The sequence below is a fragment of the Phragmites australis genome, chromosome 2 (assembly GCF_958298935.1).
Source record: "Phragmites australis chromosome 2, lpPhrAust1.1, whole genome shotgun sequence".
NCBI classification, from domain to species: Eukaryota; Viridiplantae; Streptophyta; class Magnoliopsida; order Poales; family Poaceae; genus Phragmites; species Phragmites australis.
In genome coordinates, this window is record NC_084922.1 from 13,923,283 (window position 1) to 14,067,461 (window position 144,179).

Consider the following 144,179-nt stretch of genomic DNA (forward strand, 5'->3'; position numbering starts at 1 on the left):
CCGCAGTTAGACCGCCAATAGGGGCAGTTAGACCACCAGGAGTGGTGGTCAGACCATGAGAAAATGCGGTCAGACCACTGGCGTGTAGAGAGATTTGGGGTTTGGCGGTCAAACCGGCCCGAGGGGCGATCGGACTCATGGAACGGCGGTTAGACCACTGTGCACGGCTAGGGGAACTTGGTGAGCTCACCGGTGATGATTCCAGTGGCTTTTGGGTGGGGAGTTTGGACCTAAAGCATCATCTTGACTTCCTCTACTGCATAAGATAACAAGCACACGCCAAAAATAACCAAAACTCAGCTATTACCTCTAATGGTGGTGGAGGCAATTGTTGAACTCGATGAGCTCAAATCTAGTCGACCTAGCCATGGGGAAGGAATGAGAGAGGGTCTAGGGTGCTCATCACATCCTAGCAAGCCTGTGGTCCGGTCGTGGAGGTTGGGGAATGGTCAGAGCTCGAAATCACCGTCAGGGAGGTGGTGGACGGCTTGAGGAGGAAGAAGACGTTGTCGAGGAGCTCAAGCTCGACAAGGTAAACCACCTCCGGTGGGGGAGCTAACCAGAGACCTCCTCCTTGGCCTCCCCTCCTTGCTCCTCCTCTCTTTTTTCTTGTTCGGTTGGGAGAGCAAGAGAGAACGAGAGAGCACGTGAGGGAGAGGGAGTGGGTGGGGTTGAGAGAGAGCAAATGAGATAGTGAGAGAGTGAGAGAGGCAATTGACCACCTTAAGTTGAGTCTCTGTGTGCTGGCGATCAAACCACGACTGGATAGTCAGACCAAGGGAAATCCATGTGGCAGCCCACGTGGCAGCGTACCTGGTGGTCAGACCGCGGGTGACCCCGGTCAGACCGCAAGGGGGTTCTTTTGGTGAAATTTTCTAAGTCCCCCCTCATCAACCTCCTTTATTCTTTTCCTTCTCCAAGTTATTTAGAGATTCTCCAAAGCGCTCTAAACCATCTCTAAGGTATTTGAAACACGTGTAAGCACATGCGATAACAATTACGTATGCTTAATTACGTAATTAGCATTTTTGGGACATGACAGGATTGTTGTCCTTCAATATGCCGATGACACAATCTTGTGCCTCAAACAAGATTTGAAAAAGCAAATAATCTTAAGTTGCTCCTATACATGTATGAAATGATGTTTGGTCTTAAAATAAATTTCCAGAAAAGTTAGGTTATCATTTTAGGGGGTGGTCATGACCTTGCTAAAAAATATGTTGACATATTCCATGGCCAGATCGGGTCGTCCCTATTAAATATCTTGGAGTTCTAGTGAGGCCTAGTAGGCCACATCTCGTGGATTGGGTCAAAGTGGAGGAGAAAGTTTTAAAGAAGCTTGACATTTGGAAAGGAAATTTGCTTTCTATTGGTGTTAGGCTTATCCTCATTAGTGCAAGCCTCTCTAATGTTCCAATATATCAAATGTCAATGTTCTTACTGCCAAAAACTATCCTTGGAAGAATAGATCTTGCTAGGAGGAAATTCTTCTGGCAAGGTGGTGGCAACAAAAAGAAATACCATCTAATTCGATGAGAACGAATTTGCTTGCCAAAGAAAAAATGGGGATTAGTCATTAAAGACTTAAGTAAATTGAACATTGCACTTATGTGTAAATGGCGGTGGAAAATTGAAAATGGTGAAGGCATGTGGCAATCTACTGTGCAAAAAAATATCTACAGCAAGCTTCAGTTGCCACTGTCAAGCATAAATTTAGTGACTATCCATGCTGGGCTGACCTGCTTAAGATCTGGAGTTTTTACCTTCAATGAAGAAAGATTTTGATTGGAAATGGCAAGATAGCAAGATTTCGGGAGGATGTGCAGATATCTTCTAGACCCCCTTTCCTTGATGTTCCAAACATTATATTCTATTTGTAATCAAAATGGTATCTCTGTGCATGAATGTCACAATCTGCATTAGAGTCTTACCTTTAGGAGATTGTTAAATAATGATCTACAGCTTCAATGGTGCCTAGTGCAGATATGGCTGGTGGATGTTCATTTAGGAAATGTTAATGATGTGATCACTTGGTCGTTTGATAAAAAAGGTACTTTCAATATATAATTGGCTAGTGAGAGATGCTCCCCACAAGCCATATAAACACATCTAGAAAGCAAAAATTCCATTGAAAATTAAAATGTTCTTACGGTTAATGGAACACAACTCTATTCTCACTAAGGGCAATTTGATCAGAAGGAAATGTAGTGGAGATCCCTCTTGCTATTTTTGTACACAAAATGAGACATGTCAACACCTCTTCTTCATATGCCCTGTTGCTAAGGTTGTTTGGGGTGTTATTCTATTTTCATTGGTGTCAGTACCATCCCTAACTCCTTGCAGCAATATTATAGGTGGATTGATGAAAAATTTGTGAATGGGAAGCCCTTCGCCACTCTTGGATTAGCAGCTATCTATTGGTCCATATGGAAAGCTAGTAACAAGGTTTACATTGATAAAAAAAAAAAAACTCCCCAACTGATATTATTTTTTATGCTTGCTTGTTTCTAAGTACATAGGCAGACCTGCTTAATGACATGAGTAAGAAGGAACTCCTGCATGGAGCCCAGGGGCTTCTGGTAAGGGTGAACCAGCTCTTGGTTGCAAGACGTCAGGCTCATCCTCGCAATGAAGGTCAACTGTGGATGCTCCCCAACCCACCCCAGGAGGATGATGTCCAGCAGCAGACGGAAGAACGTGGAGATTGATTGATCGAGTTGTTTTGAATGAACCTGAAGTCTTCATCTGCTATGCATACTTTTGGCTGGATGACCTTGTGTCGAACCTTGTTTTTCTTTCCATGATACTTCTGATAAGTCTGGCTGTTGAAGTCTTAATATGTGCTAGGCTTCTAGGTGTGCCTCTCTTTCTATAGCCGGTAGTAACGAACTTGTTCCCTCAAATTTCTAGACCTTCAGTCTTTATATTCTGGATGTACGGCATAATTAATCCGTTATCAAAAGTAGTGGAAATGGGGTTCCCCGTGGTCAAAAAAATCATTGGAAAGGCCTAAATTATTAGTTTCTTTTATTCTAGATCAACAAATAATACTTCTCGGAAAAATACTCAAATTGATGCCGTTTCAAAGCAACACTTTTGTCAAATTCATTGAGTGCTAAGTCATTGGCATATGATGCCTCATTCATATTTTATTTGATAATTTTTTCAAACGATATTTCATTTGATACTAATTAACAAAAGATGCCGAAACGAAGAGAAGAGCAAGTATGTAACAATGCACTTGAGTGAAAAAATAAGATGGCATCTGACTATGTCAGCAGATGATGTATCTCTCTACTACTAGAAATTCAAATATGACAACGCAATTTCTTCGAAAGGAATTAAAACTGCAGCAGTACTATATCATATTTTCCATATATATGCAAGCGGATCAGGTCCAAAAGTTTACTGTAATAGTTGCTTAATGTATACGGTTGCTTTATATATATATATATATATATTCATCGACCACGTACTAGTACAAACTAGGTACTCATATAATATATTTTTTTGTGAAAACTCATATATATAATAACAAACAAAGCGTCATCCAATTGCATTAAATATAGTTTGCAATTTAATGATGGAAGCAATTTGAGTTGCTTTTTCCCCAGCTTTAATTTTCTGTTCCAAGCTAAGCATGCTATATTCAGTAGTGACACTGGCCCGTGCCTACATGAAAAAAGCTATGGGTGACGGGTGGTAACCGTCATTAGTGATAGGTCTCACGCTTGTTATCCTAAATATGTCACTAATGAGTCACCATAGCCCGTCACCAATGAGGTTATAGGTGATGGGTCATAATTTAACCCATCACTAATGAATGTCATAGATAACGGGTCGTAACAGTGACCCGTCACCTATAACTAAATATAAGTGACAGGTTATAATAATGACCTGTCACTTATGACTGATGAATATTTTTTGTGTTTTTTAAGACTCAAAAGTCAAAAAAAAAATTTTACCTGAGCCACCCTATTACAGGGCCCCATCGTATATGCCCCACAAGCCACATCAATTTTCAAACTGTTTTCAGTCTTTGCGTTCCATGGGAATCGAACCCGTGCCCTCCCTCACGCGTGGACCCCCTTACCACGTCAGCTATCATGTCGTTGTGGTACAAACTGGATATTTTATTTTTTTACCTTGTTACCGAAGGTCATAGGTGACGGGTCATAATTACGACTCGTCACTTATGCAAGTCATAGTTATGACCTATCACTGATGAATTATTTGATATTGAATTCGACGAATTGTTGATTTACATCTATTTTTTCATCCAAATATTTTATTATTTTTTGAATATCTCATGCCACGATCGCAATTTGATAGGCGACTCGAAGAACCTTCGGTAAAATGGGTATAACTTTTGCATACGGACTCTAAATTTGACGTTTTCTTACTTTATGTACGGATATCTACAGAAAAAATTGCATCTATTTCTCTCCAAACTTGTTGGGTTTGTGAAATTTTTCGAGCCCAAAACTGGCCTAGAAGATTGAGTTCTTGCCCCTATAGTTTCTGCACTATTTTCGGAACACGTATTTGTGTCTATAGCAACCATACCTTACATGAAACTTAAGCAAAAATATACAATGACTTTTATTCTAGTGCTCCTGAGGTGAGAAAAAATAAGAGAAAAATAAAATAAAAATAAAAATATTCATGCACATGTATGCATGTAATAGGCCCATGAAGGGTGCCCTATGAAATAGATGGCCGAACCATGCATGCAAGTCCATCGATGTTTCAATACATTGTATCTCATCTAACAAAAATCATTGTATATGTTATATATATTTCCAACATGACACCAAATTAGATACGATATATCTTTTTAGTGGATAGTAGAAGTATTATTTTTTAAATGGTTCATGCATCTACAATCATGCATATGTATAAGGTTGTGGTGGCTAGAGATACATATCTACAACACTTGTTCAAATGAAATATGCATTGGACCACCAACTTCTTGACCATTGCCCAAAATGAATCCTCTTAATAGTGACCCATCATCAATAAAGTCATTGGTGCTCCACAAGAAAAATAGAAAAAAAAATACCATCATTAGTGACGGGTCACAACTTAACCCGTCACTAATAACTGGCCTAGGATGACCCGTCACTGATGAGTTCATCATTAATGATGGTTCACAACTTGACCCATCATTAATGATTAGCTAGGATGACCCGTCACTATTATCATCAGTGATGGGTCATGTTACTATCCGTCACTAATTTTGTATTTTCTTTGTCTGTATTTCATGTAGTGGCAAGAACAAATAATTCCTTGTGAAGTCTGCCTTGTTCTCTGTCGCCATGAACCAATTCTTAACGGGTGATATGAGCCTAAATCACTCGTACGGCATGGCTGTAGTGAACATGGTCCTTTTATGATATGTATGTGATTTTGTTGATTAATAACAACATAGTCAATGGGTCTAATGTGTTTATCAAATATATGCTTTAGTAGGTCTCATGGATGCAACATATGAAGAAGCTATCGAAGCAGGACAAAGATTAGATTGAATTGAATAAGTCCTAGGAAAATTGTACACGCCGAATAGTCCAGCGATGAAGGGCTTGTACATGCTGGAGTGTTTTGTCAAAAGTGGGAATTTGAAGTTGTACGCACCGGATGTTCTGGTGATGAAGTGTTGAACATGCCAGAGTGTTTCTCAGAGAAAGATTTGGAGTTGTACACACCGGATAGTTCTACGTATACACCTAAAGCTTCACTGGAGTAATGTCAAAAGACATTTTCTTCAGTTCAGTGGAAGAATGGGATATACACACCGGATGGTCTCGCACTTACATCGAAGGAATCACCAGAGTATTCATGGAGCTGACGGTTAGTGAAAACTAGCAACGGAAGACTATAAGTGGAGGACACACCGGATGGTCCGGTGTGTAGGAGTGGTGCACACTGAAACATCTGGCATTCACGAAAAATGTGACCGTTGGGGCAATAACTAATTCACGGGTTTGATGCTATAAATACCCCTCCCTCCACTCGGTTATTTGAGTGTGTTGGAGTTCAAAAAAGCTCACATGTACTTGAGAAGATGACGGAAATTATCTTCCACTTTGGTACCTTTAAAATCAACAACGGCTCACTAATCAGGTTCTAGGAGGATAACTGTTTGAAAAACTCACCTCTGAGAGAGTAATACCCTAGTTTGTATAATATAGCACGAAACAAGCAAAGTAAAGTGGTGGAAGTACTGCAATCCAATCCTCCAAACATTTCAATGATCGGCCCCAAGCTAACAGCGAGGAATGATCTGGTTTCACGCCTATCCAATGTTACTTTGTCACAAGAATCTGATGACTTCCGCTGGAATCTGTGTCAGTATGGGAAATTCTCAGATAGTTCTCTCTACTGGGCACTGCTCCACAGTGATGCACCAAATCTAAATAAGAAGTTGTGGAGACTAAAAGTACCGCTGAAAATTAAAATCTTCCTATGGTACATTTGTAAAGGAGTCTTATTAACAAAAGATAATTTGATCAAAAGATAATAGTAAGAAAGTCAGAAGTGTTATTTTTATCAAAAAATAAGGCAATGAATTAGACATCTCTTTCTTATTGCCGCTTTGCTAGATCTGCATAGTTTATCGTCCAACTGGATTCTAATATTTACACAACACGCAGTGTATCAAGTATGTTTCGAAACTGGCTCTGTGGTCTTAAACATTGGGGAAAAAAAATATATTATGCCTACGGCTGTAGTATTTTGTTGGTCGATATGGCGGTGCAAAAATGATATTGTGTTTAAAAAATGTTTCTTCTAATTTGCAAGTTATTTATACTTATACTTATTAGCTATGTTCATGATTTTTGCTGCAGCGGCAAGAACATCAACACTTTGATGGCAGCAGCATGTACGCTTGTAGAGCGGTGGTCAGGGAGGTCTTTACACAGTTTGGAGGAGAATCTAGGCTCTGGATCGAAACCACCACCTTAGCAAGAGCTTGGTCATCACCTTTTGTGTGTTTTTTGCTTTATTTTTTATGCCGTATGCATCCAAGCTATAAAAAAACAGAGAGTATGCTCTTTTTATTTTTATCTTCTTGATGAAACTTTGAGGGCTAATAAAGCTTTTTTTATCGAAAAAATATCAAAGTGCTGGTGCATTTCTTGCAATTGTTCACCACTCGTATTACATCACTATATCCTGAATTTGTGCCGTTGGATATTTTGTTTAATTCTCGCTTTGTGAAAGAAAATTAATATAGGAAATCCTCGAAAGCGGACGTGAACGGCTTGGGAGTCGACCAAGAAGAAATCGATCTTACGTAATCCTAAGATCAATCCATCTGTTCATAGAATTTGGACAAACCACTTTCTTTCGAGGGGTTGCGACAGGGGCTGCTTCTGGACCGAGCTAAGCTCGGTTCTTAGTTTAGCAGATTATGAAATCTTATTACACATTTCTTCCCTTTTTTTATAAGAAAATACGAATAATATCTGCTTAGCATGGAGTTTTTAAGTATAGGCTCACGCACTAACTAGCCAGTGAACGACAGGTGGTTGATGCCGGCAGAGGAAAATCCTGTGGAGATCGACAACGACGTCTCGAAAAGAAAATCGCGTGCGACATGGGGTGAACCGGAACCACAAGCCTTCTTTCTCTCTCACTGCTCTCAACATTTGTGTCGTCTTCCCTGGATTGATTCGACATGTGGTCAGTGCATCCACGACGCTTAGCATGTATAGTAGCAGCGGGCGGTGGGAAAGGCAAATTTCAATGAAAGAAGATTCTACTTGATTTTTTAGTGAAAGACTTATACAAGATCTTAATTTATATAGTTTTTTTTAATGCAAAGTTAACAAATGTAACTGAGAGGTAGAAAGAGGGCACATGATATACACAATAATAAGTTTTTTTTAAAATCAGATCTTATAGGATTTCCTTCTAGTTGTAATAGATACCACCGGACGCAAGAAGGTGGTCCGAGGAGCCGATCTTGCGTGGCAGGCAGAAGAGCAACATTGTTGGCGCCGCGAGGAGTGCAAGGTGAGCATAGTCAGGGCAAAACAATTGACAATCCTTTCACAAAATACTTTGTACGCTGTTCTTAGCAGTGACAACCGAGGCTTTCGAGAAGGACCATGCTTCACAAAGTAAATATATTTTCAAACCATTCATGGCAGACGAGTTTTAATACACATGGCAGACGGTTTACCTTCTGTCTGCTCAAGAGTATCTGCGCTGATCCCCAATGACAGACGGCTCGAGCACCGTCAGGTGTAAAATTTTACTCTAATTTGGGTAATCAGGGAAATGTTAAAATTGCACTGGGTGGAGAATGATCTAAAGATAAAATAAATAAAAATAATTTACTGTCCGCCTCATTTACCGAACATGCAGAAGCACTACTTAGCCCCCACAAACTGCGCGCTAAGATAACTTGTGGTCCTTCTTAAACCGAACAGGGAGAGATTATAATTAATTTGATTTAATCTTCAGATGTTGGAGCAATGGTGGCCGCATGTGCTGACACGCAAGCTTTTCTAATTTAAATTAAATCCATGACGCTAACTTTACATATCATTTTTTCTTCCGAGAAACTTTACATGTCACTAGCTTTATGCGTTTCAACTGTTATCATAAGATTGCGATATTTTAGAAGTCTAAACTAGAGATGACAACAGATCAGATCTGAATCGGTAGAGAAAAATCATATCCAATCCGAAACCCATCGGCCGTAGCCTGACCAAAAACCTGAAATGGCTAACGGGCAAAAACTGGCACCTAAACCCACACTCGTCAATTGTTTGTCGGGTTTCGAGTACCCGACAGATTTAGGATTCCATCTCTTGTCGGCCAATGTCTCCTCCCTACCTCCACTTCCCATCCCCAGGCTCCCACAACCCAAGCCAAGATTGTTGGTTCCATCGAGCACACCATTAGTAGGTAGAATTGGGTGAGTGCGGGTGGAGCAAGGGAACGAGGTTGTGTTGTGTGTGCAGGGATGAAGTGTAACACCCTAAAATTTAATTTTTGCAATAATTTAAAATTTTGTTAGAAATTTAATAGTGTTGCAAATTTGTTCTTTAGAAGAAATTAATTTTTAAATTTAAATTGAGATAGTTTATATAAGATTGTTGCATTCATACCATCTTAGTTGCAATAGGTTTTTATGCGTGAAATTTTTTTGCAAAAATTCGCTAGAAGTCACTCGTTTAAAACTCCTTGTGAAATTTGTTGAAAATCTACAAAAAAGGTTTTTAATCTTGGAAAAGAGCTTTTGGGCCGAAATTCCTTTTCTCCGTGGCCCATTCATCCTTCCTCTCCCTCCCTTCTTTCCTCTCCCGAGCGGGCTGCCCTTTTTCTCTCCCGTGTCGGCCCAAGCCACCAAGCCAGCCTCACCGCCTCCTCTCTCCGCCTGGAGGGCCCCCTCCCCGCCTTGTCTCGCTGTCATGTGGGCCCGGCTTGAGCTGAGCCAAGCCGCCAGCGCATGAGCTGCGGCTCGCCTTCCTCTTCCTCCAACCGCCGAACCCGAGCGCCCCCAAATCCGCTGACCGTTTCAAAATCCGAGCCTCCCCGCACCTTAATTCTTCAATCAAGTCACATGGCCGTGATCCCCTCCCTCCCCTCTCTTAATTTTGTCCGTTTCCCCCTTCATTCTCCTCTCTTAAGTATAGAAACCAATGCTTTATTGCCAATTACGGCGCCGGCCATCTCTCCCAAAATCAGACCTCTCCTCTCCCTCTCTCGCACATATAATCTCCCTATCGTCTCCATTGTGAGGTTCCCCACCCGTTCCACCCTTTTTCCCTTTCTTTCACGAACAGAATCGAGCCTGCCGTTGTCTCCGCCATTGTCGCTGGTAAGGAGCTCGCCACCGCCCAAAATCGCCATGGCCGAACCATTTTTGACCTCGGTCTTGGCCTCTTCGGTGTCGCAAGACCTCAAGCATCGCATCCCGGCGCTTCTCGGAGCTCAACCTGTTGCCGGACGTCACCGCACCGAGCTCCAAGTGCCGCCACCCCTTCTTCTCTGCTGCCGGCCGCTTCCGGAGCTCCTCCACTGCCGTCGAGCCCTCAGTGATGATCCCCTTCCCCTCCTCTCTCTTTTGTGCCAAGCGCCATCGCAATCCGTGCCCATTTGCACCGATCCGGCGAAGCTCCGGCCGCCTCGCCGCCGTTTGTCCGTGCCAGCGTCGCTGGTCGAGCTGTCCGTCGCCCCCTTTCAAATCTCGGCCGCCGATCTCTAATCCGACAGCTCGGATTAGAGGGGCGCATACCCCTTCGCCTCGGTCCACCATGAACCCATGGACTAGCAATTAGGCCGTAGTCCACGGGCTCGTAAACCTTTTTCATCGAATTTTCTATTGAAGAATAAATCCAGAATTGTTTATTGGCATCATATTTCATTTTATAGTATAAACAAATTCATTTTATTCTCGGAAATTAACTAAAATTTATAGTTTAGCCCCTGGAACTTCAAAAGCTCAATACTTTTTGCTCGTAACTCCATTTTAGACGTGTAGAATCTTTTTATAGGGTTTTTACCTAGTTTTAGTAATGTTTGGTGTACTCTTCTTAGAGTTTGCTTTTGTGTGTTTTTCTCGGTATTTTGTTTAGGAGCTGAGCAGTCAAGTAATCTCCAAGACCAAGCTTTTGAGGATTTTGAGCAACCCTGCATCGAAGGCAAGTGTCCTTGAACATTTTGCCCCTATTTTAGGATTCTTACGTAGATGTTTATCCTTCAAATGCATGCTTGTCTAATTTGAAATCCTATGTTAGGGTTTACTAGTTTTTGAATGAAAATTCCTTGTCGCCGTTGATGGATCATGGGGTAAAATGGGTAGAATATGCTAGTGTTGTCATGGTTGGGAAAATGTTAGTATTGACTAATGATTATGCAACAAGAATAGGAAAGGGTAATTTTGTAGCAACATGGTATAGGGATCCCAACAGAATGGTTGTTTGATGATGGTGCAGGAATGCACGTGTGCTGGTGGTGCACAGTTGGTTGTGGTTGTTTCTATGTGGGCTCTAAAGGACCGGTTCTTGAACATGTAACCAAGTTATTTCCGCACAACCATGAGGCCTATATGGGCATGGTCTGACCAACTAATTAGCCACCCATCTAATTCTGTGAGCACCATTGGACGGTTAAGTGGCACAAGAGTGGGCTTCTACAGTGATGGAATCGTCTGTTAGCGGTGAAACCTCAATGGGTGCTTGAAGGTTAGTGGGAGCTTTGTAAAGGCCTTATAGTGAGACCCCAACTTCACACCCTGGAAGTGTGAAGCAACACAGGAATCACAACTCATGGGAAAAGTTGTGCGAACTCTGTAGAGTATCAAATTGATCGATCAGTCGTGCTCACGGTTAAGAGCAAACTTGGACTTCTTCAGGATTAGTTGGGATCAGGGTTGGTATGGTTGGTCGGGTAGCCGGGTGATGGAATTACCTGGTGAGTCTTGGTAGTCAGATGGAATCCGATGTGTCATTGCTTTTTGTTATAGTTGACTCTTCACCTAGTAAATAGGATGCTTGATGTTGATGTCATAGGTCATAGTTGCTTAGTGTAGTTAACCTGTATCTATCCTTTCCTTGACTTGAGCCCCATAGCATATTTTCAATACACTTGCGGAGTACATTTTGTACTCACTCCCGTTGTCCCTCTTCTTGCATTCTACCGCTGTTCAGAAGCCATCTTTGATGCTGCAAACTTCGATGAGGATGACTTCAACGCGAAGTTGCTGTTCTAGGCTAGTGTGCCCCTGGTTCACGCCTCTGAAAGATGGTAGCACCACTGGCGCTGAAGACCTCTTTTTTAGTTCTGCTGTATTTTCTTTTAAACCCTCGGGTCCTTTTGTAATAAGTTAAGTATCGTTGTAATAATGGCACTGTGATGATACACTGATGATGTAGCACATGTATGAAAACTTGATCCTAGCATACATGTGTTGTGCCTGGTTTTGTTTCTTTAAAACTGGGTGTTACAGAAGTGGTATCAGAGCCGTGTTGATCGTAGGACGCAACCTAGATAGAAAGGGCATGCTAAGGACCTATGTTTGTACAAACTAATTTTGTAAAATTATTTCCTTTCAGTTTTTCCTCTGCTTGTCTATTACTCTTTACAAAACTGTTACTAATTTTTTGTCTTCTTCAAAATTTTAGATGGCTCTCTCAAAGATCACTCCACGCAAGCGCGTGTTGGTTCCTGAGGTGGTGGTCCCTGCTGGTGCAGTCTGGAGGCACCAACCCCCAGCTGAGTTCTACTCCAACGGACATTTGCTGGCTACTTTGCCCGCACGCTATGGTATCTGCTCCAGGGACTTGGCTACCATGATGCTCCACTCTTCTGGGGAATCGGAGTCCCACTTGGAGGCCGTGGTTACTCCTGGTCACGGAGGTGACCATGTTTGAGAAGCCCTCCGACGATGGTCTTTGCCGAGTTTGTCGAGTTCACACTGCCACCGCCCTTAGAGCTACGTTCGAGGCAGGGATTGAGGATGTTGCTCGCCAGGCTCTGGCTGTTCTTTGCAGGGAGAACAGACAGAACCTCTGCCACACCCAGTTCGAGAAGTTCCTCCAGTGCCCGTCTGATAGCTTGGAGGTTATCTTCGTGCCCATCAACAATGAGCCAGATCTCCATCTGAGAGAGCAGGTCCGCCTCACCGCCGCCCTGTACATCGAGCTAGACAGAGCACTCGATGATCTGGAGTTTATGCACCAGCACCACGCCGAGCACGAGCAGATGATCCATGAGCTGGAGATGCTACTGGAGGACCTCGACCAGCTCCCTCTCCTCGAGGAGGCTTCCCCAGTACCTGTGGCTGCACCGCCCCGCTCCCCTCTGCGTAAGAAGCTCTGTCAGGCAGATGCAGCATGCCCTTCAGGCACAGCAGGTGAGGAGTAGAGTTGAGCTAGGAGGATATCCTTAGCTGAATAAATCATTTAGTCTCGTGTGTCGTTTGTGCTAGTGTGTGCTTGTGTTTGAGTCTGTTGTGTGAACCTTGCTATGAGTTAGATCTTTGCTTGAGTGTTGGTGTAGTGTGGGGGTTTCCCTTCTACATGGCATCAGTTATTATTATAATAATAGTTGGGAGTCCTTTCATCCTGTTTCTTTCCATTCCAATCTGTTCTTTTCTATTCTTATCTTGTTTTCCACCCTTGCTTTTCTCTTATGCTTCCCCGCTCGTACCCTGGCGACCAGCCGATGGTGAACACTAGGCGCAACAGTAACGTCAACGACAACACAAACAACAACGTCAACAATAACGACAACGACAATGTCAATGACAACACCAATGGCAACGCCGCCAACCTGCGTGATCTTCCACCCGTGCCACCTTTGATGGATGCCAATCAAGTGATGGCCATCCTCCAAGGTTTGGTTTCGGCTATCAATCAGCAACCTCAAGCTTAGCAAGCACCACCACAGCAACCGCAATCCAGGCTCAGGACTTTCTTGAGCACTTAGCCACCCACTTTCTCTCAGGAAGTGGAGCCCATGGAGGCAGATGGCTGGCTAAAGACTATAGTAGGCAAGCTACAGATAGCTCAATGTAATAGAAGGGAGAAAGTTTTCTTTGCATCCCATCAACTGGTTGGACCAGCTCAAGAGTGGTGGACAGATTACACTACCGCTCACGGGAATCCCCAGGAAATCACTTCGGCAGAGTTCTAGGATAACTTCCATGCACACCATGTCCCCAATGGTGAAGTAAAGTTGAAGAGGAGGGAGTTCCTTAGTCTGAAGCAAAGACCCTTTGGCAGTAAGGGAATACCTCACCAAGTTCACCCATCACGCTTACTATGCCCCCAATGACATGGATACGGATGAAAAGAAACAATATTGCTTCCTGGAGGGTCTCAACGCTACTTTACAGTATGCCCTCTCAGCCAATTAGTACCCCAGTTTCTAGAAGCTGGTGGACAGAGCGTTCATCATGGAGAACAAACGTCAGAACCTAGGAGAAGAGCGCAAGCACAGTCTGCAGGGTCAGTTTTCTATCAGTAACACCCAGCCCCGCTTCAACCCTCCTGCCACCGGCCCTATGTTCCACCATAGAGGGCAGAATCAATAATAGAGACCACCACAGAAGATGCCAAATAAGGTTGCAGGATCATACAAGCCACCCATACAGCAGCAACAATAGCAGCAGTCTCGCCCCAACTTCCAGCAACAACAGCGACCCAACACCAACAACCAGCCCCAGCAGCAAAACCGTGCAGGTCAGGGGTCAGGTAACATTGGCCCGTGTTTTAGTTGTGTCAACTTTGGGCACCTTGCCAACAAATGCCCCAAGAAGCACCAGGGCCAAGCACAGTCCCAGGGTAACAATCAGCAGTATCAACCTCGACAGAATGCGATGCATGGTCGCGTCAACCATATTGCAGTGGAGGAAGCTCAGGATACTCCTGACGTAGTACTGGGTATGTTTTCTGCCAACTCTCACCCTGCTACAGTATTATTTGATTCTGGTGCTACGCATTCTTTCATATCATCTTAGTTTGTGAATACATGTAAATTACCAAGAGCATTAATGAAAAATCAGGTGCTAGTTAGTTCTCCTAGAGGAGAAATGGAATCAAGGTATGTATGTCCTAAAATAGGTATATGCATAAGGGGGTTAGACTTTCTTGCCAACCTCATCATTCTGGAGTCCAAGGGAATTGATATCATTCTGGGAATGGACTGGTTGACCAAGTACAAGGGAGTCATCGGATGTGCTACAAAGTTAGTACAGTTGACACACACAGATGGTACTAAGGTGAAATTTTAAGCCACAACGGAGTCAACTATCAATGCCAGTCTTAACAAAGCCAATGCAGTAGAAGATAGCAGAGTGGTCAGTGAATTCCCTGACGTCTTCCCGAAGGATTTGCCAGGTATGCCACCTGATCGTGAAATTGAATTCATCATTGAATTAGTACCTAGAACAGCTCCTATATACAAGAGACCATATAGAATGGATGCCAATCAGTTGGTTGAGCTCAAGGACCAAATCCAAGAGCTACTAGACAGAGGGTTTATCCGCCTTAGTTCTTCACCCTGGGGAGCCCCAGTAATCTTCGTTCCGAAGAAGGATGGTACACAAAGGATCCTCTACCCCGCATTGAAGATCTGTTTGACTAGCTGAAAGAAGTGTGTGTGTTCTCCAAGATCGATCTTCAGTCCGGGTATCATCAACTGAAGATTTGTACCTCGGATATTCCAAAGACTGCATTTGTTACTCAGTACGATCTATACGGGTACACAGTGATATCTTTCGGGTTGACCAATGCCCCATCTTACTTCATGTATCTGATGAACAAGGTCTTCATTAAGTATTTGGACAAGTTTGTTATGGTATTTATTGACGATATCCTGGTTTACTCTAAGAATGAGGAAGAGCATGAGGAACATCTAAGTATGGTATTGCAGAAGCTTAGAGAAAACCAACTGTATGCAAAACTGAGCAAATGTGAGTTTTGATTCAAGGAAGTTCCCTTTCTTGATCACGTTATTTCAGCAGGAGGTGTGTCTGTGGATCCATCCAGAGTACAAGGATGTTTTGAATTGGAAACCACCGTAGAATGTTTCGGAGATCCAAAGTTTTCTGGCTTTAGCAGGTTACTATTGCTGGTTTATAGAAGGTTTCTCCAAGATAGCGAAGCCAATGACAGAACTATTAGAAAAAGGAGCAGAGTTCAAGTGAACAGCTGTTCAAGAATCCAGTTTCAATGAGTTGAAGTAAAGGTTAACCTCAGCTCCAGTTTTGATCATGCCAGATACTCAGAAGCCATTTTCTGTATATTGCGATGCATCTCGTCAAGGTTTGGGTTGTGTGCTCATGCAAGAGGGTTATGTAGTAGCATATGCATCCAGGCAGTTAAAGAAGCATGAAGAGAATTACCTGACACATGACTTGGAGCTAGCCACAATGGTTCACGCACTCAAGATTTGGAGGCATTATCTGATAGGTCAAAGATGTGAGATCTATTCAGATCATAAGAGCTTGAAGTATACCTTCACTCAGCCGGATCTTAACCTCAGACAACGCAGATGGCTAGAGCTTATCGAAGACTATAATTTGGGACAACTATCACCTAGGAAAGGCAAACGTAGTGGTTGATGCCTTGAGCAAAAATTCTCAGATGAATGCAATAACTCTTCAAGAGATGAGTCCCGATCTATGCAAGGAGTTCGAGAGGATGAATTTGGGTATGGTGTGCAACATCGAGATAGTTGCGATGGAAATTGACTCAACGCTTCAAAAAGATATAAGAAAGGGTCGGCTTAAGGATGAAAATATTTTGGTAATCAAGCAGCTTATTAAAGTTGGCAAAACCCTAGATTTCTCTAAAGATGAGCAAGGCACAGTGTGGTACAAGCAAAGGATTTGTGTTCCGGACATAAAAGCTATTTGGGATACAATTTTAAAGGAAACTCATGATTCAGCATATTCTATTCACCCAGGGAGTACCAAAATGTATCAGGATCTTAAAGATCAGTATCGGTGGTACGGAATAAAATGAGTAGTAACAGATATGTGGCTTTGTGTGATATCTGTCAGCAAATGAAAGCTGAGCATCAAAGACCAGCAGGACTGCTACAGCCATTAAAAATACCTGAATAGAAGTGGGAAGAAATCAGCATGGACTTCATAGTGAGTCTATCGTGAACGCAATCAGGATATGATTCCATATGGGTCATGGTTGACCGGTTGACAAAAGTGGCTCACTTCATTCCAGTCAAAGAATCCTATCGAGGTCCAAAGCTAGCTGAGTTATATATGTCTAGAATTGTGTATCTGCATGGAGTACCCAAGATAATTGTATTTGATCGTGGCAGTCAGTTTACCTCATGATTCTGATAGCATCTACATGAATCCATGGATCCGAGGTTGAATTTCAGCTCAACATATCACCCGCAAACTGACAGACAAACAGAAAGAGTAAACCAAATCCTCGAAGACATGTTATGAGCATGTGCACTGAAGAATGGTAATAGTTGGGACAAGAATCTGCCGTATGCGGAATTCTCGTACAATAACAGTTATCAAGCTAGTCTCAAATGTCTCCTTTTGAAGATTTATATGGAAGAAAGTGTAGAACCCCGTTATTCTGGAACCAAACTGGAGAAAGCCAAGTTTTTGGTCCAGAAGTTCTGAGAGAAGAAGAAAGACAAGTGCAAGAGATCAGAGATAATCTAAAGACTACTCAATCAAGACAAAAGAGTTATGCAGATAATCGACGTAGAGAACTGACTTTTGAAGTAGGAGACTTTGTGTATCTCAAAGTATCACCAATCAAAGGTCTATGCAGATTCAAGGTCAAAGGCAAGCTTTCACCTCGGTATATTGGTCCGTACAAGATTTGGGAAGACGAGGAGAAGTAGCTTATCAGCTGGACCTACCACCTCAACTCTTGGAAGTACATGATGTTTTCCATGTGTCACAGTTGAAAAAGTGCTTGAGAGTTCTCGAAGAGCAGTTACCAGTAGAGGAACTGGATGTGAGAGAAGATCTCTCCTACTCAGAATATCCGGACAAGATTCTTGATATGTCAGAATGGGTAACCAGAAACAGACGAGTCCGTATGTACAAGGTATAGTGGAAGCATCATTCAGAAAAGGAAGCGACTTGGGGAAGAGAAGATGATCTGAAGACTGAGTTTCCCCAACTCTTCTCCGATCCTTCTGAATCTCGAGGGCGAGATTCAGCCTAAGGGGGATAGGTTTGTAATACCCTAAAATTCAATTTTTGCAATAATTTAATATTTTGTTAGAAATTTAATAGGTGTTGCAAATTTGTTCTTTAGAAGAAAATAATTTCTAAATTTAAATTGACATAGGTTATATAAGATTGTTGCATTCATGCCATCTTAGTTGCAATAGGTTTTTATGCGTGGAAAAAATTTGCAAAAATTCGCTAGAAATCGCTCGTTTAAAACTCCTTTTGAAATTTGTTCAAAATCTAAAAAATAGGTTTTTAATCTTGGAAAAGAGCTTGGGCCAAAGTTCCTTTTCTCCCTTGCCCATTCATCCTTCCTCTCACTCCCTTCCTTCCTCTCCCGAGCGGGCCACCCTTTTTCTCTCCCGCAATGGCCCAAGCCGCCGAGCCGGCCTCACCACCTCATCTCACCGCCTGAAGGACCCCCTCCCAGCCGAGTCGGCCCCCGCCCGAGTCAATCCACCTCCCCGCCTTGTCTCGCCCTCATGTGGGTCTGACCCGAGCTGAGCTTAGCCGCCCGCACCCGAGTCACGGCTCGCCTTCCTCTTCCTCCGGGCGCCGAACCCAAGCGCCCACAAATCCGCTGGCCGTTTCAAAATCCAAGCCTCCCTGCGCCTCAATTCTTCAATCAAATCACATGGTCATGATCCCCTCCCTTCCATCTCTTGATTTTGACCGTTTCCCCCTTCATTCTCCTCTCTTAAGTATGGAAACCGACGCTTTATTGCCAATTAAGGTGCTGGCCATCTCTCCCCAAATCCGACCCCTCCTCTCCCTCTCTCGTGCATATAAGCTCCCCATCATCTCCATTGTGAGGTTCCCCACCTGTTCCACCCTTTTTCCCTTTCTTTCACTCACGGAATCAAGCCTATCGCCGTCTCTGCCATTGTCGCCACTAAGGAACTTGCCGCCGGCCAAATTCTCCATGGCCAAACGATTTTTGACCTCAGTCTTGGCCTTTTCGATGTTGCAGGACCTCAAGCATCACATCCCGGTGCTTCTCGGAGCTCCTCCCACCACCAAACATCGATGCACTGAGCTCCAAGTGCTGTAGCCCATTCTTCTCTGTTGCCGACCGCTTCCAGAGCTCCTCCTCCACCGCCGAGCCCTCAGTAATGATCCCCTTCCCCTCCTCTCTGTTTTGCGCCAAGCGCTGTTGCAATTCGTGCCTGTTTGTGCCCATCCGGTGAAGCTCCGGCCGCCCCGCCACCGTTGGCTACCGTTCGTTCGTGCTAGCGCTGTCGACCGAGCCATCTGCCACTCCCTTTTAAATCTTGGCCGTCTATCTCTAATCCAACGGCTCGTATTAGAGGAGCGTATACCCATCGCCTCGATCCACCATGGACCCGTGGACTAGCCATTAGGCCGTGGTCCACAGGCTCGTAAACCTTTTTCACCGAATTTTCTATTGAAGAATAAATCCAGAATTATTTATTGGCACCATAATTGCATTTTCCAGTATAAAAACAATTCGTTTTATTCTCGAAAATTAACTAAAATTTGCAGTTTAGCCCCTAGAACTTCAAAAGCTCAATACTTTTTTGCTTGTAGTTCCATTTTAGGAGATTTTCACACCCAAATATTCATAGCGACGTGTAGAATATTTTTATAGGGTTTTTACCTAGTTTTAGTACTGTTTGGTGTACTGTTCTTAGAGTTTTCTTAGGACCCCACACAGGAACAAGCACAACCAATCACTTGCCGCCGTTTTCACATTAGAACTTGAGCCACTAAGGAAATGATCTCCATATCCCTGTACAAGCTTGCGGGTCAATAAGCTTGAGCCACCAATGGCTCAAGGTGCTGGCGAGTCACCAAGACTCCAACGTGCTGGCGTACCACTTGATACAATGTAGGAATACTACTTTATCCACTCTCTAGGCAGCAACACCTAGCAATAACACTCTTTAATCTTGTAAACACTAATCACTCTCTAATAATGGGCTTAATTATCTTAAATGATCACTTTAATTACTTTGATGGCTTAGATGTCTTTTCAAGTGTATGTGAGTTTTCATAGACTCCAGCACCATCAAATGATTGAGTGAAGGGATATTTATAGCCTCAAGCACATAGACTAGCTGTTACCCCAATGGCTCAACTTTACTATATACATCAAATGATCCGGTTTAAACATCATTGTACTCACCAGATCCAGCGTGTACATCCTTCAAAAATTAGCCATTGGAACTCAACTCAGAACCATTTATGAACACTAGACATTCCGGTGTTTTCTTCACTTGATCACCGGACCATCTGGCGTGTTGCCTTGAGCCTAAATGAGCCACTGAAATCTTCTCTGCAAGAATTGCTCTGGCGTGTTGAACTTCTGAGTTTTGGACCATCCGGTGCGTTGACCTTCAATCTTCAACACTTGGACCCTTCTCTGCAACAAATACTCCAGCGCATACCATCCGGTGAGTGCAACACAATGTACAGGAGCTTCCAGTGAGTTCAACTCCTTTTGCCCTAATGCAAAATGCTCCAGTTTTTCTAAGTGCCGAGCACCGGACCATCCGGTGAGGTATTTCTCACCCTCTGTTAGAAATACTCTGGTGTGTACACCCTGGACATCACCAGACCTTCCATTGAGTATAATCTTCTCTAATGCGTTCTAACAAAAATACTCTAGGGTGTACAAATGACCCAGCGCTGTACCTACTGGTGTAGTCAATTTTCCTAGGACTCCTCCAATTAACCTAATCTTTGTCCCGGCTGTGGTAGCTTCTTCATGTATTTCATTCATGAGACATACTAAATTATATACTTGAGAAGCATATTAATCACATCGACTATATTGTCATTAATCACCAAGATCATATTACATGCCCTCAGAAGGCCATGTTCACGACACCAGCACCACTGGCGTTGTGTCCTTGCTGGCCCGGACAGGGAAGGGAGGCTACTGCTACGGCTACTCTGCCTCCTTGCTCGTATGGTCCTTAGGATTGGCCACCTGGCTATTCCTCTCCTGCCCTTCAGCCTCCGCTGCCCCTATCCTCCCAGGCCGTTGTGCCGCACAAGGCTCCATAATAGCAGATGTTCTGTGAGATCACCGAACATGCCTCCATCCTCGGCACCAGCCACGCCTGATTCCGCCAAAAGCCCATCGAGTCACCGCCTGCTCCTCTAGATCTATGGGCGGCGAGGCTGGATCTGTGGCCGACATGTGGAGGTGTGGATAGGACGGCTGACTGGATGGAGGGCGGTGCCGATGGCCGCCGGTGAGCATGGGGCGATGCGGATAGGTAGCTCACACGTGTCCAAAAGGACTTATCGGGCCTGTGTGGCATGGGCCCGGCTACGAATGGCCTGGTTATGGCATGGCCCGACAAGCCCGCTAAGTTAGACAGGCCATGCTGGGCTGGCCTGCGTGCGCGCCCTCGACCCACGGCACGGTCGTTAGCCATCGTGTCATGTCGGGTTGGCCTAGGCACGGTTACGGCCCGACGGCACGGCGGGCCCGGCAGGCACAGTGGAGGGACGACAGCACAACAGGCGCGGTGGGCATGGTGGAGGCACCACGCACGGCCGGCCCAGTGGGAACAATTGAGGCACGGGGCACGATGGAGGCACAGCCAGCCGGCCAACACTTTAAAAAAAGAAAAAAATTAAATAATAGGCAAAAAAGTCAAAAAAAAAATATATAGAAAAATAGATAAAAATGAGCTTTATTGATTGGTTGCCTCATTAAAAAACCTTTTTACTAGAAGGAAAAAAGAGTACAACATTTGCTCCAAAAATTACATGGTTTCTTTGGAAACCCCAGAATTTTGCTTACAATATTTAATATGCTTCCTCAAGTGTGCCGTTCCATTTGTATACCTGCACCTAATTCATTTCTACATTTATTACACTTAGCAAATCTTACCAGATCACTGTTAATTTCTCTAAAGACCTTTCTAAATGTTGCCATACCCATGACCATACACACGAATTCTTGACGTATTGATCCATGAATGAAAATATAGAATTATTTTGTTGAAGTGGGCAAGTGGCTTTGGCTAGCAAGTACCTTTGTTGTTCACTAGGAGGGAGTTTGGGATGGTGGCTCCATGAGTGGCTTGTGCCTATTTATAGGCCAAGATGAGAGATTGCGAGGTGGGTGGTAGATCCCGGTCGTTTTTGAAAAAATAAAAAAAAATCATGAAAAATTGAAAAAAATCAGAAATAATAAGGACACATAATTAATTCTAAAAATGAGGTTTATTGATAGGTTGCCTAATTTAAAACTTTTCTAGCAAAGGAAAAAAGAGTACAACCTAGCTCGGAAAATTAAAAATTACACATTCTCATCAACATCTAGATACAAATTTTTGAATGAAGCTTCAAGCTCATTGTTCTCTGCAATGTGTTGCATTAATAATTTAGCTTGTTCCCAGTCTTTTACTATAGTGAGCATTTCTACCAACTCACTTGGCAGAGTTGTTCTTCTCTCCTCAATTATCCTTCCAGTAAGACTGAAGGCATCCTCAGAAGAAACTATAGATACATAAATTGTTAACAAATCTCATACTAACAATGAAAGCATTGGATAATTCACCTTGTGCTCATGGCACCATTGCAGTATGTTAAAGTTTTCTTATTCATAGCTGACAATGTCACTGTCGATGAAGGTAGTTAGCTCCCCTCCTGATCTTGGATTCCAGCACTCGTAGATGATTGTGATGAAGAGTCTAAATTTCTTGATGAAGAACCTCCACCAAATTTTTTTTCCCTATGTTTACGTCTTCTTACTTGTTGTTGGTGCTAATTGAGGTCGTTGCAGGCAAACTCTGCCATACTTTTTTTCATATTTACCATAAACTTTGAATAAATTAGAATGAACATTAGTATAATAATTAGAATAATCGTGGCCAAGAGCATCACCTAGAATTGAGATAACACTATAGAAAGCTGCAATTTTAGCTCTAACATCTAAAATAAAGGCAAATGTGTACAACAAAGGAATTTCTTTCTAATACTATAAGAATTTAGATTTCATAGGAACTACACAATCTCTTAGAAGATTGTCATTTTCATAGCTGTTTAAATGATTAGCAATTTCAACAATATTATGCACTACTAAGTAAGATGATGGATAATAAACTCCTGATAAACTCATAATTGAATCATAAAAATTTCAGAAAGCTCTAGTATCCTTCCAGCAACATACCAATGCACTTCTGTGAGTAAAGTGTGACCCCCATGCTGATGATAGTATGTATGAATAAACACATCAAATATGTTCTTATATGGTACAATATTTTTTAGCATTAAGAAAGTAGAGTTTCATCTTACAGACATGTCCACAGCAAACTTACTTAGATACACCCATTGGAACACAGTATTATATACTGCAATTATTGGTTAGAGGAGTTCACAGAAGATATTGCAATACAAAATTCTTCTAGGTATTGCGACAACCTCTTCAAACCGAATTTTATTATAAGATCGATAATATAACAAGCACAATGTTGATGTAACAAGAAAGATTTAGCATATGTACTAAACAACAGAGTACGAATATCCATTGTCCAGAGTTTGCACCGCCATTATCTAAAGTGATAGAAAATATTTTATTTGTGACACCAAAGTCTTAAACTATTTGAGATATTTTTTCAGCAATTTTCACTAGTATTGCGTTGTCAATCAATCGGTGTCACACCCTGATTTTCAGATTCCTCAAATTTCTAAATTTGAATTAAGTTTATTAATTGTTTGAATGCATTCATGCTAATAAATAAGCATTTAGGTTTATTTTGGCTCTTGGTTTTTATTTGGATTTACTGGATTTTATTTGAGCTCATTTGGAGTTATTAGAATTTATATGAGTTAAATCTATTTTTCAAGATTTCAAAATGTGTTCATGAGTATAAAATATTTTTGGCTTCTAAATTATTTCAAAACCTTGCAGGAATTAGTTTTTTGGAATTTTGGGCTTTATCTGTTATTTAATTGAACTCTATTGTTTTCCTTCATTTTCTAAAATTCGCAAACCAAAAATGAAAATCCTAAACCCTAAGCCCGGACCTCCTTCCCTCTTTTTGGCCCATCCGCCAGCCTAAGCTGGCATGTTGCCACCAAGGTTTAGGCGGTAACCGAAAAAGCGCGGTAACCGCGGTAACCGTCCAAAAATTCAAAAAAAATTCAAAGAAAATTCATTCGGCAAATTTTGAATTTTTGCGAAAAAATCGGATTTTTTGGGTCTCGGTAACCAGTCGGTTTGGTTTGGACCGGTTACTGAGCGGTTTGCTCTAGAATTCGAGCGGTTTTCTCGGTTATCGACAGGTCGAAAACCGAGCGCATTTGTGCGATTACCGAGCGATTTTTAGCGGTTACCGACATGTGTGGATGCATTTTCAATAATTAAGGTGTAAATCATAATAAAAAAATAATTGGCCACTAAATCATGAGGAAAAATAGTATATAACCATCATATGTTTTCTAATATCATATAAAAATTTGGCATGACCTTTGCTAATTTTTTTATGTTTCGAAGGCAACAAACAGATAGTAATAGCAATTGAAGCACGAACATATAATTATTGTTTCGAATATATGCGTATATTACATATGCAGCGCCTGAAATTAATAAATATTTATGGAATTATCATGACCTTCGAAAGGAAATCTGCATCACCTTTAGAACCACCAGCTTGGGGGCCGATTGCATTCGGCCATATTGTACTCATCGGTGGACATTAGCATTAGCCGTCGTGTCGATAGTAACTCTGCTTTGAACTCAGCCCAAGTTTGTCCTGTCCATGCAGAAGTGGTTGACCATTGTCCTTGCAAAGTGGCATAAAACTCAGGGTCTTGCCACTCATAGACCCACTGAATAGGAGGCTCTGAATGAGCATTGGGGGCAGGATAGTGGTACGGATACGATCCAAAACTACTCTCCATGCCATAGCTGCTGGAATAGCTCGCACTATCTTGTGGTCCATTGTGGCCACCATGTGTTATATGCCTTGGTGAGGATGGAGCACCGTGATCCTGATCTTGCATGGCATGTGAAAACTGACTCTCACCAGTGACTTGCACAGGAGGAACGACAGATGTTTGGCCTGGATGAGCATCACCGCCCTGACCATCATCATCACCGCTGTCAGTCATTGAGCTGCTGTCATTTGATTCTTGGTAAGTTGGGCTCTTTGGGTCACTATTCGTGCTCTCATCGCTTTGCACTTGTCTTTTGCCCTTGCCCTTAGTCCTCTTGCTCTTCTTTCTTTGCGTCATTTGCTTCTTCCTCTTTCCCGTGTGTGTGTCACCAACCGTTGTAGCAGCCCATTGTTGCAAGTCAGGTGTGTTCACTGTGTCTGTCACCAGGTGAGTAGGCAAGGGTACGTCGCTATCTGTGTCCTCCTCGTCAAGCTCAGGGGCTGCATTTGATCTCCCGGTCTCCATCCAGTCCCAGAGCGGATTGTTATCCTCATTCAATGTGAGCTCCATAAGCCGCTGAAATGGATCATCATCAAGAGTTGACCTGATACCTGCATCCAAGTTGTTCTGTATTCTCAGGTTGTAGTTGACATACACCAACTTATGGAGCTTCTTGTAGCTTAATCGGTTGTGAACTTTGGTGTGGATGAAAGCAAATGTACTCCAGTTCCTCTCACAACCACTAGATGAGGCGCACTGTGACACTAGGCGTCTAGCAAGCATTGATAGTGTAGGTGTAGATGAACCAAACATGGACCACCAATGCGCTGCAAGTAGGTATAGTGATATGAGGCTCAGAAAAGTAAGTATAGTGATATGAGGCTCAGATAGATATGTAAAAATCTTCGTACCCGGATGAGTCCTGCCGTCACAAGCCATCCGTGCAGCTAGAGGACCTGAGAATGAGAGAGACTTTGTCCGATACGTTTCAGCCTCAATAAGTGCTTCCGCGGCAGTAGTAACATCAGTCAGCCGCTCAAATGCCTCACGGAGATCTTCGAACAAGGTTGGACCTGTGCCATACGCGTAGTGCGTGCGGGGGTTCAAAGCGGCCGCTGCAAGTTGACGATCAAAACATTAGTACTAAAAGCATTAGAAACACAAGCATTTGAAAAGTGGTAGGAGTGTATTACCGGCATTCATGTATGTCCCATTGGCTAGATCATTCATTCTACGATCGACAATTGCCATGTACTTATCCAAAGAATCCCTATCATTCTTATACAATGATTCATACTCATGCTTCACAATGGTGTATCTCAGGAGCACCTCACTCAATGTTGGCACTTTGTCCTGATCCGCAAAACGGAGGAATGCATACAATGGCTGGACGAAATCAACAACCATTTTTAGATTGTCCCACCATGGTAAGCTGGATAGGCAACTATGTGCATATCTTCCAATATCAGAACTAATGTATCGAGACTGCTGGAGCTCACTAGATGCCATCCATTGCATGAACCTGTCCTTTCGTCGTAGAAAGCTATCAAGAAATAGGTAGTTAGTTCCAAATCTTGTGGCATTCCACCTCACCAACTCTCCACCAATTGCTGCCTTCATCATTTCATGTAGTTTCGAATGATTGTACAGCCATCGTGATATAGCCCTTGCACTTTGGATGACAGTGTCGTGTTCTCTAAAATCGCCAACCGACTTCAACATTAAATTTATCGTGTGTGCCACACAAGGCTGCCACGCGATAGCAGGATATTCCCTTCTCAAAACCTGGCATGCCTTCTTATAGTTGGACCCGTTATCAGTCACAATCTGTACAATATTTTCTGGACCTAAATCAGTTACCACTGCTCTTATCTCCTGCAATAAAAGAATGAACCATATAAATATGCAACAATTTAAATACTATGTTACCAACTAAGAAAAATAATATACCTTATTCAAATATTTAGCATCTTGACTGTAGCCGGTCGCATCAACAGACTTGTAAAAAAACATACGACCATTGCAATATATGAGGAAATTAATAATGCTCATGTGCGTCGGTCCCGTCCACGAATCGCACATTACAGTAACACCATATTCTGGCCATTCTAGCTTCCACTTGTCAAATATTTTCTTTAAAGCATTTTCGTTCTCGTCCAGATACTTACCATCTATATCCCGCCCTGTTGGAGATGGTACACCCTCGCCTGTTACAGAACAAATGATCATACCTCAAAAAGAAATAAGTATGACAATAATAAATTCATTACACACTAAATCACTCACCCCATTTTTGTGTTTCTTTAACTGCAGCGATAAAGAATGCATCGTCCGCCCTTCTGCCAGGAATGCCTGAAGTGTGAAAAAATTTGGACCATGCCACACCAATAGCTTCCTTCGCTTTCTTTCCCTTGGCACTCCATGACCCGGTGTCAATCCTCGGTTGCACAGGGGCTTTTGCTAAAGCAACATTGTAATCCCGGACACTTGGTGGTGGCTCCCTTGTTGACGATGCTCTTCTAAGCATCCTCTTTAATACAGATCCCCCTCTGTCAGTACCACTACCACCTCCATGCTCGTAGGACTCGCCTGACCTCCTCCTAAACTCTTCCTCATCCCTCGATTGACCTACGGCACGCTGCACCTGTTCCTCTTCCGTGTCCTCATTGTCGCTTGTCAAATCTACTTGAACTCTAGCTGATTCTTGCCTCCGAAGCCTCTCGTCTGCCTTTCCCTTCCTCTTATCTTTTGCCCTATCTAGCTCACGTCTGAAATAATCTCGTACATCTGGAGGCACCCTATCACAGTGTACAACATTTGATCCGCGCCCTGCCAAATGTTCTTTCAATCTTGTGGCACCACCGCCTTTCTTCGACTTATTGCAATAATTACACCTAAAACCCGGAGCCAAATTGTCCCCATGCTGCCATACCACATCTTTATCTGTCATTGACTAGTTTGCAATTTCTCTGTATGAAGAAATAATCTCGAAGGTTAGCCTACTAATACATATGCCAACATGTGTTCAAATCGTTACCCAACTCAATTGAACAAAAATTGTCAATGCTTACCTAACTAATAAACTAATTTGACCGCATATTAGCATCATATACACCTACATAACCGATTATGTACCACATATGTTACCATCATTCACATGTACATGAACAATTCAATGTAATAAGGTCTATAGCTCAACGATTCACCCGAGCTCAACACCGAACAATGCATTTCACATGAAAGAACTACTACACAGTTCATAACCGAAGTAATAATGCATTGCATCGTCAAAATAACATGCTACCGACAGCTACATTGCTAAAATCGAGCTAACTACATCGGTTACCGACCAATAATGAACAAAAATCGAGTCCTTTTTAACGGTTACCGAATAGGGGAAAACGGTTACCGACGGTGCTCCACTCTCCGCGCCCGAGCAGGTGACGACGTCGGTTACCGAATGAAGTCGGTCGGTAACCGAGGTGAAGCGGTCGGTTACCGAACCTTCACCGCCGGAGTCGCTCCTTCTTCCACGGATTCGGTCGCCCGGTCGCCGAAGCCGCTCTAGCAGCTCGTGAACTCGCGATGGGGAAAGTGATTGCAAGCCTGGACGCGCTGACCGGCGCCACCTTATCCTTTCGCCGTGGGCCACAAATGGGCCAGAGTATACTGTTCATTCGGCCCAGAACAGAAACGAGCCCATTAGAAATATGCCCGCACTTTGCTCATCAATTTGGATGTCGAAACGATATTTTTTTTCAAGTTTCGTTTTCACAGATACTCTTAAAATTACCTCTAGTTTTTTATCAGATTTTTTTTTGGATTTTTTTTTTCAATTTCGGTTTGAATTATTTGAATTCAAATTCGGTAACCGAACGATTTCTGAAATCGAGCCGCAGCGGGAAGGTCGGTAATCGCGCATTTTGGGCGGTTACCGTCGCATTTTTGAACCCTGGTTGCCACCGCTCGCATGCCTGCTCTTCTGCATAGGTTGCACGCTGGCTTGTCTTGCACCGGTCTGCCCTCAACGATCGCCAGCCTAAGCCACATGAACACGCCTCTACACCAAACCCTTTCGCCATGCCTAGCCGCCATGTGGGCCCCATCAAGTCTTCTTCTTCCTGGAGTTTGATTCGAACTCGAGCCCGGTCACCGCACGACTCTGAGTCCGCTGACCGCCGTATCTCCCTTCTCTATTGGCATATGCGCTATGGCCGCTTGAAGCCGCCATCTATATATAGTCTGACGCTCCCTTGCCTCGATTTCAGCTTCAATTCGCCGCCTTCCCGTGCTTGTTTTTGCCGATAAATCCATCGCCGCCATGGTGCCTCGTTGATCTGCAGCCCAGAGCTGTAATTGCCTCAACCGAGCCGCTCGGAGGTTTCCCCGTTGACCGTCGAGCATGCCGGTGCACTCACCTTCCCCACCCAGCCACCGGAGAGTCACCTCCACCATAGTTGAGCTTCACCAATGCCGATCACTGTCGCCAGCCCTTTGTGCCACCTCTCTGCTGTAGAGGACCGTCGAGGTGAGCTCATCGTTGCCTCTTTTCTCTTTTCCACCGCTTGCCAGCGCAAACCACTCTCTGGAGTGCCGTTCTGGCTGTCCTCCGACGAGTCCGTCGCCATCCCGGAATTCCTCCTCCAGCTCTGCTCTATGTCTATTGCCTGTGGTCCACAAGACTTTTCGTGAGCCGAGTCCATCGCCCACTGATCCACAAGTCTGTAACTCCGGTCTAGGAGCCTCAGCCGTTAGATCCAAAGGCCATGGCCCAGGTCTGAGCCTTTGGCCACGTCAGCTCATGTGCCATGTTAGTCGCCACGTCATCCGCCCACGTCAGCATTTTTGATGATGTATCAATCCACGTGTGAAGCCACCTTAGCAGTCAAGCCCAATCAACCATCCAGTCAGTAATTCTTTTTCCTTTTCTTTTATTTCCTTCAGTGATGACATCATTAATCCTTCTGCTAATGTCATAATTCTCAATTTCCAGTTAAAAAAAAAATTCAATAAATCTAGAAAATAGTAATTTTACACTTTAGCCCTTGATATTTTCTTTTTTTTTTAAATATCCTATAGACCAGTCCCTAAACTTTTCCATAATTACAAATAGGTCCCTTTGGTTTTATTAAAGGGTCCTTAAAACTTTATATTAATTACAAATTAGTCCTTTTCTTTTTCAGATTTAACACTAAAATTGTTTTAGTCATAACTTCTTCGTTTTAGCTCCGATTTGAGTGATTCTTGTTCTCAAATTTTTATAAAATCCTGATATATCCAACCATGCTAGTTTTAGGTATTAATTATCACATCTTTATAGTAGTTATTCCTCATTAACATCTAGGTACCGACAACATGAAGATATTGTGTTACAATGACATATAGGTCCTGATCAAATCTACATGTCATTGTGGTACAAGCATGGATTTATTTTAAAATAATATATTAATTTGTAGGTCACACATGTTGATGATTCAATCAATCATTTCTTATCATTTCATGTGAAGCTTTAGTTACAATTCCTTCATATTTCTTCGAGAGAGTCCAATAAATTTTGTTCTTCTTGTCTAATCCAATCCAAGATCCTAGTCTTTCATTCTATTCCTATTGTTTTCGCAATTTGGAATTTATTTGGTGTTTATTCAATGTTGCTTTTGTTTGTTAGTAGAATTCACAATTAGTCGATAATACTTCGGATCTGTTCGAGGGATTTCAAGACCAAGACTTCAACAGCACTAAGCAGAATTGGGTAAAAGGAAAGTGTTCTTAATCGTATTGAATCTATGGTTTAAATATTTTATTTTACAAAATTGCATGCAATGTCTATCAACTTGTTGAGTAGTCACCTATGTTAGGGTTTACCTAGTTCTTTCTTTACATTCCTTGAAGCCTAAGTGGTAGTTGATATGAGTCTCTTGGGTAGAATTACTTAGCCATGCTTTTGGGATGTTTGAAAGTGTCATATACATGTTTAGTGAACATATGCAATGGTGATGATGAACTTGTTTAAGTAACATGGAACCCTAGGACTTGGACAATAAGTTAGTTTGATAATGGTGGTTCATGTGGTGGGCTTGTGGATACGTTCCAAAAAAAGGTGTTAGATTTTGTTCGTTATTTTCATATTGGATAGTCTTTGCCCAAGTGTCACATATAAGGATCGGTTCATGGAGCGACAATCCAAGAAATACCGTTCAAACACGAGACCAATATGGGTAATACTTCGCATATCAATTACACACCTTACTAGCATTTGTTGGAGTGCCAGGACCTAATTGATGGACCATGCTTCCTAGTGATCTCCTGGAGACATACCACTGACGTGTGTTAAGTGTCTTGCAAACACAATAAAATGGATATCATGACTCATGGCTAAAAGTTGGATAACCTATGCAGAGTGTAAAACTATTATAACACTCGTGCCCTCGGTTATGGGAGACTTGCATTCTCACATGATTAGTTGGTTATGGATGTGGGTTTGGTTATGGTTTTGGTGATAGTGGATGGTTCTAGTTAGCAGGGTAGCTGACCCGGGTTTTGGTAAATGGTTGGAATAATTGGGTTACTTATACTTAATAATTGTTTAATGCTTTAAGTCCAAATATCTTTTCTTTACTCACATTTACGCAAATATACCATGTGTTAGCCTATTCTTATTATAAGCCTGATTATCATTATTTTCCTGTACACTTACTGAGTGCATCATGTGCTCACACTTGCTATTTTTCCTATGCCATGTGACATGTGTGGTGATGCTCAGTGAGTGAAGATGTTGAAGACTATCAAGACGAGGTTATGATGTTATAGGCGCGTGTCTCCCAGTCAATTGCTTGCGGTGTTGTTGGGCACCAGTTATTCTGTTCTGCTGCAAATATCTACATAGAAGACAATATATGTAAATTACTGTAATAGTTTAATATTTATTCTATAAAAGTATTACTTTTATTACTTCACCTGTGATGTCCTCTTGTGTGTTGAATATTTTGGACACACATAAGCCGCATCTGATTTTGTCTGTTAAAACCGGGTATGACAATCAGAAACCTATTATTCTCTTTTTTAGTTCCTAATCATTATTAATAAAATGAGCAACCACACTAAGATAATCCTCTCTAGCTCTACCTGCCCATATGTCCTAGGTCAAAACAATTGAAAATGTACATATTTGCAATATTTTTTTAAGCTTGCCACGACACATATTTTAGTATTTTACCATATCCCTACTAGTTATTTGTCTAGAAACAATCGTGGACCTAGGATTATGAGCTTACTTAATGTAATTTTAAAATGCAGCAGACTCACCGATTTTGAGTGGTAGATCCGCTTTTGCAATGAAGTGGCATAGCTCTTTTCATGCATTGACGGAATCATACTCCCAATGATGAATAGAGCTGTCGGGATTATACTGTAGCACCATTTGCTTTATGGCTGCTCCACTCTTTCGCTTGCAAGTTGTGGCGTGCCTCTTCAAGTGTCCCATTCTACCTAAGGGTTTTTCAGATAATTCATTTTTGCAAACATAACATTTAACATTCCTGATATTTACCCCGTCTTCCTATCTATAGATCTTTTTGAAGTCTTACCAAACTTCGAAAGTAGTGGCTCTTGGTCTTTCAGAGCCTGTGCTTGCTGATGATGGAGGTGCTGTTGGAGGGTCACCGTTGGGTCCGTCACCTGCAGCACCATCAAAGGAGCCGTAGTCGCCTGAGAGTCCTTGAAGAAAAAAAATCATGATCCATAGACATATCATCATGATCATGACCACCAGCGTCCATGAGTAGTGTCAAATAGCACTACACATAATTCAAATATTCAGAGTTAGAAATAATCAAATAATAATACAATGATCGGAAGAAACAAGATAGAACAATGATGCAAAAAATCACCAAGATTTCTTCAATATAGCAGGATAACGGTGTTGAAATTTCTCAAAAATTTGGCAACAATTCAACTGAATTTTGCCAAAATTCGCAAATTCGCAAGAACTTTGAGACAAGAATGTGAGGAGGAAAGAAGAGAACAAACGATGTTACTAGTGTGAAATCGAATGGCAGAGTGGTGCTCTATTTATAGGTGAAAGATGGAGACTTTTGCAAAAAAAAGAAAAAATTTCAAAACTCAAATGGTCACAAAACGGCTACACAATTCAAAAAACCCGGGTTAACGGGTTAAACGGGCCGTGCGTAACCCATTTAACCCATTAACCGGTCGTGCCACCACATGCTTTGGCGTGCCGGTCGTGTCGCCCGTACTTTGGCCGTGCCGGGCCCACGCGTCCTGCGTGCCGGTCCCACGCGCCCAACGGCTAGCGCAGGGGCGTGCCAGGTGTGCCGTGCTGGCCGTGCTGGCCATTGGCATGCCGTGCTAGGCCAGGCCGCATGTGTCTCCACGTGCCTAGTCGGGCCGACTGTGTCACAAGGGCCGCTGTCATGCAAGGCCACGCCATGCCTTACCAGGCCATCCGTGTCGCATGGGCCGCTGGCGTGTTAGGTAAGGTCGTGCCATGCCAACTCGTGCTATGCCATGCCCGGACTAGCCCGTATTATTTGGGTTGTGTTGTGCTGGTCCGGCATGGCGCGCACTCGGCCTAGGCACGACTACACTTAGGCATGGATAATGCCTACAGTGGCAGGCCTCGGGCTTGGCCCAGTAGATACGACACATTTTAATAGGTTTAGGATAGTGTTCGGCTAGGCCGCTGGGATGGTCGGCTGGGCTAACTCCTGATGGCTAATTGGCTGAGTTCAGAGAAGTCTTTAAATTCGGGTGCCCACGGGTGACCCCCGGGGAAAGTGTAAACTCGCGTATGCACTCGTTATAGGTTGGGTACCTGATCCGTTAGACTTGTGGATGGGATTTAGAATCCAAACCAGCATCCGTCGGATGCAGAACCCATGAGGATCTGAACCCATGAGTCTGGCTGCCATCCCTAATCTAGATTTTGCCACACCTAAAGCATATCTTTTATTTATGATAGGATCCGTAACGAAATAATCTAGTGCAACTTCAAAAGCTAGAAAAATTGTATATATAACAAATGAAATGTTGGGATCTCAAGTTCTAGGCCGTTTTCAACACATGAATTCCACGGGAACTTTGCAGGAATTTTACACGATACCCTTTTTTTTTTTTCGCACATGACTTGTGAAAAACTCCCGCGTTTCAATTATTGACACGAGGCAGGAGGCTTGAACTTTTTTTCTTTTTTTCTATAAGGCAATCAGGAGGCAGGCCAAAACAGGCAACCTGTCTTAGTCAGCATGCTTTGCTTGTGTAACCGTAAAGGGATTTTTAGCCACAATCTTGCAAATAGGTGAAAGAATTGAAAGGACTACCTTCAGATTAGTAACTGGAGTTGGTCCAATAAAATTGTGACACGTAACTAACAGAGCACTGCCAGCTTCTTGGTGGAGGTCAAGCTCTCAGGATCAGTGGGCTGAGCAATTCAGGCACCGCGTCTTGTCAAATCACTGCGAAATATTGTTTAGAGTTTTATTGTTTGTCAAACCAATAAGAGATAAACTAAACTATTGGAAAGAAGGAAGAGCGTTGCGGCACGATTATATATAGTATTGTATTAGTGATCAACTTGATTTTGAGTAATCCGTTAGCACTTTGCACAGAAAACTCAAACCCCAGCAACTGTGAATAATTTTGCCCATTTGCAATTGTATTAGTTAGCTACATGCTTTGCGTAAAAAAGGGGATAAATGCAAACCCCTCTCAAAGTCACTTGGATTTTGACTTTCCTCTCAAAAGTTATTTTGTTGCAAAAAACCCCCAAATGTTTGATTTTATTGGAAAAACACCCCCAAAAAGTCAAAAAAATTTAAAAAAAATCATAAAAAATTCTAAAAAAAACTAGAGACAATTATAAGACCTTTTGTGAAATTTGTTTTCAAAAATAATATCCTTTGCATCATATTTCATGGAGAGTAAGTTTGAAAAAAAAGAAAAACGTGCAACTCATTTATTAATTCGAGTTAAATGCATAGTTAATTATTTACTAATCCAAAAATCATGAAACAAAATTTTTTAGTCTTCTTACATGATCCTCTATCTTGTAAAAATACATGAAATCTTGAAATAGTTATTGTAACGTGCAAGATTGAGTAAATGTGTTGCAGATAGATTAATTCATAACTAATCCATAACACCCCCAAAATTAGTAAAACCACTTTTATTAGTTTACTTAAACAATTATTTGTGTAGGAAAAATAATGGTAGACATGACAAAGTTAAAATAACATGAGTTAATAAATGAGCTGCACATTTTTCTTTTTTTTCCAAACTTCCTCTCCATGAAATATGATGCAAAGGATATTATTTTTGAAAACAAATTTCACAGAAGGTCTTAGAATTGTCTCTAGTTTTTTTTAGAATTTTTTTAATGATTTTTTTTATTTTTTTGAATTTTTAGGGGGTTTTTTCAACAAAGTCAAACTTTTGGTGGTTTTCTGCAACAAAACAATTTTTAGGGGGGAAAGTCAAAATCCAAGTGACTTTTGGGGGGGTTTTGCAGTTTTCCCTTAAAAAAAAGAACAGAATTCTGGTTTCAGACGTTTTGTCCTCATTGATTTTGCAGGTCAAATCAAGAAGGTTCACTTGTATAATAGCATTTTCTTAGTAAACTACTCAGCATGCACCTACCGCAACCTCCAATGCTTTCTAGATTAGATTTCAGCTGATGCCTGTTGTACCAGATAGTCAGACTTAGACATACCCAAAACACTGCTGGCTCTCGGGCGACTCCATCAAAGCTAAGCTGATTCAGTTCATCGCCATACAGAACACAGCATATTTCAGTATTTTGAATAGATGTTTTATAACAAGGCTAAGAAAATAGTGGGAAAAGGCTAAATTTCATTAACAGAGTCAATAACTGGGCACAGAGTGGTAACTCAGATGCACACATCAACATAAACTAAATGCTGAATCAAATAACTAAAACATCAATTTTGTCCCTGTACATATTCTAATTCTTTAGTTCCTGAAGCCTAGATCGGGGTTGCATTAAAAGGTCTGACTATTTACAAAATCTCTCTCATCAAAGCAAAAGATTAGCAACAAAACAAATGTAAAAAAAGACTAAAACTAACAGCCACTACTATATAACGGGTTATGCTGGCATATCACTATCAGTATCTAATAGACCGGCAATGATAGAGCATCACTGTCGGTTTAAAAGTCGTACGAGAAGAATAAGCCAATATGGATTTATAAACCGGCAGTGATAAAGTGCATCACTACCGGCTAAAGGCTTGAGCCGGCAATGGTGCTTCACTGTCGGATGAAATCACCGATCGGTAGTGATACTTGAACTATCACTGCTGATTCTAGCCACAAATCGGCAGTAATAGTTCGTTAAGTATTACTGTCGGCTCGTGTTATGAACCGACAGTGATAATAGATATCAATACCGGCTCGTGCAACGAGCCGACAGTGATAAATGGATGATAGTTTATCTTAACAAATTTATAACTTTTTTATATGAAGTTGGATGAGGAAAAACTTTACATGAAAATTGTAGCCCTCGATGAGATCTACCACTTTGTAGTTGAAAACCTTTTAATTTGAAGTCATTTAAATACCCAAAGAATCTTAACAATGTTTCCACCTTAGTCGATGACAACTCATCTTAAAAATTTATAACTTTTTCATACGTAGTAGGATAGAGATAAAATTTATATGAACATTATAGAACTCGATTAGATCTACAATTTTACAGTCGATAACTTTTACATTTAAGTTCATTTAGATGTCCAAATAGTCGTTCAAACGTTTGATCAGAAAAAATCAAAATGATTGATTTTGCTATTGTACTTAAGAACAAATGAGAGGTGAGATGGTTAGAGGGGTCACATGCGTGGAGCTTATGATGTGAGGGCATGAGTTTGAGTCCTACAACTCACGCGATAAAAAAAAGTCAGTGAGCAGTGAGTGTCGAGGGCGGGTGAGCAGTGAATGATCGGTCACGAAAAAAATTATTTTTGTTTTTGGGTCAAAAACATCGAATCTGGGCCGACTATCACTACCGACTGAAGCCTTCAGCCGGAAGTGATAGCCGACTATCACTGTTGTGCAGTGATAATTTCTTCATTACTGGTCCCCAGGCCGACAGTGATAATCGATACTATCACCATCCGTTGGTCACTGTCGACTCTAAAACTGACAGTGAAGATTATTTTAAGGCAAATAGTGAAACCACTTTATATAGGAGCGAGCAAGTATTTCTGAATGAGCTTTGACATAATAAACCTGCAGGGAAGACTAAGTAGACCATTCGATTCTAGTGAAGCAAACGGTAGCACTTGAAATTTGAAAGGCCCATAAGAGGGACAACAAAATAATAAAGGGCATGAATGTCCAAGCATAACATATGTGCCAAAGATAATTATCAAACTATAATTGCTAATGATTTTTGTACAATGTAGTACTAGGATGGTATTCGACATGCTCCTCAAACAAGAAAAGCAAGCACCGCATGACAAACTAAAATCCGCACATAGTTACATTTTAAAATCTCTTCAGGTGTCAGTTTACAAAAGACGATGCAGAGACTTTCCATCGTCTTTCTGATGTAGAGCACCAGGTAGACTATTACCATTCAGTGCTGCATGGTACACACCCTTGTCCGCCAGCCCAAGATTAGAAAGAATTAAATTGCCTGCAGAGAGAGAAGGTTGTTATATGGTGGAAATCATGAAATATTAATTCATATAGAAAAGGTGAACAGTAATTTTGGAGCTTAGGAAAGATGAGAATACCTCCATTGCGGTCAGTTTTCTGACATTACTGGTTATAGCTTAGGATCTTCCTTTTCTTGTTCAGAAGGATAGTATACATGCAACCGATGGAACCACCTCCAAGTAATTTACAAATTGACAGAGGAGCAAAAACACATGACGTGCCTACGAGTTTAATAAGAGAAAAATAACTCTTGATTCAGAATTCCATTAGTCAAGATGAGAGGACCATATCAGTTACTCAACCCATGGAATCAAGATGAAAATAACATATTCTCACAATTTAACCATATTAGTTGATAATTCCAGAAATAAATGTAAATGTCACCACAAAAGACCCTTGACAGAGATTTTGCCGGTTCATGTGCCCCATACTTCGGAATATAGAAACAATGAGTAAATGTTTGGCTGTTTCATACAAACATGAAAAGGCACTCTAACCATGGTTGTCTCATGATCATGTGAAGTAACACTACTGCAAAAAACCACATCAGTGCCGGTTGAAAAATGGCATAAGTGTTAGTTTTTCAACCGACACTCTTTACTCGACACTGATAGTCGATTATTATCAATGTCGGTTCGCCATTATCACAGAATTAAAAAAAAAATAGAAAATTGGCGGCGGCGGGAGCGGCATCCTAGTCGGCTCGGAAAGAGCCAGATAGGATGCAGCTCTCGCAGTCGCTCCCGTCGCTGCTGTCGCACTCTTGTACCCACCACCACTGCCGCACTCTCGGACCTATCACTGCTGCTGCGTCCTCAGACCCGCCGCCTCTGCCACGCTGCCGATGCTGTGCTCTCGGACCCGTCGTCGCTGCATAAGTCTGACAACATGCAAGTGGAGTATAACATATCGAAGAACACCAACAGCATAGGCCAGACGCGAGCAAGCACATGCCTGCACTCCATAGTGGCTAGATTTGGAGATTAGAGCATGGGGCTTGTTGTGGTGAGGTGATGATAGAGGGGAGAGGTGGTGGGGCAGTGAGATGGCCGAAAAAGCAGAGGAAGGACGGAGCGCGACAACGGCAAGGAGCTCCTAGTTGAGTGAGAGAGAGCGGAGGCAGAGTGAGTTGATGAGCACACGACATAAGGTAGAGAGAGACAGAGAGTGGACAAGCACATACGCAAAGAGATAAGCCCAATGCCGATCGGATGCGAGAGAGCTCAGACTGAGCCAAAATCTCGTTCAATAAAATTTTTGGGTCTGCTATGTTTCAGTGCCGATTGAGACTACAACCAGCGTGGATGGTCGCAGCCAAAATCCTATTCAATAAAAATTTCAGGTCCGGCTATGCTTCAGTGTCGGTTGGTATATGAAACCGGCACTGATAGTAACAATTAGTGCCGGTTAGTGGATAGAACCGGCACTGAAGTATCAGTACCGGTTCTAAGCACCTCAGTCATTGTTCGCGTGCGAAAGTTTAAGAATCAACTCTGATATGTCTTTAGTTGCGATTTTTATTGAACTGTCACTGATGGGGTGCTACATATGTGGTGCTCTGTAGTAGTGTAATAATATCTTTCTTGTATGTAGGAATTCTTTATTCAGTTATAGAAGTTACAACAGTTACAAGAAGAAACCTAGCGATCAGCAAAACCTGGGAGGCCATACACAAGAAAACCTAGAAAAGGAGGCCTATGGAGGTCTAATATTATTCTAGTATTAGCTAAATAGACGTGAACAATACTATTGAGAAAATAACAATAATGGCAAAGTTGGTAACATACTGATTTAAGCCCATAATAAAACCTAAATAAATTCTAAATATCGATAAATGGAACAAACTGCTTTACTCTGGAAATTACAAGAAATTTTGCATACAAGGTTCCACTGTATTATTCATGCCTTCCTGTGTTTATTTGTAGGTTCCAACTCCAGCACTGCCATATTCAAGAAAGTATAAATTTACAACCAGTACTTACTCCATCCATGGAATCCCATGCTGGACTAAATTTCCTGTATGGTATCTCAAAATGACTGGCTGCACTGGTGCCCTTGCAAGGAAGGCTCCTGTCTAAACTGGAAGAAGGTAATCCCCATTTGTCGTACACTACCATAGAAAAGGTCACCTGCACCCCGTTTTCATTGCTGGTGCAAAAAATAACCGACAGCGATAGTATATCACTGTCGGTTCTTAAGCTCTAAGCGCGCAAAAAAGATTGTGCCAATAAGAACCGACAGTGATAATGGGTACCATTGCCAGTTCGTGTTACGAACCGACAATGATACATTACATCACTGACAGTTCGTAATATAAACAACCAGTGATGTTCAAATTATCACTGCCGGTTCTTAAAAAGACGTGTTTAAAAATTGAAGGGACGGCTTGTGAAGGGGCGGCTTGTGAACAACACCATTTGGAAACATAGTACCACCTGGACTCTAGAATGACTTGATCATTGATGAACCTGCAGAGTTGTTCCTGAATTGTGTTGATTCTCTATGGCAATTACCAGAATTGAAAAAATCAATATATTTGAACACGAGTAGAAAAATTAGTCATCAATATGTATACCACTTACCTCAAGTTTGGTAATGGTACTATAATTATTTTTGGTCCATCCATGCATAAAGTCACATACATAGTAGCCACATAAATTTTTGCCCTAGGCTTGAAGCCACAAGAAAAGTTTGTTATGATTTTTCATTCCTACCGGAACGGAAAGTGACGTCCTTCCTCTTGATGTAGCGCACATACACCCTGTACTTATGTGATTATTGACCGAAATTAGGCTTAGATTCAATCAATTCAAAGTTTACTAAAGCGTTAATGAAATGAGTTTACCTTTATAGCAAGTCTATGACAGGTTGGTATTCGACTACTGAATTTCTATTCCCGTCGAGGACAACGATACTGCTACAGCTAGTCTGGATCACAAAGAGGGCCCAGTGAAATCTGCACTTATGTCACCATAGGTAATTAGTCCTAAGTTCTAATATCATGATGCTAAAAAAGAGTACTACAAACATGGAGAGAAATACATACCCAAAGTTGTAAGGTAAAAGTATGTATTTCTTTAATTAGTATGTTTGAATAAATTCAAGCACATAATCCATGGTTGCCTATGGCAGGGTGGCGACCATCGTCTGGTTTATTTTCATTGGATCGACCATCGTCTGGTTTATTTTCATTGGATCGAGGAATCCTACTTCAGTGATGCCCTTTTGACCACATGTATGTATCTTCTTTCTACATACATAGGAAGTTAAGACATTCAATCTAATGGTATAAGAATTTATACTAGGAATTATAAATATAAGACACTTACAGAGTCCACAAACTTATGAGTTGAACGCCGAGAGCGTCTTGGTGGTACAGTCAATACATTTCATCAAAATGAATCTAGACTTCACCATCCCCGTGGAGGAAATTTCAATGTTTGTAGTGGAATGCGAATATCTCTCTACCAGCCTTCGACTGTTCCAAGTACCAGGCATGGAATCTCCGATTTGGGTTTTTACCTCTAACAGGGACTCGACCAGTGGTTCACTAAGCTTAAATTGCCATTTAGTTTTTGCCTTTTCAACCTTGGACACATCAAAAGGTGCTTCTTTTGTCATTCCGGCATCAATTAGAAAGTTTCTTTCTAATTCTTCATGTTGTTCTAGCACTTTTTATTTTTTTACCTTCTCGATTGATGCCTTCCTCAACTGTTTTTTACCCATGATGCGCACGTAGTTAGATTTTAGCGGTGGGTCCAGAGGTCTTGTCAAAATCTGAAGAAACTTGGCTACCATTGCTGGATCGATATCACTCTTCTCTGGCTCAGTACGTTTGAAGTGTGCAGTGACATCGACGCTCACTTTCCATCTGGTTTCCTCATTAGTTAAATTATAAGGTAGAGATGCCAACTTCTTAGATGCTAATTGCCGCTTCTTAGTTGCTGCTTGCTGCTATGATGAAGTCAATTTATGAGATGACATCGACTTTTGAGCTTATGCATGTGCTACCATCTTCTGAAGCGGGATAGGCGGTGGCAGTGAAGGGGTTGGAGATCTTTTGGGTGGACTGTGAAGCTGACGGAGGAGGAGGTGGAGGGCTTCTGGGTGGCTGTGGAGGCGACGGTGAAGGAGTCGGATATCCTCTGGTTGTGTCCGATGACTCCGAACTAGACCCAAACTCGTCTGTGTCTTTGCCAAATAATATGTCGCGCTTGTGCCATAGGACGTATTGACCTACATTTTCTGAGAGCCTCGTTTGCCCCGCCTCTCCAGGGTAATATAGGTTGCTTTTATGGTACTTATGCATTACATTATCGACATGTACCCTGGTGTATCCCTATAGTATCAGACGACGGTTGAAGAGGGTCCCTTCCACACATTGCTCAGCCAAACCCCTAGCCATCATGGTGTGAACACCCAAGACTAGCACGACAATCTTGCATGGTATGCTTTCTATTATGTCGTCCATGGGATGATGGATTAAGGCTTCTCTTGGAAGCGCCGTGGATGCGCAGCTGCTCCAGGGAGCACTAGGGCTCGGCACCAAAGCATTATCTGCGATGGCTAACAACTCATGCCTTGCTTGCTGCCTGGCTTGCTGCATAGTTGTTTCTATTTTGGCGTCTGTCATCCATCTCTTCTCTACAAGTTCTTCTTTTAGAATGGCCATCATTTCTGAAATATTTTCTTTTCTTTGTTTCTTGTAAGTGTCAGTGTTTTATTCGAATCCCACCTTCCTAGGCCTCAAACCCTTGCCGTGTGTACGATGTGTGTGCTCCTTGTTTCAAAATGCCAAGGTTACCTCATCGTTCTCCCTGTCTTCCTAGAAAGAGCCTTGGGAACACTGGCACTAAAAGGCCATTCGAAAAGAACCAACAGTGAAAATCCACTATCGCTGCCGGCTCTAGCCATGAGTCGGTATCACAGTCGGTTCATGTTATGAGCCGGCAGTGAAACCTTGACTATCACTGCCGGCTCTGGCCACCAACCGGTAATGATGCTCATCACTGCTAGCTCTAGCCACAAGCCGACAGTGATACTACCATTGCCAGCTCGTGGCTAGAGCTGGCAGTGACAGTGGATGATAGTTTATTTCAAAAAATTTATAACTTTTCATATGAAGTCAGATGGGGACAAACTTTATATCAAAACTGTAGCTCTCGACGAGATCTACAACTTTGTAGTTGAAAACTTTTCATTTGATATCATTTAGATATCCAATTAATAGTTTGAAGTTTTAGACAGAAGATGTCAAAAGGATTGTACATGCTAATAGTATGACTAGTACTTCTGTGGTGAGATGGTAAGGACGTATCGCACGAGCCGAGAGGTTCGAAGTTCGAGTGCCATGAACCACACGCACGTGTATTTGTGTAAAAAATCGTGTGACTTGTGACTTACGATGGTGCGGGAGTGGGGGTTCCTCGGGTGTAAAAAATATATTTTTTCATTTTTTCAGCCCCAAAAAGATCGATTCGGTGCCCGACTATCACTGCCGGCTGAAGCCTTCACTGTCGGTCCCCGGACCGACAGTGGTAATCGGGAACTATCACTGCCCGTTGCCCACTGCTGGCTCCAAAACCGGCAGTGAAACCTCTTTACGGGCCAGCAGTGAAGGGGTTTTATTTAGTAGTGGAAAAACTAGATCCCCTAATAATATAATCATCCATTTAAATGGATAATAACTCACTGGCAAATGCATACAAAGTGAATAGACATGGAACTAAGGGTGCATATAGAAACCTACTGCAACCATATTGACAAAATTGCTAGCCTAATATGACAAAAACATCTTGACAAAATTTCAAGGTATGAAAGATACGAGACCAGGAAAATTCTGTGCATGTTAGGTTGGAATTTTTTCTACCAAATTGACACCCACAAAGAACAACCAAGGAAACAGCTGTGTCAATCGAACATGAATGCCCAAAATCAGAGAACAAAATATCTATACAGAATAGTTCAAATCATCTTGTTTCGTTGGAGAAGCAGTAAGGGGAGCACCTTCAGAGAGAGAGAGTTGAGATCTTCAGCAGAGTTACACAAGAAACACTTGATATAGTCACCAAATAGAAGGTACAACATCACATACCCAAACAAGCGCCAGCACTTCAACAACTGACAATATGAACATCATTAAACTAACAAATTGAACTAGGTTAGTGAGGCTAAGAGCTCCTAGCTCCTTACCATTGCACACGTCGATACACCTCCAAGCTCCCCACTTTCAACAAAAACTTAGATTTTGAACTCAAGAGTTCAAAAACTTCAGATTTGAATTTAGGAACTCACATTCAACTCATGGATTAAGAAAAAAAATTAACTCAAAATCATGAAGTTAGAAATAAAAATACTTTTAACTCGAATTCAAGAACTCGGAACTTAAGAATTTCGAACTTGGATCTAAGAACTTTGACTAAAAAACTCAACAACTTTCACTTCACATCTTGAACTTTGAGCATGAAAATGTCACTTTAATTCCGGAAAAAGTAACCTAGAGCAACCAAGGTAGCCGATCTATATCCTCTTCGCTCTTCGTTTTGCTCTCGCGGTTAGCAGTTCTAGCTTAGTTGTTAGTCCGTTACACTGCCAACTATGAAGGAACCCGAACCTTGGCTTGAACTAGCTCAGGTCTGAGCGTCTAATCTAAGCCAGCGTTCTGTTCAGTGACCATGATTGTCAAAACCTTCTCCTACTCGGCTACCTCATGGATATGTTACAAATCTGCTAATTAGATGGTGTAATTAGATACGCTACCTCATGGATTAGATATGCTACAAATTCTGAAGAACTTCTCTTACTCGGCTGCGTCCGTGAACAATCAAATCTGCAAGCACCATGGATGGAGGATGTTGACGCAGTCGTGGGCAAAACCTAATTAACAGATCAAATCTGCGAGCACCGCATGTCCGCGAGCCGACATGGGGACGGCGGCGGCCCTGCGCGGCGCCAGCCGGTGGCGCTACAGGTTGAGGGAAGAGGGAGGAAAATGAGAAGGAGAAGGAGAGGAAGGTACCTTTAGTGAATGCTCGGTGGCGGTGGGGAGCGGTCGGTAGTGGCAGGGAGTGGTTGGTGGCGGTTGATGGTTGCGATGGAGGCAACGTGTGGGGGAGCCAGGGGTGAGAAGTTCAATTGGGAGGCCAGGGAATCAAAGTTTCTGTTTTTTCAGCCAGGAATGTGGTGCAAGTGCTTATGGGCTTCACTGGAATGGGCTGGAATCTTATTTTCCAATTCTATGGTAGAGCCAAACAGGCCGAGCTTGGAATACGATTCCAATTCAGACTAATTCATAGGATCCAAACATGCCCATAGAGAATTATTGAGTGAAGGGAATCGTTTTACTTCTATTATATCCTGCATTTGATACTACACTTTTATATCTTTTTCTCCACTAATCTGAATTCTCAAGAACTAAAGCAATAGAATGCAGACTAAATTATGTCTAGTTGCATCCTAGCATATTATTAACGAACAAAAGTTGGTTAACAAATGATTCAGTATAGGCACAGGTGGACAGCCCGAACAATTTTCAGTACTACTGCAAGACAGCATGACAATTACAGAAACATCAATCTGCATTAGCATTGTTTGCCTTGATTCAGAGCTGGTTTTTGCCTTGACAAAAGAGTTCCAACTGTACGCCAACGTATTCTCATGCAAACAGTTTCATAGTACAAAGGGTTCTCTGGGCAAATACTTTGTGGGATCACTTTGGGTAGCAAATTCTGAAAACTCAATTTCTAGTTCCCATAATGAAGATTACTTACACAAACAAATGAACTAAAGAGGGTCACTGATACCAAAAGCACTATATCTGATAGCGATTGGTTGTAAAATTTTGAAGAAGTAGCACAAAATACCGATCTGGGTCACTGATACCAAAGCATGATCAAACTAACATGAAAATACAAAATTCTCCATGAAACACTACCTCGTTACAACCTCGTTGGTAGTCAATATCAGGTTCTTTTCTTATGTCAGCAACTGAAATTGCCTTGTTCAGTAGTACATTGACATAATCAAAACTTAAAAAAGTTGAAGAGAGGAAACAGTTCGGTGGTGGTAGATCATGGGAACATGTCAAAGGGTGACCATTAACCATTGGATTTTAGCAGCTCGTTCGTAGTTGTTTGGTGAGATAAACATACACCTCAGAATATTCAGGTAGCTACTTCCATCTGTGAAAAGTATCTTGTACTCTGTTAATCTGCAATATAATGGGGGCAAGAACAAAAGTTCAGTTACATGTAACTTAAACAGTAACAGCTAGGGAGAGTATCATTAGGATTGAAACTTCGATGTCAGAGTGAAGAATAGAGTCTGACTTGATGGGAACTCCTATGTATATACATCGAAGAGGTGTGTAGCACTAATTGCAGCAATTAGTTCAGTTACATGCAGGAAGTCTAAGCTGCAGTTTTGCTCCAATAAGTAATTCAGATAGCATTCAGAATAAAGGCAACTGCAGATAGTATTCAGGCAATTGACATGTCATCCAAATGGCATATGCTATAAGGTTCTCGATAAAATATCAGGCAATAGGTAGGTCCTTGATCATTGTGTTACGTGACATCTAAATCCCATAATTTTTCCATTGATAGTTTACTCAAGCATGGCAATGTGTTGATCAGTTGCTCATGAAACTAAATCAGCATGCAGCTAGTCTGTCTTGACGCTTAGAAAGTTTGTAAGGAGAAGCAAATATAGCCAGTAGCTGCATGGGACATGAATACATCATCACAGATTTATATTACTTCTGTGCTTGCTGCATTTATTTGCTGAGGCTACTTGCTTTTACTTCTACTCAGGCTAATCTAGAGTTCACAGTGATGTTGAGAATTGATATGACGCTGGAGATAGTAATGCTTAAATTGAACCCATCAATATCTTATTACAAGCTCACAGGCACAGGTGCAGCTAAAAACATCAAACATGTTTTCCTTCCACACATATAGAACATCATAACCCACACATTTAGCACATCCCTTTTCGTGAATAATCTACTAGGATAATATGTTCAATGGGATACCTTGGCAGGGAGGCGGTGTTGGCTTTGGGAACAGTGACGGGGATAGCGTCGGTTCCGTGGATGACAGGGATGGCGTTGGCTCCATGGGTGGCGTCGGCTCCGAGGATAGGGACGGCGGGGAGGCTTAGTGACAGGGATGAGGACAGCAGCCAGCTTCGGAAATGGCGCATTGGGAAGACAACGGGAATCAGCGGGTGTGCAAATGAGGAATGTAGAGGCTATAGTTAAGTCCAGTTTATATAGAGATAGAGTATCCGTGTCGGCTGTGTATCAGTGTCGTTGTATACCACAGCCGACAATGATACTTGGACTAGCGGTGCCATTTGTTTAACCCAGCTATCACTGATACTTGGACTATCAGTGTCAGTTGTAAAATTAAGTCACCACTGCTATTGGGGCTTTTAGTGCCTGTTTTCCCCTATAACTAGTATTGATATTGTTTTACTTTTTCCAGTTTATATAGGGATAGAGTACCAGTGTTGGCTGTGTATCAGTGTCGTTGTATACCACAGCTGACAATGATACTTGGACTATCGGTGCCATTTGTTTAACGCAGCTGGCACTGATACTTGGACTATCAGTGTCAGTTGTAAAATTAAGTCGCCACTAATATTGGGGCTTTTAATGCTTGTTTTTCCCTATAACTAGTACTAATATTGTTTTACTTTTTTTGACAAAACATTTTGTTGTATATCTAGGTTTATATTAGATCTATAATTTGTGTAGTACTTAATCATTATTTTTTGCATGAACTTACTTATTGTATATTTAAGTTTATAATTTATTGTATTCTAGGTAATTTACTTTATATTAGGTTTATAATTTATGTAGTACATATTTGTTACCTAAGGCAATGTATATATTTACAAAAAATCCAAGCTTTTTACTTGGTAGAAATTAAGGTAATTCTTAGTATGTACGAATTAGATCTATACCTATCATACAACAGCGAATTCTAAATTAATTATTACATCATAGCTGCTTTCATTTAACGATTATAGTTTTGTTATGATCACGGCATATGTAGGTGGGTTCCTCAGTGTCGTCAATGAGAGGCAGGTTGACATTCTCTCTGATAGGAGGCAGATCGTCGAATTGATTGCAGTTTTCCTTGTCGACGACATTCTCAACACCGACAATCTTTCTTTTTTCTTGAAGAACCACATGGCGTTCGTCCTTGTTAACTGGGTTCGTTTCCTTTACATAGAAGACTTGAGTAACATCTTTGGCAAGCACGAATGATTATTCTCTATATCTGATAAGTTTGAGGTTGACAGTAGTCATACCATACTTGTCGGTATTTACTTCACCTGGGAGTCTGACCCATAGGCACCGGAACAGGAGGATCTTCAACTGTTCTCCATATTGAAGCTCCCAAAACTCCACTATGAATCCATAGTAGGTCTCCATGGTTCCATCATGGTCATAGGAATCAATACCAATACCGCTATTTTGGTTAGTGCTCTTGTTGTCTTGTGCTCTCGTATAAAATGTATAGTCATTAATGTCGTAGTATGTATGAATCGTAGTTGACAGCCCATTAGCCAATATTTCCAACAGTGCATCATCTGTATCTTTATCCATCATGTGTCTACGTAACGAACTATTGAAATTATCTTTGTGTGCTCTTGCAATCCAATCCTCTGACTTTGTTGGATTTGTGGACCATAGCATTTGCACATTCTTATTGACATATGGGTCCACTGCAATTGATTGTTGCAAAACTATAAAGTGTGCTTGGGTGAACGAAATATAATCGTTGGAATGAACTGTATTATGACCTAGCATCCCTTTCCCCTTAAGCCTTCCCTAATGGCGAGATATATGCTTACCAATTGCTTTTAGATCCATGTAGTTGACAGCAAACTCAACGACCTCCTCCGTTCCCTAGCCTTGGGCCATGCAACCTTCCGGCCGACCTCGGTTACAAACATATTTCTTCAGAACTAAGATGAACATTTCGAAATGATACATCTGATGTAGAAATACGGGGCCAAGGTACTTTATCTCATGCACGATGTGAACAATGAGATGGGGTATTATGTCAAAAAATGATGGAGGGAAAATACTCTCATACTGGCATATAGTATGGACCACATCTTCCTGCAGCTTTGTTAGTTTGCTCAGATCGATGACCTTTTGTGAAATTGCATTGAAAAACGAACACAACTTTATGATTGGGTCTCAGACCTTATTCAACATAATACCTCTAACTGCAATAGAAAGCAACTGTATCATTATCATGTGACAATCATGGGACGTCATGCCAATTAACTTCAAAGTTTTCATGTTCACTAATCTCTTTACATTGGAGTAACCGGTCGGAACTTTGATTCCATGCAAGCAGCTGTACAGGCTGATCTTCTCTTCCTTGCTCAGGGTGTAGCAAGCCGTGGGAACTTTCCTAGGATTTTAGGATGTAGAATTTTCCTTAGCTTCATATCTTCCTGATCCAACCATGCATTAAGTGTATCTTTTGTTTTACCAGATATGTCTAGTAAGGTACCAATCAAGCTGTCAAACATGTTCTTCTCCCCATGTATGACGTCGATTGTGTGTTGGACCATCATTGCTTCCAATAAGGTAGGTTCCAAAAAATTGATCTCTTCTTAAATATAGGAGCGAGTTTTCCAGCTGGGAATTTTGTACTTCCTTTCCCCTTTCCAAGGATAACTCTAAGATTCGTTACCATCTTATATACATGCTCCCTAGTGTGAACCTTCGGAGCTCGATGATTCTCCACTGTGAAGTCAAAAGCTCTTTTATTCATGCGGTACAGGTGATCCGGACATAGGAACCTATGGTGACCCATGTAGACCATTTTCTTCTAGTTCTTCAGCCATAACCCCCATGTTTCATCCAAGCACTATACACATCTATTGTAGCCTTTTAAAGTCTTTCCTGATAGCTTAGCAAGAGCAGACCAATCTTGGATCATTACGAACAACATTGCGCATAGGTTGAAATGCTCGCATTTGTATTCATCTCACACATGTACGCCATCTTTTCATAGTACAAGGAGATCTTTAAGAATTGATTGGAGATACACATCGATATCGTTGCCAGGTTTGTTCGGCCCATTGATCAGCAAAGGCATCATAAGGAACGTCCGCTTCAAACATAGCCAAGATGGAAGCACTACTACAGAAACCCTCTTCACTGCCGGCTCCAAAACCCCCTTCACTGCCGGTTTTGGAGCCGGCAATGGTAACGGGCAGTGGGGACTATCACTGTCGGCTCTGTGGACTAACAGTGAAAGGGGTTATCACTGCCGGCTGAAGGATTCGGTTGGCAGTGTTGTGCCTCCCCTCTTCTACTCCCACCCTATCCTCCCTCTCTATCCTCCCTCTCTCTCCTCAATCTCTTCATCTCTCTCCCACTCAATACATGCATACAATGAGATATATGTAATATAAATCAATAATAAAGGCACCTTCGTTAATACATAGTAATTAATGTCACACATATATACATAAGAGTTCTCACAAGTCAACCCCCGAGAAGTCAGTCGAGTTGAGCCAATCCAGTATCCCTCTGCCTCTCCCGCGATGAGGATCGCATCTCCGTGTGGACGGCTGACGGCATATGTACGTGCGGGGACGTGGGGGCCGATGGTGGTGGAGCAGAGGACACGACCATGCTTGATGGATCGTAGCATCGCCTAAGCTCCAGGCATGTCAAAGACATCGAAGTTTGATTCTTGAACGCTAGTATAGTTTGAACATTCGACCTCATCCACAACGCACTAATAGGCCACCCTCTCGTCCTACTCTTCCTGGGTATGCTTACGGGAGGCTGCTTCTTACTCCTCCACAGTGCACAACTGATGGGCTAGCCTCTCATCATCCTCCTCTTGGGCGCACTGATGAGCCACTACTTCTTGCTCCTCCTTCGCATCATTGTTAGAAGGCCATTCTGTCGAAGAGTTGTCCGACGATACCAACTCTGAAATACACCTTAATTAATACGTAGTAATTCATGTCCTAAATTAATACATAGTAATTAATGTCCTTCATTAAAATGGTGTCATTTGGCTATATGTAAGCCATCTAACCCTCTGGTAGACTTCCTCCTTGTCGCATACTATGTACTAGAAGGTACGGTGTAATCTGAAGGTTTGTCAGTGGTCGACGACACGATCAGTTCATGAAACTCGCCATTTGGGTTGATAACATGTTCCATGAAGAACTCAGTGATCTGTTCTTGAAGGGCATTTGTTTCTACAGGTTGTAATTCTTTTGTGCGTAGTTTGGAGTACTACGTTTGAAGAATCGATAAAATTAGTCCTTGAACACGTGTAGAAATTGAAAAGAAGGCATCAATATATTATTTCATACCTCAAGATCATTGAACCTAATAGCGTCTCCATCCGGGATGAATCCGTGCATGAAAGTTAGAACATAAAACACGCAGAGATTCTTGTCGGATGGCTGCCTCAAACACTTCAAGATGAAACGATTCATTTGTGGAACCAATTGAACCTTTTTATTCAGTAGGAATTGTAAGATATGAATATTCTGTGCGTACCAGAAAGTCAGTTTTTACATTAGACTCCTTCCTAAATTAAAAGCGAATAACACTCTTTTTACGATATCTTGTGTACGCCTTGTACATTAATATGAATACAAATTAAACTTAGATGCAATCATCGAGATGATGAAATGATCGAATTTACCTATTTAGCATGTCGATGAGGTTTTGGTAAGTCATCTGAGCTCTCTTTTGTGAGTCCAAGACAATAATCTTGCTCAAGTATGGGTGGATGACCAGGAGGATCCAATGAAAGCTGCAGGAAGATTATGTCACTATAACAAATCAGTACTAGAATCGAGTTGCCCATAAAAATAGAACACCCATACACGCAAGCATGTACTCATTGTTGTAGGGTAAGAGTATGAATTTCTTGTATTGGTGGTGAAGCAGACACTTCAATATGTAGTTCTCGGTGAAGTCTGGACTCTCCCTTACAAGCGTCTGGTTTACAAGCCAAGGATCGATGAATCCTACATTACGGTCAACTTGTTTTCTGCATGCGTGGTTCTCCATTCTACGAAATAGAGAAGTTAGCCATGCAATTTAAAGGTACAAGATCATATAACATGATTTATATGCATAAGTCACATACAGAGTCCACGCTCTGACTATAGCCACGTTGAGGGTATCTTCCTTGTACAGCTCATACAAGTCCTTGAAATATACCCAGAAGGAGCCATTCCCGTTGAGAAAATATTCTTCTGTGTATCTTACAGGGAACACAGGCAAACCTTGCCTAGATTGATCCAAGTACCACTGATGTAATCGGCATATTTGAATTGTATGGTTTCTTTCTATATTTGGTTTGACCAAAGGTTTGGTGAACTCAAATGGCCATGTAACATCCAAGTTTGCAATAACCGCTCCCACAGTAAACCGTGCAAGTTTTTCTGCTGATAGTCCAGAAGTACCCAGGAAATCCCTAATGCTTGGAGCATCTTGAACAATTGGAGCTGATTTGCTCTTGGCCTGCTTCTTATTGATATGTTTGTAGTCATTCGGTGGCTTACATGAAGCTACCCCTGTCTATTTAGATTTGGCCATATTCATGAAAAAAATTCATGGTATCTCCAGGCACAACAGGCTTCATTGGAGGTGGTGGAGGATGGAAATGAGTCGTGACACTAGCGTCCACAATCTTTTTGGTTTCCTCATCAGTGAGTGAATAGACATCCTTGGGTTCCGCTAACTTCTTAGATGCCACCGGCTTCTTAGATGATGTCGTCTGCTTGGATGTTTTAGAACCTAACTTGTTTTCTGAGCTGATGGTTGTCTTGTTGATGGTGCAGGCTTCTTGAGCGGTGGACTTCTTTGAGGCGATCACTGAGGAGGTGGACTTATTTCGAGAGATGGTTAAGGAGAGGGAGATCTTCAAGGCGATGGTGGCTCGGGGCATAGTGGAGAGTAGAGATTCGCGGTAGCTGTCCCTGGTGGAAACACTATGTAGGCCTTCTCCTAAACAATGAATGTGTGCTTGTTCTCTCCGATAGTGTTTGCCTCCTCCTCTGTGGGGTAATCCACCTTAACATGATAGTACTGGTCAACTGCCTTGTCTACTTCAATCACGGCGTAGCCCTCCGGTATCGAACGTCTGTGAAAATGTTCATGGGAGCCATGGGGATAAGCCACGCTAGAAGCCACCTTGATGGTAATGTTCCTAGCACCAATGTGTAGTTCACACAATGTCTGTGCTGTGTGGGATAAGTGATGGGGTCAGCTCCCGAAACTTCCGTGAACGCACAGCTACTCTGACGAGCACCAGGGCTGGAGCGCGCAACATTAGGAAATGTTGCAGGCCATTCCTGATTGCTCACAATGGCACCTCATTCATGCATGAGGGCTTGTTGTACCGCTTGTGCTATCTTTTCATCTGTATGTTCCCTTTCATGTTGTAGCACTTGATCAATCATTTGCATCATCCTAGCTTGTTCTGCCTCTCATTCTACCTCTAGCTTTGCTTGGGATCTCTTTTGACTCTTGTAATTGTCGATGTCGCCTCGGAATCCATATTTCCATCCCATCATCCCAACGCCTCGAGTGCGACCACCGTGCTCTTTGTTTCCCAGGACCAATGTGAGCTCGTCCCCCTATCTGGATTGAAAGAGCCTTATGCAAATTACTCGTAGGTTTCCGCAAGATTTTTTGCAAGAGTTTGCATCATTTCCTGGTCTTTGGAGGTTGCAAAGTATAAGCTTCCATTAGACAAGTAAGAAGCATCCCTCCCAAGAAGAAAGCGCATCAATCGATCACTCCAGCCCTCCGTCTCAAGCGTGACACCTCTCTCTCGTAGTTGATCTAGCTATTGTTGCCACTACCATTCTTTCCTCATGTACCCACAACTGCCGACTTTGTGTGGGTAGAGGTTCTTCTTTGAGTTCGCTTTGTTCACCTCACTCAACCTCTATGCTTATTCCGATGACTTGTACTCCGCAAAGGCTTGCCAATGATCTTCTAGTTACAACCACTTGCGGAAATATGGCATTGTACCTTTCTGCACAGACGTTCTGTTCAGTGTGCCCTTTTAGTTCTTAAAAGAAGGCCTATGATCATTAGCGTCTTATTCTTAACTACTTCCATATCTGTCCATTCAGCAAAGTCAAACTTCTCTAATATCTTGGGCCACAAGATGTCGTTCTAGATCGAATCAGGAACCACGTGCTGATCACCTTGTTCGTCAGTCCACAATCTATAGCACATGGGCACGTGATCCTTAACAGCAATCCCACAGACTGACTTATATGACCCCAGAACTCTCTTAGGTGTAGTTGGCTCCCCTATTAGTGAGACCTCTGTGATCACAAATTGTCCCATAGGCATCTTTGAGGGACCTCAGACACGATGCCACTCCTGAGATTGCTCATTGTTGTGACCTTCCGAAGCATCAAGCATCTGCGCATAAGCGAAAAAACTATTGAGAACCTATATGATAATATGTAGAACAGATTACCTCATTACATCCACAGGCGTCTGATTGTTCCAGGTTGAGGTAGTGGCTCGGGCTACCTTCTTCAATGTTTGACGGTGGCACTACATCTCTTTCTGGCACCTGGGCCAGATCGGTGGTTGGTGATGCCAATGGAAGTTCTGCATGCGATGATGATGAGCAGTTGAGTATTCTACAGATAGAGATATAGCCGACGAGGGAAGGAGAGGGGCTGTCGAAAGAGTGAGATAACCATGAAGGAGTCGATAGATAGAATGCATAGACATAAAATATTGTAATTGAGTACATTATGATCACATTTAACAAAAAGATATCACATCTTATGAAGCAAAATAGGCACAAAGCTACTGACAATTGACACATTGATCTTACAAGTCACATCATCTTACATAGAAAAATAATGATGATTACAACCAGAACTTGGATTATAACATCTTTACACGTGATATCACACTTCTTAATTTTGAAGTTAGACAATTTTAGCTCGGCTTGGATGATTTGATTGTTGTATTCCGCAACAGCTTCATGTTTGGACTTGTATCCTTTGTAACATGCTCATTTAAATTCATTAATTTGTGCGTGGCATTCCTCCCAACTGGAGAACACTCTACGTTGCTTACCATGATGGACAACATACCATGATAGCAATCCTAAATTTCAGATAATAGGCATAAATGATATACTGGGTAGTGCTTTTCATACAAACTCATCATGACAGTGCATTGATCAGTACTAAAATAAGCATAGCATCAGTATCTATACATTATAGTGTGTAAGAAGAAAAGCAACAAACAAAAAACAAAAATCAGTCACCAGCACCATATGCAACCACGATCCAACAGAGTCCATTATTTAATTGATCTGCATCAGATTATGGAGATAATTATATATGATTCCATGCTCGACTGGGATAGTGAAAAGACGTGCAAGGTGCATGTGTAATAACCATCCCAGTCGAGATTTGCAGTCATATGTATGGTAAATAGTTCTCCAATTTTATCATTTGCAAAATTGTAAAACAAGTATGAAAATAATACAATTTTTAATACAACACATAACAGGAGTTGAACTATACTAGGGCTCAACAACATACCATGTCATAGTAGTTCTAAATTTCAGAGAATATGCAAAAATAATATACTATACAAACCACACTAACACCAAAAAATGTTACTGCAAAGAAAAGATAGTGTTCATGTTACATTACAGCATAGTTGCTTAAGCAAATGGCCTTATTAGGACTTCAGTACTAATTACCTATTTGGAAAGGAAGAAAATGGCCTTATTAGGACTTCAATACTAATTACTTGTTTGGAAAGGAAGAAAATGGCCTTATTAGGACTTTAGTACTTGAGAAGAATGCTAGCTTTCTCTCCGAACAGGTAATCAGTACTAAAGTCCTAGAAGTAATAAAGAAATACGGCCTTGAGCCATATCATCATCGTCACTTTTTTATTGTATTTCAAAAGAATTGTTTGCTTCTCAGTAGAGAGCATGGCCTTATTAGGACTTCGATAATTTGCACCAATATCCTCCATTGTCCTATCATATCAATGTTTCTGAGATTTCAGATAGCAAATAGAACATGATCTAGTTATTCAAAATTTAAGACATCATGGACATGGCTGCTATGCCAACAAAGTGCACAAACTCTAAACATAACAAATAAGAAACTGTCGAGGTAGGAGAACTGAATATCAGTTTGCAAAATGACTGCTCAGAGAAGCTAACATAACAATTTTACCAGGTATCAACTATATTATACAGATTTTATACTCATAGCAGCACACATCTAGGGATCAATTTAACATGTATTGCACTAGATAGCCAAACCAACATGGATTTCTCAGTGTACAAGTACAGAACTGAACATACAATAAGTAACATCCAGTTCTATGCTAGTATACTCAGAAATCAAGCCCAGTCTCAGGGCATTCTTTCATCACAGAGCATAAAACATATGTAACCTGCTATCTAGATTAGCAGAGCATGGAGGTAGGTGATGATAAAATTTACCTTTGCTCTATCAATTGGTGAGGCGGGTGGGCGCGGAACGACGGTGGCACGAGCAAGACGAGGGATGGCGGCATCGAGGATATAGACGACGGCATCTGGGTCAGGGACGGTAGGGCTCCAGAGAAGGGGACAGCGGCCTTCGGGACAGGGACAACGGGACGCCGGGGATGGTGGCCTCCGGAACGGGGACGATGGGGCTCCAGGGATGGCAACTTCTGGGACGGGGAAGATGGGGCTCCGGGGATGGTGGCGTTGGGGAGGAGGTGGTGAGAGGCATTTCGGTGCGGAGAGCATAGGCCAAGAAAATTTTTCTAAGTGTCGAGGATGCAGGCATCGAGCAATTATATCGGGGAGGACTTTCACTGCAGTGAAAGAGTACCTTCACTACCAGCTCAATAAATCCACCGGCAGTGAAAGTAGTTTCACTTCTGGATAATATGTCTACCAGCAGTGGAACCCCTTTCACTCTTGGTATCGTAGGATGCAAAATATTTGTTTTAGTTTTGTGCGCGCGCCTAGAGAATCGAACCCATGACCTGCACCAAGAATGAACAAACCACTAGGCTACTCAAGAGTTCCAATTGAGTTTGTACTATCTATATTTATTAATATTCTATTGACCTAAAATCCTAATACATATTTATTTAAATTTGAAAGAGTGCCTTCACTAGCAGCTCAATAGGATGACCGGCAATGAAACTACTTTAACTGCTAGGTTAATTAAATCCACCGGCAGTGAAACCCTTTTCACTGTTGGTACCACAGGGTGCAAAAAGTTTGTTTTAGTTTCACACGCGCGTAGAGAAGCTGAACTTTCCATAAAAAAGCGAGGTATAATTGCATCTAAAACAAATTCAAACATAGTAATTAATGCAATTTAGCTACTTTGTCTTAATGATTCGACCTCATTATGATCACGACGTACATAGGGAGGTAAGTCGGTGTCTTCCATAGGACCTAGGTCGATGTCCTCTTCGAAAGGAGGTAGTGCGTTGAATTGATTGTAATCTTCCTCGTCAATAACATTCTTCACTTCGACAATCCTTCTTTTTTCCTTGAAGAACCATGTGGCGCTCCTCCTTATTAGCCGCGCCTAGGTCCTTTACATAGAAGACTTGCATAACATCATTCACAAGTACGAATGGTTCTTCCCTGTATACAATGAGTTTTTAGTCCACTGTAGTCATACCGTACTTGTCAATCTTCACACCCCCTGGGAGTTTGACCCATTGGCACCGGAAAAGAGGACCTCTAACACTCCATAGTCGAGCTCCCAGATCTCCTCTATGAATTTTTAGTAGGTCTCCCTATTTCCATTGCAGTCGTAGGCATCTATACGGACACCGCTATTTTAGTTGGAGCTCTTATTATCCTGAGCTCTCGTATAAAATGTATAGCCATTTATGTCATATCCTTCGAATGTAAGATTGTATTTGACGGTCCGTGAGCCAACACATTTAACTGAGAACACTCTATCTGTTTATCAATCACCTGTCTATGTAACCAAGTGCCAAAATGAACTCGGTACTCTCGCGTGATCCAAACATCGGACTTCCTTGGTTTCTGATGCGTAGCATCTTCTGGTGTTCTTTGACATACGGGTCCACTACAACTAATTGTTTCAAAACTGCAAAATGTGCTTGTGTGAATGAAATGGGGTCATTAGTGTGGAATGAGTTTGCATTATTGTCCCTATCCCCTATAGCCTTCCCTCATGGTGAGATACAGGCACACCAATCGATTTGATATTCATGTAGTCGACGCAGAAATCAATGACCTCCTTGGTTTCCTAGCCCTCAACCATGTAGCCTTCCGACCGATTTTTGTTATGAATATATTTCTTAAGAACTCCCATGAACCTCTCGAAAGGGTACATCTGATGCAGAAACACGGGGCTAAGAATCTGTATCTCTTTCACAATGTGAACAATGAGATGCACCATGATATAAAAAACGATGGAGAGAACAATGCCTCAAGCTGGGATAGAGTCTCGACCATATCTTCCTATAGCTTATCTAGCTTGGTCGGATCGATGGCCTTCTGTGACATCGTGTTGAAGAATTAACACAGCTTTATGATTGGGTTTCGGACCTTCGGCAGCCGAATACCTCTAATTGCAATTGGAACTATCTATGTCATCATCACATGATAATCATGAGACTTCATGCCAGTTATTTTCAAGTATTTCTTGTTTACTAGTCTCTTTATGTTGGCGGAGTAACCGGATGGAACTTTGATTCCATGCAAGCACTTGCACATTGCAATTTTCTCCACATTGCTCGGATTGTAGCTAGCAGGGCCAAGATATTTGTTACCTTCTTCCATCTCTTTGGGATGTAGATCATGTCTGAGTTTCAAATATTTCAGGTCCTTCCGTGCTTGGAGTGTATCTTTTGTTTTGCCATGTATGTCTAGTAACGTACCAATCAAGCTATTACACACGTTCTACTCAATGTGCGTGACATCGATTGTGTGTCGAACCACCAAATCTGACCAATATGCTAAGTCATAAAAGATATATTTCTTTTTGAACATAGGAGCTCTAAGATTAGATTTTGGAACCGGTGTACTCCCGCGTCCCTTTCCATGGATAACCCTAAGTCCCTTTACCATCTCATTTACCTGTCTCCTAGTGCGATGCTTAGGAGGTGATTGAGTCTCAACTTTCCCATCAAAAGCTCTCCTATTGCTGTAGTACAGGTGATCCTTGTGAAGAAATTTACGATGACCTAGATACACCATTTTTCGGCTGTTCTTCAGCCACAAGCTCTCTGTTTCATCCAAGCAATGCACGCATGCATAGTAGCCTTTGACAGTCTCGCCCAATAGGTTGCCAAGGGCTGGTCAATCTTCCTCCTTGCACGTAGGGTGATGTTCTCTTGTTTGTATGCATCCCATACCTGCACACCATCGTTCCAAAGCATTACCAGATCTTCCATTAATGGTTTCAGGTAGACATCGATATCGTTTCTAGGTTGCCTTGGCCCTGGTATCAGCATCAGCACCGGCATCATAATGTACTTCCACTTCATACACAACCAAGGAGGAAGGTTGTAGATACATAGAGTCATAGGCCAAGTGCTATGACTACTGCTCATGTTGCCGAATGGATTCATCCCATCCGTACTCAACCCAAATCTTATATTCCTCACATCTTCTGCGAAGGGCTTCTTGTATTTTCTATCGATGTTTCTCCACTGCGTAGAATTAGCAGGTTGTCTCACCATTCCATCATCGTTGCACTCATCGCCATGCCATCACGTCAGTTCGGCATGCCTTTGTTCGCGAATAAATACTCCAAACAGGAGGACTATAGAAAAATACCACATCACTTTCACGGGATGCCTTTTCTTCTTTCCTTCACCATCGATATCATCACCGTCACGCATTACCATGCTGCACCACTGACAAGACATGCTTGGATGTCTGCATGCTCTCCGCGATACAACATGCAATTGTTTAGACATGCATGTATTTTCTGTACTTCCAACCCCAATGGCCACACAACCTGCTTGCCCTGGCATGTGTTTTCTAGCAGCACATTTTCCTTTGGAAGCAATTTCTTCAAGAACAGTAACAATTCTATGAAGCGTGTATCAAACCACCCATTGCTCGCCTTCAATTGCAGCAGTGAAAGCTTGGTACGCAACTTTGTGTGCTCCTTCTTGCAGCCTGGAAACAACGGTGTTTTAAAGTCCTCTACCATACGCCGAAACTTTTGAAACTCTCTTTCATTGGTGAAGTTTCCCTCCCCATCGCGCAACATCTGCTCCAGATCATCGACGTCAGTGTCAGCAAACATCTCCTCTAGATCGTCATCGGCCAACGTATCTACGCTAGGTGGCATATCGATGTATTCATCAACCGACATATCGGTGCACATGTCTCCGTCTTCTCTTCTAATGTATTGCCCTTTCTGTACGATCTCAGCTTCACTGTGCTTGGTCCAATGGATATAGCCAGGCATAAAGCCCCTTGGCATCAAGTAGGAATGTATCTGCTGGGTGGTAGAGAACTGTTTCTTGTTCTCACAATTGACACATTGACAGCACATGTATTGAGACTGTGTATTTGACTTGTGTGCCACGGCTGCTACTAGGAAACCCTCCACACCGTTCTTGTACTCTGCGCTCACACAGCTCGCATCGTACACCCATCTTCTGTCCATCTACAATCATATCATTATTGTAAATCCAAATTCAAAATATCTAGAAGATTTTCCAATCACCAATAAATAAATTACCTCGCCATCTCCTACCTACTATTCTTTCATAACTTGTTGAGTACGACAAGTGCTCACTCTTGCTATCACCAAACACTCAGTTGGAGAAGGTATTGAGGAGTAGGATGAAGGCGAATCATTCTAATATGCTTTCTATGTCAATGATGCCTATGGGAGAGTCGTAAAGGATTAAAGTCTTTGTAGTTTGTTTAGTTCTGCTACAGTTTATTTGGTTCTTCGACCCTTGAAGGTCACCTCTAACAGATGGTTACATCGCTGCAGAAGCCCACTCTTGCGCCACTTAACCATCCAACGGTGCCCACAGAATTAGAGGGGTGACTAATTAGTTGGCCATGCTATACCCATATAGGCCTCGTGGTTGTGCGGATTCACTTGGTTACATGTTCAAGAACCAGTCCTTAGGACCCCACACAGGAACAATCATAAACATGCTGTAAAGCACCACCTCAAACCAACCATCCTGTAGGATCCCTATACCATGTTGCTACAAGATTACCATTACCCGATTTCTTGTTGCATAGTTCATTAGTCAATATTAACATTTCCCCAACTTATGACTGCACTAGCAAAAACTTATTCCCCCCAGGGCGAAGAACTGGGGCGGATAAACTCTTTATCTAGTAGCTCTTGGATTTGCTCCTTGAGCTGAGCCAACTAATTGGCATCCATTCTATATGGCCTCTTGTATATAGGAGCCGTTCTAGGTACTAATTCAATGACGAACTCAATTTCGTGATCAGTTGGTATACCTGGCAAATCCTCTGGGAAGACGTCTGGAAATTCATCGGCCACCCTGCTATCTTCCACTGCATTGGCCTTGTTGAGACTGGCGTTGATAGCTGACTCTGTCGTGGCTTGGAATTCCACCCTGGTTCCATCTGTGTGTGTCAACTGTACAAACTTTGTGGCGCATCCAATGACTCCATTGTACTTGGTCAACCAGTCCATTCCTAATATGATATCAACTCCCTTGGATTTCAGAATGATGAGGTTGGCAAGAAAGTCTACCCTCTTATGCATATAATTATTTTAGGGCATACACACCTTGATTCCATTTCTCCTCCAGGAGAACTAACTAGCACTCGATTTTTCATTAATGCTCTTGGCAATTTATATGCATTCACAAACTAAGATGATATGAAAGAATACGTAGCACCAGAATCAAACGATAGTGTAGCAGGGTGAGAGTTAGCAGAAAACATACCCAGCACTACGTCAGGAGCATCCTGGGCTTCCTCCACTACAACATGATTGACGCGACCATGCATCGCATTCTGTCGGGGCTGCTGCTGCTGATTGTTGCCCTGGGCCTGTGCTTGGCCTTGTGTCTTCTTGGGGCACTTATTGGCCAGGTGACCAAAGTTGCCACAACTGAAACACGGCCCAATGTTGCTTGATCCTTGACCGGCGCAATTTTGTTGTTGGGGCTGGTTGTTGTTGAGTCATTGCTGTTGAAAGTTGGGGTGAGACTGCTGCTGTTGTTGCGGCGCTGGCTGCACTGGAGGCTTGCATGACCCTGCAACCTGATTAGGCATCTTCTATGGTGGCCTATGTTGCTGATTTTGCCCTCTATTGCGGAACATAGGGCTGGTGGCAGGAGGGTTGAAACGGGGATGGGTGTTGCTACTAGAAAACTGACCCTGCAGACTGTGCTTGCGCTCTTCTCTTAGGTTCTGACATTTCTTCTCCATGATGAACGCTCTGTCCACCAGCTTCTGGAAACTGGGGGTACTCGTTGGCTGAGAGGGCATACTGTAAACTAGTGTTGAGACCCTCCAGGAAACAATCTTGTTTCTTTTCATCAGTATACACATCATTGGGGGCGTATCGGGAGAGCTGGGTAAACTTGGTGAGGTATTCCCTTAGTGATATGGGTCCTTGCTTCAGACTGAGGAAGTCCCTCCTCTTCAGCTTCACTTCACTCCTGGGGACATGGTATGCACAGAAGCTATTCTGAAACTTTGCCCAAGTGATTTCCTGGGGAACCTCATGAGCGGCAGTGAAAGCTGTCCACAATTCTTGAGCTGGACCAATCAGTTGTTGAGATGCTAAAAGAACTTTCTCCCTTCCAGTGCACTGAGGTATTTGCAGCTTGCTCTCTATTGTCTTTAGCCAATCATCAACCTCCATGGGCTCAACTGCCTGAGAGAAGGTAGGTGGCTATGTACTCAATAACGTTCTGAGCTTGGATTGTGGCTGCTGCGGTGGTGCTTACTGAACTTGGGGTTGTTGATTGATAGCTTGAACCAAGCCTTGGAGAATGGTCATCACTTGATTGGCATCCATCAGAGGCGGTGGGGGTGGAAGATCGCGCTAGTTGGTGGTGTTGTCATCGGCGTTGTTGATATTGTCATTGATGTTGTTGTTGATGTTGTCACTAACGTTGTTGCTACGCCTGGTGTTCACCATCTGTTGGTAGCCAAGGCACGAGCGAGGAACATAAAAAACATCAAGACAAGAAAAGAATAGCTATAGCATGAAAGAAAGAAAGGGACTCTCAACTATTATTATATTATTAACTGGTGCAATGTAGAGGGGAAACCCCCACATCACACCAACACTCAAGCGAAGATCCAACTCATTACAAGGTTCACAATACAGACTCAAGCACAAGCACACACAAGCACAACCGACAGAAGACAACTAGAACATATGAGACTAAACGATTAATTCAGCTAGGGACATCCTCCTAGCTCAACTCTACTCCTCGCCTACTGTGCCTGAAGGACCGGCTGTATCTGCTTGATGAAGCTTCTTGTACAGAGGGGAATGAGGCGGTGCAGCCACAGGTGCCACGGGAGCCTCCTTGGGGAACTTGTCGGGGTCCTCCAACAGAATCTGTATCTCGCGGATGCTCTCCTCCTGCTCTGCGTGATGCTGATTCATATCCTCCATCTCGTCGAGGGCTCTGTTAAGATCAGTGTACAGGGAGACGGTGAGGTGGACATGCTCTCACAAATGGAGATCTGACTCGTTGTTGATGGGCGCGAAGATGACCTCCAGACTGCTGGACAGGTGCTGCGGGAATTTCCCGAATTGAGTGAGGTGGAGGTCCTGTCTGTTCTTCCTGCAGAGAACAGCCAGGGCCTGGCGGGCAGTGTCCTTCAGCTCAGGAGCCAGCACGTGCTTGTGCGGAGTGATCTTCGTTTGGGCCATCTAAAATTTTGAAAAAGACAAAAAATTAGTAACAATTTTATAAAGAGCAATAGACAGTGAAAAGTAAAACTAAAAGGGAAATTACAAAATTAGTTTGTACAAACATAGGTTCTTAGCACGTCCTTTCTATATATGCTACGTTCTACGGTCAACACGGCTCTGATACCACTTCTGTAACACCCAGTTTTTAAAAATAAAACCAAGCACAACACATGTATGCCAGGATCAAGTTTTATACATATGCTACATCATCAGTGTATCATCACAGTGCTATTATTACAACATTATATAACTTATTACAAAAGGACCCAAGGGTCTAAACGAAAACACAGCAGAACAAAAGAGATCTTCAACACCAGCGGGGCTTCCATCTTCCACAGGCGTCGACTGGGGGCACACCAGCCTAGAACAGCAAATCTGGGTCGAAATCATCCTCTTCGCTGGTTGCAGCTTCATTGATGGCTTCTAATCACCAAAGGGGATGCAAAAGAAGGGGGCAACGGGTGTGAGCACAAAAATGTACTCCGCAAGTGTAGAGAAAATATGCTATGGGGCTTAAGTCAAGGAAAGGTTAGACACGGTTAACTCCACTAAACAAACTAACCTATGACTCCAACATCAGGCAAACTATTTACTAGGTGTGGAGACACCGTTTTAACGAAAGGATTGACTCATCAGATTTCATCCGACTACCAAGACTCACCAGGTAATTCCATTACCTGGCTACCCAACCAACCATACCAAACCCTGATCCCATCTAATCCTGAAGAAGTCCAAGTTCACTCTTGTCCGTGAGCATAGCTGATAGGTACTCTGGAGAGTCTCCACAGCTTTCCCCATGAGTTGTGATTCCCGTGTTGCTTCCCACTTCTGGGGTGTGGATTCGGGGTCTAACTACAAGGCCTTTACAAACCTCCCGCCAACTTGCAGGCACCCACTGAGGTTTCACTTAACTGTCCAACGGTGCCCACAGAGTTAGAGGGGTGGCTAATTAGTTGGCCAGGCCGTACCCATATAGGCCTCGTGGTTGTGCGGATTCACTTGGTTAAATGTTCAAGAACCAGTCCTTAGGACCCCACACAGGAACAATCATAAACTTGCTCTAAAGCACCACCTCAAACCAACCATCCTATAGGATCCTTATACCATGTTGCTACAAGATTACCATTACCCAATTTCTTGTTACATAGTTCATTAGTCAATATTAACATTTCACCAACTTATGACTGCACTAGCAAAAACTACCCATTTTACCCCATGATCCATCAACAGCGATAAGGAATTGTCATACAAAACTAGTAAACCATGAAGTGGGATTCCATTTAGACAAGCATGCAAGTGAAGGATTAAAATACACATGAATTCTAAAATAGGGGCAAAGTATTCAAGGACACTTTCCTTCATTGGAGGGTTGCTCAAAGTCCTCGAAAGCTTACTCTTTAAGATTCCCGAACTACGCACCTCCTAATCGACAAACCGTAAAAAGCACACAACAGAAACTACTGAGAAAACTACACCATACAGATCTGAATCTAGGTAGAAAACACTACAAAAAGATTCTAAACGTCGCTATAAACATTTGAGCATGAAAATAGCCCAAAACGGAGCTACGAGCAAAAAGTATTAAGCTTTTGAAGTTACAGGAGCTATTCTGCAAATTTATTTAATTCAGAGAATTAACCAATTAATTTTTATACTAAAAATTCTTTTCATTGCGCCAGGTGATGTCACAAATCAAAATGGAATTATTTTGTTATTAAAGATGTCACGAACCAGGTCCATGGGACCGTGAACCGAAGGGAAAGCTTCGGTCCATGAGTCCACCATGGACCACAGCCACCGGCAGGGCTAAGCACGGCAGCGGGCGGCCACAGTTGGCCGGAAAGGGGGAGCTCTGATGAGCGGTGGAAAAGAGAGAGAGAGGCATGACGAACTCACCCTGAGTAAGAACGATGTTGGAGAGAGGGCGAGGTGGCCGGGCGATAGTGAGGGCGATGGTGAAGGTCAATGCGGCAGCGAGGAAGGGGATCCGGCGGCCGAACATCGACGACGTGTCCCTAGATCGACTCCAGAGGGACTTGCAGTTCTGCAGAGGGGGTTAACTCGACCAGAGATGGTGCGGAGAGACGGGAAGAGTGGTGGCGGCGTAACTCACTAGGGACGATGAAGAAAGCAGCAGCGACGACGCTATGGGCGAAGAGAGGTGGCGAGAAAGGGTGGAAAATGCACGGAACATTGTCATGAAGGTTATCGGTGGCATTAATAGGCGCGAGATCAATTGGAGCGGCTGGGGCTCGGAGTTGAAGGGGTGGTGGCCATGGCCATTAAGGCCGGCAGTTTCCACTTCAATTTGGCATTAGAGAGGGGAATAAAAGAGGGAAACAGCTGCGGATGCTTGATTGCGCACTAATGCATTGAATCCTGCTATTTTAGGAGGGAGAGAGGACAAGGGGAGGCGTGGGATTTTCTGCAGCCGACAGAGGGGATCGAGCCAGTGACATGAGGAAGAAGGGAAGCTGGGCTCAGTTGGTTTCTCGTCGGCTCGGTGCGGTCCCACGCGGCAGAGAGAGTGCAGGAGGGAAGGGCAGCTCAGTGCGGGTAGGCCAGCTCGGCCCAAACGGTGAAAGAGAGAGGGAGCATGAGGGAAGGGTAGGCCAAGGCCCAAAAGGAGAAGAGGGGGGAAAATCGGCCCGAAAATGGGAGAGGAAAAAGGAAAGAAAAGGATTTGGGCCAGATTGGAACGGAAATCGGCCTGGAAAGATTTAGGAATTAGGAAATTATTTTTTAATTTTCATTCATTTTCAAAAGAAGTTTTAATCGAGCGATTTCTAGCGATCTTTTGCAAACTTTTTCCACGCATAAAGACCTATTGCAACTATGATGGCATGAATGGTTCAAACACAAATATAACCTATGGCCAAATTAAATTTAGAAATTAATTTCTTTCTATTGAACAAAATTGCAACTCCTATTAACTTCTAACAAAATTTTAATGTATTACAAAAAATTGAAATTTAGGTGTTACACAGTCCCGATTGGTCATGTCATGCACCTTGGCCAGTCCCAAGTGGTCATGTCTCATTCATCGACTAGTCCCGATTGGTCGCGTCGTGCACTTTAACCAGTCCCGATTGGTTACATCGTGCACCTTGACTAGTCTTGTGTCACGATCTTCACGTTTAAGAGATCAGCACTGCAATAGCAGCAGCAACACCTCTACGATACTGGGCAGGATCTTTGTGCGCCGGTGTGCTAGCACCTCGCACGCGGTTAGGGTTTTGGGAGATCAGGTGAAAGGTTGTGGCTAGGGTTTTGGAATGACTCGCTCCACGCGTTACCCCCACCCTTCTCTTTATATGGAGATTGACAATGGGCTTCCACACCGGAAGCCTTTAAGATCTAACTCCTCATGGATCACAATCCAGTTAAACCCATATACGAATCTAATCCATATGTTTTGTTCTAACCCATTAAGTGCATGACCTGTTAGGTTGTGTAGAAATGGCTACAACTCGGAAACCCTTTTTGAACGGAAATCAATAATGGTCCCTAGAAGGACATGTTGAATTTCGAGTATACACAAAGGTCATATCGGCTGAACCTTGATATACACATGCACTGATCCCTTTGTCTCATGATACCAGTCAATCTCAACATGTCAAACGTGAACAATCTATGCGTGAACATGTTATTATAACAATCTATGCGTGTACAATCTATGAAAATCGGAAATACATAGATCGTATCTATGAAAATCGCAATGAAAATCTCATCAGATTGATCATATCAAGCTGATTCTGAGTTATTCACAATGCCTCAATTTTCATTGGATCAATCGTATTGATCATTGCATGGGGTTTCCTAGAAATGACGACAAGAACTTGCATTCCTCAAGTTCCTATTTTGATCACAAGAACAATAATATATCCAATCTATTACTACAACATATCATCTATATGTAATCAATCCAGATATAAAACTACATGCGTGCGACTTTATGTGACTTGTTCGTGGAACTCTTTGTTTGTAACATGATGTTACTCTAATTTGATCCCTGGTTACATATCATTGTGATGATTCATAAAACCATCACATGCATTGATTGATGATCACATTGATGGGTAATGTTGGCCTGATCTTCCGATAGGTAGCGATAAGTCGGTGAGTGGAGAACTCGACGTTGATGATCCAAAGGCTTCGACCCGAACAGATCGTCTCCCTTGCAATCACTACACCACAGCTCCGTTGGTTATCAACCGTATCGCGCGATTGACCTCGCCAAGAAGGCTCAATCCCTGCAAGCGTACCGAGAACACAAGCAAGAACGTAGAAGATGCAATCTGAAATATTGCGAATTGAATTCAAGCACTCGAAGTTGGGGTTCCAGAAACACTTGCGGCGGCCTAGTCGGTTCGGAACAAGAGCGAAAATCTCACAACTGTGTGTAGATCAATATCTAAGCAAAACCCAACCCAAATTAGGGTGGTGGCTACTGTATATGAAAGACTAGGGTCGGCCAAGGACCCCTGGACGCGTCCCTAATGAACTCCAACACGATACACGGCCCAACGGCCCAAAAGATGGTGGCGCAGCACCCTGACAGATTCTAAATGTCCACTTGTTTCGACGATTCCTATTTACTCAGAATGAATTTGGACATGGGACCAGTCCCGTTGGAAAGCTTATCTCCTTAGCTTTCCAACCATGTGTAGAACGTCAAAAACGGAGTCCGTATGCGTCCTGGGCGACGATTTTAGTGCAGGCTGGTCCTGGACTCCGAAACGGACTCGAACTTGATTGGACCTCCACCTTGGCTTGGGCGCTCTTGCTGTTCTTCTCCCGTGTTTCTAAGTAACAATACATCACAATTATTCAGTAGCATCCCATCCTCATCAAAATATAAAGGAACACTAAGGAACAAGCTCACCTCATGATTTAGTTGACGTGCACGAGCTCGTGTCAATGGACCTATTGTTGGAGGAATACTCGGTGTGTGTGTATCCGAAAGAGTGATGTCCTCATCATCCTCCCCCTCTTGAATTGGAGTCGTCCTCGACGCAATGTCATCTTCTTCTCCCAAGTAAGGCTTTAAATCTGAAATGTTAAATGTGGGACTAACCCCATAATCTGTAGGCAACTCAAGCTTATATGCATTATCATTGATCTTTTCCACAATTTTAAAAGGACCATCAGCTCGAGGCAGCAATTTTGACTTTCTCAAATTAGGAAACCTATCTTTGCGCAAATGTAATCACACAAGATCACCAATTTCAAAAGTAATATGTTTCCGACCTTGGCTACCATAAGTTCTATACTTCTCATTCATCTTTTCAATATTTTCCTTAGTCAACTCATGCATTTTCATAATCAAATCAGCACGTGTCTTAGCATCAAAATTCAATTTCTCGGATGTTGGTAAAGGAAGTAAATCAATAGGGGCACGGGGGTTAAAACCATACACTACCTGAAACGGACTTACCTTGGTGGTGGAGTGAACTGATCTGTTGTAAGCGAACTCAATATGGGGTAGACACTCTTCCCACATCCTCAAATTTTTCTTCAAAACAGCCCGCAACATGGTGGATAATGTGTGGTTCACAACCTCCGTTTGTCCGTCGGTTTGAGGGTGACATGTTGTTGAAAATAGCAGCTTTGTCCCAAGTTTATTCCAAAGTGTCCTCCAAAAGTGGCTCAAAAATTTTGCATCACGATCCGAAAACAATGGTGTTAGGCACTCCATGCAAGCGAATGATTTCCCTGAAAAACAAATCAGCTATGTTTGTAGCATCATCGCTCTTGTGGATGACAAATATACTATCCCTCCCCCTCTTGGTCCTATGCAATCCTAAAATAAAATCCATAGAAATATCCTCCCAAGGCACACTAGGAACAGGAAGAGGCATATAAAGTCCATGTGGGTTCAAGCGAAACTTAGCTTTATTGCAAGTAGTGCAGCGTGCCACGTAGCGCTCGACGTCGCGCCTCATCTTAGGCCAAAAGAAGTGAGTAGCCAATACATCCTCGGTCTTCATCACTCCAAAATGTCCCATCAAACCACCTCCATGCGATTCCTGCAAGAACAATAGGCGAATAGAGCTAGCTGGGTTGCATAGCCTGTTAGCACAGTATAGTAATCCATCATTCAGCACATATTTATTACAAGTTCTTCCTTCTTTACAATGTTCAAAAACATCTTTAAAGTCCAAATCAGTAGCATATAATCCTTTAACTGTTTCTAAACCAAAAATCTTATGATCAAGTTGGGACAGCATGGTATAACGTCTAGATAATGCATCTGCAATGACATTGTCTTTACCTTTCTTGTGTTTAATGATATAAGGAAATGACTCTATAAATTCAACCCATTTAGCATGACATTTGTTCAGCTTGGCTTGGCTTCTAATATGTTTCAAAGCTTCATTATCAGAATGAATAATAAACTCGTTGGGCCAAAGATAATGTTGCCATGTTTCTAAAACTCGCACTAAAGCATACAACTCCTTATCATAAGTTGAATAATTAAGAGATGGTCTATTCAATTTCTCACTAAATTAAGCAACGGGTTTACCTCCTTGTAGTAGTACTCCTCCAATTCCAATACCGCTAGCATCACATTCTAACTCAAAAGTCTTACCAAAGTCCGGAAGTTGGAGTAGAGGTGCATGCGTAAGCTTATCTTTCAGCGTATTAAAAGCTTGTTCTTGTGCTGGCCCCCATTGGAACGGAATGCCCTTCTTTGTCAACTCATTGAGTGGGGCAGCAATGGTGCTGAAATCTCTCACAAAATACCGATAGAACCCTGCAAGGCCATGAAAGCTTCTCACCTGTGTGATAGTCCCAGGGGTCGGCCAGCTCTTGATGGCTTCAATTTTAGCTTCACCCACTTCAATTCCCTGTGGAGTAACAATATAGCCAAGAAAAGCAACTCTATTCATGCAAAAGGTGCACTTGTCAAGGTTAGCAAACAAACGTGCCTCTCTCAAAGCAGTAAAAACAGCACGTAGATGATCAATGTGTTCTTCATGTGACTTGCTATAGATCAAAATATCATCAAAATACACCACCACAAATCTTCCTATGAAAGCACGTAAAATCTCATTCATCAATCTCATGAAAGTGCTAGGTGCATTAGTTAAACCAAAAGGCATCACTAACCACTCATATAGACCGAACTTAGTTTGAAAGCAGTTTTCCATTCATCTCCCAATTTCATTCTTATTTGGTGGTAACCACTACGCAAGTCAATCTTCATGAAAAGAATAGAACCACTCAACTCATCAAGCATGTCGTCTAGCCTAGGAATAGGGTGACGATACCTTATTGTGATATTATTAACAGCTCTACAATCAACACACATGCGCCATGTACCATCTTTCTTAGGAACCAAAAGAACAAGAACAGCACAAGGACTAAGGCTCTCACGTACGTACCCACGGTCCAAAAGGTCTTGGACTTGTCGCTGAATTTCCTTAGTCTCCTCTGGATTGGTCCTATATGCAGCGCGGTTTGGCAAAGTCGCTCCCGGGATCAAATCTATTTGGTGCTCTATCCCTCCTAATGGTGGTAGCCCCGGGGGTATCTCAGCTGGAAAGACATCCTTATACTCCTGCAAAAGGTTAGTGACAGCAGCAGGCAAAGAGCTAGGTATATCATCAATTGAAAATAAAACCTCTTTGCATACGAAAGCAAAGCACAAAGTATCATTATCTTGAATTTCAGCAAGGTCAGATTTAGTAGCAAGCATAACACCACCCTTTAACTTAATGCCTTCGGACCTAGGTGTGTTCTTCTCTTTCTTAGGTGGAAAAACAGATTGAGCTACTTGCTGATTTTCAGATTCCAAAACACGTTCTTTCTTTTCTTTTTCAGCTAAAACTTTATCACATTGCACAATTTCAGCAGATGTCTAAGGAAGCAAAGATATTTTCTTTCCCTTGTGCATGAGAGAGTATTTATTACTTCTACCATGGTGTGTAGCATCGGTATCAAATTCCCAAGGACGGCCTAACAAAAGTGAACATGCTTGCATAGGCACTACATCAAAATCAGCATAATCATGGTAGGAACCAATAGAAAAATGTACTCTCACAGATTGTGTTACCTTAACCTTACCGCTGTTATTGAACCACTGAATGTAGTATGGATGAGGATGTGTACGTGTTGGCAAGGAAAGATTTTTCACAAGATCGGAGCTCAAGAGGTTGTTGCAACTCCCGCCATCAATTATGGTACGAACACGTGCATCTTTGACAATGAGGAATGTCTGGAATAAATTATGGTGTTGTAGCTGCTCTGCTTGCCCCATTTGAGAACTCAAAACTCGCTTCACAATGAAGGTGCGTGCTGCATAACTCTCCATGGCAGCGGTACCACTAATCTCCTCCCCCTCACTATCCATGTCATGATTGGCTGCAAGATTAGCTTCAAATGCATATTCTTCCTCGACATCACTATGACTAACATATCCACCATCTGCTGTTGCGGAGTATGCTCGCTGGCTTGGACAAACCTTCATGATGTGGCCAATACCTTGGCAGCAATGGCACACAATGCCCGTTGTACGACCTGTGGTAGCTGCACCTGAAGAAGAGCGTGGCATTGGATCCTGCGAAACAGTAGATTTACTCACCTCACGTGATGGCTGTGGTGCTCCTGCTGAACGCGCCCGAGTGTTGGAGGAGGGGGTAGCAGATCGTGTAGATGTAGAAGGAATGTTGTTGCTTGTCCCGGTGGTACTCGTGAAGTAGATGTACTCCCAAAATTGTTCCACAATTTCTGCACCTGTTGTCGACCCTGCAGTTCTTTTTCTGCCAAGATAGCAAAATGGAACAACCTATTGGTAGTATTATAATCTTTATAATCAACAAGGTCCTGAATTTCACGTCTCAACCCGGAGTAAAAACGAATCATGGTATCCTCGTCATCCTCTTGTATACTACAACGAAGCATAGCAATTTGAAGCTCTTGATAGTAATCATGCACAGATTTAGAACCTTGATTTAAGTGCTGCAATTTCTTTTTCAATTCACGTGTATAATCAGGAGGAATAAATCTATTGCGCATGGCACGCTTGAGTCTAGGCCATGATTTAGGTTCTAAGCCACTAGAAACTAGACCATTCCACCAAATAATAGCATAATTCGTGAACTCACAAGTGGCTAGTCTAACTCTATGCATTTCAGGAACCATATGAGAACTATACTTTTGATCAACCGTCATTTTCCAATTCAAATAAGCATCAGCATCATATGCACCATCAAAAGGAGGCATTGAAAACTTAATCTTAGAATAAGGATCATCACGACCGTTGCGATTAACATTATTACCTCCATTACCTTGACGACGTTGTTGTTGGCCACGACGTAATTGTTCAGCATGAGGACGTTGCTCAGCACGCGCATCTTGCCCAACAAAAACCTCACCATCTTCTTGGTCACCATTATTAGTATCATCATCATCATCATCATGTGAATGGTCATCATCCTGTGGTGGCTGTCGCAACTCAAGGTCGTTGACTCGTGTGACGAGGTTAGCAATGCTTGTTCTAATGTCTGTCAATAGCCTAGTATGATCCTGCAAGGCTTTGTTGAGTTCTTCCTTGGACACACAATCCTTAAAATCCGATAGAGAGCCATCACCTGACATGGTTAGTAGAAAACAAAGGACAACAAATATTATCCCTATCAACTACTAGGTTGTGGAAGGTGGAATCACACACACTCAAGCGTCTTACCACGCTCTTACAAATGTTCTTACCAACGCAGTAAGGAGGAACAACCGGTGACGAGTCTGGAAGCGTGGGATGATTGCAAGAGTGAACATGTTCGGATCAAAGGAGGTGGAGCTTGGAAGACACAATATGGTAGCAAGGATTAGCAATAACTGTAATCAAAAGAGCAAAGCTAAATAAGTGTCCAAAGTATGAATCACAGTTGCTGGTCTATCTCGTGTCCCTAGTCCTAGCACAACAGCTGAAACAAAGCTAAAAAGGATAATCAGAGAAAGATACAGCAAATAGCACAAAGATCTGGGTGTTCTCTATGTGCTCCTCTTTTTTTGTCTTTTAGCACTAGTAGGAATCACGAAATTTGTTTTTTTTTTGTATTTTTTTGATATTTTTTTTTCTGAACTAGGAGCACACAAGCAACAACCACAAAAATTTTCAGCTCAAATGGATGCAAGATGTGGCCTATAGAAAATCAAGCACGTTCTCTGAAAAGCGTGCGGAAACTTCGCGGCTTGAATACTCAATCTTCCGAGCCGAATTTGGGAAATTTTTTTTGGCAGAACCCGGCAAAGAGGGGGAGCAACGGATGTAACTTTTTCTGTAGATGTCCATGAAATTTTTTTTTGCCTGATTCCGAGTCCGTATGCGAAAGTTATGGCCGTTTTACTGAACCCCTGTCGAGTTAGGGTTTTTTTTCAATCCACCTCTTGCAGAAATTGACCTCTTTAAGGTATTGCAAGCAATAGGATCGCAAGATGAACAAGGAGGGCAGCGGTGGCAGGGCAATTGATACAAGGCGGCTTGCGACCTATCTAGGGTTGGCGTGGCAGAAAGTAACACAAGGCGGCTCGCGGTGGCAAATCGAGTAATGTGGTAGCTCGACTTGTTGGTGGGGATGGTGGCGATGGGATAGCGGCGTGATCAAAGCAGCACGGAGCGTTGACTAAAGACCAAGAACACGACTCTAAAACCAGCAACAAGACTCGACCATGGACACAAACTCAACAACGCGCAAGTGAAAACAAAAATTGCAAAGGCACAAAGGGTTCTAGGGCAGCGGAAATTGACGGAATTTTTTTGGCTTTTTCTGGACTCTAGGTAATGAAAAACAGACTAATCTAAAGGGGAAAACGAAATTACCTAACGGGTAACCTGAAAATCTGATACCAGTTGATGGGTAATGTTGGCCTGATCTTCCGATAGGTAGCGATAAGTCGGTGGGTGGCCTGGCCTGTGGCAACCGCCACAACAATGTCTCCCTTGCCGACTGGAATGTGTAGCATGCAAGGGGTCACCTCTATGTTATCATCCACAGGATATCCTAGGTAATTGACTTGAGTGGACCTGACGCTACTCTGAAACCTTGTGCTGGTTGGTTTCTATATCATCATTAATACCGCACTTTCCTTCTCTTTTTCATTTCACATTTTCATGAACTAGAATCTAACCTATTCTTGTACTTCTTCTGCTAGGGTCTTGTATGTATTACGGGCCTTGTACTAGCCCACAGCATCTGGGAACCCATGCTTTTAGCCCACTTCTAATCCAATGCTTCGAGTGTGACTCGAGTGTTTCTTATTTCCCAAGGCCTTGGTAAGCAGGTCTTTCTCCCTGTCGGGCACTAAAATCCTTCACTAGTGATCTCTTGCATGGTCTAGGTCACTTCCATGGTCTCGAGGCTTTCGAAGGCTAAGCCCTCATCCTCTGTTTGTTCTAATCGAGCATAGACTCAGTTCCTACTTCACTCATCACAATTTTCCAATGGGTTACATTTCGTAGCCTAGGTAGCCTCTTCTTCTTGCATACTCATCCATGCCCAGGTGATGGTGGTACTTTCCTGACATCGGCTCTCTCGCTCGCACAAAACAGGGCTCAGGTTGTGCCACGAGCGCTTTCTTTTCGCTGTTGTTGGAGGAGGACGATGGGTGCAGGCTTGGGCTCCTATCTGACCTCCTACTTGCATCCACCCTATCTTGTGCCAGGGTGCCCTCTAGTGTGAGTATCCTCTATGCTTGTGTTTTCTTAGGGGTACATGTTCTCTTCTTCCCTATGGTACTTAATCAACAACTAAATTATTGTTTGCCTAGAAAAAAAAGAGAATTTGTAATCATCATTGATCAATTCTATTTAGGATAATTAGATTTATGATTCATGTGAAAACTAATGCTGTTCTTTAATTGATGTTGTTGTAGGATACACTACTATAGAAACCCCTATCATTGCATGCTCGAAAACCCCCCTTCACTACCGGTTTTGGAGCCGGCAATGGGTAACAACAATGATAGTCCCCGACTATCACCATCGGCCCAGGGAACCAGCAGTGAAGGAGGTTATCACTACCGGCTAGTAGTTTCGACAGACAGTGATACCCGTGGAATCACTACCAGCTGAATTCATGAGCCGGTAGTGTTTTACCTCTCCTCTCTCTCCTACCTCTTTGCCCTCTCTCTGTCTCCCCTCTCTCCATCTCTTTCTCCCTCTCAATATATGCATACAATGAGACACATTTAATATAAATCAATAATAAAGACACCTTCATTAATATATAGTAATTAATGTCCTTCATTAGTATGGTATCATTTGGCGATATATATGCTGTCTAACCCCCTGGTAGACTTCTTCCTTCGCATACTTTGTACTAGAAGGTATGGTGTCAGCTAAAGGTCTCTCATGTGTCGATGACATATTCGGTTCATGAAACTCACTGTTTGGGTTGATAACATATTCAATGAGGAACCCAGCGATCTAATCTTGAATGGCATGTATTTTCGCAAGGAGTATCACACATGTGCGTTGTTTGAAGCACTATATTTGAAAAATCCAAAGAATTAGTCCTTGAACATGCATAGAAATTGAAAAGAAGGCATCGGTATGTAATTTCATACCTCAACATCATTAAACCTGATAGTGTCTTTGTCTCTGTTGAATATGTTCATGAAAGTAAGAACATAGAATACACAGAGATTGCTGGTGGTTGGCTACCTCATACACTTCAGGAGGAAATGATTCATCAGTTGAATGAATTTAACCTTTTTATTTTATAGGAAATGCAAGACATGAATATTCCTTGTGTACCAAAAAGTTGATTTTCACATCATATTGCTTTCTGTATGGAAAGTAGACAACACTCTTTTTGCAGTATCTTTGTGTATGCCTTGCACGTGTATATGAATACCAATTAAACTTATATGCAATCAACATGAAGATTAAATGATCAAGTTTACCTATTTAGCATGTCTATGCGGTCTTGGTAAGTTGTCTTATCTCTCTTTTGTGAGTCCAAGACAATAATCTTGCTCAACTTTTGGTGGATGACAAGGAGGATCCAATGAAAACTACAAAAATATGTCACACCATAGAAAATTAGTACTAGAATCGAGTTGCCCATAAAAGCATAATGCCTTAACATGTAAACACATACTCACATGTAGGTAAGAGTAAAAATTTCTTGTATTGGTGGTGAAGCAGACACTTCAATAAGTAGTCCTCGGTAAAGTCTGGATTCGTCTGTACAATTTTCTGGTTAACAAGCCCATGATTGATGAATCCTACTTTATTATCTAATCCTTGTCTATATGTGCGGATCTCCATTCTATGAAAGAGAGAAGTTAGCCAAGCAATTTCAAGGTACAAGTTCATATAACATTATATACATAAGTAACTTACATAGTACATGCTCTAACTATGGACATGTCGAGGGCATCATCCTGGTACAATTCATACAAGCACTTGAACTTCACCCAGAAGTAGTCATCCCACGTTGAGGAAATATTGGTCTCTGCATCTTACAGGGAATGCCTTTATACCTTGCTTGGACTATTCCAAGTACCACAGATGTAATCGACACATTTGAGTTGTAAGGTTATTTTATATCTACTTTGACCAAAGGTTTGCCCATTTCAAACTACCATCTAACATCTAACTTTGGAATTCCTTTCCCGCAACAAGCCATGCTAGTTCCTCTAATGTTAATCCAGAACTAGGTAGGAATCCCGCAATGCTTGGAGATTCCTAAATGATTGGACCTGATTTGCTCTTGACTTGCTTCTTGCTAATGCGTTCATAGTCAGTCAGTGGCTTCCTTGAAGTCGTCCTCGTAAATTTAACTTTGGCTATATTCATGAAAAATTTCAAGCTATCTTTAGGCACAACAGACTTCGATGGAGGTGCTGGAGGATGGAAATGAGCCGTTACACTGGAGTCCACAATCCTTTTGGTTTGCTTAGGATTAAGTGAATAGACATCTTTGGGTTCTAAAAACTTCATAGATATCACCGACTTCTTAGATGATGTTGTATTCTTAGATGTTCCGGAATTTGATCGTGTTTTTTGAAATGATGGCTAGATTTTTGATGGTGCTGGCTTCTTGGGTGGTAGACTTGTTTGAGACGATGGCTGAGGAGGTCGACTACTTCTCGGGAGCTGTCCCGGGTAGAAACACTATGTAGGCCTTCTCCCATGCGATGAATGTGTGCTCGTTCTCTCCTATAGTATTCACCCCCTCCTCTGCGAGGTAGTCAACCTAAACATGACGGTAATAGTTAACTGACTCGTCTACTTTGACCACGGCGTAGCCCTCCGGTATCAAACGTCCGTGCAAAAGTTCATGGGCGCCACGGGGATAAGCCATGCCGAAAGCCACCTTGATTGTAATGTTCTTAGCACCAATGTGTAGTTCACACAGTGTGATGAGCCTATGGCTCCTTCGGATACAATCAATACCACAAATAATCCTCAAATCATACAAGTTCCAATTACAAGAGCACATGCACGACAATTAGACCACCAGGTGAACGTGTTCCTTGCTGTTCATGTTTTCTTGGATGGATTACTATTAAATTCTTGTGTGTTTTATTGCATAGGAACATGGGAGAAGCACCACAACCTTACTCGAATATTACTCCTCAAAGGCCAAGTCTACTCAAACTCAAGGCTAAGCTCTAGCCATGGTCATGGTCGTGGTCAAAGTCGTGGTCATGGTCGAAGTCGAGTTCCAGGACAGCACATCAGTAAAACGGGCATAACTCTCTCATACGAAGTCCATTTTAGGCAATCTTGGACATTCTGGAAAGCTTACAACGAGACCTTTCCAATGGATATGAGTTAGACCAAATATTCCTTATAGTTAGTTACAGTCAAAGGAATAAGGTTCTATGTCACCATTTTGATCCCTACCTGGTTTTGTAATCGTGTCGGAGTCGGAGTTCAGGTTGTGCACATCTCTCTCCACGGTTGCACAACCCTAGGTCGATCTCCTCCCTCCTCCCTATTTATATACAGTAGCCATCATAGTTTATGCTTGGGTTTAGCTTAGATTATTCTGTTTAATATAGTTTCGCTATTTATTGGTTTGTTGAACCTCAAACTCGAGTGCTTCTTGGTAATTAGAAATATTCAGATTGCATCTACTAGTTCTTGCTTGTTTCTCAATTTGCTTGCAGAAAAATCCTTCTTGGTGAGGTCAACCATGTCTTGGAACGGTTGATAACTACAGAGTAGTGGTGTAGTGGTTGCGAGGGTTCTTGATCTGTTCTGATTGGAGCCTTTGGATAATCAATGTCAAAACTCCACTAATTGACTTATCATATTACCTTCGAAAGATTAGGAAAATGGGCATCACAGTGTCTACACTGTGATGTGGTCCACGAGATAAGTGATGGAGTCAGCTTCCAGAACTCCCATGGATGCACAGCTACTCTGACGATCAGTGGGGCTAGAGTGCACAACATTAGGAGACGTTGCAGTCTGTTCCTGTTCGCCCCCAATGGTGCCTTGTTCACGCCTGATAGCTTCCTGTACTGCTTGTCTTATTTTTACGTCTGTTTATTCCCTCTCACGTTGTAGCACAAGTTCAAACATGTTCATCATCATAGCTCGTTCTGCAGCTTACTCTGCTTAGGATCTCTTTCAACTCTAAGAGATGGCTTGGAGCCATGAGATCCGAGGTAGAATCCATGCACGATAATCAAGTGTGGAACTTGGTTGATCCACCTAATGGTGTCAAGGCAGTTGAGTGCAATCGGGTTTTTAAGATAAAGATAGACGTTGATGGAAATGTTCACATCTATAAGGCATGATTGGTGGTAAAAGGTTTCAAGCAGATTCAAGGTGTTGATTATGATGAAACATTTTTGCCCGTCGCAAGGCTAAAGTCTATTCGGATCATCGTAGCAATTGCCGCATATTTTGATTATGAGATATGGCAGATAGATGTCAAAACGGCTTTACTTAATGAAAACCTAAGTGAGGATGTGTACATGACATAGCCTGAAGGTTTTGTCGATCCGAAAAATGCTAGGAACATATGCAAGCTGCAAAAGTCCATCTATGGTCTGAAGCAAGCTTCTCGGAGTTAGAATCTTCATTTTGATGAGGTGGTCAAAGGGTTTGGTTTCATCAAGAATGAAGAAGAGCCTTGTGTTTATAAAAAGGCTAGTGGGAGCACACTTGTGTTTCTGGTCTTGTATGTAGATGACATATTATTGATCGGGAATGCTATTAAGATGCTTGATGCTTGATGCAAAAGAGTTTTCAATGAAAAATCTAGGAGAGGTAGCATACATATTAGGCATAAAGATCGATAGAGATAGGTCAAGAAGGCTGATTGGATTAAGCGAGAGTACATACACCTACAAGGTATTGAAAAGGTCCAATATGTAGGATTCCAAAACGGTTTCTTGCCGATGTCACATGGCATCATTCTCAGCAAGAGTCAGTGTCCATTGACCACTGATGAGCTTGAGAAATTGAGTGCAATCCCGTATGCTTCTGCTATCGGGTCCATCCTGTATGCCATGCTTTATACATACCCAGATGTCTCCTATGCTCTAAGTGTTATGAGTTGATACCAATCAAACCCGGGTGAAGGTCACTTGGTAACAGTAAAGAATATACTCAAGTACATGAAAAGAACTATGGGTATGTTCCTAGTCTATGGAGGTGAGCAGAAGCTCTTGTAAATGGTTACGCTGATGCTAGCTTCCAAACCGACAAGGATGATTCAAGATCACAATCTGGTTTTGTGTTTTGCCTCAATGGAGGAGTAGTGAGTTGGAAGAATTTTAGGGAAGAAATGGTGGCCAATTCCACGATGGAGACTGAGTATATCGCAGCTTCTAAAGCTGCAAAGGAGGTTGTTTGGATCATATAGTTTGTTTCTGAGTTAGGTGTGGTGCCTAGTGCTTCTAGTCCAATGGATCTCTACTATGATAATAGTGGAGCCATTGCGCTAGGCAAATAACCTAGGTTGCATCAGAAGTCCAAGCACATACTGCGGTGCTATCACCTTATTCGAGAGATTTTAGATCGGGTGTCGTGAAGATATGCAAGGTGCGCGCAGATTTGAATATTTCTGGTCCGTTGACAAAGCCACTCTCACGGACAAAGCTTGAGGTGCACATGAGAGCTATGCGTATTAGATACTTACATGATTGACTCTAGTGTAAGTGGGAGATTGAAGGTGATAAGCCCCAGAGGCAATCATATAGATGTTTATATAACACGTCTATGTTAATAAACTTTTGAATAATATGTTATTCCAAGAATGACAAACTTTTACATTGATTGGCAAGTATGTGACTTGTTCATGAAACTCTTTGTTTATATCATGATATTATTCTTAGTCGATCCCTGGTCGCATATCATTGTGATGGTACATATTATTCACGTTTCATATCATTGTGATGATATTATTCCAAGTATGTCTAACATGTATTGATCGATGATCATGTTTCATAGATCATAGGTATAGAGATACCAAGTCAATAATGTGGGCATTTATGTTAGAGAATATGATGTTGGATAGACCCACCTTGAGATACTGCTGAGATTGTTATTTATGATGTGCCACCAGTTGTTATCTCAAATGGTGTACCTGCAGGATCTTTAGACCTAAGATCATCATTGATCCCCAGAATGTGTAGTGGCATACTTTGAGGCTGCTAAATGCTATTCTGTAACTGGGTAGTCATAAAGGTAGCTTTTGGGCGATCAAGATGAAATTTGCCCCACCTTGATAACAAGAGAGATATATGTGGGCCCCTCGAGGTAGTTGGATCGAGAAAGTGCATGGCCATACCAATATGATTAAAGAGTTAGTCATGATGAATCCACTACTTGATCAAGTGAATGGTCGAGCTTCCACAAGGGTGGCACGTATCTCACCTTGAGATTGACTGGTATCGTGAGGCAATGGGATTGGTGCATGTGTATATCAAGGTTCAGCCAATATGATCTTTTGTGTATACTCGGGAGTAAACATATCCTTCTAGGGACCGCTATTGATTTTGGTTTGGAAAGGGTTTTTGAGTTGTAGCCATTTGTATGTGAACCTAACGAATCACACACTTAATGGGTTCGAACAAAACATGTGAATTGGATTTGTATATGAGTTTTGATTCGATTGTGATCCATGAGAAGTTAGAGTCCTAAAGGGCTTCCAACGTGGGAGCCCATTGGCAAGCTATATAAGGAGAGGCATGGGTAGGGCGTGAGAAGGTTGAGCCACTCCGAAACCATAGACGCAACCTTCTACACGATCTCCCAAAACCCTAGCTGCGCGTGCGGTGCTAGCACATCAGTGCTCAACATTTCTGCCCAGTACATGTGGATACCGTAGAGGCACTACTGCTATTGCTACACTGATCTTCTCGGCGAGTTGATCACAATGTGTTCGGGATTGGTCGTCGATCGTGATGAACTGGTCGACGTACCTGCTCGTCTGATTGCGGAGCACACGCGACCACTTGTATCTTGTCGGACAGCATGACACAACCACTCAAAACTGGTTGAGGATGCGATAGACCTGATCGGGAGCTGGTCGAGGAACTGGTCGAGAAGCATGACTACGTGCTCAGAGTTAGTCGGGGAGCGTGACCACCTGAGCGGGGCTAGTCACAGATCTAATCGAGAAGCTGCTCGAGGAGTTTGACGCGCACGACGTTGGATTGGTCTACTCCAACACTTCTTTCGCTGCACTACGTGTCGAGCTGTAACAATCTATGATCTCCTACTAGCATGGTTTTCTGGGTGAATGCGGTAGAAATTTTTTGTTTTAGGCTACCATAGCCTGCTTGTTACCCAACAGTCAGTCGGCAGTGCAACCCCACTCCCCCGCACAGTGAAGCCAAAAAAAAAATTTGTGCTAAGCACAAGCATCGAACCCACAACTTGTGGCCCAAAGTCCGAATGAACTAACCACTGCGCTACTCAAGTATATTCGCATGAGTTTGTACTATCTATATTTATTAACATGTTGTTGACTTCCAATCCTAATACATATTTATTTTATTTTAACTTGCTATATACCAAAATTAAGTTTTGTATATACCTAAATTTCATGGTTAAAATTTCTAATTCAATAAAAATTTCAAATAAATATGTTCATATCTAAATTTCTATATTGGGGCGTGCTAATTAATTAAAAATATAATTGGAGCTTGCTATATATATTAATTTCAAAGATAAATATTTTAAATCATTAAAAATTAAAAATAAATATGTTCATACATATAGCTAATGTAAATCAATAGTAAAGACACTTTCATTAATAAATAGTAATTCATGTCCTTTATTAATACATAATAATACATAGTAATAGTGCTTGTGCTATTGCTAATTCATTAAATATAAAAAATCAATATGCTCAACAATAAAGACATCTTCCACCATAAACTACAAATTGAAGCTTCCATAGCATAAATGAGGTATAATTGCATCTAAAACAAATTCATACACAATAATTCATGTCCTTCATTAATATGCCAATAAAAGCTATTTAATCTGGCTTAACGATTCGCCCTTCATTATGATCACGATGTACATAGGGAGGTTTGTCGGTGTCTTTCAAGAGACCTAGGTCGACGTCCTCTCCGAAAGGAGATAGCACGTCGAATTGATTGTAGTCTTCCTCGTCGACGACATTCTCCACTCCAAGAATCCTTCTTTTTCCTTGACGAATCATATGGCGCTCCTCCTTATTACCCGGGTCTGGGTCCTTTACATAGAAGACTTGCATAACATCTTTCACAAGTACAAATGGTTCTTCTCTGTATCCGATAAGTTTTTGGTCCACTGTAGTCATACTGTACTTGTTGATCTTCATACCCCCTGGGAGTCGGATCCATTAGCACTGGAAAAGAGAAACATTTAACACTCCATTGTGAAGCTCCAAATTCTTCTCTATGAATCCAAAGTAGGTCTCCCTATTATTATTGCAGTAGTAGCCATCTTTACGGACACCGCTATTTTGGTTGGCACTCTTATTATCTTCTGCTCTTGTATAAAATGTATAGCCATTTATGTCATATCCTTCGAATATCAGGATTGTAGTTGACGGTCCATGAGCCAGCACATTCAACTGAGCACACTATATCTGCTTATCCATCACCTGTCTACATAACCATGTACCAAAATGATCTCGGTGCTCTTGTGCGATCTAAACATCAGACTTCCTCGGGTTTTTGGTGTGTAGCATCATCTGGTGTTCTTTGATATATGAGTCCACTACAATTGATTGTTGCTAACTATGAAATATACTTGCATAAATGAAACGGGGTCATTAGTGCGGAATAAGTTTGCACCTATCATCCCTTCCCTTGTAGCCTCCCCTCATGGCGAGATACATCCACAACAATCAATTTGAGATACATGTAGGTGATGCATGAATCAATGACCTCCTCAGTTCCCTAGCCCTCGACCATGCAGTCATTTGGTCGATTTTGGTTACGACATGACCATATTTCTTCAGAATTCCCATGAACCTCTGGAAAAGGTACATCTAATGAAAAAACATGGGGCTAAGAATCCGTATCTCTTTCGCAATGTGAACAATGAGATGCATCGTGATATAAAAAAGCAATGGAGGGAAACACGCCTCAAGCTGGGATAGAGTCTCAACCATGTCTTCCTACAGCTTATCTAGCTTGGTCAAATCGATGGTCTTCTGTGATATTGCATTGAAGAATGAATACAACTTTATGATTGGATTTCAGACCTTCGGTGGTAGAATAATTCTAATTGCAATTGGAAGCATCTGTGTCATCATCACATGACAATCATGAGACTTCATGCTAGTTAATTTCAAATATTTCATGGTTACTAGTCTCTTTATGTTGGTGGAGTAACCAGTTGGAACTTTGAATCCATGCAAGCACTTGCACATTGCAATTTTCTGCCACCTTTCTTAGACTATAGCTGGCGGGACCAAGATTTTTATCACCTTCTTCCATATCTTTAGAATGTAGATCCTATCTGAGTTTCAAACGTTTTAGGTCCTTTCGTGCTTGGAGTGTATTCTTTGTTTTGCTAGGTATGTCTACTAACATACCAATCAAGCTATCACACACATTCTTCTCAATGTGCATGACATCGATTGTGTATCAAACCACCAAATCCGGCCAATAAGCTAAGTCATAAAAAATAGATTTCTGTTTAAAAATAGGAGTCCTAACATTATATTTCAAAACTAGTGTACTCCCGTGTCCCTTTCCAAGGATAATCCTAAGTCCCTTTATCATCTCATATACCTATCTCCCAGTGCGATGCTTAGGAGGTGATCTCCTATTGCTACAATATGGGTGATCCTTGCAAAAAAATTTACGATGACCTAGGTATACCATTTTTTAGCTGTTCTTCAGCCACAAGCTCTCTATTTTATCCAAGCAATGCAAGCATACAAAGTTGTCTTTGATAGTCTGGACTGATAGTTTACCAAGGGCTAGCCAATCTTGGATTGTTATAAATAGTATTGCTCATAGGGTGAAGTTCTCTCATTTGTATTCATCCTATACCCACACACCATAGTTCCACAGTGTTACAAGATCTTCCATTAATGGTTTCAAGTAGAAATTGATATCTTTGCTAGGTTGCCTCGGCCTTTGTATCAGTACTGACATCATAATGTACTTTCGCTTCGTACACAACCATAGAGGAAGGTTGGGTCATAGCCCAAGCACTATGACTACTGCTCATGTTGCCGAATAGATTCATCCCATCCGTATTCAACCCAAATCTTATATTCCTCTCATCTTCTGCAAAGGGCTTCTAAGAAACCAAGTTGAAATGTGCCTTGGTTTATATGTGATGAGTGATTGACAAGGTTGTGGATTTGGTTTGATGATTGTTGGATTGCATGAGCATGTATATATACTGCAATTATGATTATGACTAACCAAAGTTGTAGAGGAAATAGAGTTGGCATGTTTTTCTCTGGGTCCAGGAAAATTGTATATGTCGAATGGTCCGGCGCTTGGGATTTTGAACTCACTGGATGGTCTGGCGTTCAGATGGTGTACATGTCAGAGCATTTTAACTCAGAAGAAAAGGTTGAAGTACACATTAGATAGTCTGGCGATGGGCACTGTGAATGCCAGAACATTTCTTACAGAGAGGTTGCAAGTCAGATCTGGTAGACTTACATGCACAGGATGATCCAACGATGGGCATATGTATACGCCGGAGTATTTCATCCCAGAGGAAAAGATTGATGTATACACTGGATGGTCAGGTGATGGAGTGAAGTGAACGCTGGATCTTTTCTTGCAGAGTGGTTGCAAACTAGCTCTGGTGTACTTGTACTCGCCGGATGGTGCAGCGTTCAATGGGATGAAATGAAGAGTACGTCGGAGTATTTCTTACAGCGAGGATTGCAAGATGGCTGGACTGATGAATTGCACATGCTGGATGGTCCGACGCTCAAGAGGAGTGTACGCCAAAACATCTAGCATCCATGATTTGTTTGAGATGTGCTTTAACTGAGGATTTTGATTTGCAACCGACCGGTAGACACGCGCCTAGAACGTCACAACCTCATGTTGATAGTCTTCAATATCTTCACTCACTGAGCAGCAGTATACATGTCGTATGGTATAGAGAAAATAGCAAGTGTGAGCACATAGAGTACTTAGCAAGTGGGGGAAAGTAATGATATGCAGGCTTATACCAAGAATAGGCTAACAAATGGTATTTTTGCGTAAATGCGAGTAATGAAAACATATTTGGACTCAAAAGCATTAAGCAATTATTAAATGAATGTAACCCAAACAGTCTAACACCCAGTATACAAGGCTCCCCACCTTGCATACCATAACCTTCTAGTACTCCCTGTACTATAACCAAAACCATCTAGTACTCCCTGTACCAGAACCATAACCACAACCATCTAGTACTCCCTGTACCATAACCACAACCATCTAGTACTCCCTGTACCAGAACCATAACCACAACGTACTAATCATGTGAGGATCCAAGTCTCTCATATCCGTGAGCACGGCTGTTATAACAGTTTTACACTCTACAGAGGTTGTCCAGCTTTCCCCACGAGTCAGTGAATTCCATGTTGCTGTGTTCGCAAAACACTTAACACACGCCAGTGGTGTGCCACCAAGAATCACTGTATGACACTTTCCACTAACCAGAGACTAATCCAGTATGTGTCTGCCCACTAGGTTTCACCGCCAGGCTTTACGCAAGCAAAGCTCCTACCCAGAAGCCTCCTTTTGTGCTGACCCAATACACACTGGACAGACTCTAATCAGTATATCACACCTTACACATATCAGCCTCGTGGTTGGTACGTTACTTCTTGGGTTGTCGCTCCACGAACCGGTCCTTACTTAGGTTACTTGAGCAAACACTAAACCTACATCATAACCACTTTACTCAAGGCCTAAGGTTCCATGTTTCTACACCATAAACCAGTTAACCACTATTGTTGCATGTGTTCATTAGTCAAGTATATGACACTTCCCTGTATCCCAAAAGCATGGCTAAGCAATCTACCCATAAGAGACACCTAACCATAAACCATCTATGTTCCAAGGAATGATAAGGGAAAATCTAGGGAAAACCCTAACATAGGTGATTACCCATCATATTGACACTGCATGCAATTTTGTAAAACAAAACATTTAAAAACATAGGTTCAATATGATCAAGGACACTTGCCTTATTCCCAATGCTGCTCAGTGTTGTCGAAATCTTGGTCTTGAAGTCCCTCGAACTGCTCCGGAACGTTATCGACTAATCGCGAGAACTACCGACAAACAACACAAAGGAAAACACTAAGAACAACATACCAAATATCATCAAAACACTTTAAAAACACTATGGTTGGATAGGGATGATTTTAGAAACATTTAGACGCAAGAATCACCTAAATATGAGTTAAGATGAAAAGAGAACGGGCTTTCGGAAGATGGATTAGACTGAAAAGGAAAAACTAGTTTACTGGAGTTATCTTCCTATGGGAAAAGAGTTTATTGCACAATCACTGTGTCAGGCTTGACAACATTATTACGTAAGATTCAAGAACTGTAGGGCAGACTAGACTTCGCTAACTAGACTAAGGAGAATGATGTAGCGCTGACTTAGCATACTATGCAAGTACCATCTTGGATTAAAGAATGGATACGCGGAGATCTAGTATCGGCCACCTATGATGGATCAAAAAGGCCAAAGGTTGCACTTCTAGGTTAAGGATACTACTAGTCACTCTATGTAGTGGTGGTGGTTCGGGTTTCGTCGAAGATGGCGATCGGGCACGTGGCCACAAACAACGATGTCGGCTTCAGTGGTGTTTCAGTGAAACGAGGGAAGCATGGCGTAGAATGCGGAAAGACTAACTCAACGGTATGGTTGGTTTTGGAAGGGGTCATCTGAGATAGCGGCAAAATAGCGATGACTGCTTCTAGGTTTGGTGGTGACCGCGAACAAATGCAGGAACGAAGACGCTCGTGTTCCCAGATAATGGCTATGAATTTTGAGGAACCGTTTGAACAAGGATGTTCATATAACCCGGGAACACAATGCTATGGCATGGGTTTTGGTAGATCATCCACTGAGAGGAAGAACGATTAGCATAGATGAAACGGGTGATGGCTGCGACGTGCTGTGGTTGGCATTGGCGTCCTGGTCGTGTTGCTGCACAAACATGGATGGGCTCCTAGGGTCACGTAGAACACTCCATGGGACACACCGTCACGTGGTTGGTGCATCCATACGGCTTTTGGATTGACGGGGAACACGAATGCAAAATCCGGTGCGCGCACAGAATGCGTGCAGAAACCGGACAACGGGTATGTCGACCTTGATTGCGGTGGTTTGGCTAATCTACTGGCCGACCTGGTTGGTGAGGACGTGGGGAACATCATGGGACATGCACCGGTGAAAGGGCTTAGTGATTTGATCTCTGGTCGGTCAGGAACATCGATGTCAATCAGCTACAGCGCGGCTGTCTCGCGGCTGTCCGCGACGGCGACGACCATGGAGGCGTAGATCGGGCTTTGGCCGGGGCTAGGGCTTAGCTAGGGACTTAATATGATGCTAAAACAGTAGTAAAGGAAGAGAAGAAGGGGTCCTCACCTTGCTTTGATGGTGGAAGAAGGAGGATTCACAGAGTAGACGACGTAGCGCATCACGGGCGGCTGCGGCGGCGGCTCCTGCGAACGGCGGCGCTCCGGCGACGCACGGACAGAGCAGCAGCGACTTCTAGGGCTTGGATGCATGGAATAGGGGTAGGAGAGGGTGTGCAACTCATATATATAGGGCTAGGGATGGCTGGTTGAGGTGGAGTCCAAACCGAACACGAATCGGATTCTAGTTCGAGTCGGTTACGATTTCCTTTTTCGTAGCTCTGTATTCCAAGGATGATATCTCTGTCGTACGGACTGCAAATTGGATGTTTCTTGATTCTAAATTGTAGTACTCGAAAAGATCTACAACTTTGGTAGTAATTGGAACTTCTGAAAACGTCATTTTGATTTCTAAAAATGCACCACAACATAAACTGTTTGAACTCGGACTTCTCTGCATAGTACTAATTTCGGGGGCCATAACTCTCAGCTCCATTATCTAAAAGAGGACTTCCATAGGTTCAAATCGAAACTCTCGACGAGACCTGCAACTTTGGTATTGTCAAGATTTGCATTTGAGGCCGTTTTGAACTCCGAAACGTCATGAGAAGATGAGGCTGTCCAGGACTCCATGAAAATTTGCAGATTTCGTGGATCCTTTGTTGGGCCATCTAGAAGACTTGGCTAAGGGTTTGGATTTGAGCAAGATTGAGCCCAAAGACATTTTAGATATATCTAGGGTTTATAAAAGAAACTTTTGCAGAGAAATTTGAATAGGATTTGAATTTGAATTGAGTTCAGAGTGAATTTAAAAGAAACGAAAAAGATGAGGTTGAACAAGAATAGGAGTAGATAAGGAATTTGAATTTGGATTTAGATAGAATTTTAAGAAAGAGAAGAGATTGACTTTAAACAAGGATTTGGATAATATTTGAATTGACCTGGAGAAAGATTAGGTATAATCAAGGATTGAATAGATGATGAATTCAAGGATTTTGAATTCCAACCATTAAGATCCTTAACTTATTCACTACTGAGTTTTGTAAAAACCTTTTCAAAATGTTTTTCACTCAAAACACCAAAAGGAAAGACAAAGAAGAAAAAAAACTCTAATGCATTTACCTGGCTCCTAACAAAACTCAGCATGCAATGCACACAAAATAATAACCTATATTGATTGATTGATTAAGAAAATAGGTTTTAAACCTATACTACTTGTGAAGCTATTCAACAATCTTGAAAATTTTTAGAAATTTGAGAAATCTGAAAATCAGGGTGTTAGAGACGATCTAGGGGACCATGCGAAGTCTTGGGTGACCCTAGCTATGTACATAGAGGTCAAGCAAAATATGGAAGGAATGATGAAGATGGCGTGTTGACGAAGTCAAGCGAAGTGGATGCCGGTGAAAGTGACAAGGTGGCCTGAGGGATCGGGAGTGAAAGAGACTTGCTGGTGGTCAATATCGCAAGACATAGTACACCCATTGACATCGAGATGCTTGCTTGAGGTGAAAGCAAGTGCAGCAAGTCATGCTTTGAGAAGCGTGCGAGGCGGTTTTACAGTTTGACCTCAAAACCATAGAAGGATGGAGGGCATGTGGCATCATCGTGAGGCTTGCGTCGAGGCGAAGCTAAGTCATGAAAGCGTCACGGCCGTTTGATGGATGGAGTGAAAAATGGACCAAAATGCCCCGATGGTAGGTAGGAGGCCATTCAAAGAGAGGGGCATTTTGGAACAATGAAGCTTAAAGGCTAACCTCCCTAGGCCTATAAATAGAGGGGTACGGCTGTGTGAAGGCTTGAGGCAGCTATTTGAGCCTTGAGAGAGAGGTTTTAGAGGAAAGGAAAGATCTTAGCCTTTATAATAGGTAAGAGCTTTTAGTGAGGATAACTTCTTGTAATCTACCAAAAAGAGGGCTGTCCTCCGCAAGAAATGAAGGGATTGGTTCTTTTGATGCTTATGTTCATCTTCTTCCAGCCTCTTTCTATTGGCTTCCTTGCTTTGTTGCGAGTTTTTGTTTTGGTTGTTTTTTTGTTTCAGTTGTTGAGCTTAAAATTTCCACCTTGTAAAGTTGTTCTTATTGCTAGAAGTATAAAATTCACATACATATGTATACGTTGGGTCTTGAATTCCACTGCCTCTAGATCATCAACCTAGAGAATCTGTTCTACTGGTGATCTTGTCTTTGATTTGAAGGTTTCTTTCATGAAGTTGCAATATTTTTATGGTGATGACTCATGGATCGAGTTTCATTAGAACCTAGGGTTCATATACAACCATGAGAGCTATGATTTCCCTTGCGTTCTTGATTGCAACTTGTTTCTTTCTAGAGTTTGCTTCCGCTTGAGTTTTTGAGGTGCGTTCGGTGGAACAAAGGAGAAGGCAACTTGATTCGAAAGAATTTGGTAAGACGCCTATTCACCCCTTTCTAGTCACCATTCTCGGTCCTACAGCTTCTTGTATTTCCTATCGATGTTCCTCCACTGCATAGAATCAATAGGGTGTCTCAGCATTCCATCATTCTCGCGCTCCTCGGTGTGCCATCGCATAAATTCGGTTTGTCTTTTGTTTGTGAATAAACGCTTCAAACGGGGGACTATAGGATAATACTACATCACCTTGATGGGAGCCTTTTTCTTCTTTCCTTCACCATTGATATCATCACTGTCACGCTTGTACCATTCTGCACCATATGCGAGACATGCTTCCAAGTCTGTATGCTCTTCGCGATATAACATGCAATCGTTTGGACATGCATCTATTTTCTGTTCTTCTGAACCCAATGGGCACACAACCTATTTGGTCTTGTACGTGTTTTCTGGCAGTATATTTCCCTTTGTAAGCAATTTCTTCATGAACAGTAATAACTCTGTGAAGCTTGTATTAGACCACACATTTCTTGCCTTCAATTGTAGTAGTGAAAGCACGATATGCAACTTTGTGTGCTCCTTCTCGCAACTCAAGAACAACAGTATTTTAGAGTCCTCTACCATACGCTGAAACTTTTGAAACTCTCTTTCATTGCTGAAGTTCCCCGCCCCATCGTGTAACATCTGCTCCAGACCATGATCATCGTCGTCAGCCAACATCTTCTGTAGATCATCATCGACCAATGTATCTCCAACAGGCGGCATATCGGTGTATCCATTAGCCGACATATCGGTGCACAAGTCTTCATCTTCTCTGCCAATGTGTTGCCTTTCTTGTACGATCTCAGTTTCACCGTGCTCAGTCCAACGATTATAACTAGGCATAAAGCCTCTTGACATAAAGTGGGAGTATATCTGTTGGATGGTGGAAAACCGCTTCTTGTTCTCGCAATCGACAGATGGACAACACATGTATTGAAACTATGTATATTGATTGTACGCCGTGGCTCCTACCAGGAAATACTCCACGTTTTTCTTATACTCTACACCCACACGGCTCGCATCATACATGCATCTTCTGACATCTACAATTATATCATTATTGTAAATCCATATTCAAAATATCTAGAAAATTTTCAATCACCAACAAAAAATTACCTCGCCATCTCCTACCAGCAATTGGCCTGAGTTGGAGGAGTCATCTTTTGTATGCTTTCACGTTGGCTTTCGATGAGTGTTTGTTGATGAGATCCCTAAAAGTTTTTATTACTATTGAACCCTTATGTAGGACTAATTAAATAAAAATAAAAATAAATATGCTCATACATAAAGTTTCTATATTGGAGCTTTCTAATTAAATAAAATATAAAAATATAATTGGATCTTGCTACATACCTAAATATCATGAAGAAATTTTCTAATTCATTAAAAATCAAAATAAATACGCTCATACCTAAAGTTTACATATTGGAGCATGTTAATTAATTAAAATATAAAAATATAATTGGAGCTTACTACATATATAAATATCTTGGCTAATTTTTCTAATTCATTAAAAATCAAAAATAAATATGCTCTTACCTAAAGCTAATTTAAATCAATAGTAAAGAGACTTTCCACCATCAAGCTACTAATTGAAGCTTCCATATCATAAATGAGGTATAATTGTATCTACATTGTCTTAAAACATCATGACCATAAATTCATCTCCATCATTTCAAAATCTAGAGCAATTTAGCAAATAAAATTCAATTAGAAATGGATTGGTGATGAAGTTACATACCTTGGAACTCCTATGGCACGAGGATTCCTTAAAATTTTGATGCCACCAAGAACTTGGTGACCAAAAATGACTGCCACTGAGTAAGAACAGAGCTTCTCTCTATTGTGCTCGGGTTTGGGAAATGAGAGGGCTACTTTTATATAGCCGAGACATCATTGTCGGCTCATATAACTAGCCAGCAATGATGCCCTGCTATCACTGCCGGTCAGTGGCTTAAGCCAGCAGTGATGAGAGAGCTAAGCATCACTACCGGCTCAAGCCATCGACCTGTAGTAATAATACTTATCACTGCCGGTTCATAAGCTATAATGACTGATTCTTCCCATACAACTTATGAACTGATAGTAATACCCTATCACTACGGGTCCATAATGAGTTGATAGTGATAGGCCAGCATTAAAAGCCAGTTCTATAATAGTGATGGTAAGATACACATGGTTATCACTGGCCCCTTTCATTGTAAGTAAACAATATATGTTCCCATGATAAATTTTACATGAACCGCATCTGCGTATTCTAAGTAAATATGAGGGTTGTTGGACTCCATAATCTTGTAAAAGCAAAAACAGTCAACATTGTTCACCAGAGGATGCTAAACAAATAGGGGAAATGTGGACGTGGGATTACATATGCACTCGGAGTATTGTTTGTTATTTTTCATATTTCAGAAAACCATGATGTTGGCATGTCAGAATATGTGTATCACAAATTTGTTTTTGGCATGATCATATATGCACAGTACAATAAACTGACAAGTTTATGCCCATTCTAATACCAGTTTGTATTGTTTCTTAATTTCTCTTTTCCTTCCAAAGTATTCACATGATTATATTTTATTACTTCTTTTGTAAACACATATTCTAACATGCATCATATATATATGCATATATTTTTAATGACTTCTTTTATGTGCATGGACCCAAAATGGGCGCAGATGAAGCAAAAAGGAAAAAATAAATAAAACCCAAGTCTTAGCAGCAAATGCTGTATTTACATCTTTGGGTTTTAGTTTTTTGAAAAGGGACAGAACAATAGCTTAAATGCAGTCAGCCCAACGTATTGTTGCTGTAATGATATTTTGACAAGTACAATTAGCTAAAATCCATCCATCCGATATACCACTAGAAAAATGATTTGTACCGATGGTTCAGAAACCCTGTGCTGAACACTTTTGTACAGATAATTTTTAAACCGTCTGTATAAATAATTTGTACAGATGGCTTGTTATTGGAACCGTCTGTACAAATTATTTGTACAGACGGCTCATTATTGGAACCGTCTGTATTAAGTTTTCTGAAGCTAAAAAAATCTAAAAAAAATATTTTTCCTACCCACAACAGCCACCTATATTATTATGTAAGCGTAGTCACAAGTCATATGATTTTTCACGTGAAATATCACGTTTTCTAGAGTGGAACCTGCAACCTCTAACCTCACGCGAACCTTCCTTACCGTCTCTCACCTGTCGTTCATTGTTGTCTATTATATAAGATATACGCTCAAAATGAGTGGGCACGGTTCTAAACTTAAAACCGTCTGTACTAATTGTACAAACAGTTCTAGTTTAGAACCGTCTGTACTATTCCTTTTTAATAGATGGTTCTAATTTGAAATCATCTGTACTATTACTGCCAATAGTACAGACGGTTCTAGTTTAGAACTGTCTGTACTGTTCCTTTTGTATAAACGGTTTTAATTTGGAACCGCCTGTAAAAAAGTAACAGTATAGATAGTTCTAAACTAGGACTATCTGTACTATTAATACAGACAATTGTAGTTTATAACTATTTGTACTGTAGCATCCCACTTCGTTACAACTTCTCGTTGTTATTTTTTCATACGATTCTAGTTTAGAGTCGTTTGTGATATCTTTGTACAAGCGACTCATAAATCCGTCTGCAAGGATCTACCACTAAATGAATTCTCTAATATACTGTTTTTTTAATTAAGATCCAACTAAAACACGCATAAGTGGCATCATTATTGAGCCTCAAGAATGTCCAGAGAAATCTAGCTATAGCCCGCTTTAGATTATCTGGATTTATAGGACAGCTTTGCACACTAAATAAACGTCAAAGCTTTCGAAGCATCCACACACCCGGCATCAAAAGTTGACGAGGAAGGGCTACGCTATTGGATGCCGTAGCCTTTAGTCACATCCAGAGGCCATGTTTTTAAAGCACTTGTTTTTGCCCTAACAAAACGATAGCTCTCTCTAACCATTGTAAACGTGACCATGTGAGCTGATGTGACCATGTGAGCATGACAACAGTAAAAGGTGTCTGATGTGACCATGTGAGCATGAAAATCAAATCGAAATATTGCAAATTGAACAAGTAGAACAGCTCTAGACGCAGACCATGTTCTCAAGTTTCACCTTTCAGTTTTAGTGCAGTGCTCTCTTTTGTTCCAGTGTACTACTGTTATACATTTACAATAAAGAACAAGCCCTTCGACAACGGAGAGGCGTTGTTATCCCTCATACAATATAACAAGCAGTTTGATGTATTCTGAAATATATTAGTGCCAACTTAGCATGTGTGCAGTCAAACTATTACATCTTTTACTAACAATATTGATCTAGGGAAGGGTGAATTAGGCAATTAACTGAACAGCAGACACTCGTCAAGAAACAAATACCATTCATTTTAATCCCAATTGAGGTAGCTAGGTTTCACCAAAATTAATAAAAATTTAGCAGAAGGTAGGGAATCATATGAGGGTTCCATTTTGACAACAATAGCCCAATTTGGATGGATAGATATTTCTACATAACTATTTAAAGAAGGCCACTTTTCAAACTTGGGTGAATTATTTGGGCATCGAGATGATTTCCAAAAATCTTGAAAAAATCACAAAATCCTAACATATGGTGGTATAGCTGCCGAAATGTTTGTGTGGGTCACTTCTATGGAAAAATCACAGCTTGTAATGTCATGTTACATAGTTACCTATCACACAGCACTACCATGCAGGATATTTTCAGTAGAATATTTTTTGTGGGGGTCACTTCTACGAAATTTTTCTTTGGCAGGATATTTTCATTAGAATAAGATGCAAGAATGATTACTGAAAGCATTTCATGCAGGATCTAGTAGACTAGTACTAGCTATTGCAACGTTTGATTGAATTGACTCATATAATACGCAGATTTGTATTTTTCACAAACTTTTGAGAATTTGAAAAAAATGAATATAGTGAATAGAAATTGGATCAAAACAACTCAATTAGGGACAACATGCAAGCATATAGTATCAAAATTGTTCCCAATTTCATGATATAACTAGCAAAAAATTAACACGCAAGTTGACAATTAGATGGGCAGCAAGTAAACTCAGTGTTTCTAACAAAAGTTCAAAAATTTGGCAGCATTTACTAGGTCCCGTATTCATCACAAAAATACCACCTGCACATAGAGCAACATATATATCACATCTTGGACCCCTCGTGTCAATTAAACACACCTGAGCAGCCTCTATGTGTCCTATACCACAAAGATAATGCATACGCAGTAGCCCACGTATTGACCATACCAACTATTCAATACAAGATGTTCCCAAGCAAGCCACACCTTGGGTGCACGACCATGACTCACATCACATGGCAAGAGGTCCACAACCACCATCGTGTGGTAGATATTCATACACCCATGAGAACGTATTCACTTACTAGGAGGAGATGATGACGACACGTCGATCAAGGACGACGGCGGCGTGCGGATTAGGGAGGATGGCAGCAGCATGTGGAGGAGGGAGGCCGAAGAGGTTGTCGACCGATGGGACTCCGGTTTGTTGGTAGCGAGGTGGATGGCGTGTCAACTGGCGTGCAGATTGGAGGAGGCCCCTCGGACGTTAGCGACAAGCAGAGGGAGGCCGGAGAGGGCATCAACCAATGGCCCTTGGAGGACAGAGGCCGGAGGGCACTGGAGAGGGCATCAACGACGGCGGAGCGTGCAGGCAGCCTATCGGCGCTGTATAAGTTTGTCAATGGGGGCTAGGGTTTCGGGGCCTCGTGCCATGCTATATATAGAAATGCATTTCCATATGCAGTGGATTATAACACCCGCCTGTGGAAATAGTTTTAAAAATGTTTTTGACATGTCTATTAAACATTATCATTTTTTTTGTCACTTTTGGGAATCAATAATCACTGGAAATTAAATTACATAACATGAATGTCACATTGAAAAATAAGTTGCATAACATGATAATCACATTGGAAACCAAGTTACATATATAATATGGTACTATTTTCCATGAACAGTTTTCCCTACACCATCAAGGCGCATCTATGGCATCACAGATCTATTAAGGATTGCTTCTAGAAGTTTGATCTTTTCTAGATCTCCGTAAGGCGGCACATTATCGAACTGATTGTATTCTTCCTTATCCTCCACATTCTCAACTGATTGTATTCTTCCATGTGGTGAAGCAACGCTTGTGCTCTTTCATGGTCCAATCATCTGAGCGGCCTTGATTTTCTGTGTGAAGCTCATTCAGGTGTTGCTCAACGTACGGCTCCACTATCTTGAGCTATTGCAAGATGGTGAAATGTGCTTCTTCCACTGCTTTGTAATCCCCATCGGTGAATCTTTTCTCTCATTTGGTCCCTCTCTCAGACAACCTTCCCTCATGTTGAGATACAGGTACACCAATCGGTTCTGCATCTTTTTATGTAATCAATGCAACTCTCAACAACTTTCACAGTACTGTAGCCCTCAATCATGGAACCCTCTGGGTGAGCACAATTCTGTACATAGCCCTTGAAAATGCCCATGTACTGCTCAATCACATACATCTGATGTAGGAATATAGGACCCAGTGCAATTATCAGATTCATGATGTGAACCAAGAGGTGTACCATGACATCAAAAAAGGATGTAGGGAAGCACATCTTAAGTTAGCACAGTGTCTCTATCAAGTTACTATGTAAAGCACCCACTCTTTCAGCATCCATAACATTCTATGCAATTGCGTTGAAGAAGTGACACAACCATGCGATAACCACCTTTATGTATCCTGGCTTGACACCCCTGATTGTAATAGGGAGCATTTGCGTCATCATCACATGGAAATCATGAGACTTCATGCTGATTAGCTTCAAATCTTCCATCGAGACTAGTTTCTTGATGTTCGATGAGTAACCAGTCAAGACTCTCACCCCATATATGCACTTGCACAATGCATTTTCTCCTCAGGTGTCAGAAAGTAGCTAGCCAGAGGAAGGTAATGTTTTCCATTTGGTCTGTCTTTAGGGTGTAGCTCTAGCCTAATTTTAAAATGCACCAAGTCCTTACATTACTTGATTCCATTTTTTGTCTTGCCTGATATGTCCAGTAAGAGGCCAAGGATGCTATCACACACATTCTTCTCAACGTGTATTACATCAATGCTTTGGTGAACGTCCAAGTCCTTCCAGTAGAGCAGATACTTAAAGAAAATTGGCATCTTGTTCCACAGCATGTCGGCTGCAGTCTCACTTCTCTTCATCTTTTTACCCTTCAGCGGCTTCCCAAAAACAACCTTGATGTTCTTGACCATTTCAAATAACGATGGAGGAAGGTTGTAGATGGCTAGGACTACTGGCCAAGTGCTATATGAGGTGCTCATATCACTGAAAGGTTTCATTCCATCGGTACTCAACGCAAACCTTACATTCATTTATTTCTTTAGCAAAATCTGGATATATGACATCGAACTTTCTCCATTGGCTAGCATCAGCGGGCGAAACTTAGTTCTATCCTTCTTGCACTTATCAAAATACTAACGCATTAGTTCAGAGTCCCTAGGGTTCGACTACAAATGCTGCAAGCAGAAGATCACTGGTAGGTACCACATCACCATGGAAGGACTTCTTCTCTTCTTCTCCATGTTGGAAGAAGTGTATTCTTCATCACGACCAGCAGTACTCTCTTCTTCTTCACATTGGCAGAAGCATCTTCATCCTAACAATCATCATTCCTCTTGTACTGACTCGCATTGCACACTAGGCATCTATCCAAGGCTTCATACTCTTTATGGTAGAGAATACAGTGGTTCGGACACGTGTGTATTTTTTTGCATATACAATGACAACAGATAGATAAGATTCTTCGCTTGATAAGTAGTGGTGGGCAAAAAGTTAGGCTTTGAAAGAAGGTTTGGTAAAAGACTCAACAAATCTGAGAAACTCTTGTGACACTATCCATTGCTGGCCTTCAACCTTAGAAGCTCAAGCACTGAATACAACACCATAAAGTCCTTATCATAGCCCCTCGATTCCTCATACAAAAGTTCCTTCGATACCTTCTGTAATGCCTCAAAATTATCTAAACCTCTTCTCTCCCTTAAAACATGTGGTTCTACAAAGCGCATAGATCAAAATCATCATCATCATCCATCATAATATCAGTGTCGCTTTCGACTCCCTTATCATCACCATCTACTTGATCAGCAGCGATGTCCTCATTTAATTTGTATGTATGTTTTTCGCCATGTTTGGACCAACATGTGTAATCCTCGAAAAAACCTCTCAAGATCAAGTGTGATTTGATTATGCTTAATTTGCCCCACAATTTTTGGTTCTTGCACTCAAAGTATGGACAATGTATTTCCTTTGTCTTATTAGTCAAAGCGTCCTGTTGAGTGGCTTCAATAAAAGAAGAGACTCCTTTGATGTATATTTCTCCATGTCTTTGCGCCTCGTACATCTATGCTATGTCAATCTTTAACTTCAACCACATAATTAGATCCATAAATTAATTAATAAGAAAATCATAATAATTTTTTTAAAAAAATGGAAAATTTTGGCTTGTTATGTTATAGTATGTCTCAGCAATTGTATCTATATTGGCTCAAATTTATGGCTCAAAACAATGTGGATTCATTACTCTCTCTCCCCCTCTACATCTAGATCCAGATCTAGATATATCCAAAAAAATCCTCATTCATGATAAAACATCCTAGAGGCTAAAAAACATCAAATTAAGGCTATATTTTTGAAATATAATGCTAGAATAATGTGAATCTACACAATTGAATCAACATTGGTCACAAATTTTAGCTAATTCGAGGATCTAAATGCCTAGAACCATGTGCATCTCTAGATCACATCCAAACACTAAGTAAATGTTAAATCTAGATCAAAATTTCAAAAAGATGCTAGCTAGGGATGGGATACTCTTACCTTAGATAGCCAACTCCTCCAAGAAATTTAAAAACAAAACCTCCCCCTTGGTTTTAAAATCTCTTGGCTGCCATTGCGCTACTTTGTTTGGATAGAGCAAGCTCCGACTGAATGGAGCACCTGAACAGGTACTATTTTATAGAGAGATTACCTCACATAAGGAGCCGTCTCTATACACTACTAGAGAAATCATTTTTACAAACGGTTCAAAAATTCCGTGCGGGACATTTTTTTAACTGTCTATGGAAAAGAGTCTGTACAAATCAGATTTGTACAGATGGTTCTAAATTGGAACTGTCTGCACTAATCATTTGTACATACGGTTCTAAAATTAGAACAGTCTGTACAAATGATTAGTGAAGATTGTTCTAAATTTGAACCGTCTGTACTAATCATTTGTATAGATGGTTCCAATTTAGAACTGTATGTACTAAGACAAAAAATATCAAAAAAATTACACAAACATGAACAAATTGCATTACAGCCACAGCATACCACAATCAAACCCGAACTCACAAGATCCATTATTTTCAAAGAACCAGGCTGTCAGGATACTGCATCATCCAATCACTTGTTTATCAATGGATTCAATCACTCGCATTAAGGGATTCCAAACTATGCAATTCATTATTGCATGAATAACAAAGTCTTAAACTGTGAAAGGTGAATGATGGAAAGTTTGTCTTAATTCATTAAAAGGTTATTTGTTCTTGCATCACATTCAACACAAATAGATGCAAAGGTTAAACAGCACCCTCATTGCTGCTGGAACTACAGAGGACATCCAGAAAATCAATATGACCTAAACAAAGTTTTTGGTACCAAATCTGCTGCCTTGTCTTCCTATCCTTGATTGAAGCAACTTCAAGAACATCTCCATGCTCCTCCAATAAAGGCATACCTTGTTGTTCACCAATCTCCTTATCCTTGATTAAAGCAACTTCAAGAACATCTCCATGCTCCTCCAATAAAGGCATACCTTGTTGTTCACCAATCTCCTTATCCTTGATTAAAGCAACTTCAAGAACATCTCCATGTTCCTCCAATAAAGGCCGGACCTGAAGACAAGAGAAATATCTCTCACAAACTGAACATCACAATAAGAAAACTAAATAACAGAAAAATAAAATGGAAAAGACAGGAAAAAAGATAACTAAATGCTTGAGTGGCTTAGTTAGATCTTCAATTTTTAGCCAAATAAGTTTATTTGACTAATGCAATGCTCATGGTGAAGCTGAAATCAGAAAACTCAGGAGTAGGCAATAACTAGCTAGAGGCAGCTTTACCAAGCTCTTAAGTCCCTGAGATTCACTCTAAAAGCATTTGATAATTTTATCTTGTAAGCTACATTACAGAGCTTTTAAGTTAAAAGCATTTGATAATTTTTATTTTTTGAGAAACAAAACTATTTTTTATCTTGTAAGCTACATTACAGAGCTTTTAAGTTAGAATCATGTAGTTCATTTAGTGCATAGTGATAAACTTGAATAAAAACAACCCCAAACAATGAGTACAAACTAGGCAGCCTTCTGATTTCTATCTAGCAAAATCATATCTTCAGCGCAGGAAGAATAAAGTAAAGAAAAAAGATGCTAGCAGAACATAAAGTATTTACTATTCAAGAAAGAGAAGATACTAGCATCAATGTAATACTCATGTCATCTTTAGTTGCTGTCCTCGAAACAGATCCAATAAAAAGTTTGACATAATTACTTTTGCTATCATGATGTGCAAGGAAATTTTCAAGAGGAATATCAATCTTTCGTGAATGAAAGGGTATAAGTCTAAGCTTAAAAAAATCCTCCAAGAACAGAATTTGGAGGATTGAACCTGGATCTGAGAGACGAGCTCGTGAATCTGCATGGGGAGATAGCAATGGCATGGGGATCTGAGAGGCAATTGAGTAGCCAAGAACCAGACTTGGAGTTAGAGGCCACAACCAGCATGGATCCACCCTCACCTACCACGGATCCGACCGCCACTACCATGGATCCGCCCTCACCTTTCGTGTATGCGCAGATCTAGGCGACTAGGGTTGGAGAAGGGAACGTCTGGAGGTTGGAGTCGGTGATCCTGATGGCCACTGGATTTGGCCCTGTCACCGCCTGTGAGGAGGGGGGCAATGAGTGAGCAGTGCCACATGATAGGGAATGGGGGAGAGATGCGTGGTGGCATGAGGCGGGAAGGGTGCATGCTTACTGGGACGGATCCGGAGGCCTTGGGGTCACCGAGGGCAGAGTACCCGCCACTGGACATCATCTTTGCCGTTGGCGGTAGCGAGGTAGAGGTGTTTTGCGGCGGGAAGGAGGAGTGGGAAGGGGGTACTTAGGCCGGCCGCATGAACGATGGGTGGATGGTTTATGTGAGATCTCACGTTCTCACTGAGGCTTCGGCTTTCTAGGGTTATGTGGAAGGAGGGAGATGAGAAGGGAGGCATAGGAGGTGAGGTAGAGGAGGGAGAGGCGTGGGTTGGAGAAGGTAAGTGGTATGGAGAAGGTACGCAACGCATAGTCTGTACTAAAGCTTTCGTGTAGGTGCAAAGCAGGACGAATGGTTTCTATTGGAACCGTCTGAACTATGTTATTTTTATAGACGGGTATATTTTGGACCTGTCTGTATTATTAGTACAGATGGTTCGAATTTAAGAACCGTCTGTACTAAATCGTTTCACTTTGTGGAAACTACTCCTCGTCATTTTCAGACAGTTTTAGTTTGGAACCATCTATGATACCATTTGTACAGACAGCTTCGAATAGACGTCTGTACAGGGACGTCCTACTAAATTATTTCTGTAGTATTGAGAAATATATTTTAACATGTGGCTAATTATGTGTTTCATATGTAGTAATCATCCTATTATCAGAGGCGGTTCACATAAAGAACCACCTCTGGAAATGACCTTTTACACAGGTAACTTCTTATGTTGCCTGTGTCTAGAAATCTTCCTATTTTCAGAGACGGTTCACATAAGGGACTACCTCTGGAAATGACCTTTTATACAGGTGGTTCACATAATGAACCGCCTGTGGTAATTATCCCATTTCCAGAGGCTGTTGTCATAAGCAACCGCCTGTGGAAATGTGTTTCCACATGCAGTCCGAAACCGCAGGGGCCCCCGCTAACCGCTCAGGCGGTTTGTCATATGAGTTGCTTATGGAAAGGCCCCCTGTGTGTCCTGAAAAAGAGTTTTTGTAGTAGTGTATACCTTAGACACCTTTATAATTTGAAGCTTTTGATTCTCTTTGAACAAAAATGCATCCAACACACTTGCTGCATTACACATAAAAGAATTAGTTTCAATCAATTTTGCAAGATGAAGATAAGTGGAAAATATTGACCACTCAGGAAATTATAAATAGATGAAATTGATTAAAGCAATTTTCTCAGATAATATCTAAATAAGACACTGTCTAGAAATTAAGAAAGTATTAATGAGCAAGAAAAAAGTACATTACGATACCAACTAGGGGCAACCTGGACACCGACTCCTACAATAAGGATACATTTAAGCATTCAAAATACATTAAGACATAAAATTTAAGTAAACTATGAGCAACAAAAACAATGTATATATTTTTAGTACCTTGGCAACAAAGCTTGGAAAAGAGGCTGACATGTGATAAAGAATATCCACTAGGGATGGTAATGGGCACATTTTACACACATGCTTGCGGGTAAAAACCCTAACGGATGCGGGTTTATGTTTCAAATTTTACATGTAGGTATGGGTGCGGGTTTGAAGTTGAATCCAACGCGTTCAGAGAGATGGGTATGAAATCGCTTTACCCGTGCTCGCTTCGCTGGTGTACCTGCTCCACATATTCTTTATTTATATTTGTTTGTATGGCTAGACTTGTTGTGTTGTTGAACAATGTTTGTTTGTGTTGCACTAAGCATGGTTGAATTGTGAAACAATATATTGTATGTGTGAACTATGTGATAATGTACTAATCATTACTACAGAAACAGTTTCTAAAGGTGGGTGGTAACCCATTTACAAAAACATTTAGCCATCCGTCTCTAGTCGAAGGCTTATCGAAATGGATGATTTCCACAAGCACAAAAGAGACCGCTTGTGGAAACCTATTACCAGAGGTGGTTCACTTAAGGAACCGCATGTGGTAATTCTCATTTCCACAGGCGGTTCATTAAGCAGATCACCTTTGGTAATAGTTTTCTATAGGTGGATCGTTAAGAAGTTGCCTCTGGGAATAGATTTCCACATACAGTTTCTTAAGCGGACTGCCTCTAGTAATAGGTTTTCATAGGTGGCGCACTTTAACTTCTGCCTATAGACAGATAGAATAGCACAAGCGGGTGACATAAGGACCCACCCTTGGTATGTATTTAATTCAAAATTCGTCATGGATATATATTTTATTCCCTCCAAATTTCAATACATTTTTAAGACAGATTTTTACATCACAGATTTTAACAGCATTTCAACACAGATTTTAACACAATATTTACATCATAAGATAATATACAACGCAAGTACAACAATAACTCAACTAACATTAGGATAAGTATTGTTTCCTCTCCCACTCACAAAGCCTCGGATGGCTAGCAAATTTACCTCCGTGGTCAAAGAACCTGCCATTCTTGTGGACAATTTCGTGCATGATGAACTGACACATGTCATGTTGGATGTTTTGGATATTTTAGTCAGTAAGGGAAGAGTTAGTACATCCGATCCTCTATGCCTGTAATGAAAACATAACTAAAAGAGTTAAAACACTAGTGACAGCGGAAATATAACCAAATAACAATGTGCAAATACAATGATGACTTATGCCCTCGGGGTTCGTTGGGTACCTCCTGTTTACCCTAAGAAACTGACAAACATAGTATCCATAAAGAACGGTGTTGAAACTTTGCTTGTGGAATTTCAAATAATAATACAACATATTCATTAGTTTAGTAGTACTCTTCATCATACATAGTGAGATATAAGCATTAAGGTGTGTTATTACCGAAAAGTGTGTACGGACAAACATCTCATCCGTCTTGGCTGTATCATGTCTCCCACCTTTCAGCACATACACTTAATGTGCTGAAAGGTGGGAGACATGATACGGCCAAGACGGATGAGATGTTTGTCGGTAAGGGAAATTTGTTGTAGATTAAGGAATCCGGCCACTAACTTCATCTTTTTCACATCGTTAAATTGCATTCTATAGAACAAGTCACTAGTCATTAGCCACTATATCATATATTGGTAGATATATGAACATAGGTGTAGATTGTAGGCACTTATAGGCATCACACGCTTATGAGATTGATGTTGAGTTTGTCAGCGGAACAAAGCGTGCATGTCCATAAAATCCACTATGAGATAGAAGTCTCCCCTTAGAAAAACGTTAGCAGGGACATAAGCATTGCTTATCGAGAACCCCATGCGACATGCCCTCATGTACTAGTCGTGGAATCTCCTCATCTCCCATGGACCATCTTGGAGTTGAACCAAGTGTAGAAATGGCTTGCCATTCTCATAAGTCTCGGGAACATCTGGTGTAGGCAAGAAATCTAACTGAGGGGTACTTAGTGTTTTGCCAATCTCTTTCACGACATTGCCCTTCATGGAGATTCCTGAGCAGATGATGCCTTTGGTTTGGATTACAAAAGCCACCTCTTCACCGGAGTTGTGAGACTTTTGGTATGGGGTAACCATGATAGGGACTCTCCGATGCTTAGGTGAAGGTGTCGGAGGTGTAGACACTGGAGGCAGTGGTGTCGGAGTCACAGATGTGAAGCATGAGGTGAACATGCCTGAGCAAGCAAAGGTGCTAGATGATCTGGCAAAGGTGCCAGATGCGGAGATGATGCTAGGTGCAGGAGCGAAGGTGCCAAAGGTAGAGAGGCTAGTTGCAGGGGCAAAGGTGTTAGATGTAGAGATGATGCTGGGCATGGGGGAGAAGATGTCGTAGGTGGAGAGGCCTGACGCGGGGGTGAAGGTGCCAGAGGCTAAGAGGTTGGGTGCGGAGACAGAGATGCCTGGCGCGGGGGCAGCCGTGATGCTAGCGACTTTAACTGCTGATGGCTAAAGATGATATCTCAACTAGGCCACAGAATGAAGTTGCCAATAGCCTCATCGAGAATCTCGATACTTTTAGGTGTGCTGATGTTTAGGTTGTACTTAATGAAAGGTGGTTGTACTGAGTCCACTTGTATCTTGGTGTAACTGGCCAGAATATCTTGATTGTGAAACACACGGCCTAGAATGGCCTAGCCCATGGCAGTCTTGATAGTGAAGTCCCCCGTTCCGACCGAAACATGTAGCATGCAAGGGATAGCCTCTATGATATCAGCCATAGGATATCTCCAGTTACCGACTTGTGTGGACCCGACGCTACTCCGAAAGCCTAGGCTGGTTGGTTGCTCTGTTATCATTAATACCACCATTTCCTTCTCCTTTTCATTCCTTATTTTCATGAACTAGACCTTAACATGTTCTTGTACCCCTTCTTCTATGGTCTTTTTGTATCTATTACGGGTCTTGTACTGGCCCAAGGCGTTTGGGAACCCATGCTTCCACCCCACTTTTGATCTGATGCCTTGAGTGCGACCCTGGTGTTCCTTATTCCCCAGGGCCTTGGTAAGAAGGTATTTCTCCCTGTCGGGCTCTAAAGACCCTTTGTTAGTAATCTCTTGCATGGTATGGGTCACTTCCACGATCTCAGGCTTTTAAAGGCTAATTTCCCATCCTTGGTTCGTAATGACCAAGCGTAGACCCAGTTCCTGCTTTGCTCATCACAATTTTCCAATGGTTTAGGTTTCCCAGCCCAGGTATCCTCTTCTTGTTGCCTCCTCCATTCAATAATTTTAGGGGTGTACCCAGCCATGGACAGGTGATGGTGCTACTTGTTCTTCTTCGCAAGGTTCTTGAACGATTCACTCAATTTGATGGCTTCAGGTGTGGTCTTCTGCTGAACAAACTCCACCCATTGGTCTGGCATAATTTTTTTGTATTTCTTGATGGGTGCCATGTTTTTCTTCATGAACTCGTTATTCAGCTCACTCTTCCAGCCCTGGAAGCTCTTTCCCATAGTTTTGAACCCATTCTATTTGGCAGCTTCCTCTATTCCTGAGGGGAACTAGATGGTTCTCTACAATATTGCCCATAGAAACTCCTTTGTCTCATCTGCCACCAACCACCAATCAGTTATTATGATTGAGACATACTCCTTGACAAGAAATATGTAACTATTGTGGTATTTGGCACAAGCCTCACAAGGTTTAACAGGCTCCCCTTTAACACCGACTTGCATTATTTTATAAGTGCCAGATGGCAACTTGTTTCTGTTTATCTCACCCTGTCTTTGTTTTAGCATACTCCCAAAGGGACCCAAAGTTTCAGGCACAGAGGGAGCAGAAGGTTGTGGCGCAGATGATCGACGCAAAAAATTTTCCATCCTCTAGAGAGAAAACAAAGGGAGTTGACATAAACAAAAAATATTCCTCCATTTAAGAAGTATAAAATGCAATGACTCATCTTAATATCTCTTCGATGGGATCATTGTAGGGCTACTTGCCTAACGTTGGCTCTCCTGCTCGCACGGAACATGGCTCGTGATGTGCCATGAGCTCTCGCTTTCTCTGCTGTCGGAGGAGGACGACGAGTGCGGGCTTGGGCTCTTATCTGACCTCCTGCTTGCATCCGCCCCATCTTGTGCCGGGGTGCCCTCTAGTGTGGGCATCATCTGTGCTTGTGTTTTCTTAGGGGTACATATCCTCTTCTTCCTTATAGTACTTAATCGACCACTAGATTATTGTTTGCCTAGAAAAAACTGAGAATATATAAACAATTTGCATTGGAGAAGAAAAGAACCCATATGCATGGATCGATCCATACCACGTATATGTATCTTATTTAATTCGTATTCTCTAGCTAGATCATCGAACAATTTCCACACGCAGTGGACGTAAGAAACCGCCTGTGGAAATACATTTCCACATGCGTTAGACTATAGCACCCGCCTATGGAAATCATTTTAAATATGTTTTTAATAGGTCTATTAAACATTATCATTTTTGTCACTTTTGGGAATCAATAATCACATTGGAAATTAAGTTACATAACATGAATGTCACATTGGAAAATAAGTTGCATAACATGAAAATCATATTGAAGACTAAGTTACGTAACATGGCACTATTTGCCTTGACTTGTTTTCCGTACACCATCAAGGCGCATGTAGGGCATCACAGATCTATCGAGGGTTGCTTCTACAAGTTTGATCTTCTCTATATCTTCGAAAGGCAACACGTCATCAAATTGATTGTATTCTTCCTCATTCTCCACAATCTTAATTCCGATAATTCTTTGTTTTCTAGCAACAACTATGTGCTTCTTTTCATACGTAGGGTAGATTATATAGAAAACATGTGCAACATGATTAATTACCCATAGGTCATCTTTGTGTCCTACAATACTGAGGTTGACAATTGTGAACCCGTAGTAGTCCATCGCCACGCTATTTGGGTGTTTGACCCATTTGCATAGAAAGACTAGGATCTGCAGATTCACTCATTAGTCGAGTTCCCAGATTTCATCTTTAAACCCATAGTAGGACCTCTTTTCCCCGGTTGTGTCATAGGTTTCTATCCGAGCGCCGTTGTTTTGGGCCGTCCTCTTCTTATCCTTTTCTTTGGTATAAAATGTGTACACATTAATGTCATATGCTTCTTGTGATGTAATTAAACTTGGGGGGCTACAAGCCAACATTTTCAGCATTTTTTTATCTATGGATTCACAATCTAGTAGGTTTTGATTCTTGAACCATGTAGTGAAGCGACGCTTGTGCTCTTTTATGATCCAATCATCTGAGCAACGTTGATTTTCTGTGTGAAGCTCATTCATGTGTCGCTCAACGTACGATTCCACTGTCTTGAGCTGTAACAGCCCAATTTCTCAAAATCCATAAAGTTAAAAACATTTTCAAAGGAAATAAAAGAATTTGCAAAATTAAATAAAAATCCTAGTGTATATGTGTACCTTTATGCATATACACATATATGTGAGTATATGTGCTATATGTATAAATATATATATACAATGAGGGCTATTTTTCCTATAAAAGAATATTTAGAGTTATATATGTGTGTATATATTTGATTGTTTGTTAGATTGCTTGATTTTGTGAGTTAATATAAATATATATATGGTATATACAATGTATGTATAAATATACATGTGTATATACATGAGAGAGAATAGATTATAAAAAAAGAAAAGCTTTTAGATTATTATAGGCCAAAGCCCATCTCTTTTCTCTGTTTGGCCCAGCCCCAGCCAGCCCAGTCGAGGCCACACCTCTCCTCTTCTCTCACTCTCATCTGCTCAGCTCAACGCAGCTCAGCCAACACCGTCATCACCGAGTCCGAGTAGAAGAAGACTGCCCAACCGCCAAATCAAGTTCGCCAGTGCCTCTAGAAGCTAGAGCTCACGTCAATTTGGCTAGAGCCCGAGCCAAACTCATGATGAACACCAGAGTTCATCTGTCGGCCGCCCAAAATTCCAACCGAATCCATGAGTATGCGTTAGAGATAAGCTATGGATCAAAACCAGGAAGAATCCTGGAGCTATGCATGACCTTTTGCCCAAGAGGTAGAGTCTCGAGCGCGTTTGAATCCTCATAATCGCGTTTGAGCTGCCGCCGCCTCCCTTTTAAAATTTGATTCGATTTAGAGATTAAGTGGCCTCCCGTGTATAATCGCGGCCACTGCCTCTAGTCTACCGAAGCTAAGAGCCAACGCGTGAGAGCCATCCGATCTAGAGCCAGCAACCCTAATTAGAAGAGCTTCATACCCCTTGGCAATAAATAGTTTTCAGTATAAAAATAATTCCAAAAATAATAATAATTAGGTAATTAATTTCTGAAATGTTTAATAATGTTTTATAGGTTATTGAATTATGTTTAATAGTCTAATTATTCAAATAAATGCTAGAAAATTCCAGAAAAATCCCAAAAAATCATATTTGACTTTGGAAAAATCCTAGAAAATTCCTAGAAACAAAATTTTATCTGTAGATAATCTTTTTAGTCTAGTTTTAACCTTTAGAAAATCATAATTTATAAATCGTAGCTCCGTTTTATCCGTTCTTTTGCTAGATTGTCAGGAATAGTGTGAACTTGTATGTGATGATGTTTGTTGAGTGATATTTGGTTTTTTTGGATCTTGGTGTTTATGCGTTGTTGTTTTTCCGCGTATGTTGCGAGTAGACGCCAATGTTTTGGAGGAGCTAGAAGGTCTAAATGATCAGGATTTTGAAGACCTAACTGAGTACAATGAAGGCAAGTTGTGTTCTTGATCATATTTATCCCACTTTTTAAATGTTTTGTTTTATAAACATGCTTGCTAATAATATGTTGGGAATTCCATGTGTTAGGCTTTACCTTAGTTTTCCCTTATCATCCTTGTCGCCATACTATCGTTTTGGGTTATGGATGGGTAAATGATGCTTAGCCTTGCTTTGGGACGGAAATCATGTTAATTGTTCCACAAACTTGATAATGGTCCTATGCAACAATGATAAAATATGATGGAATAAATTTTGTAGCAACATGGCATAGGGATTTTAGCAAGTGGTATGTTGAGGTTGGTGTGTGATGGGAAAGTGGTAGCCTTGCGCAAATCTAAGGACCGGTTCGTGGGGTGACCTTTTTGTATTTACAGTACAACCACAAGCCTAGTATGGGACGGACCTAGGTAAATAATTTGCTTATTCTCAGCATAGTGTAGATCAGGTAGAAGAGCGGTGAATGGACAATGTCTTGGGATCCGAAAGGCGCAAGAGGGGGCATCCGTTGTTGAGGTGGCATTGTAAATGCTTTGTTGTTGATTCATAGCGCACACCTCAATACTGTGTAAGAGTTACCCATCGGCCAATGGATGCTCAGTAAAACAAATGATACGTCTTGTGGGTAAAGTACAACCTCTGCAGAGTTAAAACTGAATATTCAGTTGTGCTAATGGTCATGAGCGACATTGAAAACCTACCATGATTATAATTGTATGTTTTGGTTAGTCGGGTCAACTGTGATGGTGGGAATCATAGTTGGGGGTGGTCAGTCATAGTGGTGGGAACTATGATTGAGGGTTTTACCTTAGTGGATGGAACTTTGGTTGAGGTGTTGGTTAGTTGGTTAAGTCAAGATGGACAGAATCTTGAGGTGGTTTGTTATTCACTTAATTATATTGCTTTTCAATTTTTTTTACCTAAACGCTGATTTATGCAAGTAAGCCATATAGCCTTATTCTTGTTAAGCCTTCATATGCATACTATTCCTTCACAACTTACTGAGTACGACAAGTGCTCACTCTTGCTATGACCAAACACTCAGTTGGAGAAGGTATTTGAGAAGTACGCTGAAGGTGGATCATTCTAAGATGCTTTCTACGTCGATGATGCCTATGGGAGAGTCGTAAAGGATTAGAGTCTTCATAGTTTGTTTAGTTCTGCTACAGTTTATTTGGTTCTTGGACCCTTGAAGGTCACTTTTGTAAGACGGTTAATTCGATTAATTATGGATATTGTAATGATTATCATCAATGAAGTCACTATGTGTTGGAATTGATTCGTGGGCTCAGCACATAGATGAGATTGGTTTGTTTCTTGAATAGGTCTTGACATGAGTTGTTGCAAGATGGTGAAATGCACTTCTTCCACTGCTTTGTTATCCTGATCGATGAATCTTTTCTTTCATTTGATCCCTCTCCTAGACAACCTCCCCTCATGCCGAGATACAGGTACACCAATCAATTTTGCATCTTTTATGTAATCGACGCAACACTCAACGACTTCCTTGGTACTGTAGCCCTTAATCATGGAACCCTCTGGGTGATCATGATTCCATATATATCCTTGAGAATTCCCATGTACCACTCAAACTCAGACATCTGATATAAGAATACAGGGCCTAGTGCAATTTTCTGATTCACTATATCAACTAAGAGGTGTAACATGACATCGAAAAAGGATGGAGGGAAGCACATCTCAAGTTGGCATAGAGTATCTATGAAGTAATTACGTAGAGCACCCAATTCTTTAGCATCGATCACCTTCTGTGAAATTGTGTTGAAGAAGTGACATAACCATGTGGTGACCAACTTTATGTATCATGCGTCATCATCACATGACAATCATGAGACTTCATACCGATTAGCTTCAAATCTTTCATTGAGACTAGTTTCTTGATGTTGGATGAGTAACCAGTCAGGACTCTCACCCCATGTAAGCACTTGCATAGTGCCTTTTTTTCATCAGGTGTCAGCGAGTAGCTAGCCAAGGTAAGGTAATTTTTCCCATTTGGTGTGTCTTCAGGGTGTAGCTCTGGCCTGATTTTAAAATGTACTAAGTCCTTATGTAACTTGATTCCATCCTTTGTCTTACCCGGTATATCTAGTAAGAGGCCTAGGATACTATCACATATATTCTTCTCAATGTTCATGACATCGATGCTGTGGTGAACGTCCAAATCCTTCCAGTAGGGTAGTACTTAAAGAAAATTGGCATCTTCTTCCACAGTATGTCGGTCAGAGTCTCAATTTTCATCCTCTTTTTACCCTTTGGCGGCTTCCCAAAAACAAGCTTGATGTTCTTGATCATTTCAAACACTAGTACTCTGTTGCGAGGATTTTGACCAGTTCCTTGCTCAATCGTATTGTCAAAATGTTTTTTCATATTGTTGTATTTGAGAGTTTTGAGTAAGAACCATCGGTGTCGCATGTACACTAACTTCTGTGAGTACGGAAGGAACACAAACGCGATCTCATCTAAGTATATTACACATCCTTGCTTCCATTTAACCTATCCCGATAGACAAAAAATGGCGGGATAATCACTGATGGTAACGAAAATCATGGCTTTTAGCGTGAAGTACTATCGTCAGAACTGTAACACCCTAAACTTTCAATTTTTTGCAATAGTTTAAAATTTTGCTAGAATTAAGTAGGAGAGGTAGATTTTTGTTCAAAATAGAAAAAATTAATTTCTAAATTTAAATTTGCCAACGGTTATATTTGTGTTTAATGCATTCATGCCATCGTAGTTGCAATAGGTTTTCATGCGTGAAAAATGTTTACAAAAATTTGCTAGAAGATGCTCGTTTAAAAAACCTCTCCGCAAAAATGGTTTAAAAATAAAAAGAAAAGGCTTTCCTAATTCCAAAATCCTTTCGGGCCGTATCCTTTCTAAATCCGGCTCACATCCCCCTTCTTTCGCTCTCTCATCTTCTCTTTCGAGCCGAAGCCCATTTGTTTTCCGCCCTCCCGCTCTCCTCTCTCTCGGGCCAAAGCATCTAGCCGAGCCGGCCACCCCGCATCGGAGCCGCTTCCCCCTCCCTCTTTCTCTATCTGACCAAAGGGCCTGACTCAAGCCGATCCGCTAAGCCATGCCACCGAGCCCAGCTCCCCTTCTTCCTCCCGTCGCCCAGCTTGTTCCCCTCCACCGGCCTCCACGCAATCCCGTGCCTCTCCACCTCCTCTCCCCTTCCCAAAACGACCAGAATCGAAGCCATAAACCCCATCAAAGCCTCCCCACAGTTTTCCCTCTCTAATTCTAAATTGATGAGTGTTGGGGATGATCACCCGTACCCCTTCGGATGGCGAGTCGAAGTCCACTGTTTGATGTACACTGATGAATACTACAGTGGTGTTTCAGGAAGTGCAGGTGAAGGCTCTGGTGGGCCTTCAGACGGAGGCCGAAGGTCGACCCGCGGCACCACAAATCAGTGTAGGCGAACACTCTGGCGGGCCTTCGGACAGAGGCTGAAGGTCGACCCACGGTGCCAATAATCAACGTAGATGAAGTCTTTGGCTGACCTTCGGACAGAGACCGAAGGGTGACTAGGTGTGCAGCGCCGAGGCTGGTCGAAGGTGCCCTGAAGGCGTCGAAGCCCGTGTAGCCATCTAGGGTATAATTGTAAATGTGCAAATGTACTTGATGGTACCAAAATACCCCTGAATATGCCGGGAATGTGGCAGTTAGGGGGGTAATGCTGTAAGTTATAGCGTGGAGTGAATGAGTATGGGCTATAAATAGGCTGGCACTATAACTGAGGTGATGGATGAATTTAGATTACTCCACCCCACGAATACGTGTCTCACTACAAAGCCATCGGCTTTCCCTCTTAAGCGAAGGACTTCCCTGTTGTCTGGTGACTTCGATTTCAACAATGAGGAAACCGACGCCTTGATGGCCCTCACCGCTGCTGGCCATTTCTATTCGTGGCCCATCCGCCCCACTCACCCTTGCACCTTTGTAAGCCACCCGAGGCCTTCCTGGCAAGTTCTCGCACTCTTCCCACCCGCACTAGCCCCTATTATCGCTCAAAATTGTCACTGGCAACGTCACCTTCTCTGCCTCCGGTGAGCATCAATTCTCCACCGGTGAGCCTTCTTTGACCAAGGCAATCCCATCACCATGTGCGCTAGTGTTCGAGGACCCCGTTGCACCAGTCATTAACCTCTCTCCGCCGCTGGAAACCGCTCGCTGCCATGCATGAGCCTCTTCGCCTTTGAGAACCCCTCGGTGAGAACCCCCGCGTGCTCCTCTCCGTTTTCCGCCGCTCATCGGCAAAGCTCGGTCACCAGAGCACCGTTCCGAATGCTCTCTAGCTGCCCCGCTGCTGTGCTCAGCCAGCCGGTGCCTTCAGTCCATGGTGGACCGAAGGACCGAGCTCCTCCCCTTCGGTTCACAGCTCGTGGACCCGGTCCATCCTTTTTTCCTTTTTTGGCATAAAAATAATTCGACTTCGGTTTATGGCATCAACTGGTGCAATAAAAAGATTTTCAGAATTAAAATAAATCTAAAAAATATCTGAAATTAAGTAAAATTTTACAGAAAGCCCCTGGAACTTCAAAAGCTTATAACTTTTTGCTTGTAGCTCCGTTTTGGGCGATTTTCGCGATCAAATTCTTGTAGCATCTTGTAGTATCTTTTTATAGAGTTTTTACCTGGTTTTTTACTATTTGGTGTACTGTTCTTAGTAGTTTCCTTTGTGTGCTTTCTCTGGTATGTCGATTAGGAGGTGAGCAGTTTGGAAATCTTCAAAATCAAGCTTTCGAGGACTTTGAGCAAACCTTCGTTGAAGGCAAGTGTCCTTAAACATTTTGCCCCTGTTCTAGGAATCATGTGTAGCTTTTTTATTCCTTCTATGCATGCTTGTCTAAATTGGAATCCTATGTTACAGTTTACTAGCTGATGAGTCCATGGCTCCTTCAGATACGATCAATACCGCCAATAATCCTCAAATCATAGAAGGTCCAATTACAAGAGTACATGCAAGACAATTAGACCACCAGGTGAACTCATCCCTTGCTGTTCATGCTTGCGTGGATGAATTACTACTAAATTCTTATAATGTTTTATTGCTTAGGAATGTAGGAGAAGTAGCACAACATTACCCAGACGTCACTGCTCGAAGGCCAAGTCTAGGCTGAGCTCTAGTCGTGATCGTGGTCGAGGTCATGGGTGTGGTCGAGTCCCAGGACAACACGTCAGTAAAATAGGCATAACTCTCTCATACGAAGTCCGTTTTAGGTAATCTTGGACATTCTGGAAAGCTTACAATGAGCCCTTTCCAATGTATATGATCTCGACTACATATTCCTTATGGTGTAGTCAAAGTTGAAGAAATAAGATGTTGTGCCACCGTTTTGGACCTATTTGGTTCTTTGAACGTGTCAGAGTCGGAGTTCAGGTTGTGTACGCCTCTTTCCATAGCTGCACAACACTAGGTCAACCTCCTCACATACCCCCTATAAATACACACTAGCCATCATAGTTTAGGCTTGGGTTTAGTTTAGATTATTCTATTTTAGACAGTTTTGCTATTTATCGGTTTATTGAATCCCAAATCGAGTACTTCATTGGTAATTAGCAACATTCAGATTGCATCTACCAGTTCTTCCTTGTGTTCTCAATTCACTTGAAGGAAAAGCCATCTTGGCGAGGTCAACTGTGTCTTGGTACGGTTGATATCCACAGAGTAGTGGTGTAGTAGTTATGAGGGTTCTCGATCTGTTCTGTTCGGAGACTTTGGATCATCAACGTTGAAGCTCCACCAATCGACCTATCATATTACCATTCAGAAGATCAGGCAAGTATGCATCAAGTGGTATCAGAGCCTCAGTTGCTCGTTAGGTAGTCTCAGTTATCCTCTTTGTTTCATCATTTTCCATTATATAGAGTACAGAAAATTGCCCCACAAAAATATTTAGATCTTAGTTTTTCCGTTGTCCAAACCACTTTGAGGCTTCACAATTTTGTTTTCAGTATTCGTGTTGTTGAGTTTGAGTCCATCGTCGGTGTCTTTGTTGTTGGTCGAGTTATCGTGTTCTAGTTTCTAGAGTAGAGTCTTGCTATTTAGTCGTCGTGCATCTCAGTCTGGCCTTGTTTGCTATAGCCGAGATTGTGTATCTACTCGAGTTCGACCACTAGTCGAGTCGACCATCAAGTCGTGTTTCGCCACTAGTCGCTTTAACAATCTACTCGAGTTCGACCACTAGTTGAGTCGACCATCAAGTCGTGTTCGGGCACTAGTCATTTTAACCATCTACTCGAGTTCGACCATTGGTCAAGTCGACCATCAAGTCGTGTTCGACCACTAGTTGCGTAAACCATCTACTCAAGTTCGAACACTAGTCGAGTCGACCATCTATTCGGGTTTGACTACTAGTCGCTCCGACCACCCAGTCGAGGTCCGACCAGCCACTTTAACCACCCATTCCGACCGGTAACTCCAACCACCTAGTCAAAATCACCCACCTTCTCGAATCCAACCATCCTTTTGGGTTCGACCACCTAGTTGGATTCAACTACCCACTCGTTTTCGCCTCCACAACCTAGTCAGAGTCTATCTATTTCTGGCTATGCTCGGACATCCTACGAACTCATCATATCGAGCATTGTCCGACAAAGTTTGAGTATCACTCTATAGCCCAAATAGAGGTAGCCAAAGTTCAGAGAGAGAGAGAGAGAGTCCATAGAAAAATGTTTATGACCCACATACCTCTCTGTTCTTAGAAAAGGCAGTAGAAGAGTTTTTGAGTTTGTGTCGCATTTGCAAAAAAAAGGAGAAAAAAGAAAAGAAAAGCAAGCAAGAAGCAAAGAGTGCCAAAAAAAGAAGCAAAGAGTGCAAAAAAGAAGAAGCAAAGAGTGCAAAAAAGAAGAGAGAGAGAATTCAAAAAAAAGAGAATCAATTTGCATTGCGAATTTTGTTCCATTGTGCTTGTGTCTGTTATAGTTTTCGGCTTGCTTGAGCTAGTTCTAGGAACGTGTTCAGGCCAGCAACTGTGACGAGTATTGTGGACTTTTATTCAGCTTTGCTAATCTGATTTCCATTATTGTCATTCCTTGCTACTAAATATTGCCTATCCAAGCTATACCTTCTCTTAATCAGAACAATTTCTCCCCTTGCAACCACCTCACTTTCACTCGATAACGTATGACAAACTAGCCACCGGTTGTGCCAACTGTGGTGATTGGTAAGAACACTTGCAAGATCATGGTAAGACGCTTGAGATTGTATGGCTCCACCTCCACCACCTAGTAGTCGATATGGATAATTTATCTTTCGTTGTTTTCTATCTTCAAGTAACCACGACAGGAGAAGCATCGGATGCGAAAGAGTGTGTTTTGAGGGAAGAACTCACAATGTTGTTGGATGATCATCGACAAACTATTAATGACAACATCGACAAGAATCTTGCGGGAACCAATACCGCATTGCAATGATTGGTTGGTTAATCCACCACTGAACAATGGTCGAGTGGATCCTCATGGTGCAGCCTATGAACAAGAGGAGTCCTTTGCGGATGATGAAATTTTGAGATAAGAACGTGATGCCTTTGATGAACGACAAATGAACCGATTGAACTTCAACCGTCAAGGTATGAGAGGTAATAATTTTTAGCAACATAACCCACGTATTAATGATGATCCATTTGCTATGGTTAAGTTTACTATACCCTCATTTTAGGGTGCTTATGATGCTGAAAGGTATTTAGATTGGGAGATGACGGTAGAAAAGAGGTTTAATGCTCATGTAGTTCCTGAAGTGCACAGAGTTAGGCAAGCCACTAGTGAATTCAAAATTTTGCAATCACCTGGTGGAATATGGTATGCATCGACGGATTAGCTCCTACTACTTGGAATTCTTTAAAGGTTGCTATGCATAATAGATTTGTTCCACCCTCTTTAAAACATGATTTGCGTAAGAAATTGCAGCGCTTAAACCAAGGTGATAGATCCGTAGAAGAATATTACCAGGAGCTACAAATTAGTATGTTACGTTGTGATATTATTGAGTATGAAGAGGATGCAATGGCATGATTTTATGGAGGGTTAAGGCGTGAAATTCAGGACATAGTTGATTACAAAGAATATAATAGTGTTCCTAGATTGTTCCAACTTGCATGTGTGGCAGAAAAAAAATTGCAGGGATGACAACAGAAGCTAATGAGCAATTTTGGAAGCACGACCACTTGAAAATCAATGCCAAGTCAAGACAAAACAGCCCCACGTTCAGCTTTACGGTCTGCTGCCCCCTTCTCAAGTAGGGCGCGTTTAGCAGTACCCTTAACACCGTAATATGCTCCTGAGGTAAGCAAATCCGTAAGTGTGCAGGGTCCAGCTAAGAGCTCTTCTTCGGTTGCCTCTACAAGCCGATCAATCAGGATTGTATGCCATCGATGCAAGGAAATGGGCCACGTCATGAAGGATTGCCCAAGTCAGCAAGCATACATTGCAACAGTGGACGGTGGATATGTAAGTGCTAGTGATGTTGAGGATGAATATGCACTTGCATCTAACCATGCAGGCGATGAGGACGAAGATGAGACGGATATCGACAATGTGGAAGAATTGAGTGCAGCTGCTACGAAGAATTATAGGACACTCATTGTGCAGCGAGTATTAAGTACTCAAATAGAGTAAGCGGAATAGCTACAATGACACAATTTTTTCAAATATTCCTCATAGTCAAGGATTATCATGTTCGAGTCATTATTGATTGAGGAAGCTGCAATAACTTGGTAAGTTCAGATATGATCAAGAAGCTTGCCTTGCCGACAAGAAACCATCCTCACCCGTATCATATTCAATGGTTCAACAACAATGGTAAGTTGAAGGTAATGCAAACAGCTAGGGTGCATTTTTCTATTGGTTCATACCATGATTGTGCTGATTTCTATGTAGTTCCCATGCAAGCATGCTATCTTTTGTTAGGATGACCGTGAGAGTTTGATATTGATGCAACACATCATGGTAGAAGTAATAAGTACACCCTTATGCATAAAGGAAAGAAAATAACTTTTCTACCGTTAACCCCTACTGAAATTGTGAAATGTGAACAAGAGATAATTGAAAATAAGAGAAAAGAGTTTGAGAATGAATATGAAAATCAGAAAGTAGCGAAAAACATTTTTCCACCCAAAAAGGAGAAAGCAACAACAACTTCTAAGTCCGATGGAATTAAACTAAAAGGCTGTGTTATGCTTGCTACTAAATCTGACATTGTTGAAATTTGTGATAATGAGTTGTCCTACTATACTTTGATATGCAAAGATGCTTTAGTTTCACTCGATAATATATCTAGCTCTTTGCCTCCTGCTATTGCTAACCTTTTGCAGGAGTTTTTGGATGTATTTCCAGCTGAAGTACCCCTGGGATTAGCACCTATTCGAGGGATTGAACATCAAATTGATTTGATTCCGGGAAAATTTTTGCCAAATCGTCCTGCATATAGGACCAACCCAGAAGAGACTAAGGAAATTCAGCGACAAGTCTAAGACCTTTTAGAATGCGGGTATGTCCGAGAAAGTCTTAGCCCTTCTGTTGTTCCTGTTCTTTTGGTTTCTAAGAAAGACGGTAGTTGGCGTATGTGTGTTAATTGTAGAGCCATCAATAATATTACTATTAGATATCATCAGTTCGTCACCCTATTCCTAGGTTAGATGATATGCTTGATGAGTTGAGGGATTCTATAATTTTCACTAAAATTGACTTGCGAAGTAGATACCACCAAATTAGGATGACACTTAGAGATGAATGGAAGACTACAGTTAAAACTAAGTTCGGTTTGTATGAGTGGTTAGTAATACCTTTTGGGTTAACTAATGCACCTAGTACTTTTATGCACTTGATGAACGAAGTTTTACTTGTTTTTATTAGGAGATTTGTGGTGGTTTACTTTGATGATATCTTAATTTACAGCAAGTCATATGAACTACACTTTGATCACGTACATGTTGTTTTTAATGCTTTGAGAGACGCACTTTTGTTTGGTAACCTCAAAAAGTGCATCTTTTGCACGGATCGAGTTTCTTTTCTTGGCTATGTTGTTACTCTACAAGGAATAGAGGTGGATCAAGCAAAAATTGAAGCCATAAAAAGCTGGCCAACCCCTGAGACTGTTACTCAAGTGAGAAGCTTTCATGATCTTGCGAGTTTCTATCGGCGATTTGTGCGGGATTTTAGCTCTATTGCTGCTCCATTAAATGAGTTAACAAAAAAAGAAGTAGTTTTCAAATGGGGACCTGCACAAGAACAAGTATTCAAGTTGTTGAAAGAGACGCTCACCCATGCTCCATTGCTCCAACTCGATGATTTTGGTAAGACCTTTGAACTAGAATGTGATGCTAGTGGGATTGGAATTGGAGATGTGCTAATTCAAGAAGGTAAACTTGTTGCTTATTTCAGTGAGAAATTAAGTGGGTCAAGTCTGAATTATTCCAGTTATGATAAAGAATTGTATGCTTTAGTTCGTGTGCTAGAAACTTGGCAACATTATCTATGGCCCAAAGAATTTGTTATACATTCTAATCATGAATCACTGAAACATATTAAAAGTCAAGCTAAATTGAATAAATGACATGCTAAATATGTAGAATTTATTGAGTCTTTTCCATATGTCATAAAACTTAAGAAAGGAAAGGACAATGTGATTGATGGCGCTTTCTAGGCATTATACCATGTTATCTCAACTTGATCATAAGATTTTTGGTTTAGAGACCATTAAGGACTTATATGCTGCTAATTTGGACTTTAAAGAAGTGCTTGAACATTGTAAAGAAGGGAAGACATGGAATAAATATGTACTGAATGAAGGATTGCTCTATCGTGCTAACAAGCTATGCATTCCAGCTATCTCTGTTCGTCTTTTGTTGTTACAGGAGGCTCTATTCCAGCCAGCTCTGTTCATCTTTTGGAACAAAGAAGACTGAAGATGTACTGACTGCCCACTTCTTTTGGCCAAAGATGAGACGTGATGTTGAGCACTACGTTTTATGTTGTACCACTTGCAATAAAGCTAAGTCTTGCTTAAATCCACATGATCTTTATATGCCTCTTCTTGTTCCTAGTACACCATGGAAGGATATTTCTATGGATTTTATTTTAGGACAGCCTAGGACAATGAAGGGGAGGGATAGCATATATGTAATTGTGGATAGATTTTCTAAAATGGCGCATTTTATACATTATCACAAGAGCGACAATGCTACAAACATAGCTGATTTGTTTTTCAGGGAAATCGTTCGCCCACATGGAGTGCTAAAACTATCGTCTCGATCGTGACACAAAGTTTTTGAGTGTAACACCCAAAATTCAAATTTTTTGCAATAATTTAAAACTTTCTTAGAATTAACTCAGGTGTTGCAACTTAGCTCACTAGGAAATTAATTTCTAAAATTAATGTGGCCTAGGATAATTGTTTGATGCATTCATGCCGTTGTAGATGCAATAAGGTTTTTTTGGGTGGAAAAAGTTTGCAAAATTTCGCTAGGTTTCGTCGCTTTAAAACCCCATTGGAAAATTTGATGAAATTCATTTGGAAAAAGAAATTCTAAAAGGAAAATGCCCTCGGGCCGATTCTTTCTCCCTCGGCCCATTTTCCCTCCCCTTCTCCTTCTCTCGTGGGCTGTCTTCCCTTTCCCCGCGCCGGCCCATCGGCCGAGCCGGCCTGCAGGAGCCCCAGCCGGCCTCTTCCGCCGACCCCTTCCCCCGCGCTGAGCCGCCCGTGCCGAGCCGCCTGCGCCGAGCCGAGCCCCGCCCACGCCCCGGCTCCTCTTCTCCTTCCTCCAGCCGCGCCCAAGCTCCAACGGCCGTCGGCCGTTTTCCCTCCTCGCGCGACCTCTCCTCTCCCAACAACTGCCGGATCCGAGCCCTAAAGCCCCATTAAGTTTCCCCGGCCATTGCCCCCTCATTTCCCCTCTCCATTGCGCGGTTAAAGCAAGGAAAACCGTCGGCCATTAATCCATGGCTGCCGCCCCCTTTCTCTTCCAATTCCGGCCACCCTACTCCTCCTCTCCATTATTTAAGTCGCCTATTCTCTCCGTGGCAAAGTTCCTCGCATTTTGCTTTAGCTCCCACTCTTTTTCCTCGCCGAATTCATCGTCGCCGTCCTCTTCTTTGCCAACTCCGGTGAGGAGCTCCGCCGACACCGTTCTTCATGACCGAACAACCTCCGGCCAAATTGACCCGTTCATCATCTTCGCAGGATCCTCCGGAGTCGGTTCCTCGGTTTGCCGTCGTCTTTCGGTCGCCGGAGCACCCCTTCCGCCGCCTAGCCGACCGCCGTTGCAGTACTCGTCGTCGCCCGACCACTCCAGCGCCTCTCCGGTCTCCTTGACGCCCGGGGTGAGTTCGCCGCCCCTCCCTCCTTCTCTTCCGCCGCTCGTCGGAGCCTCCCGCTCACCGGCGCGTGTTCCCGGCCAACTCCGGCCGTCCCCCGGCCGCCCGCCGCCGGCCCGTAGCCGTCCAGAGCCATTGGTCCTCGGTGGACCATGGACCGAAGGATCTCGGCTGGTCCACCGCTCGGTGGACTCGGTCCACCGCCCTTTTTTTCACAAAATAATTGATGTCTGGTTTATGACATCAGCATTGCGCAATAAACCCATTTTCAGTATAAAAATAATCGGTTTTAATCTCTGGTAATAAGAAAAATTTGCAGAAACACCCCTGAAACTTCAAACGCTCATAACTTTTTGTTCGTAGCTCCGATTTAGGCGATCTTTGCGCTCATATTCTCGTAGCGACGTGTAGAATCTGTTTATAGGGTTTTTCTCTAGTTTTAGGAATGTTTGGTGTACTGTTCTCATGTTAGATTGTGTGCTCGTGTAGACAATTCAGTCCAGGAGTTCGGCAACTTTCAAGAGGAAGATTTTGAGGGACCTGTGCAACACTTCGACGAAGGCAAGTGTCTTGACCATGTTGCAAACCCAGCTTTTACATCAAGTAGTCTTTCTCAAAATATGCATGATGCTTTACAAAAATGGGTAGAATAGCAAATACTAGTGTTGGATATAGATGCTTTATCCATACAGGATCATCATGTTTTTGCTTAGCCATGCTTTAGATGAACATGTAGCGTGTAGGATGATAAATCTTGAGTTATGAACTAAAAAGAATTGATATAGGAAGAATATCATGGAAAATTAATGTTGTTAAGGGAGTTAACAACGGTGATAATTGGGGTTCTGGGCAAGAAAGGGGTACTTTTCCCGACATGGTTGGTTGTTTGGTTGTTGGGTAGTATACCCTTATGGGGTTATTGGAGGTCTTGCCCAGACCATTTTAAGGACCGGTTCGTGGAGCGAACACCCATGGCAAACAAGGCAACCACGAGACCAATATGGTACGGCTTGGCCTAGTAACTAGATGTTCTCCCAGGGTTGTATGAGCCAATCGGATGTGTAGATAAGGAAGGGTTACTTCCCGATTCTACCCGGCACAAGAGGGGGCCTCTGGGGTGGAGGGTTACTCCACTTATGTACGGCGGTGAAACCTCAGTGGGTAAGTGCATTCTGGGAGACTCTCTGGAAAAGCCTCGTAGTGATCTCTTGGCGCACACCCCGGAAGTGTGTAAGGTACCATCAGGTGCCGGCAACAGAGAAGATCACGACTCGTGGGTAAAGTGCACAAACTCTGCAGAGTGTCAAACTGAATATTCAGCCGTGCTCACGGTTATGAGCAGCCTGGACCCTCGCATGATTAGTCGGGGTGGGTGTTTTTCTTGGTCTGGGAATTGGGTTGAATTCCCGGAGGTTAAAGAAAACCTTTGGTACATCTTTTCTCGGTTAAAATAAAAATTTGTTTCCGTAGTTCAGGGCTAAAAACCAGCTTTTATGCAAATGAAACCCTAGATTAGGAAAACCTTGTCTCAAGCCACCATATTTGATTCATTTGTTTTCCCCCACTTGTTGAGTATTGGAAATACTCACGCTTGCTGTTTCAGAAGGTGACGCATTTGAAGATTTTCCTGAGGATGACTTCCCCGAGGATGGCGCCGAGTTCTAGGCTTGAGGAACCTCTCGGTCGGCTGCCTGTTGGTTTGGGGCTGTGCCGTTCCCTTTTTCCGCTGTGGTGTTCTTTTCTTTAGACCCGTGGGTGGTCATTTTGTAATATTCTAGCGTTGTAATAAGAAACACTGTGTCTGTTACACTAATGAAGTCGCTATATGTATGAATAACTGATCCTGGCATACATATAGTTTACATCTGGTTTTGGTCTTTAAACCGGGTGTGACAGAAGTGGTATCAGAGCCGTGTTGACCGTAGGTCGCAAGCCTAGCTAGAAATGGTCGCGTAATAGGGATTAATTTATAAAAAAAAATTATATTTGCAAAATCTTCATTTACCCTTGAGCTTCATTTTACTGCTTTATTGAAAATGTTTTCTGATTCTCTCTTGTTTCCAAACTGTAGATGGCTCGTGTCAAGCAGACTGCCCGCAAGACAACCGGCGGCTATGTTCCTCCCCGTGCCCCGGCCACCTTTGCACCCAACGCCTCTGCTGGACCTAGCCGTGGAGTCATCATCCCTAAGAACGGAAGCAAGAAGCTGTACCATTCCAAGGGATTCGAAGCAGGGAAGGCACCAATGATACTGGTGGAAATGCTGCAGCGTCTAGGGTACACCAAGGCACCTGTCTACCACGGTCTTCGCCAGATTTATCCAGGACGTGAGGAGTGGACAGTGGAGGTGTGCCTCTACGGTTCTCCGGAAGGCGACGACAATTATGAGATCGTGGGCATCCACAAAGCCATGGCCGTCCGTGCAAGCTTCGAGGCAGGGATCCGAGATGCAGCAAGGCAGGCACTGGCTCGTGTCTGTGAGCGCCACAGGAGTGCTCTGAGGGGGACCTCCTACAACTACTTCCCTCGTCGAGAGCGTGGAAGCCGGGACATCAAGGTGAAGGCAACCACCCACGAGCACAGTGGTGTGGCTCGAGAGCAGGTGCTGCTGGCCACCACACTGCACGAGGACTTGGATGAAGCCTTGGACGAACTTCGGGACACCCGCAAGCGCCTTCGTGATGCCGAAGCACAGATCAGGGAGCTGCAGAAGAGCCTCAATGGGATGTCCAGCTCTTCCGACTCAGAGGACCAGTCCATTCGCTCGCCCTCTCCCAAGAGGCCGCGCCGCAGTGATCCTTCCAGTGAGGAGTCTTCGGAGGACGACGACCAGTCAACTGCCAAACCATCTGCCGGGTCGCATGCTTAGGAGAGTACCTAAAGCCAGTTTAATAAGTCGTCTAGACCATTTGTGTTGTCTAGTCCTGGTGTCGTCGTGTTTGTTTTGTGATCATGTTATGAGTTGGATCTTTTTGTGATTGTCGATGTAAGGTGGATGCTCTTTCTCCACATTGCATCAGTTATCTTATAATAAATAGTTGGGAGTCTTTTTGCTCTTGTTCTTCCTGTCTCAGTCATATCTTGTCGTCTTGGCTTTTTCCAACGTTCCCCGCTCATACCTTGGCAACCAGCAGATGGTGAACACCAGGAGAAACCCCCGCGCCGTCAACAACGAAGTCAACAACAACCAGCAACTGCCTCCTCCTCCTCCACCACCTCAATTCAACATGGAGCAAATGATGGCCATGCAAACACAAATCCTTCAAGGACTAGCTCAACTATGGCAAATATGCAGCAGGCCCCCGTGCGCATGCAAGCCCCTCCTCCTCCGCCGCAGAATAAGTTGGGAGAGTTTATGAGAACCAAGCCCCCGGTATTCTCACAGGCTATGGAACCAAAGGATGCCGATGACTGGTTGAACACCACGGAGAAGAAGCTCATAATAGCTCAGTGCAACGACAGGGAAAAAGTCTTGTTTGCTTCACACCAACTTTCCGGGCCCGCGACTGATTGGTGGGACGCATACGTCAATGCCCATGAAGACGCACAAACCATAACCTGGGCGGAGTTTCAGACCAGTTTCCGCACTCACCATATACCAGCTGGGGCAATGAAACTCAAAAAGAAGGAATTTCATGAGCTTAAGCAGGGAGCTATGTCTGTAAGTGAGTATGTGGCAAAGTTCACACAACTATCAAGGTATGCCCCCAAGGATGTCGATACAGATGAGAAAAAGCAGGAACACTTCCTAGAGGGCCTGAATGATGGTATCCAATATGCATTGCTTCCCCAAGATTTCGCAAGCTTCCAGGCTATGGTAAATAAAGCCCTGGTGGTGGAACACAAACGCCGCCAGATGGAGCATAAGAGAAAGATGTCTTCTCAAGGCCAAGGCTCAAGCAGTCGCTTCCGACCCCGCTATAACCCACCTCAACAAGGACCCATGTTCCGTCAACAGAACCAGCACCAGAACCAGAACAAGCTACAAATGCAAGCTCAGCGCTCAAATTTCCAAGCCCCTCGTCAGACCCAACCCCCGACGCCTCAACAGAAGTTTGGTGATCAGGCACCTTCCACCGGAAAGGCATGTTTCGTCTGTGGTGAAGTAGGGCACTATGCCAATAAATGCCCAAGGAAGAAACCCAGCAACTCTCCCGTGCAGCATGGCAATGGGTATGCTCCAAAGCAGGGACAACATCAAGCTCCGGGCCGCAATGGGAACCCGGCACCAGCTCTAACCAACCGGGCTCAACAGAACTACGTGCGTGGGCGAATCAACCATGTCACTACTGAAGAAGTCCAAGGGGCGCAAGATGTGGTGCTTGGTATGTTCCTTGTCAACTCAAACCCAGCATCAGTTTTATTTGATTCAGGAGCATCACATTCATTCATCACTGCAAGATATGTTGCAAAGTATAATCTGCCAATTGTAAATATGAAGCAGCAAATGATTATTAGCTCTCCTGGAGGAGAGATGAGGGCAAAGTATATATGCTCAAAGCTAAGCCTTTGTATAAGGGGGGTAGATTTCTTAGCCAATCTTATAGTTCTGGAATCCAATGGGATTGATGTCATACTGGGAATGGACTGGCTGGCGAAATATAAGGGAATCATAGACTGCGCCAGAAGAGCAGTTCAACTGACTAAGCAAGAAGGCACGCAGGTCGAGTTTGTTGCAGCTATACCCTCGACAGGGGAAAGCTCACTAAATCAAATGAAGGGTATTCCTATCGAAGAGATCAGTGTGGTGAATGAATTCCCGGACGTATTTCCCGATGATCTATCTACGGGTATTATACCCGTAGCCATCCCTACTTTAATCCACATTAGATATGGTTAGATACAATCACCCTGGCCTTTCCAATTGTTCAGACTGGTTTTGTTATACATCCTGACAAAACAATACCCCAAGGTGACAGGAGAACCAGGGAACAAAAGTATAGTTCAGTCATTTGAAACAAGAGCAATAATATGCAATACTTATATGATGCGTTGTATACCAAAGACCAGATGTAACCCTTTTTTTTGAAATAGTATTATTTTATTGAAAATTTGCAAAAATAATATTCAAATCTGATATTTGCAGAAATAGGTATTATCGATATACGGAGTACCGATATGTGGCAATGGGTCCTAGGCCTATCGGCACTTGACAGGTCTTGTATCCCGCAAACGATAACAAAAAAAAAATTCATAACGTTTTTATATTTTAGATAGAGATGATTTTTATATGAAAATTATACCTATCAATGATATCTATAACTTTATAATTAAATATTTTCCTATTTAAATCTGTTTAGATATTAAAAAGGGACTAAAAATTTTAAATCTAATTTTTCAAATCTGAAATTTATATGAGCGTTGGCTGTCGTGCGAGTTAAATCTGGGATTGATAGGCACGGGCGGGTGGGCCCACTTTATGGTGTCCATTACGGAAAGGAACTGTCCATTCAATCCAACCCAATCCAATTCAAGTGCGGTAAGCTATTCGTGCGCGTGAAAGGTGAGGTGCGGCGTCCTCGCAGTGTCACAAGGGACGGCGGCGTGCAGGTGTGCGTCATATATATTGTTCGAACAAAAAACATCAGATATTCAGATGCATGTATTTTCTAGCATGTTTCGACACGTGTTGCCGACATGGCACCGGGTGTGAGCTAAACTAGTCAAAACCCCGCGCGGGTGTCAAGTAGTAGCCTTAAACATACACCAATAATCGCTCATGAGGTGGTGAATTATATATTTTTCCCAAATAAAAAGCATCAGATAACAAAAAAGGATCATATTGGTATTTATGAATAAAAAGCATAAGTGTTTACAATACTCACGAAATCGGTAAAGATATTATAGTGTCTAACAAGCCTCTAGAAGACCATCATAAGGATATAGAAAATTATCTATGTCTCGATCACGTGAAGGAAAGAAAAATCAACTAACTGAGTTTCATCAAACTTTTGTTCTAAGTGTGTACCAAAATAAATAACAATATAAGATAAATTATTATAAGTAGGCAATATCTCGTTACCATCGTTGTCAAATTCATTCCCAGCGGCACTTTCTTTGTTGCTTGCCATAAAACACAACCCTGACAAATCAGGTACCATCTTTTCTTTGGATGTTGTGTTATCTTCACCGCTCTCTGAATCAATGTCGCTCAAGTTGACTTCCTCGAGTGCTGAAAGAACTCGATGCACAACCTTATGGTTGAGAAACCTCTTCTTTTTATCATTGAAAAACATTTTTTTTCTCCTTCTCACTTGATGCTACACTGAAAGCTTTGGATAATTTATTTTTCTATGATTAAGTTCATTGCACCCAAAGTGTCTCGGAGGTCCTCTTCTCCCTCTGTTCCTCACTCTCACATTATGAGCTTTATTAAAACGAGTAAAAAGTAATGTTAAATTTTCTTTAGAAATTTTCTCATGGTGATCATTAGTCAGTGAAGTTAAAAAAGATAAAATAAAGCTAGATGAAGAAGACTAAGAATCAGACATGTTACGTTTGAAAATTAAACCAATTGATTTATTTGGATTCGGTCTCACAAAAACATCTAGTTTTCAATATAGAATAAAATACATCTAATGTAAATATACTCATGATAGTAGATTCTCTAATTGATGTCACCTTCGTCTACCAATTTGACTTCTCTAAAATACCTAGTAATTGACATGTATTTTTAGCATCCGTACATGTAACATTGACAACATATAAATTGCTAAGAAATTTATTAAAGTGAGCAAAAAAATCATCAAGTGACTCACCAGGCTTCACTCACATTTCATGTAATCTTTTTTGCATAAATATTGAAGTACCTCTTTAATAGTAGATGAACCTTCATGGTAGTCATAAAGTGTTTTTCATACTTCATGCGCTGATTTGGGATGTACAACTCAATTGAAGTTGATCATTTCTATTTCTTATATGATCAAGTTCCTCGTCTTACTGTTCGTCTCGATGTGTGGCATGTTCTCCGTCGTCACTTTATTATTCTTTGAAACCTCATACGGCATGTATACCTCTTCCAAATTGCAAAGCCCTGTGCTTCAATGTGAGCCTTTATATTCACCTTCCAGATTTAAAAATCAACGCCATCGAAAACACAATGTTTTGTCGAATACCCATACAACCATATTTTTAATTTCTGATTAAGAACAATTAGAAAGACGTCTAGCTCTGGTACCAATTGTAGGATAGATTACACTACAATATTCAATCAGAGGGGGTTGAATGATCGTAAAAGCTAAATTCAAATTTTAATTCATCGTAAAAAATAATCAACTTAATCTCAAAATCAGTTCAGGACTACTATCACACCAATAAAAACGATGTCTAGAAAGATACAATTGTTGTATTGCCTTAAAAAAATTTGCTATAAAAACTAGGCAATCATGTGCAACTATTCCAATAAGATTCACACAGACTATAGATCTAAAGTTATGAAATTCGCAAGCAGACTCTGACACATTATGACAAAAACAAATCAAACACTAAATTACTAATTATGTAAGAATTAAAAATTTTGACCAACCAAAGTTTTTAGAGAATTATGTTGATGCTCTAGAATGATTTTGAATGGATCAAACCAACACAAATCGCAACATTCGAACAATCCACCAAAAATCAGCGTGAAATGTGGAACACGAAGAAAAACTTATGAAATTTGCTCTTCATTACATGATTGGGTTCACAAGATACATCTCAAAGCATCCTTCAAAAGTTGCCATTGAAATCCTAGATTAGTTTGTATCTAATCTCCTTAAAAATCTTCTGTTCGGCTACCATTTCTATTCACCGAATAAGGAAATCAATTTCCCTTTTATTTGTCAGCCGATCAGCCGCACAGTAGTCATGCCCGACTCGGTCTCCCCACGTCAAACATGCCTGGCCACTGGGCTCGGCTGTCGCGCACCCCACGTGTTGGGCCCACTTCACATGGCCACCGTGGAATTTTTTATTTTTATACATATTTTTTAAATATTTGCAAAATTACACGATCGTTTTAAAAATTGTAACAATAAGCTATCGTCGTCCTACGCTGAACTGGTGAGATCTTTCTCGCTGTAATACCGGACGGGCCCACTCAAAAGGTGTTACCCAAACAATGGATGTGATCTTTTGGGTATTTAAATCGGCAACGCCGGCGCTACCGACGTGAACCGATCATTTGCTTCCAACCCAGCCCAGCCAAGAGAGAGGAGAGAAGGAGAGGGAGGAGAGGACGAATTGGAGGCAAAGCTCTACTGGAGGGAAGAGATATATTTTTTTATCTATTTTTTTATTTACAAACCCGGTAGGATAGGTAGTAGCGCTAGTTTTGACATAGGTTAGAGGTTAGATATATGATTTTTTTACAAACCCGGTAGGATGTCACTAGATTTAGGTTATAATGTAGATAGGTTTAGAATTAGGGTTAAACATAGTTTAGGATCTAGATCATATTTGTATGCATATTTTAGCAATTAGATATAGTATTTAGAAATATGTTAGGCATTAGATGTAGGATTTAAATATAGTGTAGGCATAACAGAGGTGGTAGATGTAGCGACCCAGAAATATTTTGTTACAGTATAGATTACTTGTTGGGCCATGTTTCTAAGGAATTTTTGCATTATTGTAGATGTAGTTTTACATAATTTTGTATGTTCAGTTGCAATAATGTTAGAGTTTTTGTTGATGGTTGCCAAGTATGTCAGATATTCGATATTTAAGGATTTTTTTATGGGGATAGTGAAATATTATATGGTCTGGAAGGGGTAGTACTGCCCGTATTTCAGTTAACAGATAAGGGTATCTCCAGACGTGTCAGACACTTGTACGTCTGGTTGATGCAGGGTTTCAAAATAGATTCCGGGATTCAAGAGATGACTATTAGTATTGTGGACAACCATCTAAGAGATAGTGCGTACTAGAAGGAGTACACACTCGTGGAAGATCAAGTATGGAGGAGGTACCTATAGGGTATTGTGCACAGAGGTTGGGCTCCTATGTTTCTTGTGTAATGGAAGAATAAGAAGGCAGTTGGGAAGATGCAGGGTGGAGGGTACACAGAATAGGAGGGTGATGAGGAAGAATGTGATGAGGATGTTCATTTGGATGGTACACATTCATCGGATTATCCGACTGAACCGACCAGTGAGGTAGACGAGGGGGAACAAATCCCTTCTCTAATTGAATAGATGAAACATGATGATGTTGAGGCTGAGGAATATCCTGAGTATGACATGTCGGATGATGAGGAAGATTCTCATGTTCATGTTGACTGGAGTAGTCCTAACTTGAACAACTTTGTTGTGAATGAGGGGAATCAGGTGCACTGGGAGTATACGCAGAATGAGGTGACTAAGGGTGCTATGTATCCTACCAGTCAGGTCATGAAAAAATGTTATGACTCAATGGGTGACATCGCTTTAACGGCAATTTTATGTTGTCAACTCAAGCAAGATAGAATATGATGTGAAGTGTGTGACGGAGGGTTGCCTTTGGCGGGTGCATGCCTTCAAGGGGAAGTGGGTTGAGTATTGGGATGTGTCGATTGTAGTGAACCACACTTGCACGATGGACAAACTTGAGCCCAACCATAGGAACATCACCTCAGCTTTTGTTGCTAATGTGATATACGCTCAGATTGTAAACAACCTGAACTACAAATTAGGGTCCATAATCAGGCAAATTCAGGAGGACTATAAGTATACTATTAGCTACAACAAGCCGTGGAGGGCAAAGAAGAAGGCAATTGAGATAAGGTTCGGGACCTACAAAGCGACATATGACAATCTTCCACAGTTGCTACAGACCATTGTTCGAAGGAACCCAGGGATGTATTACAACATTGATAAGTACCTATTGATGTCCAAACTTGGCAAGTTTGTCTTGAAGCGATTCTTCTTTGCATTAGGACCATGTATCAAAGCTTTCGAGCATCGTTGGCCTATCCTCTGCATCGACAGAACATTCCTTACTGGCGTGTACAACAGACAGATCGTGACTTCTATTAGGGTTGATGGGAATAACCAAGTGCTACCGTTGGCTTTTGCATTTGTTGACAGTCGGAACACCAACAGTTTGTATTGGTTCCTATACCATGTCAGGATGATAGTTGTGGGTGTTCGGCCTAATGTGTGCCTTATACATAACTAGCATGCAAGGATGCTCAAGACTATTCAGGATCTGTAGAATGGGATGGACAATGGTGTGATGGGACATGTGTGGCCAGATCTGTAGAGTAGGTGGTACATGAGGCATTTGGGTGCAACCTTTTTCCATCAATTCAAGAACAAGAATCTCATGAACATGTTCAAGAGGATATACGGTTAGAACTAGTAGTAGACGGTTGATGCTCTTTGGAAGACATTGGATGAGTTGACTAAGAAGCAAACACATGAGCATGTACGGAGGCCCGTGAGGGGACCGGTGGACGAACCAGTACCTCTTGAGTCCCTACTAATGAACAATGAAACTGGTATAATATGGAGGATTAGGTCATCTAACAGGTCATTTACCGAGTGGATTGAGAATGAGCTAAAGGAAAAGTGGGCTGTGCACTATGACACAAACGGGGTTAGGTACGACATTATATCTACAAATTTAGTAGAGGTTTCCAATAGGGTGATGAAAGGTGTGAGGGGGTTGCCACTAGTGGGGATTGTAGAGTTCATACTTCAAGAGACCTGCAAATATTTCAGGGAGCCCTATGCAATAGTGCACCTAACGCTAAATGATGATTGCCAGATTTATAGGATGAAGATGACTAAGTACATAGAAGACAAGACGAAGAAGGCAAAGATGCACTGGGTAAAGGGCATGGAACTGCACAGAACATATGCGAAGTTCTATGCAAGAACAAAGGAAGGAGGGGAGGGAAGCGTGAGAGAGTTATCCAAGAGTGCACCCTCTTCGATAACAAGTGTGTTTGCAGGTACAACAAGCCGATACTACTACACAAGCCATGCTCACATTATATTATCATGTGTGGTGTGACGAGGATGAGGACTCAGAGGTACGTCTCTGAATACTTCAAGAAGGAAGCTATGTTCAACACCAGAAACCATGAGGTATACGGTTTTGGTATTTATGGTTCTTTCACGAAGGAATGTGGGACCAATTGTGTGTTCATCCCTGATTCCAACATGATGAAGTAGAAGAAGGGACGGTGTAGGACTACAAGGCTTGGTAATGACATGGACACAGCAGAAGCCGACCGTCATGTGAAATGGTGCAACGGAATAAGGCACACATACAAGAAATACACAGTTGGTGTTACAAGTGTAAACCCCACATAAGCAGGTCCTTCTGGCTTAGCTGTAGATAGAAGATGTCCTCGTCCTCATCAATCGTCAGCTTCATCGACTCATTAAGTTTGATTAGTGTTGTAATTCGTACTGTCATGGACATTTATGTGCACAACACTGTAGTTTGTTGTTGTAGTACTGAGCCTATCACTATGTTTGTGATTGTAACGTGTTAAGTTGTGATTTGTTAACATATTTGTGTATACTTTGAATAATATATTATCTTATATTTGTGTACACTTTGAACAATCTATTATCTCATGTTATATGTTGCACAATTACTTGTTACTCTTTGTGTGCTTTGAACAACTGGAGCTGCTTCACTCTGAGTTTGACGTTAGGCATCGCTGGTACCGCATCCCGTGTGCCGGATGAGCTCATGAGGGTTGGAGCATGCTAGATCCCGAGGTTTGTACCATTTTAATCTAACATTTTATACATCTTGTTATCAGTGTTGCTTGCTAACTATATTATATTTGCACGTTGCGTGCTACTAGGCTACTTCCGTTGTATCGACTGGTTGAGGTGGATGCAATTGTGGGGGGATCATAACACGGATCAGCTATGATAGGGCCCTGCTCGTGTTCCTTATTGATAGGTGGTATCCCGACACGCACACATTCCACCTCCCATGCGGTGAGATGGCACCCACACTCTAGGATGTCTCGCTCCTGATGGGCCTTCCTTCCGTGGCTGCCACTGTTTAGTCCGTATGTGGGCATGCATGGCGTGACAAGCTTCTCGAACGCTTCTCCATTATTCAGTGGAGGGATGGTCTAACCCCTTTTAGGGCTTTACCTAGGATGGAGAAGCACGGCCCGATGAAGGTCTTTCTCGTTCAATTTGTGGTACATTCGTCTTGTACTATTTTGTCATCTCATTTACGTTACTAACTGATGAACATATTTGTAATTATATCTTCTTTTACAGGTAGGTAACATCCACCCACTGGCAGGCGATGAGGATGTCTCCTGCCACTTGGAGGTTTACCTCCTATGGTTGTTCGGGTGGATAATGTTCACCGAGACCCATGGTAACACAATCTCAAGGAGTATGATCCCATACGCCAGAGAGGTTGTGGACATCGACCCGGGGGTGGTCCTACAATATAGATGGGCTTCTCCTGTGCTGGCTACAATTTACCACAGCTTGTGTGATGCCTGCACAAAGACGGATGACAACAAGATTCTCACCGGGTGTCCCCAGCTACTTCAGATGTGGCCGTTTGAGCGCTTCTCCATCGGTAGGCCGGTTGTGGACCATAGCGCGTACTAGTTCCCTGTAGATAGCGTCGATGGCCCGACCATGGGATCGTTGTGGTGCAGATAGAGAGTAAGAGTTTTGAACTTTGCACATATTTGTTTTTGTTTGTCAAACTTAGTTTGGTTGCACAACTATCTTGGCCCAGTGTGCAAACACACCGCGCATACCCAAACTTCGTTCACCAGTTCGATGAGCTGACGGTGAACAACGTCTACTGGAGGCCGTACATGGACGAGGAGGTACATCGACGCGCTCTGCTTGGACTTTCGGTGTTGTGTTTACGGGACTGAGAGTACTGTCTCATGCTATGTGCCCTCGTCTGCGACATCTATGTCGATGAGTACTCACCACATCGGGTGAAGCAGCAGTTCAGAAAGTTCCAGGTGTTCCTTCTCCCCATGACTAGGATGGTGCCTAGTAACATACACAGGTGTGTAACATTGTAATTCCATTTTTATTGGTGACATTGTAGCACGATTTTTCATTTGCTTATGCATTTGCAGGTTGACTTGCAAGGGGGCTCGTACCACGGAGCATGTTTGCGACTTGTGTGCATACGTGGGTTCACAAATGGGACCATGCTATCAAGAACTTCATGGATGAGGATCAGCCGTACTCTGAGGAGGTGTACGCAGAGTACTTGTCCTAGTTCATGGCTCGGACGTGCACCCAAGTCATGTACACACCGACCGAGCTTCTACGGAATGTGCTGAACATTTGCGACACATATACAACGCATAGGGACTAGATGCGTTCAGTTCAGGTACGTACAATTACTACACTTGTTCATACAAAAAATTTGTGTAATGAAATGAAACTTTTATTTGTAGAGGGGCATCCTACACCAGGTTGAAGTTGAGGAACGAGTGTCCATGGTTCAGATCGATAGTGGCCTCGAGGTCCCTAGGTCTAAGGTCAACACGGCGTTAGGCTAGATTATCTGACAAGTAAACAAGGTCTACAAGTCCATCGGCTACAGTTCAACCTCGAACGTTGTGACAAGAGCATGAACATGAGCATGAGCCATGTTCACCGAGTACCGCACCCGCCAGTATGTCCAACTTTTGTCGCTGAGCCATCGAGGCCATCTTCCACCCCGATTTTTGATCACTACTATAGCGGTGCCTCGATGAGGCATTCCTTCTCCAGGGCCACTGACTTGTACTACAGTGGTTCCTGGGCTAGGCACTCTTTCTCTAGTGCCGATGACCCCTATTACAGTGTCACAGCATCCAGGCATGCCTTCACGGGTCCAGTGACCATTTCTACGCTGGTAGCTGGTCCGCATAGCCTTCCTTCATGGACCTAGGTCCTTCGAGGTCTTGCATCTCCGCCTTAGGTACGACACTTGCTTAATGAATAATCAATTGCTTCGTATGTCATGTTTTATTAGTGCTAACATATTTTCTTCATTGTTACATGTGCAGATATCGATGATCTTGGGGATGTACAGGCATAGGATAGCTACATGGAGTTGCTCACCAAGGATAGTAATCAAGTCCCTGGGTACTCATACATCTTCAGATAGAGTGACGAGCTCGGTGCGTCACAACTTCCTGGCACGCCACTTATAGGAACACAACCCTCCCAGGACGACTACGCCACTCCACCGCCCACTGCATAGCCTACATGGACGATCATGCCATCAAACCCACTGACGTACTCAACTGACCAGGTGAGAGCGTACAGGCGTAGGGTCCCGAGGGCGGATGTGACCAAGGGGTCCTCCCCAAGAGGAGCTGTAACCTAGAGGCTACTATTTTATAGTTAGTTTCATGGTGTTATGGTGTTATGGTGGTATGTGAATGTGAGTGTAATGGTACTTTCGTCATGCTACCATGTTATTGTTAGTTTCATAATATCTTTCATGTACCGTGTTTCTATTTTTTGATTCTATTCGGACCATAGAGTTGTACCACAAGCATTCCATAAAAATCATAATAAACATGTCAACCTAATGTACAATGGCATATACGATACCTATAATGGTGTACTAGAGTTTCATCTAACATGCCTTAGGGAATGCAAAAGGGGAAGGATCAATGGGACAATTTACAAATTATAACACCATCCTAATAGTGGTTCTAATCCTACTAACTTATAGTGAACTGCGAGGAGGCTCTTGAGTCCCAATAATCTCCAACACCATATTGCACTGACAGAGGAGGAGCAGAAGCATGAGGTGGAGGAGGAGCATCCTGGCATGGGTAGGTGCATCATGGATTGACGCATACAGAAGGGTCCTCCAGGTGTATTACAGGAGGACTTGACATATTCTCCACCCCCCTCTGCAAGTTGAAGATTTGGTCTTGCCGGTGATGGGAGTATTCTTGGAGACGTTGTAGAATAGGAGGATCGACCCATCTCGTGTACTGGTAGTTGTCGGGGTCATTGTCGGAGGCCTGCAGAAATGTGAAGGTCACAATGTATAATGTTTTTTAAAAATGATATGAATGGTCATAGTGATATAGTTCTCACCCTACCAATAGGACATCAGAAGAATTTTGACCCCCATGAATGCTCCCATCGTACATCTGAACGACGCAGTCATACCCATGGGAGCACTTGCGCTAGAGCTCATTTGGGTGCTCATAAATCCTTATGTGACTTGGAGGACGAAAATCACTCCTATTCTGCAAAGGGAAGTTGTAGAGAGGCTTCTCGTACTTAGTTGGACCAAATGAACCTTCCCATCTCATTGTTGGCCTCCCCACCCCACTTCTTTCTTGGCCCTACCCTCCATTGATCATTGTGCCTTCAGTTTCTAGATACATAAGCCTTTTACAAATGTGTTGTAGCAGCATACTTCCTTTTACCACGCCTAATATTACCAGCAAATTTGTGCCACCAGCACACTTGCAACCATGATAATAAAAAATTTACTCCATTTTCAGACCTAGCCTTTCAGACCGTGATAATAATTGTCTTTTCTTTCCACCTCGAAATAGGTCATCGTGGATTCTTGTAGGAACCACCCTATGGGAGTGCCATAATGGCATGAGCGTCCATTATGCAGGTGTGGCAATTGAGCTCGAATGTCGATGTCCTTCAAGGTCTAGACTTTTGGTAGGATGTTCTTTATGTGTCCAAAGCTTCACAAAGATTTCATGATGCATCTTTCTCTTTTCCTTCGTCCACACTTCCCAATTATACCTGGAGTATACCACTTCTAACTCCAGGTTTATTATCGTAATCCTTGTCATTTCAAGGAATGGATCGACCTTATTAGGCCACCATACTGTGGGGGCTACATCAGAGAGGCTGAAACAAAATGTGAGTACAAGATTAGGATGGATGAAGCACGGCTATGGCAGGAGGCATGACACAAGCGCTAACAAGAACGTCAATGCCAAGAACAAGAACACAAGCAACAGACCGAGTAACTTTAGAGGAGTGTGGAGGAATATTGTCCCCGACAAGACATTCTAAGGAGGCAGGAGGTCGAGCTTTAAAGGTGTGAAGAACACCTATAAAGGCGTGAAGCACTCCTGCACCAGCAAGAAGAGACTGAGCTCAAAGCTGCATGTCAATGAACAGGGAGACATCCCCGGTCCACCCAGTAGAAGCCTTTTCCTATCTGTATCAATGTAATATTACCGTCAGCTTTGTATTACCCGCACACATCCAACCGTGATAATAAAATTGATGCCTTTTACTAGAACTTGTCACATTAGTAAACATATACTCCATTTTTAGATGTAATCTTTTCAAACCTAGCCTTTTCAGAAGTAGCCTTTTTTAGACCTAGGCTTTTTAGAAGTGGGTTTTTGAACCCTAGGCTTTTCAAAAGTAGCATTTTCAGAAGTAGCCTTTTCAAAAATAACCTTTTTAGTTGATTTTCAAGGCCAATTTCTATGGACTTAATCCATGCACCAGCACAAATCCGCTGTATAAATAGATGATCTCCTGCCCACATATACAACCAAACCAGTACCCTCAATGTCCACAATTGTGACAAAAATGGTGTCCTCGATCCTTTCCCCAAGAAATACATGTCAGATACTACGCCTGATAGGGTCGAAGTGCCCATGTGGTGGTGTGAAGAGATTTGTATGGTGATGAAGTTCTACGAGTTCTCCTACACCTACGGAAGGAGGTTCTTCATGTACCGCAACTGCAAGTATGATCCACCCTAGGGAAGCACCAATGTTAGCTCCCACCACTAGGTAATAACTTCTTGCCAAACTACTTCAGAAACAACTAAGATTTACCACTTAATATTTTGGTCTTCATTGCAGTCATTGCCACCATTATGTGACTTATTACAGTAGTTGGATACTGAGGAGTCGTAAGCGAATGTGTTCCTCCATCCCACTAAGCACCGCGCCACTTGGAGATACTTCCATGAGATTGAAGCCGACGAGAGGAGGGAGGCTACACGCAAGCACATTCAAAAGGAGCATCAAAAGAAGAGGGAGGAGCATAACTCCATGATGGAAAAGGCTCGTGAGGCTGCGAGGGAGAGGAAGCGCTAGAGGGCACGTCAGGCGCAGGACCCAAAGTGGCGAGGAAGGAAAAGTACCCACGTTGCACTCAGTAGACCAGATATTGTAATCTTGTTGTTTACATTTCTTAAAGCATGTTAGGTTTAAACGCAATACTTCTTTACTTTATAATGATCGTGTACTGTACATGGTAACACCAGTGTATGTCACAATTTCCATTAAAATCATCATATTTAACTTTCTGTTTCTATCAAATCTAGGTATCCTAAATATCGCACAAACATCTAATGGCACTGGACGATTCGACAACAAAAAATTTGTGGTGCATAGACGCATGTTCTATCGCAAATGAAATTAGATGTGGCCCGTTCACCGAGCGAGACAAAGTTGTTCATCGGGCGAGACAAAGGTGTTGTCCGTTAACCAGGTGGCAGCAAGGTATCGCTCGATGAATGGGCAACATGTGTCACTCACTGGATTTTCTGTTTCTTGACAGCCAGGCCCACAAGGTGTCACCCGCACCTTGATCTCGTCCGTTGAATGGGCAATGGTAGTCAATTGTTGGAATTTTTTAAAACTATTGTGTAATTATGCAAATATAAAAAAATTCATGGCTGTGTGCTCCCTTGGGCCACAACACACCTCACTAGGCCACCTCCTGCTCGTGCCCACGAGCGTGTCCCAGCTACCCCCATGGGCTAGATTTATATATATATATATATATATATATATATATTAATATTTGCAAGACTATAGGCCTGTTTGAAAAAAAAGCAGCAATATTCTAGCATGGCCAGTTCATCGAGCGAGAACAAGATCTCACTCGATGAATGGGGGAGACCATGTGGGGCCCGATGTTTAGTACATTAAAAAACCGAAGAAACCAACATGTCGCCTGTTCATCGGGCTATATCTTGGTCTCGCCCAGTGAAGAGGCGACACATTGATTTGGCTAAATTAATTTAATTTGCAGTAGAATATGCAATTTTTTTGGTTATCGAATCATCCAGTACCATTTGATGTTTGTGCAATATTTTGGATACTCGGATTTGAGAGAAGCGAAAAGTTGAACACGGTGATTTTAATGGGAACTACGACATACACGAGTGTTGCATGTACGATACATGATCATTATATCCTAAACTAGTACCGAGTCTAAACCTAACATATCTTAGGGAATGTAAATAACAAGATTACAACATCTAGTCTACTGAGTGTAATGTGGGTACTTTCCCTTCCTCGTCGCTTTCAGTCCTGCCTCACATGCCTGTAATGCCCTCTCACGCTTCCACTCCCTCTACGCCATGCGGGCCTCTGCCATCATACGGGTACTCTCCTCCCTCATCTTCTACTACTCTTTCTAAATATGTTTGCACGTAGCCTCCCTCCTCTCGTCGGCTTCCATCTCATAAAAGCATCTCCAAGCGGCGTGGTTCTCAGTGTGAAGGAGGAACGCATCCGCTTTGCACTGCTCAGTATCTAACTACTATAAGAAGTCACATAGTGGTGGTGGTGATTGTAATGAAGAACAAAATATTAAGTGCTAAATCTTAGTTATTTCAGGAGTAGTTTGACCAAAAATTATTACCTAGCAGTAGGTGCCAACATTGGTGCTTCTCTGCGGTGGATACTCATAGTTGTGGAACATGAAAACCTCCTTCCGTAAGTGTAGGAGAACTCAGAGGACTTTATCACCCTACAAAGGTCTCCACACTAGCACATGGGCACTTGGACCCCATCAGGTATAGTATCCAACATTTATTTCTTAGGGAATGGATCAGATGCCATTTTTGGCCAAATTGTGGAAGTTGAGGCTACTGGTTTTGTTGAACATGTGAGCAGAAGATCATCTATTTATACAACGGATTTATGCTTGTGCATGGACTAAGTCCACAAAAATTGCCTTTGAAAAGCAATTGATTCTGCAGTAAGGTGTGGTCATATCAACTTAAAAGGCTACTTTTAAAAAGACTACTTCTGAAAAACCTACTTCTAAAAAGGCTACTTCTAAAAAGGCTACTTCTAAAAAGCCTACTTCTGAAAAGGCTACATCTAAAAATGCTAGCTCTGAAAAATCTAATTTTGAAAAATATTGCTATGAAAAGACTACTGATGAGAAGGCAAGGCTAGAAAAGGATAGGACTGAAAATGGAGTACATGTTTACTAATTTGAAAAGTTACAGTAGAAGACATCAATTTGTGTTTTCACGGTTTGATGTGTGCGGGTAACACAAATTTGGCTGTAATATTACGATGTAGTAAAAGGACGTATGCTGGTACAACGCATCTATAAAAGGCTCATGTATCTAGAAACTTAAGCCACAACGATCAATGGAGGGTAGGGCCGGGAGGTGGTAAGGAAGAAGGGGGTGGGGAGACCTACGGTTAGATGTGAGGGTTTGTTTGGTCAAACTGAGTATGAAGAGCCTCTGTACAACTTCTCTTTGCAAGGTCGGAGTAATTTTCATCCTTCAAGTCACCTACGGATTTATGAGAACCCGACTGAGCCCTGGCCCAAGTGCTCCCATGGCTATGACTGCATTGTTCAGAAGTATGATGGGAGCTTTTATGGGGGGTGTCGATTCTTTCAATGTCCCCTTGGTAGGGTGAGAACTATATCACTATGACCGTCCATATCTATTTTTTAAAACATTATATTGTGACCTTCACATTTTTTTAGTCCCCCAATGATGATGCCGAGAACTGCCAATACATGAGATGGGTCAATCCTCCTGTTCTTCAACATATCCAAGATTATGTCCATCATCTGCGAGACCAAATCTTTGACTTGCAGAACGAGGTTGAGAACATGTCAAGTCCTCCTGTAATACACCTGGAGGATACTTCTGTATGCATCGATCCATGGTGCACCTTCCCGTGCCACACTAGGGATGCTCCTCCTCCACCTCATTCTCATAGTCCTCCTCCATCAAAGCAATATGGTGCTAGATATTATTGGGACTTAGGAGCCTCATTGCAGTTCACTCTAAGTTAGTACGATTAGAACAACTGTCAAGACGGTGTTGTAATTTGTGTATCGTCCCTTTGATGTTTGGCTTTTTTACATTTCCAAAGGCATGTTAGGAGGAACTCTAGTACATCACTAGGGGTATCATATATGCCATTGTACGGTCGGTTGACATGTTTATTTTGATATTTACAAAATGATCATGGTCCAAGTGTATGGTTTGAATAGAATTAGAAAATAAAAACATGGTACATCAAAGATATTAGGAAAAAGTTTATTTTTCGTCCCTCAACTATAGGGTTGGTTTAATTTTTATCCTTCTACTCCGTACCAGAAATCTTTCATCCCCCAACATTTAAAACCATCGAACTCATCCCTCGACCTATTTTAGACTGGTTTTCCTTATGTGGCACTGTTGAGTTACATCCTGTGTGGCCTGACCATGCTGACTTAGCGTCTCCCATATTGAGGTCCACCTATTAGCCGCTTCTTATTCTCCATTCCACCTTTCACCTCCTCATGCTCATGGCCGTGGTGATGCCATGGCCCCACTCATCCCATGACTCATGTCGGCCGTGCTGCAACAGGTGCATGACCTGGCCTCCTCCGTGCGCACCACTCTCGTCGACACGCTGCTCCACGAGCAGGACCAGTGTGCCCACCAACGACCTTGCTGCCTACCTATTGGCCCTCCTGCTCCTCCACAACACACGGAGGTCGAGCGATCATGTGCACATGTGGAGGTTGAGCGATCATGCGTGATGGTGAGGGCTTAGGCCAATGGTGGAGATGGTGCTTCGGTCGATTTCGGTCCAAAACGGCTAGCGCATGAGCATCGCCTCAATGTGGGAAGTCAATCTTTAAGGCTTGCCAGTGGCAGAGTGGCTCAGGTGGAGCTGCCCACAGTGACCGAAGGGGAGGGAGAAGGGGCTACAAGGTGGCAATGGTACGATGCATTTTCTACCGAACTAAAGGGCACACGAGCATCGCCTCGATGTGGGGTGTGAATCCTCTCATTGAGGTGAGCCGGACCTCGCTCCGGTTGGACCAACGATGGGTTCCAGGCTTTGGAGTGGAGGAGCTATGGTGGGGTGGCGACACAATGGCTAAATGGCTAAATTGGAGTGGGGAGAAGAAGGAGGAGGTCGAGGCGGAGCTCATGGCAAAGTAGCTCACCAAGATTTTACCAGGCCGAGGACAACAATGATGAGGTGCACCAGCGGGATGAAGTAGAGCAGAGTGGGTCGGCACACCCACAAGGTGTTAGACGCACCCACAAGGTGTTCTACGAAAGCTTTGCCACCTGGGAGAGTGATCGAGAGGAGACACGAAGCCAAAGCCATGTTGTGTTTCATCGCTGTATAATTTTGCTGCCAGTAGTGTTCACCAAGCCTCGCCGATGGGAAGCCCTGCTGATCGTTCACCTTCGATTTGTCCTGCCATGCCAAATCTTGTGGTTGTCACCCACTAAGCCCATTTTCCATGCATGGCCCCAGAGCTGCTGGCCACCGCCCATGGAAGATTAGCTAGGCATAGATGTCGCTCGTAATCCCTACTATGGGCTGTCGCCCTCCATGAAAGAGTGAAGATTGGCTGGAGGCTCTGTCATGTTGTAGCCCTGCTACGTGGAAGATTTGCTATGCCGTTGCACCATGGCTGCATCACCTCTCTTGCAGGTTACTACCCTTGAGCCCGCGCCATCCTTGCTGTCTTGCGAGTCCACATGCCGTACTGCTGCTTGCTGTGGAGGAGGCATGGATAACCTGGCTGGAGGTATTGACGTGTTAGCCACAAGAGCATCTTAATCTAACATGGTGGACCCAGTCAGCGTGCCTGTCCACGTTAAATCCAATTCAGATACACCACATGTGCAAAACCATCATAAAATGGCCCAAGGGATGGATAGCGAACGGTTTTAGAAGTTGGAGGACTTAATATTTCTGGTTTTTGAGATGAAGGATGATTTTTAAACCAACGCAATATTTGAGGGATCAAAAAAGGACTTTTTTAAAGATATTATGACAGTAA

General features: G+C 42.2%; 1 pseudogene; it reads right to left on the reverse strand.

The window, feature by feature from the left end:
• Positions 1-36,728: 36,728 nt before the first annotated feature.
• Positions 36,729-103,209, reverse strand: LOC133903112 (lysophospholipid acyltransferase LPEAT1-like; annotated as a pseudogene).
• Positions 103,210-144,179: the final 40,970 nt, after the last annotated feature.